The following is a 140,405-nucleotide window of genomic DNA, read 5'->3' as shown; positions in this document are numbered from 1 at the left end:
AGTGGCTAAGTCATAATGCAAGGTAACCTATTTCCCCTTGTTTTTTCCTCAGACGTTCTTGTTAAACCCTGGATTTGTGCTGGAAATGGCCCACCTTGATTATCACACACATTGTAAGGAGAGTGATCACTTTAGATAAGCTATTACCAGCAGGAGAGTGGGGTGGGGGGGAGAAAACCTTTTGAAGTGATAAACACCCATTTTTTCATGGTCTGTGTGTATAAAAATATCCTCACTGCATTTTCCACTTTTATGCATCCGATGAAGTGAGCTGTAGCTCATGAAAGCTTACGCTCAAATAAATTGGTTAGTCTCTAAGGTGCCACAAGTACTCCTTTTCTTTTTGCGAATACAGACTAACACGGCTGCTACTCTGAAAAGAATCCCAAGTGAGCTTTGAGTCATAGAAAGATCACTTGCGTGTGCCGGGGGTTGCCAAGTAATGGAGTGACTGTTGATTCTCCCTGTGTTTCTGACATCCAGGGTTTCTCCTAATCACAGGTTCGCAAACATTGCAGGGGATGGCTCAGTATAAACATTGGTTTCTATTGACATTTGTTCTAAACCAATGAAAATATTTCTGTTAGACTGGGTTTGAGGCCTGAACTGTTTGGATTCCTTCCTGTCTGTTTTGCCTTTGCCATCAGTCTCTTAGTGTCTTTACTGATGACTCTGCCTTCCTGTTCCCCTGTGGATACCCAGGGGAAGACGTCTTGTGCTCAGATTCCCACCTGGTGCTGAATCATTTGAATTCTGCTGCAGCCTGCTGTGGCCTATTGCCTGAGCAGAGCATGTCAGGTATGCTGTACCTTGCGAAATATGCTGTTAGATTCCCCGTCACAGTTCTTGCCTCAGTGTCCTAGACCATCCACCTCCCAGAAATTGGAGTAAATAAGCTATTGTGATTGTGTAGTTCCTGTCATTAAAAGTGAACAAGTCTATGGTCCCCTTTTCCCAGGACAAGATGGGATTTCATGAGGCTGTAGAGTCTCCTGTTGTTGATCACTCTACTGTTTGCACACCTCGCACTGTTCCACGTATGTTCCCATCTGGGCATTCAGGCCTGGCCAATAGCGACACTCCTTCTGGGTCACTGATTCCAATCCCCTGCTTCCACAGGCAACCCCATCAGAGAATCCTGTTCAGAAATGTATCAAGCAACATTTTAAAACTACTTAGATTAACAGAAGCCAAGACTTACCTGGCAGGGAATTGAACCCCGTATTCCATGTAACAGCTAGGGATACACCCCACCATACTAACAAGCACCTCTAATGTGGAAATTTAGTGTTTGTCACTGGGACTATGCATGAGAATAAAAGGCAAGAAGGACTTGGCTCCAAAAAGCCACTGTTGTTTCATTTTTAAAAAAATCTGCAGTGTGTTTCTCTTCCATTCAGATGAGGAGCTGGGAAATAAACAGCGTACACCCCTTTTGGCCTTTCCTATTTGCTTGATAGTTTACCCCCTTGTAACTGGAGCAAGGCTGAAAGGCATATTGGAGTTCTCCACAACTTCAGCCTATGTGGCTCCTTATTGCACCAGGGTGGGTGTGCTGCACTGCCTGCATAAGGGTCGACACTGATCTGCACTCTGGGAAGCATGCATTAGTGACAGTGCTGTTTGAGAGCCAGCAAGCGGAGCTCCCAACGCTGATTTCAGGTATGCTAACTCTAGGGACAGCCTCCACACTGCTGCAGAGCTGATGCAAACGGTTTGCTACTAGTCAGCATATGCTGAGGACATAGCATTTTACTTCTTTTCTTTGGCATCTGCCTTTGTACTTATTTTGGTTATTTGCCCTCGTTGGGATAAAGTTTAGATTTATTTGTTAAAGAGTCCAGAGGATTTTCTCAGTATTGAGTCCCAAGCACTCAAAAATCATTAGCCAGACCTCAAAATATCATGAGATTGCCTTAAAATTCATGAGATTTTTAGAAGTAATATATTTGGGTTTCTTTTTATATGCCTTGCAGTTTCTGAGCCTTTAGTGGGCACTTGCTTCACCTTTTCAAGCTTTTCTCCCCAACCTCTAGGGCTATTTTTAAAATGAAAGTTGGGTTTCTCATGCAATCCAGTCATTCCAGCAGCTGGGGCTTTAGGAAAAATATTAGCTGTTGTGAGGCTCACGAAAAAAATCAAGGAGAGTTGGCAATGCTGCTTTCTGTGTGACTAAAATGTAATAAAATATGCAGAGCCTGCCTCTCAGTTCTGCTCCTTTATACCACTCTGGGACTTGACCCCTTTACATTCCCAGAGCATCTTAGCGTAACTGAGAATTCAGGCTATATTTGTGATTTAATCGCAAATTAGTGTATTTCAAGCCATTTAAAAGGGGTGCTGATAGGTAGGGTAGGTTTCATTTACTCCCCTCCCCGCTACATTGATGCTGACAATTGTCAGAGACAGGTTGCTAGGCTAAGTGGACCATTGGTCTGGTTCAGTCTGGCAATTCCTCTGTTCCACAAATTGTTAGATCAACACAAATATTTTCAAGTTTTGTTTTGTTTTTTAAATTCAGTTTTAAAAGTTTTATTTTTGGTTTAAAGACTCCTCTGTAAGGCTTGGCATTTTTTTCTCAGTGAATAGTAAATTTGCTAAAAAATGCGTTTTTCAGGGCCCTGAAACTGTTCACAAATTTGAGTTGAATTTGGCAAATAGTTTTGGCTGAAGAAAAATTTCATTTTTTTTTCAAACTAAACTAAGTAAAAAAAAACTCCAAAATTTATTTTGATTCTTTTTTTTTTTCCATTTCAGGTTGTAGATTTTTATCCAAAATTATTTTTGTTGTTTGTTTGTTTGGTTTGTTTGGTTTCAGCGAGGGGAAAAAACAAATTCAGCTTTAATTCAAAACAAATGGAAATTTTGTGTTGGATTTTTCAGTTAGGTCGCCAAACGAAAACCTCAAACCCAAAACCTTATTCTTTGGGCTCTCCTCCTCTGTCATGTCAGGAACCCAACAAGGCATGTGAGAAGGACCAAAACATAGTATTGACTAGTCCATATGAGCTGTCCAAGGTTGGGGAAATGGCCAAAAGTAAACCAAACAGCATCATGGGTGAAAAACAAACAAGGGTCACGATTTCACATGGGATCTGCACAACTGGAGCCTTTGGGTATGCTTAGACCCAGTGACAGTGTGGGAGGTCTGCCCATGTGGGTCCGATTGCAGGATCAGGGCTGTGGTATTTATAATCTCCTTCTGATTTAATATTCAGAGGTGGCACAGATCAGGAAGTTTGGTACAGTTTTCACCTGATGGTGTGCCACTGGCTGACAAGCCACCAAGGCTCCGAACTGCCACTGAAGTCACCTGGCCCTAAATCCTCCTCAGACACCTGTATTGGAAATCACCCCATGATGATTAAGGCAGCCACCTGGTCACAAAATCCATCATTCTGAAATTAAGTTTTCCGGGGTGGAGGGAGGGGAAATGATTGTGGACAATCAAATACAAAAGATTTCATTTCTCAGCCACTTTGGTTTCTTTGGCTCCTGCTCCCTGCCCCACAGCTGTGGGAGCAAACATGTCCTGCATCCCCTTCTTGCCCCCAACAGCCCAGGGTTGTGCCATCGCTTCAAGTTAGGAAAGGGTGACTATATTGCCACTAGCGGTACAATAAGTGGCACAATATCTGGCACAAATATTAGTTTGCTTCTTTTTAGCACCATCAGAAAACTCCACCTCTCTCCCTCGAGGCCTCCAGTGTTCAGTAGGGGATGTCCCAGATGTCCCTGTGAATCAGGGCAGAATTTGGCCCCAGTGGCTTTCCGGCTTTGTTAGCAGAAGAATAGCAGCATAGTAGACGGTCTCGCTGTGATTAGCTGAGCCTAGAGAATCCATTTGTTCCTGTCCGGGCCGTAAAGGATATTCAAACTATCTGGGGGAGGTGTGGTCTGAGCGCAGGCCTAGGACTTAGGAACTCCTCCATTCTGACACTGAGGCCTTGTCTATATTGGTGATTTTAGCTTTGTGGGTAGCTGCACCCATACAGCCTCGGTAGCTTAGTGGGAAGGGACACGGTGCACTAGGCGGAACTGAGGAAGCTGCACCAGTGTAAGTTGTAGCTTATGCTAGCACATGCTGTCTTTTGTAAGGGTTTGCCGCAGCGTAGCTACATCAATGTGCTGGTGGCTAAAACCCCAGTGCAGACAAGGTACTATCCCTCTCTGGCTTTGGTTGAGTCACTCAACTTCTCTGCCTCAGTTTCCCTATCCATAAAATGGAGATAATGATTCATCGCCTCTCCGGTTGGATTGACTATTAATGAGTTGGAAGCGTGCTGGTAAGGATGACAGAAGTGCTGCTGTATGTTGCAGTTATATAACAGACAATATCATTAATAGTTGATGTACTCTCATTTTTTGTTAATACAAAGAAACATCCACAAAGAAAGAAAATCCAATAATTAACCCTCCATACAACCACCCTGTAGCTGAGGTCCTGTTGGGAATCAGTCAGTCCATATTATCTGGACCCTGACACAGCTAAGAGTAAAAAAAATCCACCTGGCTTACTTAACTGGTATCTTTGTCCTTATCCTGAGTGTTCCTGCTCTGAAGCCAGCTAGGCCCCCACCCTACAGACATCTCTTTGCTGATATGAATGGTCCCTGTGCTGGTAACAGCACCTTCCCACAATGCACAAAAACACGATAGCCTCGTGTAACTATGGGTGAGGAGGGAGTCGGGTTTAAAAAACATGGGGCACCCTTCAGCTGGGGAGACTTGATACTTTCCTCCTCCCTTATCAACTTGACAGCTGCAGGCTGCAGCAGGTTGATAGACTGTTGACCTTGTGGCCTGAGAAGAGGCTTTCCACCTTGTGGTAGTGAGGCATCCATTGTTCATGGTTCCCACTGATGCAAACAGACTCCAACGAGAGACTGCTGAATTGGAATTAATTTGCAAACTGGATACAATTAAGTTAGGCTTGAATAGAGACTGGGAGTGGATGGGTCATTACACAAAGTAAAACTATTTCCCCATGTTTATTCCCCCCCTCCACCCCGCACTGTTCCTCAGACATTCTTTTCAACTGCTGGAAATGGCCCACCTTGATTAACACTACAAAAGGTCCTCTCCCCCTCCCCCCCACCCCCGCTGGTAATAGCTCACCTTAAGTGACAGGTTTCAGAGTAACAGCCGTGTTAGTCTGTATTCGCAAAAAGAAAAGGAGTACTTGTGGCACCTTAGAGACTAATCAATTTATTTGAGCATAAGCTTTCATGAGCTACAGCTCACTTCATCGGATGCATACTGTGGAAAGTGTAGAAGATCTTTTTATATACACACAAAGCATGAAAAAATACCTCCTCCCACCCCACTCTCCTGCTGATAATAGCTTATCTAAAGTGATCACTCTCCTTACAATGTGTATGATAATCAAGTTGGGCCATTTCCAGCACAAATCCAGGTTTTCTCACCTCCTCCCCCACAAACCCACTCTCCTGCTGGTAATAGCTTATCTAAAGTGACCACTCTCCTTACAGTGTATATGATAATCAAGGTGGGCCATTTCCAGCACAAATCCAGGGTTTAACAAGAACGTCTGGGGGGGGGGAGTAGGAAAAAACAAGGGGAAATAGGTTACCTTGCATAATGACTTAGCCACTCCCAGTCTCTATTCAAGCCTAAGTTAATTGTATCAAATTTGCAAATGAATTCCAATTCAACAGTTTCTCGCTGGAGTCTGGATTTGAAGTTTTTTTGTTGTAATATCACAACTTTCATGTCTGTAATTGCGTGACCAGAGAGACTGAAGTGTTCTCCGACTGGTTTATGAATGTTATAATTCTTGACATCTGATTTGCGTCCATTTATTCTTTTATGTAGAGACTGTCCAGTTTGACCAATGTACATGGCAGAGGGGCATTGCTGGCACATGATGGCATATATCACATTGGTGGATGTGCAGGTGAACGAGCCTCTGATAGTGTGGCTGATGTTATTAGGCCCTGTGATGGTGTCCCCTGAATAGATATGTGGGCACAGTTGGCAACGGGCTTTGTTGCAAGGATAGGTTCCTGAGTTAGTGGTTCTGTTGTGTGGTATGTGGTTGCTGGTGAGTATTTGCTTCAGGTTGGGGGGCTGTCTGTAGGCAAGGACTGGCCTGTCTCCCAAGATATGTGAGAGTGCTGGGTCATCCTTCGGGATAGGTTGTAGATCCTTAATAATGCGTTGGAGGGGACACTTTGCTTCTCTACAAAAGAAAAAGGACACTAAACTTTCTAAACTACTCCATGCCACAAGGGGCCACAGCAATGGTTCCCTCAACCCACCCAGCAATATTGTTAACCTATCCAACTATACTCTCAGCCCAGCAGAAGCAGCTGTCCTATCTCGGGGCCACTTCTTCTGCCCCTCCACCCCCACAAACATGATACAGTTCTGTGGTGACCTAGAATCCTATTTTCGACGTCTCCGACTCAAGGAATATTTCCAACATACCTCTGAACAACATACTAATCCACAGAGACCTCCCTACCAACACTACAAAAAGAAGGATTCTAGGTGGACTCCTCCTGAAGGTTGAGACAGCAGACTGGACTTCTACATAGAGTGCTTCCACCGACGTGCACGGTCTGAAATTGTGGAAAAGCAGCATCACTTGCCCCATAACCTCAGCCGTGCAGAACACAATGCCATCCACAACCTCAGAAACAACTCTGACATCATAATCAAAAAGGCTGACAAAGGAGGTGCTGTTGTCATCATGAATAGGTCGGAATATGAACAAGAGGCTGCTCGGCAGCTCTCCAACACCACTTTCTACAAGCCATTACCCACTGATCTCACTGAGAGTTACCAAAAGAAACTACAGCATTTGCTCAAGAAACTCCCTGAAAAAGCACAAGATCAAATCCGCACAGACACACCCCTGGAACCCCGACCTGGGGTATTCTATCTACTACCCAAGATCCATAAACCTGGAAATCCTGGGCGCCCCATCATCTCAGGCATTGGCACCCTGACACCAGGATTGTCTGGCTATGTAGACTCCCTCCTCAGGCCCTATGCTACCAGCACTCCCAGCTACCTTTGAGACACCACTGACTTCCTGAGGAAACTACAATCCATCGGTGATCTTCCTGATAACACCATCCTGGCCACTATGGATGTAGAAGCCCTCTACACCAACATTCCACACAAAGATGGACTACAAGCCATCAAGAACACTATCCCCGATAATGTCACGGCTAACCTGGTGGCTGAACTTTGTGACTTTGTCTTTACCCATAACTATTTTACATTTGGGGACAATGTATACCTTCAGATCAGCGGTACTGCTATGGGTACCCGCATGGCCCCACAGTATGCCAACATTTTTATGGCTGACTTAGAACAACGCTTCTTCAACTTTCGTCCCCTAACGCCCCTACTCTACTTGCGCTATATTGATGACATCTTCATCATCTGGACCCATGGAAAAGAAGCCCTTGAGGAATTCCACCATGATTTCAACAATTTCCATCCCACCACCAACCTCAGCCTGGTCCAGTCCACACAAGAGATCCACTTCCTGGACACTACAATGCTAATAAACGATGGTCACATAAACACCACCCTATACCGGAAACCTACTGACCGCTATTCCTACCTACATGCCTCCAGCTTTCACCCTGACCACACCACACGATCCATCGTCTACAGCCAAGCTCTGTGATACAACCGCATTTGCTCCAACCCTCAGACAGAGACAAACACCTACAAGAGCTCTATCAAGCATTCTTACAACTACAATATCCACCTGCAGAAGTGAAGAAACAGATTGATAGAGCCAGAAGAGTACCCAGAAGTCTCCTACTACAGGACAGGCCTAACAAAGAAAATAACAGAACGCCACTAGCCGTCACCTTCAGCCCCCAACTAAAACCCCTCCAACGCATTATTAAGGATCTACAACCTATCCTGAAGGATGACCCAACACTCTCACATATCTTGGGAGACAGGCCAGTCCTTGCCGACAGACAGCCCCCCAACCTGAAGCAAATACTCACCAACAACCACATACCACACAACAGAACCACTAACCCAGGAACCTATCCTTGCAACAAAGCCCGTTGCCAACTGTGCCCACATATCTATTCAGGGGACACCATCACAGGGCCTAATAACATCAGCCACACTATCAGAGGCTTGTTCACCTGCACATCCACCAATGTGATATATGCCATCATGTGCCAGCAATGCCCCTCTGCCATGTACATTGGTCAAACTGGACAGTCTCTACATAAAAGAATAAATGGACGCAAATCAGATGTCAAGAATTATAACATTCATAAACCAGTCGGAGAACACTTCAATCTCTCTGGTCACGTGATTACGATATTACAACAAAAAAACTTCAAATCCAGACTCCAGCGAGAAACTGTTGAATTGGAATTCATTTGCAAATTTGATACAATTAACTTAGGCTTGAATAGAGACTGGGAGTGGCTAAGTCATTATGCAAGGTAACCTATTTCCCCTTGTTTTTTCCTACCACCCCCCCCAGACGTTCTTGTTAAACCCTGGATTTGTGCTGGAAATGGCCCACCTTGATTATCATACACACTGTAAGGAGAGTGGTCACTTTAGATAAGCTATTACCAGCAGGAGAGTGGGTTTGTGTGGGGGGGGGAGGGGGGAGAAAACCTGGATTTGTGCTGGAAATGGCCCAACTTGATTATCATACACATTGTAAGGAGAGTGATCACTTTAGATAAGCTATTAGCAGCAGGAGAGTGGGGTGGGAGGAGGTATTTTTTATGCTTTGTGTGTATATAAAAAGATCTTCTACACTTTCCACAGTATGCATCCGATGAAGTGAGCTGTAGCTCACTAAAGCTTATGCTCAAATAAATTGGTTAGTCTTTAAGGTGCCACAAGTACTCCTTCACCTTAAGTGATCACTCTTGTTACAGTACATATGGTAACACCCATTGTTTCATATTCTCTATGTATATAAATCTCCCCACTGTATTATCCACTGAATGCATCCTATGAAGTGAGCTGTAGCTCATAAAAGCTTATGCTCAAATAAATTTGTTAGTCTCTAAGGTGCCACAAGTACTCCTTTAGTATACTTTTGGCTCTGTCTCTTGTGCTGTAATCTGCAGCAGGACGATAGGAGGCATGTTTTGCCTAAAGGAAGGAGCAGGTGCTTTCTCACACTTATACATAAGACAACTCAAGGAGTATTGTCAGGGCAGAGGGTCTACAGTAAGGAGCCACTCAGGTCTGCTAGCAAAGGACTATCTGCACGGAGGTGCTGGGCTTGGTGCCAGCAGCCATATGATACAGTGGGACACACCACATCTGTTCTCAATAGCTTGCCCTTTATGCCTAGTCTGAATTTTGCTATAACATTGTTTCTTACTATTAATCTCTATTCTGTGTATTTAAGATTTAAAAATGCCAAGGGGGCGGTGGGGAGAGAGATTCACAATAAATTACTTCTTCAAAAACTGTCCCTGGGATGTGCTGGGATTTTACCAAACAATCCAACGAATGGCTAAATACATTCTGTCGAGAACAAATACAAATTGCAAAGCTGGGCGTGGGCAGGGCTGAGAGCAAATGACTCCAGCTCTTCTCAGCTGTTCCTCATCCTTTGACCTCACAGTGCTGGCGTATGGTCACATTATGTGGCCTCACGTTAACCACAAGCTTCATGACACAAAGAGGATGTCATGCAGCTAGAAAGTCAGTCAGTCAGAGTCCAGTTATCTGGCAGGTCACTCAGCCGCAGGAGTTTCTATATCAGCTGTCTGCATCTCTGCTTGATGCCCATCTCCTGCTGAGTTAGCAGATAGGAAGTTAGCTGAGAACTGATGACATAAGAGTCAGAGCTTTGCATCTCAAGGGGGAAAATTGCAGAAACAACTGATGATTGTGGCTGAGGATTTTCACTCAGCAAAGTTTAAAGTAACACTGCAAGTGGCATCAACACTTATAAATATTTTAGTAATGGGTGTCACAGGGGATATTGGGCCCTTGAAGAGGTCCAGCCCACCTGTGCCTCATTTACTGCCTCTCAGTGAGGTCTGATAGAGGACAGCTGGTCTCTATTTAAGAGCCAGAGGGGAAACAGAAATAGGGAGACAAAGCTGGGGCAGAAGCTGTAGAGAACAGGAGGATCCTGCAGGAGACCTTTGACCCTGGAGGGCCACTTGGAATATGTCTACATTTTGGAGCCTATGGGAGTCAGCCTCCAAGCCCAGATGGATGGACTCAGGTTAGCGGGGCTCATGCTGAGTAGACAGCACTTTGAAGTTTCAGTTTGGGTTGGATCTCAGGCTGTGTCGCCCACCCCCAAGCACTTGGCTTCAGAACCTGAGCTCCGGCCCAAGCCTCTACTTCAAAGCACTGCCCACGGAGCAATTTTTTATAGCGCCCGCACAAGCCCTGCTAGCCCAACTCTGTTGACCTGGGCTGACAGTCTCCAAAATGCTGTGTAGACACACCCTGGGATTGTAGGCTGTGAGTCTGTGGAAGACGCCAGGTAAAAAGACCTGGCAGTGGCTGCTTAGAGCAGAGAGTGTTTAAAGGAGCACAGAGTGGGTTGAGGGGAGAGATTGAGCAGAGCTCAGGAAGGGCTGAAAAGCTGTTCCACCTGGAGGTGATGTGCAGGGGGGCATGCAGGGTCATGTGCCCCTCAGAGTTGCTGCTTGGCTTGTACTGAGCATGTTTGCATAGACTGAGCATGCTCAGTAACATCTGCTGAAGCCGCTTCCCTCATTGTGCCCCCATTATCGGCAGATATGGATTGTCTTTGACTCACTCCGTGACCAGAGGTGGAATTAGCAATCCTTAACCTTGCTCACTTGCAGATACCCCCCGAATCCTAGTCCCTATGAGTCTGTGTTGTCCTCCCACTTACACAGATGTAAATTAGGAGCAACTCTGCTGAAGTCAGTGGCGTGGCATGAATGTAAAACTGTGTGGGGAAGGTCAAACCAAAGGCCTGTACCGCCATGCTTTTCCTTAGTGCGACTCTGATCTGTGTGTAATATACCTGATGTTGTTTAGATCAGATGGATTTCCAGCTCCTCAGCATCCCACAGATTTAGTCAGGGCCAAAATAAAATGCTTATTATTTGCTTTCGGTTTTTTGTTAACAGTGAAGTCTCATGTAGCATTTCTTATCCTAGAAGGGAAGGGGGCAGGCAGTTCTCTCACCAAGTATCACCGTTAGCATGAGAATACTTACAAATACCTATTCCCCTAAGCTCTACCAGGCCCTGAAATCTCTCTCTTTGGAAGCAGTAAAAATATGCATAAGTACAGATGAATTCCCTCATGATTTACAGAGTCAAAAGCTTTAGCTAAGTTGATGAACACCATATGAAGACCATGGTTTTGTTCCCAGCATTTTTCCTGAAGCTGACGAGGTGTGAAGATCATGTCTACCATGCCCCATGCAGACTGAAATCTACCCTGAGACTTGGAGAAAATGGTTTCCACAAGATAGGCATTAATTCTATTCAGTCTGGAAACTATTCAACTATGGAAATTTTGTTCATCCTTGGATGTCCTGAAAAGTTTATTTCTGTCCTTTCATGATGGGATGATGGCCAGAATGGTAGAAAATGGCAAGAGGTCAGACCCCCTTCCAGTCACCAACGGCACCAAACAAGGTTGTGTGCTGTTTCCTACACTCTTTTCCATCCTTCTTTGAGTTATGCTTGTGGATGCATTTCATGACACTGACAGAGAAGTAGTTATCCAGTTCTGCACTTATGGGAAGTTGCTCACAGGAAAGAGGCAGATTTACTCATTAAGGACCTTTTACTCAGTTGATGACATACAATTTATAACTGATCACTTCCCTTGTGCAGTTATCAGAGTGGTAGCCATGTTAGTCTGTATCAGCAAAAACAACGAAGAGTCCTTGTGGCACCTTAGAGACTAACACATTTATTTGGGCATAAGCTTTCGTGGCTAAAACCCACTTCATCAGATGCATGGAGTGGAACATACAGTAGGGAGATATAAATACACAACATATGAAAAGATGGGAGTTGCCTTACCAAGTCGGGAGGGGGTCAGCGCTAACAATCCAATTCAATTAAGGTGGAAGTGGGCTATTCTCAACAGTTGACAAGAAGGGGTGGAAATCATTTTTGTAGTGCTAATGAGGCCAATGTAAACAAGGTGGCCCATTTCAAACAGTTGACAAGAAGGTGTGAGTATCAGCTGGGGGAAACTAGTTTTTGTAGTGAGTTTTTTGCAGTTAGTCGCTTTGGTTATACAATCAGCCTAAAGAAAACTGAAGCATTGTACTGGGAGATGCATGTGTCTACACAGTGATTAAGATCAGTAACACTCCTCTCAGGTCCATAGAGAAGTTTTGCCCTGTAGGGCGTGTGCTGTCACAGAACGCCACAACTGATTATGAAATTATCCTTCTCATGGCCAAAGTCAGCTCTGTATTTGGAATGCTGTTTCAGCGCCTATGGAATGACAAGGGCATCAAATTAAGCACTAACCTAAATGTCTATTGGGCAATCATGCTCACAACATTTCTATATGGTTGTGGGACATTGACATCATATCACCATCATATTAGGAAAAAGAAAAGAAGTACTAGTTTTCTTTTTGCAAATACAGACTAATGCGGCTGTTACTCTGAAACCCATCATATTAGGAAATCTGATCAGCTCCATAAGCACTGAAGTCAAAGTTGAAAGCATGTCTGGTTGACCTCAGCAACTGGGAAGTAAGAACGCAGAACAGGGCAAGATGGGGGAAGATTTGTCATGTCGCTGTTAACTGTTTTGAAGCCAGGGGCTTTAATACCTTATGTGAAAAACGTGAACAGCACAAAGGATATAACAGCCTGCAATGGCCAGGGACATTCTTGTATGCCCCACATGTAACTATGTTTGTGGTTCTCACATAGTTCTGACCTCACATATACATGTTCACCAAGAGTGTTTGCTGAATCCTCTCACATCAGCACCCTGAGATTCCATTATCACAGATGAATTAGGACATAAATACCCTGCTTAGTTACTGGTGTGTAGTCCCTTTGACCAATGTGGCTATCCAGTCTGATGACCAGAAAAGTGTGGGGGAGACATACAGTACTGGAACCTGTTACACATAAAAACTCCTTGTGAGACCAATGTTTATATATGACTGGTGACTGGGCAAGAATTACTATTTGCCTGAGTGTTCCCCCATATTAGCTATGGAAATTAAGTGAGATAGGTACATTGATTGCTTTGAGATACCTGGAAGATAGGGCTGTGTAAGTAGAAAGTATTATTGTTGTTTCTAGTTCATGTATTAATTTTCTTTAAGTCAAAGAGCAAAATTATGACTGCTCATTCCGACCCTCTGTGCATCCACTCACATATATAGTACCTGCTCTGCGGAGGAAGAGCCAGGTTTACACTGTTGTAGCATTAGGGTGCAAACTATCAATTTGTGCCAGATTATGCTAGTTAACTCAGACTCTTCTGCCTTTTGAGCCTTTCCTGCTGCTAAGAGATGCCAGCACTGAGCCTTGAATATAGCAGTAGGATTTCAGTGAGAAAACTCTGATTTAATATAAATAGCTCAGCAGTCATAGCAACCACCTGATTAAGTCAAGATGGTAAAGATAGATAGGCAGGATCAAGGTCAGGCCAATTAAAATCCACTTGATTTCCAGAGCGTTGCTCCAGCGAGTTGTGTGCTGTAAACAATGGCACCAATGTTTACATTCTCCTGCAAATGGCTGAATATGCAGCACATGCTTTATTTGCTCAGCAGAAAAAAATAAATTTAATCTTTGCAGCCATGGTGCCTGAGTCTAAATGTGTAATTCAGCCCACTTTGCATTGCTTTCCTCTGCATTCAGGACTTTTCTCTTGGCAGAAAGGTAACTCAATGCTATTTTTATACTTAGTTTATGATGATTTTTTTTAACCCATGAAGTTAAATTTACAGGGGTGCCTATTGAAATCTCAAATAGAAGATTACTGACAGCGACATTCCTTCCATTATCAAGTGGCATCTCTTACAGGCATAGATGTCTATACAAGGCCCCTGTGTTGTAAGAACTCTCAAGAGAGAATATTGTTTTCAGTAGAGATATTAGAGAATAAAGAAAAATAAATCTCAAAATGGCAACCAAATTGGGAGACTCACTATATATGCAAACAGAACTATATTTTTGAAGGGCCTTTAAAAATATCTATGTATAATTTGGAAGTGTAACTGTTTGCATATGTCAAAACCCAGCTGGTCACACAGATTGGGGAATTTTATACCCAGCTGCCCATTAGCACATTCAGATGTCCAATTTTTGCACAAGTTTGCATGCACAAATGTGGTATTTTCCATGTGTGAATGGAGGACCCGGAAAATCTTTTGGAGTTCTTTGCAAAATGTGGCCTCAAAAGTTTGGATGGTTCAGAGAATCACGGAAACTAGAGCCGGAAAAACCCATTACATCATCCCATGCATCTCCCATTGGCCAATGCAACATATTTCCTACTGTTTTGTCCACTCTGCTTCTAAAAGCCCCATGCAAGTGGCTTTCACTACTTCCATTGAGAAACTGTCCCACAGTCTAATATATCTCATTCTGTTCTTTGCAGGTTCTCAACTAAATTACACTGTGTCCGAAATGATTTTATAAAGGTTATTGCTGTTCATTGGTTAAATGTCAATAATGCGCTTAGTGCTGTGCAAGATACAAAATCAAAGATCTCAACAAATCCTTGCCATGAGGTGTGGGGAAGGGAGTAGTTAATGAGAACATTTTGGTGAGACTTTTCCCCCCTCCCCCACCAACTACTGCATCCAAGAATTGCTTCAGAGGTTTGAATGTGGGTTTAAAACCCTATCTTTTCCTCATCTGACACTTTCTTCTTTTGATGTTTATGGTTACTATTTATTATTTGTATTATAAACCCCAATCAGGGATCAGGGCCCCACTATGCTAGGCACTATCGATGGGATTTCCAAAAGAGCCTAAGTAATTTAGGAGCACAAGTCTCATTGACTTTCAATGGGACTTGTGCACCTAACTCACTCAGGCACTTTTGAAAATCTCAACCTATACAAACAACTCCTTAAAAAGCTATGGGAAACTTCTCTGCGGACACTCTTCAATCAGTGCAAACCTGGCTTATATCGATTTTAGCTAAAGTCTATTCCATACTGAAATAAGCTAAATTGATATAAATCAGGTTTAAACTGAGTTAAGAGTGCCTTCACAAGGGTCTACAGCAGATTAGTTAAATCAGTTTAAAACACACCCCTTTAGTTAAACTGCTGCAACTTTGTTTTTACACAACACCTGAGTCTCAGATGTGAAATACCTGCAACCCCAGATTCAAATCTCAGCAGAGCACTCAACAGTTTCTGCTTCTAAGGTATTACATTATAGGTGGGGCTGACAGCACTGCTAAGCTGCTCAACACTTCTCATTAGAAGATCCTTTTTTCAATTGTTTTTAAATTTATGAAACTTTAACCATTTGGGCTGAAATTTTGCATACCAGATGCCTGCCTTAGGGTGAATTTTTCTGGAAATTGTCAGCCAAAACATTTCAGCCATGGAAAAAACACTACATGATCATGTAATTAAAGACTATCAATGCATACGCACAAGGGCGCCAAATTAAGGTTGCATAGGCAATCTTAATATTTGCATTTCTTAACTTTTGAATGCTTGACTTTGCAAACTTAATAAAGTTTTTTAACATAGGTTTTTGTGCGTAATATACATGCAGTTTCCTGTGTAGGGGTCTTCTGAATAAGATGTATAGATATTGTAGGTCCCCTGGTAATGGATGCCTTAGTTTGTAAAGAGCTTTGGGATACATAGGAAAGAAAGGTGCTATATACATGTAAAATATTATTCCTTGCTATGGTATGTAAGCAAAGAAAGAGGTTAACAGTGTACACATGTATGCTACCACAAATGTTTGGAAAAATAAAGCTTCCTTAAATTAAACTATTCTCCCTGTCCTAGCTGGGTTTACAATGCATGTATAAACAGGCACAAATATGGTTTAAAAAAGCTTTTGGCATCTCTGTTGTAATTTCCAGCTCAGGGAGTCGTACTTGTGCCAGCTCTGATCGAGCTTGTGCACTAAAAATAGAAGTGTGGCCAAGGCAGGATGGGCTACCAACTGTGATCCCTTCTGAAACCTTAGGTAGATACTCGGCAAAGCTAGCCTCTCCAGCTGCTTGTGCAGCCTCAGCGATGCTGCTGTTTTTAGCACATTAGCTCTATCAGAGTTAGCGCGGATCTGTTTCCTCAAGATGTACCAAGAAAACCTTCCAGCTGAAGTAGATGTGCCCACTGAAGGATTTCAATGTGTTAGGCCTGACACATGCTGTGGGTTTACTGTCCATTGTGAGGAAGCTCGCAGTACTGTTGCCATGTTATATCTGGCTTGCAGATAAACAGACTACTTCAGTATCCAGGGCTTTCAATCCAGCACCTTTCACAAGGGCTAAAATCTACAAATGTATTATATTCATTTAAAATTTGTCACGTAAAGCAAGATAGTAAGAAATGAAACTCTCTCCTGTGATTGACTCGGGCCAAAGCCATAGTACTGTTTCTGTGCCTGCGGTGTCTAAAAACTGTAATGCATGAATAAGGATTAGAGGCCTGTGAAAGGATTAATAAAGAGAGAGAAAGGAAAAGGGTCTGAGAACCTGTGTGTACTTACCTGTCATATATGTGGGCAGGTCAGTGTCTGTGTGTTTGGATATGCAGACTTATTAAATTAATAAAGCAGAATCAGAAGAAAATTCCTTGGTGTTTCTTCAATGCCAGTTTAAATGGTGTTCCAATATTGACAAAGAGAAACTCAGTCCTGCCCTCTAAATGGCTCCATTCAGTCTAATACCTGATCCTGTCACATGTGTGGGCAGGTCAATATCTGCTTTCTGAGGGGGGGAGCCACATACCTGGGTGTTAGGTTTGTATAATTTTTGGTGGTGCCCAGAACGGGTCCAAGCAGAGCCATCCCATCCATAGGACTGACTGGGGCAACCCCCCCGGGCCCTGTGCTTTGGGGGGCTCCACACTTCAGGGGGATGGGGGTCCAGGGCAGCCTGGGGGGTTAGCAGGGTGCCTGGCGCCAGCAGCAGCAAGCAACCCAGCCCCAGCCCAATCCGCCCCACCGGCTCCTGGCGTCTCTCAGGGGAGGGGGGTGGAAGCAGGAAAGAGGCAGGACAGGAGCGGGTGCTTGGGGGAAGGGGTGGAATGGGCCAGAGCAGGGGCGGGAAGAGGCAGGGTGAGGGTTTGGGGGAAGGGTTGGAGTGGGGGCGGGGCAGAGGGGGGCGGGCTGGGGCTGGGGTGCTTGCTGGTACTAGGCCCCCTGTTAACCCCCCAGGCTGCCGTGGACCCTGCGTCCCCCTGAAGCATAGGGCCCCCCAAAGCGCAGGGCCCGGGGCGGTTGCCCTGGTCCGTCCTATGGACAGGACAACTCTGATTAAATATAAGCCCAAACATTGGTGGAGCCAGGCCCACGTTCCTGAATATTGGTGGAGCATGGGCACCATGGGCCCCTATAACTTGCTGCCTATGAGAGCACCTTTCAAAGCCTCACCATAGAAAACAGAGTGATATGGTGACAAAGGTAGGCTGCCATGTTCCTGACCAGGTGCTGGGCTTCCTGGTGACTGTAAGGAGAGGGTTTGGGGAAAAATTATCCCCGCCCAGAGTTAGGAAAAAAGATAGCAAAAAGGAAGAGGGGACGTCTGAGCTATAATAATATTTGATGTTGCTGGTACAGTATTGGAGAGGGAAGGCCGAGGGTTAGCCATAAAGAGAAAACAGAGCTGAGACTAAAGGGTTCATTTTGAAGGGAGATGCAGAGTTTGATTATAGTTTGGCTTTAAGGGTTAGTGTTGTTATGAAGTGCCAGATCTTTAAAAATAGTTAGGCACCCATTGGGATTTTCAGAATTGCCTAGATCAGGGGTTCTCAAACTTAATTGCATCACGACCCCCTTCTGAGAACAGAAATTACTACATGACCCCAGGAGGGTGAAGCCAAAGCCTGAGCCTCCTCTCCCCCACGCCTCACCGCCCTGAGGTGTGGGAGCCAAAACCCGAGCCCCACCACCCTGGGTGGGGAGAGGAGGGCCAAAGCTGAAGCTCAACGGCTTCAGCCCCAAACAGGGTGCCTGTAACCTGAGTCCTGCCACCCAGAGCTGGAGCCCTCGGGCTTCAGCCCTGGGCGGTGGGGTTCTGGCTTTGGCTCCAGGCCCCAGCAAGTCTAAGCCAGCTCTCGTGACCCCATTAAAACAGGGTTGTGATCCACTTTGGGGTCCTGACCCACAGTTTGAGAACCACTGGCCTAGATACCTAATACCCATTGATTCCAAATCCTCCTGGGTGCTTATTTTAGGTGCCTAAATATCTTTAAAAATCTGGCCTGAAGAGTCTAGAGTTATGTTTATTTAGCAGTAAAGCATGGCTGGCAGGGAACAAGATGCCAGGCCAATAGAGACCTCACCATCTTCCACTAAGAGACACACAGCAACTCCAGGACTGAAAAAACCCCTGTTCAGGCTGCATCCTCATTATAACTATTAATAGTAAGTGCCTGACAGGGTCCCTGACTTTGATGTTATGGGCTAAAAGGCAAAAACACACGAGGGGCAACCAGTTCGAGGTTTTCTGTAGCAACTGGAAAAACATCAATACCAGCTGATGATAACTGAGCCAGGCCACTCTATCGACTGAGGGACAAGGAACTTCAATTTTAAACATTGTCTCTGTAACTCAGAGTTAAATGAATGGTCACATGGCAGCAGATGGAGCTTCACCTTCAGCCCAAGTGGTAGATACCTTTGTTTTTAGAGCTGGATCCCATTAAGCAGATAGGAAAGACAAAGGGAGGGGAAAGGAGTTTAATACACAAACAGAGCAAATAATGTGTTGGCAGCAAATGTCACAACGCTCCCCCTCTCTTGTAACTACAATGGTGCTGGTTCCTTCTGCAGTGGTTTGGCACCTGCACGCAGGTCTCCCAGGACCGGCTACCCTCCCCGGGCTGCTGTTGGAGGCTGGGCTGCAATGGACCCCTGGTTTTCTCTCTCTTCCCTGCTTTGTGCCAGGGTGCGACGGGTCTGACAGAGCTGGCGATGGTGGCACCGTGGGCCCTGGCTGCAGGCGTCATCTCCTCTCCTTCAACCCAGCAGCAGCCCCCAGCCTCACTCACTGCAGCCCACCTCAGGGCTTCTCCGGACAGCGGGCACCTCCGCCAAGCCTCCAGTAGGGGGCGTCGGGGGTTGCAAGGGAGTTGTAGGGGATCTGAGGGGCCCGGGTGTTTGGGGGAGAGAGGAGGAAGCTGCTTGCCAGGGAGATTCGTGCGCGAGCCCCGGGCTGCAGAGGGGAGCGGGGTCTGGGGCAGGGCCAGGCTGCAGAGAGCAGCCAGGGGGCGGCGGATCCCAAGCAGCTGGGAGCACCGAGGGCCGCGAGCTCTGTCGCGCGGAAAGGGCGCGGGCGGCTGTCCGGGAGGCGGGGCCGGCCCGAGCGCTGGGCGGGGCCGGGCCGGGCTCCAAGCTCTCGGCAGCCCCGCTGTCCCGCCAGAGCGGGCTGGAGGGGAGCCGCGGCTGCAGCATGGAGCGCGGCGCGGGGCAGGGGGCGCCCGTCTTCGACCTGCCTAAGGTGAGCGAGCGGGTCAGCACGGCCGGGCCGGGCAGCGAGCTGCGGCTCTGAGCCGGGCGCCGGCTGCGGCTCTGAGCCGGGCGCCGGCTGCGGCTCTGAGCCGGGCGCCGGCTGCGGCTCTGAGCCGGGCGCCGGCTGCGGCTCTGAGCCGGGCGCCGGCTGCGGCTCTGAGCCGGGCGCCGGCTGCCTGCCCCGGCTCTGAGCCGGGCGCCGGCTGCCTGCCCCGTGCTGGGTGCTCCTGGGTCCGAGCCGGGGGCTGCGTCCCTTCCGTGGGCGGGCGGCTCCGCGGTGGGGCAGCCCCCCGCACCCCGGCACGTGCCTGCCCCCCGGGGCAGTCGGGGGCCCTGCCTAGAGCCAGATTCGTGGCCACCACGCGAGCCGGGCCAGCCCCGAACCCCTGGGGCTGGTGGGCGGCGCGAGCCCACCTAGGTCTCCCGGGGACACGCGGAACGCGGGGAGACCCAGCTGCACCGCACGGGAAGGGCCATTGCCCGCAGCCGGGCTTGTATTTATCTTGAGTGGCTTTGCCAGCCAGAATCTGTCGCCCCCCATTTTGCTGGTAAGCGTTTGTGTTCTGCTGCTTCCACTTTCTCTTGCTCATCCTGCTGACTTATTATTTGTACTGCGGTTAGCAGCACCCACATTGGGCTAGGCGCTGTCTATGCACGCGGGAAGATGCTGTCCGGTTCTCGCCCTAAAGGGACTGTAGTAGGAAGCCTGGTCTGACAGCAGAACTGCAATACCTCTTGCTGCTGAGAGAGTCGCTGGCACAGCACTGACATCGTGTAACGGCAAGTGTTTGTAGTTTCCAACTACAGCTGCACCAGCTGTTGCTGCCTTTTGATAGCAGTGAGCAGGGGCGGCCGGTTTGTATAATTTTTGGTGGTGCCCAGAACAGGTCCAAGTCCGGCCCCCCGGCCTTGTAAGCCAATATACTGTATATTTTTAAAAATAATGTAAAAATGTGAGGGCTCTGGGGTGTGAGAGGGGGCTCAGGGCTCTGGCCAGGGGTGCGGGCTCTGGCCAGGGGTGCGGGCTCTGAGGTGGGACAGGGCTCAGGATGAGGAGTTTAGGGTGCAGACAGGTTGCCCCGGGGTAGGGGCTTGCGAGGAGGATTCCCCCACACCCTCTCCCTGCAGGCAGCAGCGAGCTCCAGGGGAGGGGCCCCCACTTCCCCCCTGCACCACACTCACCTCGCACCACTGTCACTGCACATGCTCCTAGGGCCCCTCTCAGGTACACGAAGCCCCTTCGCCTCCCCTGTGGTGGGTGCCCAGGGGGCTGCCATCCCATGTGCGCCTCCTCCCCTGCTGCTGCCCCTCACTGTAGCCTCACTGGGGGTGGGACTTGCCCTTGTCCAGCATGGGGCAGGAGCGGTGACTGCGGCCCGGAGGCCCCCTGTTTTGGTGAAGGGTCCTGCTGGAAAATGAAAGGGTCTGAGCGGGAAGGGCAGGCTCAGGGTCAGCCTGCCCTGGCAGTAGTGCATGGGGGTCACTAGGACCCTGCGGCGGCCGTTGATGCCAGGAGGCAGCATGGAGCTGCAGGAGAGAGACTCTGCTCCAGGGCCCTGGGGAGGTGCGCAGGGGTATTAAGTAGGGACCGGGGGACATTCGGGGGAGGCGCGTGGGGACGTCAAACGGGGCCGGGGGAGAGATCTGGCCCTGAACATTGGTGGATCTGGGCCCCTGGGCCCTGAATATTGCTGGAGCCCGGGCATCACGGGCCCATACAACTCACCACCCCGAGTGATGATTGTGGATAGCCAATGTTTAGGAAAATAAGCAACATATAAAAAGATTGTTAATGCAAAAATAATTTAAACTAAGCACCAAGCATTAAATGAGCTAGAGATTGATGGAATCCTTTCACAACAGTCACCAGCAAATATATCCCAGCAGTACTGTCAGTATATAGAGTTGATAACAGTACAAGTAGTGAAGTGAAAAGTATCTAGCAGCACAAGAAAGCCTATAAAGAAAATGGTGTAAGGGATAAGATGTTGAAGTTTAGCTCATGGTCTGTTATATCCATGCATCCTGTCGTCTCCCCACCATCCAAGATTGGAGGGCAAAGGATGTTTTTTCAAAAAGAAAAGGAGTACTTGTGGCACCTTAGAGACTAATCAATTTATTTGAGCATGAGCTTTCGTGAGCTACAGTTCACTTCATCGGATGCATACCGTGGAAACTGCAGTAGACATTATATACACACAGAGACCATGAAACAATACCCCCTCCCACCCCACTGTCCTGCTGGTAATAGCTTATCTAAAGTGATTTCCAGCACAAATCCAGGTTTTCTCACCCTCCGCCCCCCCCCCCCCCCCACAAACTCACTCTCCTGCTGGTAATAGCCCATCCAAAGTGACCACTCTCTTCACAATGTTTTTTCAGACTCACTCCAGACAACTAAAAATCACAAAATATTGATTGGTTTCAGAGTAACAGCCGTGTTAGTCTGTATTCGCAAAAAGAAAAGGAGTACTTGTGGCACCTTAGAGACTAACCAATTTATTAGAGCATAAGCTTTCGTGAGCTACAGCTCACTTCATCAGATGCATATCGTGGAAACTGCAGCAGACTTTATATATACACAGAGAATATGAAACAATACCTCCTCCCACCCCACTGTCCTGCTCCCACCCCACTGTCCAGCAGGAGAGTGAGTTTGTGTGTGTATGGGGGTGGGGGGGATGTGAGAGAACCTGGATTTGTGCAGGAAATAGCCCAACTTGATTGTCATGCACATTGTGTAAAGAGTTGTCACTTTGGATGGGCTATCACCAGCAGGAGAGTGAATTTGTGTGGGGGGGTGGAGGGTGAGAAAACCTGGATTTGTGCTGGAAATGGCCCACCTGATGATCACTTTAGATAAGCTATTACCAGCAGGACAGTGGGGTGGGAGGAGGTATTGGTTCATATTCTCTGTGTATATATAAAGTCTGCTGCAGTTTCCACGATATGCATCTGATGAAGTGAGCTGTAGCTCACGAAAGCTTATGCTCTAATAAATTGGTTAGTCTCTAAGGTGCCACAAGTACTCCTTTTCTTTTTTTGAAAATATTGATTGTAAATTTTGCTATTTTAGAACTAATTTCCATATTGAAAAAAGGTCTAACACTGAGATTTAAACTTTCTGTTAATGTGAGCAAGCAGGAAAAGCAGGCAAGAGAGATGACCTTCTAGGAATGACCTGGAAGATTCTTTGTTGACTACCCAAGCTTACGATATACCCATTAAGCCTCCTAGTGAAATCAGTGCTGGAAAAAGGGGTCAAATTTATGGTCATGGAGTGTAAGGGACTGCGGAAGACTCTGTGATGGCCTAGCTAGGGAAGAACGCTTTCTCATGCAGATGGTTACTATCGGTCAGTGTCGGACATGAGGAACCGGTCGGAACCGGTCCACAACCGGCCCCTTGCCAGTAAAGGAGCACAACCCTGTAGTAATTATACATGAGCTGATAATGTTAAGTGTATATTAATTCCTGCTACCCGCCCCTTCATTGGACTCCGTCCCAGGCATTGCTCTGGTGCGCTGGGCTCTCCGCCTCCGTGACAGCAACGCTTGGAGTCCCCGTTGCGGGTGTGTCAGTTACGTTCAGTAAAGCCAATAATTCGTCGCTTTGCCGCGTTTGAGCCTCGCTTTTTCGGAGCACCCTTGCCAGGCCTCCCGGGCCTAGACCAGAACATGGAGTATGAAGTCCTGTTTATTGGCAGACCAGGGGCACAGCATGGGAAGCAGCAGTGAAAGATTCCTCCAAGCTATCCTGCTATTGTAGCTCAATGCTGACCTGGAATTCCCCCATTAGGATCAGAGGAGAGTTCAGTCTACATGATGCATGTGGTCCTTTGCCTCCTGGTTGCTACTGCCAACAAAGGGGGAAACTAGTGGTAGTATTTTTGGGTGGATACCTGTCTGCTTTGATCTGGATGGAGGCCACAAAATTACTGTTAGATGATCCCTTTCAGTCACTATCAGTATGAGTTCCATCAGAGCCATTGATCTGTAGGTGAAATGCTGTGTATATTCTCAATTCCCTGAGTCATCCAGCCTCCCATCACCTTTATAACCACCATTTAAAACAAAGGATATTTGAGAATGTTCTGCTTGCAGCACATTGAAAGAATAATTTACACTCTGTGTTAGATGAACATAGACCAAAAAGTTTTCTTGGTCTTATTGAATTTAGATAAATACATCTTTTGTGTAATGTGCAGTATGTTTGACATTAAATTTTTCAGAAATAAGCATAGGGTCTAAGCTGGTCTCAGTGTGTCTCATTTAATGAAAAATAAAGGTCATGACACATACCATTTTCCTTAATAGCTTATTATTTAAAACTTAGGCTTTCTGGAGAACCTCTAGTGGCTAAGTAGTCCATTGTTAGAAAAAATCAAACTCGGAGCTTACATTTTTTATATATATATATATATATATATATATATATATATATAAAGCTTCAGTGACTGTGTGCTGATAATCACATGTTGATAGGATTCTGGGATATGTACTAAGGATGCTCTGGCTTTGGGTTATAGAGTGATTTTTGTTCTCTTAGAACCTTCATTGTTGTAACAGGCTTTCTCTTTCAGATTTTTTTTATTTTTGGGGGTATGTTTTGTTCAGTTCTTTGCTGGTGACAATTTCTGTCTGCCCAAAGACATCACACAGATCACAGCTGTAAAATGTACTCTGATATTTCACTTAGCCATTTGCAGTACAAATACATCTGAAGCAAGGTCATAGGTTACACTTTATGTACACAAATCATGGTGTTCATTGTGTTTATACTTGGGCAGAAAACATAAAGAAGGAGAGAGGGAAGAATAGAAAATAGATGCTTAGTTTCATATCCTTGGTCTCTTGCAGAGAACATCACCAAAGAAGCCACCTCTTAGCTAGCTTCTGATCTCAGTTACTGTGGTACAAAATCTGGCATAAATGATATCAGAATCTGGCTCTCTTTTTGAATCTTTGACTCGCTTCAATCTTTGGTTTACTTTGGTTGCTGCTGGTAGGACAGAATTCAGCTTTCAATAGGCACTTCATCCAAATGGGTGGCAGCTAATTCTCAATCTGTGGTTAGTTATCCTCAACTGAAAGGGGGAAGAAAGAGAGTGGATGTGAGACATCACATTGTTGAGCCATCTTCCTGGTTTTTCTGCAGGGTGAGAGGTTAAGTAAAAGATAAACATCTGCACAGCTCATTAAAATTTCAAACAGCTGAAAATGCCTCTATTCTTTCAGTTCCTCAGAAGTCAGAAATCACAGAAATGTAGGACTGGAAGGGAGCTCAAGAGGTCTAGTCCAGTCCCTTACCCTGAGGCAGGACCGAGTATACACACCCATTGCAGAGGTTTATCAACATGTTCTTAAAAACCACCAGTGATGGCGATTCAACAACCTGCCTTGGAAGCCTATTCCAGTATTTAATTATCCATATAGTTAGAAAGCTTTTCCTAATATCTACCCTAAATCTCCCTTGGTTCAGGTTAAACTGATTACTACTTGTCCTACTTTCAGAGGACATGGAGGACAATGGATCACTGATCTCTTTATAACGGCCCTTAACAGGTTTGAAGACTTATCAGGTGTGTCTCTCCCCCCCCCCCCTTCTTCTTTTCTCAAGACTAAACATGCCCAGTTTTTTTAACCTTTCCTCATAAGTCAGGCTTTCTAAATCTTTTGTCATTTTTGTTGCTCTCCTGTCGACGCTCTCCGATTTGTCCATGTCTTTCTTAAAATTGGTGTCCAAAACTGGACACGCTACTCAACTGAGGCCTCACCAGTGCCGAATAGAGCGGGCCAATTATCTCCGATATTTTACATGCGACACTCCTGGTAATACACTCCAGAATTCTATTAGCCGTTTTTGCAACTGCATCACATATCTCCTATTCAATTTGCGATCCATTATAATCTCCAGATCCTTTTCAGCACTTGGTCAGTTGTTATTCTCCATTTGATTTTTTCCTCCCTAAGTGTGGTGCTTTGCGCTTGCCTTTATCGAATTTCATCTTTTTGATTTCAGATCAGTTCTCCAATTTTTTCAAGGTCATTTTGAATTTGAAACCTGCCTTCCAGTTTCCTAGCAATCCCTGCCATCTTGGTGTCATCTGCAAATTTTATAAGGCTACTATTCACTCTGTTATCCAAGTCATTAATAACTATGTTGAATAGTACCAGACTTAATACAGACCCCTGCAGGAACTACTTTTTGAGTACTGTTTTTCAATCAGTTGTGCACCCATATTATAGTAATTTCATCTAGACCACATTTCCCTAGTTTGTTGATGAGAGTAACATGTGGAACTATATCAAAAGCCTCACTAAAATCAAGATCTATCACATCTGCTGCTTCCTCCCATCCACTAGGCCTGTAATCCTGTGAAAGAAGGTGTCAAGGTTCCTTCCCCACTCTGAACTCGAGTACAGATGTGGGGACCTGCATGAAAGACCCCCTAAGCTTATTCTTACCAGCTTAGGTTAAACACTGCCACCACCAAAGTGTTACACAAAGAACAGGGGAAGTGCCCACTTGGAAACATCTCCCCCCCCCAAAAAAAATATCCCCCCAAGCATTACACCCCCTTTCCTGGGGAAGGTTTGATAAAAATCCTCACCAATTTGCATAGGTGAACACAGACCCAAACCCTTGGATCTTAAGAACAATGAGAAGCAATCAGATTCTTAAAAGAAGAATTTTAATTAAAGAAAAAGTAAAAGAAACACCTCTGTAAAATCAGGGTGGAAAATACCTTACAGGGTAATCAGATTCAAAACATAGAGAATCCCTCTAGGCAAAACCTTAAGTTACAAAAAGGTACAAAAACAGGAATATACATTCCATTCAGCACAACTTATTTTATCAGCCATTTAAACAAAACAGAACCTAATGCATATCTAGCTAGATTACTTACTGACTTTTTACAGGAGTTGTGACCTGCATTCCTGCTCTGGTCCCGGCAAAAGCATCACACAGACAGAGAGAGCCCTTTGTCTGCCCCCCCCTCCAGCTTTGAAAGTATCTTGACTCCTCATTGGTCATTTTGGTCAGGTGCCAGCGAGGTTATCTTAGCTTCTTAATCCTTTACAAGTGAAAGGAGTTTTCCTCTGGCCAGGAGGGATTTAAAGGTGTTTACCCTTCCCTTTATATTTATGACAGAAGGAAATTAGTTTGGTCTGGCATGATTTGTTTTTGATGGTGGTCATTATTTATCATCCCATTATGCTCTAGATGCTTGTAAGGTTCATGTTCTTTCATTCTGAGTTTTTTCTCCTCTGAGCTTGAGCTGACATCAGAAAAATACAGCTACTTAGAAAAGTCTGTACACAGGTATTCTTACGCATGTTTTATTCCAGTAATGTGTGTGCCATCTCCGGTGGGAGATGCCTCTTTACAGTCATGCCATCAAACCCCAGCCATCCTTAGACGTTAGACACCAAATCCTACTTGGAGTTACAATGATGGAACTCCAGAGAATCAGTACATTTCGTCAGTGCCATTAAGAGCAGAAATTGACCCACAGTGATTACTTTAATTTTTTGCCATCTGAAGCATAAATGACTGCTTCTCTCATTTATGCATCTCACTGACTGTTAAAATAGTGGAGTAGCAGGAGCCAGTAAAGACAAGATATGATCCAGGGGAAAAAATGCTGTGTAATTTGGAATCTGATAGGTAGCCAAGTCATGCTTTGCATAACTTTTCCAGATCCTGAATCCGTTAGTGAACCCAGATTGCCTCTTCTCAGTTGTAGCACCGTTTGGTGCCAAGAACTATCATCTTATTTCATAGAGACATTCACTGATCACTTGACTGGCTTCATGGGCCACCAAGAACAAGCTAAGCACAGGTCAAGACCAGAAACATAATGCCCTTTTTCCAGGAATTCAGCCTGTTCACGTAAGACATCATAAGAAGCATAGAAAGCACCTGTGACTCTGACCCCTTCTCTTTCTGGATTCTAAAAGAGTACAGAACATCTGAGACTCCTCTGAGCAGATATGGTCAACCCCTGTTTTGACAAGAAGGATCTGTCACTCGCTCTGAAACATGCAATAGACAATACCAAAGAAACTATCTTTTGACATTGAGACTGTACTAACAACTGCTTGGATGTCTAACCTGTTTTTCCTAAGCAAGCTAATTGAGAAGCTAGAAAAAAGCAGTCTGTAAAACTAGTAGTCTTCTGGATTCCTCTGTCAGGCTACAGTCTAGAATGTGGTATGGGTACAGCCCTTGTTGCTTTAGTGGATGACTTTCTCCTGTTACTCAGAGTCCTTGGGAGGGGACAGATACTACCTATAGTAGAAAATTAGAATTTCTGGCCCAGTGTCTTAGTAGAAACATGTTGTCCCTTGCTTGTACTCTGACAAGGACCTCATTTCATGAGTTGTCTCTAATTAGCATCAAGGTGCCTGCTTTTCATCATAGCTCTTATAACTTCCCTGAGACATAAGGCATGACTAGTTCCTAATTGACAGCATGCATCTGAACCAGCTGAGCAAGGTGCTTCTGAGAGCAGGAATCTCTGCACTTTCAGTACTTTGTCCATTCAAAAGAACAGCGGTAGCAGACAGAACAGTGGGATGAGAACACAGGCCGGCGTGCGACATGCATATGCTGTCCAACAGACTGTGTAGCATTGCTGTTGAGTTATCAAACCCTAATAAATCCCAGGAACTTCTAATGTAGGGCAGCTGTTACTCCGAACCCTCCAAGGTTCAATGTGTGTGATGGGCCTTTTTTTAATGGTGACAAACGCCCAACATGAAGTAACAGAGAAGAGATGAGAAAGCAATATGTGGCATCTGTCTAATCAACAGCATTTTCTGTAACCTTGCTGTAAAGATCTCACATTTCTAATACCGATGATTTACATTAAAAACTCCTAACAGGAAGCTTTCTTCTAGAGACTACATCTAGATGCCATTTCCACAACCATTTCACCACTGTCTTAGTATTAGGGAGTTTTGGATGAGCTTCCATTTATAAATAGTAGTATCCAAACAAGATGACTGTTTTCTCCCTGTATGTGTGTGTGATATGCTAAAGAGTGGAATTGCTTTTTGGGAATGGAATTGACAGTTTAATGCTAGATATTGCACATACTCAGTCACTGCCCAGGAAGCAACAGGCTGCAAGCTGGATGGGTATTTTCTATGACAGAAAGATTTTTGTGACTTCCCAGAATTTTCTCATTTGCTGAAAGCCTTTTGACATAGGGACAAAGTACAGTTTACTGGGAAAAAAACAAGAATGGGTGGATGATGCTATCATGCAGTGTCAAAGTTTGATTTCGCTTTTCAGATCACTACCTTGGCTTCAGACAGTGGATATTCACGTGTACAGGTCATCCTTCCTCCTACCACATGCTGAGTTTTGACCTTTCTTAATTTTTTCTACTTGAAGTTTTCAAAGTTATTCAATAACTGAATGAGTCAATGGATACAGCATGCAATGACTGTAGTGTCCAGTTATTGTTCATGTTAATATATGGTGGTTTAGAAAATGCTGATGATGTGCTGATACATACACCTGAGCAAAGTGACTGATGATTAAAGGCCTTTTTAATTATTAAACAGTCATTGACTGGGTTATCCATTAATACCCGCTTCAATTGATCAGCATAATGGGTAGAGTTGTGTGCTCATTAATATAAATTATTTGGGTCCTTAGGTTTTGATCAAATCAACCACTGATTGAATTTAGGAAACCCTGAAAGTCAAATTGTTAGGGGAAAGGTTGACAGTGCCTCATTCCCATTTCATTTACACAGTTAGTAAAAATCAGTATTAGAGTAATAGATCTTAAGGCTAGAAGGGACCACTAGATCATTTACTCCAGCCTCCTTCATAGATATCACAGGCCACCAACACCACCCAGCACCTGCACACCAAACCCAACAACCAACGTTAGATCAAAGCATTGTAGCCCGGAAGAGAGACTACTATTATGTGCCACAGGCATGGGTGGCAGGTGAACCCCACTTTGGGGAGGCTAGCCTGCCAGCCCTGCCCCTTCCACCCAAGGCCTTGCACACTGGAGCCCCAAAACCCCCATCCCACCCCATAAAAGGAGAAGCCCTGACTCTGAGGGGGCCCCCATGACTGGAGGAGCCACGGCCGACCTGCCTGACCCAGCCACATTGGGCTAAGCTGCCACCTCCCCCCCCCCCGCCATCTCCCCTCCAGCCACCGGGCACCCCCTGCCAGAGTCAGGCCTGCCCTAGCTCCGGGCCAAGCTGCTGGTCTCCCTGAGCACTGGGCTGAGCTGCTGGCCCCCAAGTGCCTGCCGGGCCGAGCTGCCCCCACGCGCCCCCCAGAGTTGGGCCAAGGCCAAGTTGCTGGCCCCTTTTAGTGCCAGCTCCTTGGGTCCCTGAAGTGCACCCCAGCCAAGCTGCTGACCCCAGCACCTGGCTGAGCCTCCTCAGTCTGCCAGCTCTCCACATCCCTCCTCGCTCCCCTGTCTGGAGGACGAGGGACATGGTGAGCGGTGGGGACCTGTGTGGGGGTGGGGTGTAGAGTGGAGGAGGCGGTGGGGGTCTTGAGGAAGGGCCGCGGCCACCGCAGCCCAGGTGTCCAGCGGCGGGTCAGCGGCAGCCTTGCCTTCCCTGTTATACCTGCCACCCATGGCCACAGGCAGACAAGAGGAGGGGCTGAGGCCTCTGCAGTGGCAGGGAAATTAAGTGAGATATACCAAGATAATCCTGACAAGTGACCTGCACCCATATGATACAGAGGAAGGCAAACCCCCGCACCACAGTCAGTGCCTGTTGGACGTGGGGGGGAAACTCCTTCCAGACTACACGTGTGGTGATCAGTTAAACCCTGAGCGTGTGAGCAAGATCCAAGCAGCTAAGCATCTCTGAGAGAGACTGCTTGGTGCCACCTCAAAGCCCTGGCCCACTCTGTCCAATGTCCCATTCCAGTTGTGGCCATCCTTGACGCTTCTAAGGAAGGAGATTTGAACCCCACCCACTACCCCAGAATACACTTGGAATCCTTTCCTGACCCCTGCAGCTGGCCAGCTGAAACCCTGGAGCATGAGCATTTAGCGATATAAACTGGAAGTGAGCCCCAGGGCTGTTAAGCCCTGCTTCCTACCATCACAAGCAATCCCGTCATACAGTCACACTCATAAATTTGTCCAGCTCTCTCTCAAAACTAATTAAGTTGTTTGCCCCCACCATTCCTATTGGGACATTGTTCCAGAACCTCATCCCTCTGATTAGAAACCATCCTCTACTTTCCAGCCTGACTTTGTTCATGGCCAGTTCATATCCATTTGTTCTTGTGCCGACGCTATTCTTTAGCTTAAATAGCTCTTCACCCTCCCAGGTATTTACCCCCCTACATATTAACTTCCATGGACCTTTCCCTAACTTTGGTGTAAGTGAAAAGGAAAATCAGGCCTTAAAACAGAATGAATAAACACTCTATATGTCACCTGGCTCAAAGGCTACTTTTCTGGGTCACCGTATCTGATGGCCTTTTTTTAAAAGCCATCTGTGAATTTACTGATTATGTAAGTGAAGGGCAAATGGCCCTGTTGAGAGCCAGGTATGCTGGGTACCTGCACTTTCTGTGCACGCTTACCCCTCTTGACCTTCAGTATTGCCTCAGCTAGTCCAGTCTTGGATCTCTCTTCTCAACAAGGCTTGAATATTGTGACAGTTTGCAAAGTGGATTTTTGACATGGACCAACCAGCTGATGATCAACAAGCTCACTCTCTTAGGGCACAAATAGGATTTGAAGCCAGATCTCCAGAAGGGAAGCAAGTGCACATCATGTCCCATCTACCCAGCCATCTTTAAAGATGGCTTGAAGAACATGTTGCTGGTTGCAATACTGATGAAGACCCATGGACTGAGCAATAGGTCATCATTTGTCAAGCAGCCCTGAAAGAGTTAACACTCAAAGGAATTCAAGAGACGGCTTTATCTGATTTGGCCCACTGTGGAGTTAGTTTTATAAACCAACAAGCACAGTCATCCCTTCCATTGTCCTCTGCCAGTGCAGATGTAGCCTGCTTCTAGCCAAGGGAGGCTTAGCCTGTTTGGCAGTACTATGTGAGGGCACCAGCTGGAGGGGATCTTTCAGGGGGAACATTGCGCAACAGGCAAAACCCTGACCGAGAATTAGTTGATCTGCAGCACATTTATAACTTAGTCCAAACTGCAAGGCCTTACTAGTACTATATCATTTTGTATATACTATAGCTGTTTCCTCTGTCCTGTCATGCAGGGCAATGTATTTGAGAGCATAGCCTCTTCCATCTCTCACTGTTCTGGCCCCTCTAAGGGTATAATATAAATGTTCCTTAGTTCTCTGCTTGCTTTAGCTTATTTGCACTTCTCTGTGTAGAGATGTGGTCCAGTGAAAGCTGATGTATCTAAGTCCTAAGTTGTTGGAGAACTCATTGATCTAAAATAAGGTCATGTCCCTTGCATACGTTGATGATTTTCCCAAACATACCTAGTCTACTGAGGACCAGTGTGCCAGCCAGAATGACCATGGTTGATCGTGTCACACCAGGCATCGTGTAGCAAAGTTCTCAGATCTGGCTCAATCCTGTGAATCCACCAATCTCTGGAGTGGCCCTGCAGGTGGTGCCAGGTGGGGTCAGTGTGCACCCCTTTGCCCTTCAATGGAAAGTTTGAAGTAGTACCTGATAAGGACCCCGCTCAGAGTAATGAGCGAGAGCCAACGATGGACCAGTGGATGCGGGCCAAGTTCCCCAGCAGTGGTGAAGCTGGATGAGACATCACTGGATGTTTGGACTGCATAGGGTAGAAGAAGAGCTAGATCTTTGTAACGGTCATCCCCGTCCTCAAGAACCAATAGCACCTGGCAGAAGAGTTTCTGGGAAAGGGAATGGTGTTTCCCCAGTCCCAAGGAGGCAGAGTGAAACAAAGAGTCGATCAGCCATGATAAACAACGCAAAAAGTTCTGTGCTTATCCAGTTCCCTACTTGTCCATTTCATTTGGATAGACAAGGCTTTTGTCAGATTTTGCTAGTTCCTTATAGCCCAGGGAATCTGAGGATGCTGGGCATTTTCCTTGCAAGCTGCACGCTACTTTGCTCAGATGCCCCTCACCCAACTTTATTATCCCTGTTTTATTGCAAGCTATTTGAGGGGGAGAGAACCCTCTCCCGGAGACATGGAGTGGAACCTTGTTACTTTCCTGCTGCAGTTTACCAGTGTCTTGTTTACAATAGCAACAGAGGGTAGAGGCAGGTGGCCCACAATTTAAAGGAAGCTACTTAATGTTGCTGTCACTTGTGGGTCGCTTTTGCAGGAAATGTTTGAGATGAGCTAGGAACTTGTAGATGCATGTTGCTAGGATTTTGTACATGGTACAATGTGGAATAAAGATGCATAGTGAGCCTCAAGCCTGTAATTCCATCAAAGGGTTGTGTGGCCACCAAAACCCCCAAGGAGTGACACCTCTGTGAAGACTCAATAATTGAATGGAATTGGAGCCCAATAATTCAAAACTTGCCAGGTTTTTACATTTCAGCCTTGCAGGGGGTGCCTGGGCTCAGGGCTTCAGCCCTGCAGCTCTGTTCCCGGCTTCTGCCTCGCAGGGGGTGCCAGGGCTCCCCATGGCTCTGTTCCCCATTTCAGCAGGGTGGCGGGCGCTGGGGTTTTTACATTTCTGAGGAGGATGGATCACTGCCCCCCAAAATGGACCCGACTGAGGGGTCCTGTTCTCTGTACCTACAAGCTCTGTTTTAGACCATGTTCGTGTCATCTAATAAACCTCTGTTTTCCTGGCTGGCTAAGAGTCACGTCTGACTGCGAAGTTGGGGTGCAGGACCCTCTGGCTTCCCCAGGACCCCGCCTGGGCGAACTCGCTGTGGGAAGCGCCCGGAGGGGCAGAGGATGCTGAATCCTCGAAGGTCAGACCCAGGAAGGTGGAAGCTGTGTGAGCTTTTTGCCCTGCAGACAGTCTGCTCACAGATAGGAGACTTCACCAGAGTCTTGCCTGGCTTCGTAGGGAGCAGTCCCAAAGCATTGCCCGGGGGACTCCGTGACAGGGGGTACATCAACTCATCTAGATATTTGCTTAGTTTTTCACAGGCTACATAAAAAGCACTGGCAAAGTCAGTACAAAATAAAATTTCATACAGAGAATGACTTGTTTATACCACTCTATACACTGTACACTGAAATGTAAGTACAATATTTATATTCCATTTGATTTATTTTGTGATTATGTGGTAAAAATGAGAGTCAGCAATTTTTCAGTATTAGTGTGCTGTGACACTTATATTTTTATATCTGATTTTGTAAGCAAGTAGTTTTTTAAGCGAGGTGAAACTTGAGGGTACACAAGACCAATCCAACTCCTGAAAGGGGTACAGTGGTCTGGAACGGATGAGGGCTACTGGTTTAAGAGATTATGAATATCAAGATGGAGCAGGATAGAAGCAAATGTCGCTCCCCCACCCTTACTTATTGGGGGACCAAATATGAGTAGGACAACTTCCTGAGCAGTGTAAACATTCCTGGAAACAGAGTTTGCTTGTAAAGGAATGTTAAAAATGTGACCTCCAGGAAGAACAGTGAATCCAATTCTGTCAATTTTCAGACATTCAATAAATAACTTACTTGATAAGTGTATCTTTTCTATATTCTGTAGCTTTCTATGTTCTCTCTCTTAGCTCCCATCTTGTGACTCCACCACACTGGTTGTATTTGTAGCGTCTTCTGATCCAGAGATTACTTTCACAGTTATATGAATGTGTCATTGTTCTTTGTCTTTTTTTTTTAAATTATTTATTTATTTATTTAATTTACTCATTTTTATTACAGGTAGAACTTCATGTCCACCTGGATGGAGCCATAAAGCCAGAAACAATATTATACTTTGGCAAGTGAGTTGTTTAAAAATAACAATTTGCTTCAGTGTGTTTAGCTGGGTGCTTTGATTTTTAAAGATTTCCTGAACAGAGGCGCCTCCATGTAAAAAGGAAAACTCCTAGAATTTGGCCCTGTCCTTGCTGATTAGGCCCGTGTTAGCTAGAACTATGTTTATACATCCTTTCCATTAGCAAGATTCTAGCTGACAAAGACAAGGATTTTTTGTTTACTAAGCCCTGCCAACAGTCTATCCTATAGATCACTGTATATCCCCACCCCTGATTCTGACATCCCAATTCTCAGACAAAAAGTTCTCTGTCCATGCCCGTCAGGGAAACTCTGCTTGAAATGTGCAAACAACAAATGGCTGTCACTAGCATGTCCTAGTCGCAGTGTAGACCAGTGCTGTGACTGAGTGTATGATGCACAGAGCTGACCACTTTCTAATAGTGTGGTAGGGAACCTGGACTGAATTGGTGTTAAATATGTAACCAAACAGTGACCTAGTGCCCCTCTCCTTATGCTCACAAGCCACAGAGCTATAGACAACAACATGAGCAGGTTAGATGAGGAAACAGATTTTGTGGTCAGGCTTCCAAACAAATTTAGAAAGAATGAGTTATTAGCCCATTTCTAAATATATCCGTTAAACAGCACAGTGTTCTGTCACATTAATAACTGCAAGAGTTCTGCAAAGTGCAAACAACCTTAGTGCACCAGCATTGCCACTGCCAGTTCCGGGTCTGCAGAAAGCAATTGGCTGGGTCAGTTGTACTTGCCACACTATTAATGCTAGTATTTGTGTTTTCAACAGAGGTTTTCTCTCTCAGCACTCAGTGTAAATTTTCTGTTTAATCCTGCCTTGCCATCTCAAAACCAGGCAGATGGTATAATTCAGGCTGTGTGGATAACCAGATATATGGTACAGGGGCATGTCTGGAAAAAAAATTGTTTTTTTGGTTGACCTGAAATGAAAATGTGCTGAAATTTTTGCCAACCTGAAATGTTGGAAAAAATGGTTTGTCATGTCAACCATAATATTTGGTTTTGATTTTGAAATTTTTAAACTTCTTAAAATCGAGGGACATTCCAAAATGAAGAAAAGTTGAAACTTTTATTCCCAGCATGCCAAATTCAAACCAAATCTATGGGGTTGGAGTTTTTTTTGGCTTTTTGGAGGAGGGAAAAATTGGTTCTGCAGAAAAACAATTGTCTCATTCTAGTTGTAACACATTGCCAGGGAAAGTCTTCAGTGCTATGGCTTCATTGCTGGCTTAAGCAAGAAGGAGCAGATGTGCTGTCGGGGAGGCAAACTCTGGTTAATTGACGTATACACTTGATGAGTGGCTAGATAAATAATTAACAACTTCAGGACCTGGCTCTATAATTTTAAACAAGATAAACATGAATCTTCTTCCAGGAGTGAACGTTTATTTAAACGTAAAGGACATTGGCAAACAATGCCAGATTTCTTAAGTATGGCAGAAACCCCTCTGATCAAGAACATCATGATTAGGTTGAATCTAACAACCAGCCTTTGCAGGTTCTTTCCCATGTCCCAACAAATAACACTTCAACATAGTTGAGGAGGTTTTAGCCATGAAAGCAATTTCTGGTAAAAATGGAATAGAAGTGGCATGATCTAAGATGGATGGATTTGAGGATTTGATAAAATATTTTTGTATGGGAAAAAAATTACTTCTCAGTAATTGGTTAAGGTGCCTTCAGAACATACAATAGTTTCTGCGATGCAGCCAAGATAAATTTTCAGAAGGTGCATCAAGAAAATCCTTCTCATTAATTGCTGGATGCCCCTTTGGTATGTTGTGTAAGAAATTCCCCTTGATTTCACCCATCTATACATATTGTAGGATCAAAGGAGTGGGTTAAAGATTTCAGTGTATGGATAGGTATCCTGTGCATGTGAGGGATTCATTGACACATCTGACTCTCTGGAGCTCTTCTACTTCCTTATGGCAATGTGGGTGATTGGGTTATGGTTAGCTGGGGGATTCTCTTGACTCCGGTAGATTGGAGTGTCCATACTTCAGCCACCAGGGGGAACTGTGCTGGCAACTTGGCAGGAGCTCAGGGCTGCCCCATGCTTGAATAAAACGGAGGTGACTGGAGCTATTTTCATGTCTACTATGAAGTTGGCACCTCCCAGCAGATAGTGCTCAGTTCAGGGTAGAGCAAAAATGCATGCTGGTTTTTGTGCAGGGACAGCATTTTGTGGGGGCAGTCTAGGAGTCTGCTTTGAAAATCTGGCCCCAAGCATAGAATGCTGCTTGTGATCATGACTTAGTGATCATGACACGAAAACTGCTTGGTACAGCTCAAACAGCAAATAAATAAAGTTGCTGGGCGGTGATTGACTCAATTTGACTACATCCAAATAATGCAATGTTGTAGTGACACATGAGAGAGACTCTGTATTGGTGCTCTAAGTCTTGTGTTTGCAATCCCTGCGTAGACTCCCTGAAAGCACAGGTTTGAATTCTGTCAGGCTTGACTGCACTCATCCACCTTTTATGGTGCATACGTTGACTTCCACACAATCTAGTGTGTCTAAGCCTTATATCTTTATATGTGTAGACGATCCCAAATTACCCTGCATCCAGCCCACTGTAGTTAAGTGTACCATAGACAGAGAAAGGCCTGCAGGAAGGATTTGAATGAGGATAGGATAAGGGCCTGTTCACGGGCTCAGGAAGGGCAGTGTTCAATGTAGGGCATGGCTTGGAGGTGTCTGTCATTTAAACTGAACAAACGATGTGTCATCAGAGTGGAAAGGGCAATGTGGAAAGAGTAATCCTTAACAGTAATGAATGATGTATGCTGAGTGCCAGGGTCTTAATCTGTGGTAACTGCCTTTGCCTTTGAACTCTGAATGTAGTGTAGATTTCCTACACCACAGAGCAATAAAACATGTGTGTACATTGATCAGATGAGCAATATCAGTCATGCTATTTTCCTGCAGGTAGGTTGTGTAGTTGGCTGTTGGAACTGGAGAAGGCCAAGGCCTTGGTACTGAGATCTGGAGCCTTTCCCCTCCAGCTCACAAGCTCAGATACAGCCCACTTTTGGTAGCAATGGAAAGGCTTTCCTATCTGGTTGCTCTTTGGTGGCTTCTCTGTGAAGGGGCTTGTGGGTGTCAGCTTTGGTTCACAGTGTAAAGATTTCCACGTCAGAGAAACGACATCACAATTGTTCGCAGCCTCAGCAGAAAGGTCAAGGATTGACTGGCTCTTAGAGACTAGTAACAGGCAAACCTAAGAAGGTTCCGTGGCTCAGTTCAGATAAAAGCAATCCGATGTTTGGCAGCTCTTGAGCCTATATAAATGGGGCTGGAAATTTCTTTCTTGAAATAATTTGTCATTTATGCTTCCAGGACTAGGAAGTACCAAGGCATCAGGAAAAGAGAGGTTCTGTTTGGCTCAGTTTCTTTGGATAGTTCTGGGTCTGTTGTTTTTGGGGATAGAGATCAGAGTCCTCTCTTATCTGGGTGGGGCTCCAGAGGCACATATGTGAGGTACCTTTTTTCTGTGCTGTATCTGTTCTGTGGAGAAATAGAAAAGTGAAATGTTTATCGATTTCCAGGAAAAGAGGAATTCCGCTCCCTGGTGACACTGTTGAAGACTTCTTGCAGCATGTCAGTTACACGGAGCCACTCACTCTCACCCAGTTTCTAGAAAAGTTTGCTCTCTACATGCCTGCCATTGCGTAAGTAACTTATTGCCTGGTAACCACTGCAAGTTTCTTATCGGTCTCAGGCATCTGCAAGCTAGAATTGCCGATTTGGGGCTTGAATGGTCCTGAGAATGCCTGCTTGGGAGACTCTAAGCTACAAAATGTATTCATTTCCCTTTACTATGATAATGATGATTGATAACATCATGGTATTTTATTTGCTTATCTGAAAAAAATCACTGGTTCCTGGGAAGTGGGGGAGTAGGCTTTTGCCCAGCTGGTTTAGAGATGATGCAGTCAGTCCTGGCACCATGCAGGGAGAAAAGCTAAATGACTCTCTAGATAGGTCGCTTCCAAGCCAAAGGACTCTTGCATTCTAATTTCTCTAAGTGTGTGATGAATTTTCATGTGCTGGTGAGACGGGGATGCCTCTTGGGAAGCATTCAGACCCTCAGCAGGTCCACTCTCCCCTATCTTGTTGATCAGCAGCCCATAAGTTGCTGAGAACTCATAAATCAGACTAATCCTGTTCTTTTCCGTACAGGGGGGACCGCGATGCTGTGAGAAGAATAGCCTATGAGTTTGTAGAAATGAAAGCAAAAGAAGGTGTCATCTATGTTGAGGTCAGGTACAGCCCTCACCTCCTAGCCAACTGCAAAGTTCATCCTGTTCCATGGGGCCAAGAAGAGTAAGTGAATCCATAAAGCGTAAGACTGTGCCAACAGAGCACTCTGAGATCTGCGCGAAAGCCACTGACCAGCAAATGGAGAACAGAGTTTTGCTCCCGGCAGACAATAAGGAGGATCTATAACTTGAGAGCCAGATTTTCATGGTTTTATATGCATAATTTTGTGCCTAATTTACATTTGCAATTACAGTAGTTGTATAGGCATATAACTAATTGGACACACTTGCTGGTAATTACCCAGTGAGCAAGCACAATTTTGATAATTGTGCATAGAAATTAGCGTGTGCAGTTCTGCTCCTAAACAAAATGTAGAGCTGAATCCATACAGGTGCATTGGAAAGCACAATTTAGGTTACATTTATATGCCTTAACAAAGATATACACTAGTAGCTGTTTCATCTGTGCTTTGGTAACTGCTCCTTCTCCTGTCTTCCCACTTCCTCAAAGGCTTAATAGCAGAGTGCTGTAGTGACGTCTCGATTATCTTTTTCCAGAACATGCTTCTGCATGCTAACTATTGAGGATTACAAGCAAAACTAAACTGCTGTTGTCGAAGTAGATGAACCAAGTAAATTTTGAGATGCCGTGTGTGTGTGTGTGTATATATATATATATATATATATAATTTTTTAATTGTTCTTTCACCACTTGGTGATCACTGAGTTCACTGGTTTCAGAGTAACAGCCGTGTTAGTCTGTATTCGCAAAAAGAAAAGGAGTACTTGTGGCACCTTAGAGACTAACCAATTTATTTGAGCATAAGCTTTCGTGAGCTACAGCTCACTTCATCGGATGCATACTGTGGAAAGTATAGAAGATCTTTTTATACACACAAAGCATGAAAAAGTGGGTGTTTACCACTACAAAAGGTTTTCTCTTCCCCCACCCCACTCTCCTGCTGTTAATAGCTTATCTAAAGTGATCACTCTCCTTACAATGTGTATATTAATCAAGGTGGGCCATTTCCAGCACAAATCCAGGGTTTAACAAGAATGTCGGGGGGGGGGTAGGAAAAAACAGGGGGAAATAGGTTACCTTGCATAATGACTTAGCCACTCTCAGTCTCTATTCAAGCCTAAGTTAATTGTATCCAGTTTGCAAATGAATTCCAATTCAACAGTCTCTCGCTGGAGTCTGGTTTTGAAGTTTTTCTGTTGTAATATCGCAACTTTCATGTCTGTAATCGCGTGACCAGAGAGATTGAAGTGTTCTCCGACTGGTTTATGAATGTGATAATTCTTGACATCTGATTTGCGTCCATTTATTCTTTTATGTAGAGACTGTCCAGTTTGACCAATGTACATGGCAGAGGGGCATTGCTGGCACATGATGGCATATATCACATTGGTGGATGTGCAGGTGAACGAGCCTCTGATAGTGTGGCTGATGTTATTAGGCCCTGTGATGGTGTCCCCTGAATAGATATGTGGGCACAGTTGGCAACGGGCTTTGTTGCAAGGATAGGTTCCTGGGTTAGTGGTTCTGTTGTGTGGTTGCTGGTGAGTATTTGCTTCAGGTTGGGGGGCTGTCTGTAGGCAAGGACTGGCCTGTCTCCCAAGATTTGTGAGAGTGTTGGGTCATGCAAGGTAACCTATTTCCCCTTGTTTTTTCCTACCCTGCCCCCTCCCCCCCAGATGTTCTTGTTAAACCCTGGATTTGTGCTGGAAATGGCCCACTTTGATTATCATACACATTGTAAGGAGAGTGATCACTTTAGATAAGCTTTTACCAGCAGGAGAGTAGGGTGGGCAGAGAGAAAACCTTTTGTAGTGGTAAACACCCATTTTTTCATGCTTTGTGTATATAAAAAGATCTTCTGTACTTTCCACAGTATGCATCCGATGAAGTGAGCTGTAGCTCACGAAAGCTTATGCTCAAATAAATGGGTTAGTCTCTAAGGTGCCACAAGTACTCCTTTTCTTACTGAGTTCACTGAAATTTGCAATGAATCTCCCCATCCGTACAAATCAGTGAGGTCCCATTGTTGTTTTCAGCTCAGGCAAGGAGAAGCCTAGCACGGACCTCAGTTAGTTAATGTATAATCCAATCCCTGTTTATATAGGACCAGAGGGGGGCAGCACACCTTTTATTTCTATCTGGAATGCAGTAATAGTCATGTATACGCTTTTCTTCCCCCGCTTCCCCCTCCCCCCCTAAAAATGTTGTTCTTTCGGTAACTGCTCCATCTGCTGCCCTCTCCTGAGGACAGCTTGCCCCAGGGGCATTGTCTTGTCTTTGTGTGGGGAAATAGCTATTAGATTTTTGGCTTAAGCTGCTCCCCCTTAAAGAAGTCACCAGAGTTCAGATACACATCCCCACCCCAACCCCCCATCCAAAATGTAACATTTTCTGCCAGCAAAGTTAGTGGGCTGAGCCTTTGGGAGCAGCCCTTGTAGCTCTCAGTCTGTCTTTCTATGTCATCTGTGCTCTTTAGAACAGTGTGTCACTAAGTAAACCAGCACTGAACTTTGCAAGGAGACTTCTGGGATTTCTCACAAAACATGGTTTGAGGCTTCTGCTGCTTTTTGTGTCACACCGCTCACTGCTGCCAGGATAGTGCAAAGCTCTGCATCTTAATCAGACTTTCTGGCCAAAAAAAAGAAAAGGGGAAAAAAAAGTTCCTCTTCCCCAGCTGGCAAACTGGTTCATTTACTCAAAGAAATACGGTGCTCTAGCGCGGGGTTTTTGAAAGTGCATCTCTCAGACCAACATGCATCCCACGCAACCCTGCCGTGCCACCTCCCTCACCCTCCAAACAGATGTGGGTCACTGAGGACCTCAGTTACAAAGGAGGCTAGTGCTGCATATAGGTGCAAAGGGAGATTCACAGATGCACCTAAGGGAGTCAGAGGCCTAACCTGCTTAGACACTTTTGTAAATGCTACTAGGGACCTAAATACCTTTTTAAATCTGGCCCTGAAACTACAGTTCCTGGCAGACCGTGCTTCCTCTTGCTCTGAGGGGGTGCAGTGTACTCCTTTTTTTATATATAAATGTGGCCCTTAGCTTTCTGGCATTATGCCAGTGTGGTCACATTGGTTGGGCAGTGTTTGGATTCTCCTGTATTTTACAGCATACAGCAATAATACAGCCAGCTCAGTGATGTTACATTAGGGAAGCAGTTTCTCTTACTCTCGGATTGCTGGGGTGTCGAACCTCACGAGCTTGCTAGCTAACTTCTAAGTTTTCTTCCCACAGAGGCGACCTCACTCCGGATGAAGTGGTTCACCTTGTTAATCAGGGATTACAGGATGGAGAAAGGCATTTCAACATCAAAGCCAGGTCTATTCTATGCTGCATGCGCCATATGCCAAGTAATGTATTACAGTTCACCTGCTGCTCTGCTCCCTCCTTTCCTGACCCTTTGAGGGGTGTGTGAAATGCCTTGAATTGCGATCCTTTGGGGAAATGTTAGGGAAGCATCAGTTGCTCAGTTCTGGTTTGAATGTTGTCTCAGTGCCGTGGGAAAGTGATGGCTATTTCCCATGTAGGTGCTGGTGGAAGAGAGAGACGGAGGGAGAAGACACTCTTCATACCCACTCAGTGATTTCCAGGTCTTTTCTCTCTGGGGGGGGCTAAATCTGACATCTCCCCAGTCTCAAGATTGAAAGGTACCAGCTCAGTTTTCCCTATTTCTGCAGAAAGCAGTTTCTAACCAGCTTAGAGTTGTGCTCAGGTTAGTCTAAGCCGCTTTATGGGGTAGGGTACATGCTCTGGCATATCAGATGAATAGCAACATCTCTTAGAGGTGCAAAATAGAGGTTAAGTGGAGTGTGTGTCGTTCATTTCCATTTCCTGCAGCTAGCTTTAAAATAAAAACCAAGATCTAGGTAGACTGACACAGGACCGCTCCAGCTGGGGTTCGAGGAGAAGTGGTCTGGTTCAGAGATTGTTCTTTATAACTGGGATTCAGGGCAGACAGGTTTCTTGTGAAGAGACTATTAGTTATGAATTGAAAGACCATGTATAATGTGTCTTCTTCTAATTCTGGTATTAAACAAACCAAGCCCTCGAAATACACTGCTTCAGTCCATACTAGAACCTCATTCAGTATTATTCCCTTCCATGATAAAGATGGGGAAACTTGAACTCCTAGTTGAGAATGAAACTAATTTCTGGGCTCCGTTGGAGGGTGGCGTTGGAAATGTTTATCCTCTATTGCTGTTCCCAGCATTCCAAAGCACAGTGTAGAACAAAAATGATCAGCAGTTAAAAGCAGTAACAAAGGTACCTGCCAATAATTCAGGTAAAGCTGCAGAGTAGATGCTCAAATTGGAAACATTCCATGGGCAAGGAGAACAATTATACAATGACTGCACTTCCATTGTCTGGTCATGATGAGGGCTAACTAAATAACCTGTTGTTTCCATACTCTATGCAGGACCAGGTCCAAAAAACAGGTGAAATACACTAAGCCACATTCACTAAAGGGCAAAATTTAAAATGTATGTAGGTGCCTGAAAATGCAGCCTGGCGCCTAGTGGGATTTCGAAAGGTGCCTGAACATTTTTGAAAATCCCACTAGGTGCCTATCTGCATTTTATACTCCTGGGGGCATTCTGCACTAAAAAATTAAATTCTGTGCACAATATTTTAAAATTCTGCAAATTTTATTTATCAAAATAACACTACATAATCACACCAGTTTCAATTATTTTGGTAACTTATTTCAAAATACCTGTCAGCAAGTATGTCTGTAACAATACAGACCAACACAAAAATTCCCCCAGGATTAGAGAGTTAAAGAAAACCCTATGACACCCAGTTCCAGTTTCTCTGCTCCCTTCCCCCCGCCCCCAAAGCCCAATCAAGAGTACCAGACACCTACAATCCCTCCCACCATCCAGAGCCCAGCCATGCCCCCACCCCCCAGCCCAAACCCCCTCCTCCCCCAGCCCAGCTGTGGCCCCCTCTTGATTCCTGTTACTAGAAAAGCCCCTTCTGCTTTCAGCTCTGCACAAAGCATTGCCCTGCGAAGCAAAGCATTCTATGGGTACTGTGATAATGAGAAAGCAGGGGCTTGGAGCTGGGAGTTCTTCCTTTACTATGTAGTCAGGCACATACATTCTAAAGTGCAAAGTCACAACGTAATACAATCTACTGGGGCTGACTCATGGAGTTTTGCTCTTGTCAAGGGCTGTAATGGTAATGATGAAGGGCTCCCCCTTGGAAGGCCTAATAACCAGGGCTAAAACCTGTCATGCCTACCAACTTTACAGGCAGTGAGCTCACTTGTTAGTGGGGCTGTGACTCTGGTCTGTAAATCTGGCTCTAGGGTTTTGTTGCTTTTATAGGGCTTCAAACTCAGGGAAGAATCCCAGAAGGCAAATGAACTAAATTTTTGTATTCATGTGAACAACCACATCTGTTCAGACAAGAGCTCAGGGATGTTTTTTCTTAAATCCTGCTGCTCTTCGTTCCAGGCTGGTCATTGGAGGTGGTGGAGCTGTGTAAGAAATACCGGAACAATACGGTGGTTGCCATAGATCTGGCTGGGGATGAGTTGTTGGTGGCTGAGACCTTCCCAGAGCATAGGAAGGCTTATGAGGTTTGTTCAATGAGCTTCTCGAAAAATCTTGTATCAATTTCTTTCTGGTTAGTGCAGAAACCGCACAGTACAAAGGGGATCTGGCAAGTAGTTCAGATCCAAAGTGGCCTGTAAGACTTTTATACATGTCTTAAAATTACTAGAAGTGTTTTATTGGCATAGTAGAAATATTACTTTTAATTTGGTTTTTAAATTACTAATAGAGCATATCCATAATTTAAGTATAAAGAGATGTTTTTATTTAAATGTGTCCCAGCTGCGTTCACAGCCTTGGTTCTGCAGCACTGAGCTAGTGCACAGAGCCACAAAGTGAAATGGATGGTAAAATGATCCTGCATTCAGATCTGCCTGGGCGCTCCAGTGAATCTGCATAGGGCTGCCTGCTTATGTTGTTTTACAGGATCAGAACTCCATACCAGACATGAAACTGGCTAGTCCCTCTTCACTGTCTCCAGCTGAGTAAAATGCAAAAACTAAATCAATCAGATAAACAGTGTAAACATATGTTCAAATTTTTTTTCCATTGTAATAAACTAAGATGATGGTATTGGAGAAGATTTCTTTCCTGAAATGTATTCTTTTTAACTAGACAGTGTTACTTTACTGTAGCTTAAAAAGGAAGCCCCATGCAAATATCTCCCATCTGTATATAAGGATTTTAGGACTCTAGGGGTGTTTGTATTTTAAGAAGTTACGTGATTGGCATAGGTCAGTGGGAGCTGAGGGTGCTCAGGAACCCAGCCTGAGAGGACACTGGATTTAAAAATCGTGCTGGGTGTCAGGTGATTGGTTGAGGTAGAATCAGGGATATCTCAGGGGTTTACTGTTGTAGTTAACAGTCCGACTGCCATCTGTGGTTGTCATGGGAATCATTACAAATGTCCTAATGTGCAAGCAAAAACTTGAGGGTGAGGGGAAGAGTATGGAAGAAATATACTTTGTTTTGCATGGCCCTGAACTTCTGTACTTTCATTATCGGTGTCTCCTTGCATAAATGCCCAGTGCCATTTTTGAAATCTATGCAGTTTCTCACTTGCTATCATCTTTCCATTAAGCACTTATTGATAAGATATTACTTGCGTAGCAGTTTCTTATCCTTTCTAACATGCTGAAGTTCCTTGTCATGAGCACTAATCAAGCAGCTGTACCTTCATCTTGTGCAACTGTTATACTTGCATTATACAAGACGAATCAATTCGTTGCTTATCACGTTACATCCAGGTATTTTAAAGGCAAATAAAACAAGATGGAAAGTCAATTAATATCTAGCTTGCCTATGCGTGAGGTCTCAAAGTCCAAATTTCTCAACCCAAAGGATTTGAATTGTTCTTGTCTGAAAGCCAGCATCTCATTCAGACTCAGAGAAACACGGAAGGAACAAAAGCTCCAATTTGTCAGGCTTTCTCAGCTGGCATGAAAGTAGAATGCTCTCTTTCTAAATTGCCCTCACACTAGAGCTTCACGCGTCAACAGTAACATGGATAATATGACTTATGAAATGAGAGGCTTATGATGAAGGGATCCGATGTCTGCCTTTGCACTGGCGTTCCCAGTTTTCAGTTGTGTTGCCATTTAAACTCTGGCTGGGAGAAGTCAATGACTCTCACTACAATTGGGGATAGTTGGGAGAGTTCTGTCTGTGACTTGCCTGCAGTAGGTTGTGGGGAGATCATGGGAAGCCATGTAAAGATCTTGAAGCTGTGACTCTAGATAATTAGCTCATGCTAAAGTCCTAGGTAAGTGATGTTCTAAACCAAAGAAGCATGCAGAGAGGAATGGATTGTCTCCTTGGTTGGGAAGTTCTGGGTTATTTAGAGTCAGAGGAGGCTGTTTGGAGGGGACGTCTATATAGCAATCAAGGGGTGTGATTGCAGTTCATGTAGACATACCTGAGCTAAGCTTTAATCCAGCTATCTCAGATCGAGGAGCAGTGAAGGTGTGAGAGCACGTGCTTCTGTGCAGACCTGTCTGTAACCCTGTGTAATTCTTGGGCAGCTACCCCACACTGAAGCATGCACTGCTGCAGCTTCACTGCTCTGGAACCTGAGCTAGCTAGATTAAATCTACTCCCGTATGTCTGCCCGAGCTCCAGTCGTGCCTGTGATTGTGGTGTAGACATACCTTGAGAATGGAGGTATGGGAGAGATTTCTGGCTTCCCCAGTGCACACCCCCACACCCACAGAAATTCCTGCCCATCTCGCTGTTTTCTAATCTGTATAGTGCACCAAAGAGGGATACATAAATGAACAATAAAAGCGAGCAGACACATCTGCTCTTTCATTAAGAGCTAGTAAGTGGAACTGATGGAATGGAAGGTGCCATGTGGGGTTGGAGGTAGAATCTTGGAAAGCAGCAGAACCAGTTGTCTTTGCTATTGTCTCTGTGCAGTATGCCACCCCTGACCCCCAGACCGTGCCACTCTTTGATCACAGACGTTAGAGGAGATAAACATAGTTGTTTTCTCTGAAAAATCCTCCTGCAAGCTGCAGATCAAGTTAATTTGCTTCATGCACGTGACCTTGGTAAAGCGAGCTGGCAAAATAATGGGAATTGGGCAGGCAGAGAGACTCGCTCTGGGTGTGAGTGCCCCAAGAGCTGGCCTGTGCGTTTAACACACGTTGGAAACAAAATAGTGTTTAAATCAAATCTTTGTTTATCTTTAAGACCTCTGGCTTCAGAGCCACCTGCTGCAGTTCTGACACAGTCAGAGCTCCCATAGACTTCAGCAGGAGTTTTGCCAGAGCTTGGAATCTTCTGTCTTTTAAATTGTTGACTCTGGGTTCTGTCAAACTCGTTGCTCGGAGCCCTAACCTGAAGGCCTTGTCATGCTTCATTGAAGTCAATGGCAAAACTCTCATTAACTCTTACTTAATCAGTCTTCGGGATCAGTAGGAGAAGCGTTGCACTCTGATAGTTCAAAGCCCAATCCAAAGCCCTCTGGATCATTCCATAGATATTGGGGGGAGGAGGGAGGGTTGGATTAATCTGTTCATCCTCGGAACTCCCGAAATTAGCAGTTTCTGACACAAATGAAAGGCCAGTGTGAAGGGAAAGACTGGTAAGCTTAGCCCTGACTGAATGGTCAGCCTTCGGGGTAACTGTCTGAGTCCCTGTTCTATGCAGGACATGTGACAAGTGTGTGTTAAAACAAAGCTATCACTGCAAACACAGGGAGTCTCGATTTAGTTTCAAGTAGACTCATCTAGGGCTTTTCGTATTAACATGCCAAGCGGAGCCGTGTCTTACCCAGTAGTTCAGAGCAGAGCCTGGATATGCAGTGGCTGCAAACTAAGTGGAAAATTCACAAAGCACCTGAAAAATTCAGTAATACAAAACAGGAACCTCCTGAAGGGGGTGTGTGCACGTGCATGCTGCCTCTGGTAAGATCCCTATAACATCTGCTCAGTGCCCATTCACGTGCCCAGGACATTGGGGTTTGGGATTTCCCAGATCCATAGAATCCTGTTTTGTCACTGATGAAAGGTGCCAGGCTAAGAGCCCCCCTAGACAGCAGGCCCTGAACAGGTAAGGCACAGGTCACAGCAGTGGGAACTCCCCCCCGCCATGTCACCTCAGCCAGCGTGCCTCGCAGGGAGGACCATCTCCATGGCTCAGTTAGTCCTTGGCCTGTCTGCTGAGACTGCCAGCAAGAGAGACAGTTGTACGGTAGTTGTTGGGGTGTTTGTGTGATGTGGACATCAGGGACTGGACTGAGACTCACCGAACTCGCTGCATGTGGGCTGTGAATAACTGGCAACTGGCCTGCTAGCCCAGCCTTAATTCCTACATCATTGCCTTCTCAGAGTCAATGATCTGTTTTAAAAAAAAAAAAAAATAAAAAAATGTTGTTTGAGAACATCATTCATAGCTACACATAGCCAGCAGTAGGGAATGAATTTGCTTTCATTCCCTAGTGCTGGCTGGGCTTCCCAGACACTCACCTACCCAGCTCCTACGCTGTCTGAGATTGGTAATTGATTTTCTTCTTATTTTGATTGTGTTGCTCCACAGTCGTTACCCCTGGGGTTGGAGCTCTCAGCCTAATGGTCTGTTGAAAGCATTCGCTCTGTCTTGAAGGCAGAGAGTAGTCGGTGGTGGTGTTGCTGTCCTGATAGTTTGTTCACATCCCTTCCCCCACCTGCCCCGCCTCTGTGCCTCCCCAAACCCACAGCAGCGTTTTCACTCTTTGCTTCATGTGGGCTTTTCCAGGAAGCTGAAAGATGTGGCATTCATCGCACTGTCCACGCTGGGGAGGTTGGGGCACCGTCTGTCATCAAGGAGGTAAGAAACCCCAGCGCAGGGCAGTGGAATAAGTTACAGCAGAGCTGCAAAATACTCTGTATTGTAATGCAGGGGACAAAGGTAGCTAGGGCCAAATCCTGGCCCATCACTCAATAGCCCCTTGGAACCAAATCCCCCCATTGCTCTAAGGGAGCAGAGCCTGTGCATCATACAAAGAGGGAGCCAGAGATTGAGCCTCATATAGCACTTGGAAGGAGCAGGCTCTCCTAGGAACTGGGCCCCCATGTCCTGCATGCAGGAGTGGATTGGAGTCCTGGTTTGGGGCTTGGAGGGCTCAGGAGCTCCTGTGAGCTTGCCTGATCCTCTGGGGAGCAGGAGTCAGGCCCTTGCACAGAGCTAAGAGAGACTTTACATGTTTTCTATTCTCTACAGGCAATCAATGTTCTGAAGACCGAGCGGATTGGCCACGGCTACCATGTCCTGGAAGACCCAGCCCTTTATAGGGAGCTGTTGGGTAGGAAGATGCATTTTGAGGTAATGACTAATTCTGCAGGGGTGGCAGTTGTGTAACCATCATCTTGTTCCGTCTGAGAGTGAGAGATCAGCTCTTGGGTTGCATGACAAGTCAGCACTTTGAACAATGAACATGGACATAAATGCCTTTACTATAGGGGTGAAATTGCTGCCACCTGGAGTCCAAGTACTAACAGCGTTTAGAGTGAAATCAGCTCTCCACACCACAGTTTGAATTTAGCTGAGGTGCTTCGTGGAAACCAGACATACAAGGCTCCAGCATGTTGCTAACTGGGCTGTTGAGCAGAAATGCGATGTCACCAAGGGGATACAAGTCTGGATCCTTCTCTATGCTGAGTGCCAGAGGTCACGTCATGCTCAGCCTTGGGGAAAGGGAGCCTGTATTATCTAGTCCATCTTCAGTGGATGCTTGGAACAGCACCAGCTCTCTGAGTAGACCGATGCCTTTACCCCTTCCCAGGCAGAGGATGAGTGGCCATGGTGTTAGGCTCACAGGAGTCACAGGCTGGAGAGTGGTGGCAGGTGAGATGTTGAAGAACCTGGTGGTTCTAAAAGGTCCCAGCTTTGGGAGCATGTCTTCCTCAGATGTGCAAAAGAACAAAACCCAGTCTGGACCCTTAGTGTATACTAACTAGTACAGTAGAACCTCAAAGATACAAACAGCAGAGTTACGGGCTCACTGGCCAACCGGACACCCTTTGGAACTGGAAGTAATCAGGCAGCAGCAGAGACACGCATGCACAAAAAGCAAATACTTTACTGACTCACTTTAGCCCTAGGACTCGGGGCTTCAGCCCGGGGGCGGATGGTTAGGGCTGCAGCCGCAGGGTGAGGGGGGGTCAGGGCTCCAGGCAGGGGGTGGGTATCAGGGCTTCTGACTCTTGGGAGCACCAGGGCTCAGGGCTTCAGCCCCATGGCTCCTTTCCTGGCTTCAGCCCCAGCACTCCCCCTGGAGCTAGAGCCCCAGCACCCGCCGCCCTGCTGAAATGGGGAACAGAGCCATGGGGAGCCCTGGCACCCCCTGCGGGGCAGAAGCCGGGAACAGAGCTGCAGGGCTAAAGCCCTGAGCCCAGGCACCCCCTGCAAGGCTGAAACCGGGAGCGGAGCCAGGGAACTGGAGCCCCAGCGTTCTCCCCAAATCTAAAGTTCTGAGCCCTGGTGCTCCCAAGGGTCAGAAGCCCTGACCCTTCAAACCACGCCCCCCCCCCCCACACACAGAGCCTTAAAACCCCCTTCCCTGGGGCTGCAGCTCCAACCCCACCAGTGGTTGAAGTCCCTAAGGTCTTGTTCAGAGTGATGGACATTTCAGAGTTACAGGTAATCTCCATTCCTGAGGTGTCTGTAACTACGAGGGTCTGCTGTAAAAGCGTCCTGAGCAGATGGCTGTGGTTGCTCTCCTAGCCAGGCTTTTCTTTATATATGGCAGTCATAGGTCACTGCTCCCTCTGATGCGGGCTGTTCTAGAAGAATGGCTGGGGTGGGGTGGGAGGGAGAGGTGGGATGGGAATGATGGGGGCTTCTGTGCTTGGGCAGAAACACATAGCCGGAAAATAAAAGAGCTCAAAAATGTTTATATCCAGCAGGCATGGGGGTAAATGCTTGTTGCGGAGGCTGAGATTTAATGGTCATTATTGTTTTCACAGAGCTGTAACTGTAAATGGTGCTTTTCAGGCCCAGCCCCTTCCTGGAGAGCTTTGGAATCTGTGTGCAGCAGTATTATGGAAGAGACTGACTCTGCCTTTTTTTTTCCGTACACATATAGGCCTGTCCTTGGTCCAGTATCCTCACCGGAGCATGTGATCCAGATTTTGGGAAACACCCAGTAATTCAGTAAGACGTTTAAATGTATTATTTTCAAGTAACTAACTCAGACTTCAGTTATGTATAGCTGCTTTATTACTTCACGTGAGAAGCAAGTTCTAACCACTTGTCAGAGTATTGTGCATCAGCTAAGGGACCAGTTCAGAGGCACTGTAACAAATATGCCGATAGATTTTTATCCTTAGAGAGAGCTTTCTGCCCGCCTCAGGCCCCTGCTTTGAGCTGACAAGGGGCTAAGCCCTGGATTGCAGTGCAGTGCTGTCTGGCTCTGGAGTGGGTAGTGGGGTCAGACACTTCGAACATCCGTCCAACAAATGATTTGTTGTTGCATTTAAAAAGTAGGGTGGGAATAGCAATGTGAAGTTTTGCAATGCAAACTACAGCTTTGATAGGAATTTGTTTATTTAGCTGGATACAAATAGCCAAATTGGGTTGCAAGCTGTGGGGTTTTTTTAGTGTATTTTATACTTGGAAAAACACAAACTATGCAAACTCTAATATTTGTCCAACTTTAAATTCTGTTTTCCCAGGTTTATGAATGATAAAGCCAATTACTCCCTGAACTCTGATGACCCGCTCATTTTTCATTCTGCAATTGAGACTGATTACAAAATAGCTAAGCAGTTCCTGGACTTCACTGAAGAGGAGTTGAAGAGAGTGGTAAGTTGTCTTGGGATGTTCTGTGCAAAGCCACGTGTTGGAGCCTAACATGATCCATTTTTTTCTGAGATAAATCTCATTTTTAAACATGAAACCGGAAGAGAGTTCAGCGGAGTTAAAACTGTGGGGAGAAAAAGCTGAATTATGTGGGGGCACAACAGCAGATAAGATGAGGTTTTTTCTGAGTCCGCTTCAGCTGGTGGGGGTGAAGGGGCGCTGGCCAGCACGGAGTCATCATGACGCATACAAATGGCCATCTGGAATGAATGCCGAAAACAGAGTATAAGTTCTATGGGTGTTTAGACCAGGATCTGCAAAGATGCAGCACACTTGACTAGCTTGCTGCATGGAACTTTACTAAGGATGAGTCAAGATGAAAATTGTTCCCTGAATAGTTCCTCAGACTGGAATTGAGCAACAGAAGGTGGGGATGTTGGTCGCAGGTTGCTCGCTGCCCTTCCCTGTGTATTTGACTGTGATCACATGTGCAAAAATGTGTACATGTGTGTGTGTTCAATGGGAGCCTGCAGTTAGCCCAATGTAACTGCTATGCAGCAAACCATTTGGTTACAAAGTGGCCATTTGCTTTTGCCATTACTTATAGGGTCACATGGTGTCTGCTCATGCCAATCTGCATGCAAATATGACAGTGTCCTGAAAACCTAATAATTCTGTTTTTCATCTGCCTTGTACCTAAGATAAAGGGACAGAAAAATAGTCTGATAGAACAAAAACAATGAGGGGTCCTTGTGGCACCTTAGAGACTAAGGACTCCTTATTGTTTTTACTGATACAGACTAACACGGCTACCACTCTGAAACTAGTCTGATAGAGTTTCACTTCTTTGTGGGTAACCTCTGATGCTTTCCTGTTTCACCATTAGAGGTGCACTGGGTTGAAAGGAGATATGTACTGTCCAGGCATTCATGCATCCTACCATATGTTGGAGACCAGTTGATTTCCTTTCTGTGTGTTGAAGATGAATTTGCAGAATGCAGCTGTGCAGGAGAAAGCACTGGGCCTGTATCAGGGGACTCATTTAAGGAGCAAGAGTCTGTCTTCCTGGAGAGTAGACTTATGTGTTAGTTCTTCCTTCCAGCTGTAGAAAGCTCTGATCTTTATACCGTTAAATCCATGGGCAGTTTTGCTGCAGGCTCCTGCAGAAGACGAGCTGTTCCTTTCTGTTTAATGAAAGGAAGCTTATAAATTAAGGGGAGAGAGACATCTTTGTAAATTGTTAAGGGAAGCCAGTAGTGAACTTTGTTACAACAGCAGCATATCAGGCAGGGCCTGATCCAAAACTCATTGAAGTCAATGAGAGTCTTTCCCTTGACTTTAATAGGCTTTGGATCAGGCCTCTAAACTGCACATCCTGGAACCCGATAAAGGAATTTAAGACGCATTGTTTATCTCCTGCTTTTTTTTAAGCCCATTACAGATCCTGAGTAGGAGCAGGTTCCTTTGAAAACTGAGGCTGCTGAAAAGAGCTCAAGAGTAGCAGTGCTAACAAAAGTGTCATTTGACTTACACCAACTCACTAGCTCACACTCACTGATGCACAAAGATTTGTGCACGTACGACCCCACACTCCCTGTGGGTATTACCCAGCTATCTCAGTCTTTCTTCTTCTTTTCCTCCCAGAACATCAACGCAGCTAAGTCCAGCTTCCTGCCTGAGAAAGAAAAGAACGAGCTTCTCAGTAAGCTGTATGAAGCCTACGGGATGGTCCCAGACAACCCATCCTAATCCTGCTTCTACCAGCCGGCAGGTTGCAGTCACCTCTCCCCATGTGTGCTCGACTCCTCTTTGTTTTAGTGGGAGCATTTGGGGAGGAGGTGCCAGGGTATTACTTTGCTGACCTTTACAGTCCGAGGCATACACTATAAAGCAGTATTTCCATGGTTCCTACCGTATATACCTACATACAGCACCCACATACTAAATAGATATCTGATTTCCTAGATTTCTGACTCACAAATGTACAGGTGGAGTTTTCTGGCATAATTCCATTGTGGCTTATGCCAGTTTTACATCCTGGTGTAAGTGAGAGCAAAATAAGGCCCTCTTTCTTTGTGGTGGTGGTAACATTTTGATGTGACTTTTTGGTGCTCTAGTTCCCTTGCTGATCTACCTTAGTCCCCCTTTGCACTACAGAAGTAATCATGTTGAGCTGCGGCTGTGGTCTAACCATGGTAGAAGACAGTTTTTTCCCCATCTTGCTCGTGTGCTTCAAACTGGGTGAAATTGTTTCAGCAAATAATTTATTTGCCAAAAAATGCAGCTTTAGTCACCCCAGAGCCATTCGCGAATTTCTCTTGCATTTGCTGAGTACAATCTGAAAATGCCAGTGACCTAACTCCAAAATGTTTTGAATTTGGCCATTTGTCTAGTGTGCAGAGGCCAGGGAGGACCTCCCTTTTACAGGCTTTAGCCCATTGGTTAGGGTACTGTCCTGGGGAGAGCTGCTCAGGCCTACTGATAAGACCTGACTGGACCAGAACCCAAGCTGAGCACAGCTGACCTGAAAGTGTCAAGTCTTTTTCAGAACGGACCTCCTGAACCAATCCCCACCTGCATCATCACCACCACCACCTTGTTCTTAGGGCTCGGCCTGGTAGGAGTTTCCCACTCCCGACTCCTCCTCTCTGGCCACCTCGTGCCCATGGTGGTGCCTGCATGTCCCTCTCTGCCAGCTGCCCTCACCTCGTCGCTCTGAGTGTGCTGCAAAGTGGGAGGTATTGCAACTTGTCAGCATGCTCAACCCAGAGGGTCAGGTTTTTTCAGATCTGACCCTGACACACCTACTCTTCTGGGCTATGGGAGACCCCAGTTCAGTTCCGCTCTCTGCCTGATGAGGAAGAAAGAATTGAACATGGGTCTCACACATTGCAGGAGATGGCCCTACCCACTGGGCTATGGGATATTCTGGTGTGGGGCTTTCTCTGTCTTGCCTGTGAAAGCTGTTCTGTATATAAATAATTAAATAGTTGTTAGAGCTGGTACTTCAACTTGGGTCAACATACTAGGTGAGCGCACTAACAACCAGACTATCAAGTCATTTTCACTTTATTCCTAGTCCAGTGACTCTTCATTGACATTCAAAGTGGCAGTTCATAGTCATTCATAAAGACATTGAACGTAAGTGAGCATGACTCTATATCCGGATGGGTAGGGCACTTTGCTGCAGTGCAGGGAGACCTATTCAAATTCCTTTTCCACATTTGACAGAGGGGGAACTGAACTCAGGTCTCCCACCACTGGGCTAAAGGTAAGTGAGGTGGTCATCCTCCCCTCAATCTCCACCCGGCATTTCATGATTTCTTCTTTGCTTTTGACAGATGCCCCAAATTCAAAAATGTCATGTTGGAATTAAACCTTTTGCTTCAACTTGACTTTTCAACTTTTTGATTCACCAAATTTTTTTTTAAAAATACTTGTGTTCAATTCAACCCAAAATGAATTTTTTTGAATTTTCTCAGAATGGCCAGTGAACTGAAAAAAATCCATTATTCACCTAGTTGTAGTGTGCATGTTATAATCCTATGAGAGAACCTGCTTCTGACACTGGTAGATACCTAAATAACTAGTTTATTCTTGTGTGTATGGCTAGAAAAGACAGCGTTAAAACACAGTTTGGCCATAACTGTATGTAAACAACATTTATTTTGTATTGTAAATGGGGACTAATAACAAGATGGAAAATGCAGCAGTGGTTGCACTTAGGCTTTCTGGTTGCAGAAATACAGGAACTTTTTTTTTTAATTTAACAATTATTTTGTACTTTTTTTCATTTATTTAAAAAACAAAAACAAAAAAACCTGTGTCACAAAACCTTAAATCCTCAAAATGTCATTGCAGATGAGAGCATATAGCTTGGCTTCAGGACACCTGGGGGTCTGTTTGGGGAGCCCAGAGGCCTCCAGAGGTTTGCTGCATGTACATATAAAGTTAGTGCACATCTTTACAATTTCAGGACAAAATTCTCCTCTCAGATTCTCCCCTCCAGCATTCTGCACTTTGCATGTGAGTCAAACTCCCAGGGGCTGAATTTTGTTCTTACTCTAGTCTATTTTTTTTTTTTTAAGATTCTTTAAAATGTGGTTAACTTCTATGTTCAGTCTTTCCGACCTAAGGTAACCTTCAGGCACTATTAGTAGAACTAAGAGAATAAACTAATGAGCTAAGGTCCAATATATTGTTAAATGTCCCGGGTGCCACAAGTGTTTCAGAAGGTACTTAGCAGAATTCTTGCTGGAAGTCCTGTCTTTAGTATGTTTGAGAATTTACAAAGAAAATATTAACATAATTCCAATGCCATTTTGGTGCATTATGACACTGTTCTCCTTTTTATGCAAAGAAATGATTACATATTTGGTAGACAGTAGGTTTCAGATACTTTTACCTAAGAGTTTGTAAACAGAGCTGAGGAAACTGGGGGGGCAGGGAGTAGGGAGAACTCCAGTATCACAAGTGGCTGCAGAGACCTGGACCCCAAAGTTACCAACACCAAAAAGTTGCCTTTGATAAAGGGCTACATTCACCATTCTCCTAGACATTGGAAGACGGCTGGGATTTCCTGCTCTGATTTCAGACATCAGCAAGCCAGTGATGGGCTTGATTTTTTTTATAAATGAATACAAAATGCTCTTCTCTTAAATACTTTGTGTGTGTATACACAAATATATAAATGAATTATTTTATTTTTTTAAAGCTAATGATAAGTTGTCAGTTTTAAGAATGGTTCTAACATTGTCATCCACAATCTTTTTTTGTTTGGAAATCTTTCTTCAGAAATAGATTGTGAGGAACAGCTGTTTGCATTCTGGAGACTCTAAGTGAAATGTTGTTCTGGTTTAATAAAATAACTTTATATTCAAAAAAATAATTGTATTTATAATTTCTGCTTAAAGAGCTAAAGGGAAAATGTCAAATTCTGCACCATAATTCGAGCCAAATGTGACCCACATTGTTAGAACCTGGGGGATAATGGGCTCTGCATTTTTTTTATATAAGTATCTAATAGCATGTTGCCAAAATATTAAAGATAAAACATCTACCTTCTGTCCACCATCCCGAGCTGCTATTTTGACAGGACGTACAAAAAAGTAATGTTGTGAATTCTTCCTTACTGTAGTTCTATGGGTAACTTTTGAAATTTCCTCTCACCTCCATATCCCTAGGGCCTCTACAGTCAATCACAACCACTGGTGGAATCTGAGTGGCACAAGCTGGGCTCTGGTTGCTTGAAGGGAAAAATTGGAGATGGGATGGATGGAAGCAGAGGCCAGGTTGGATCTGTTCTCCCATTTAGCAGGCATGTAAATTGGGAATAGCATCCCTGAAATCACAGGAGTTACACCATTATAGAATGGATGCATCTTGGATCAGAATCAGGCCCTGGGTGTACACATGGCAAATGTTGTTGTTCAGTAACTTTGGGGCCTGACTCCCCCCCCCATAATGGTACAAATCAGGAGTAACACTCTCAAAGTCAGTGGAGTTACACTGGTGTGGGAGGAGACTCCTGTTTGAAGTGCAATCGCGTCTCTTGTTCAGACATTGGAGGCTCACAACTTCCTCAGAGCTGTCGATATAAGCTGTTCCAATTTCACACATCATTTACCCCATTATGCTCAAAGAAAGAGACCTGTCACTGCCAGACATGACAGTGTTATTACTGGGCATTGGGCTGTGATTTTTCTGCCATGTAGTCCAAAAACAATGTTTTGTTTGGTGTGTTTTCCCTTCTGAGCTGTGCAGAATTAATCAGAGCTGTGAGGCAATGCTGAACTTGGAACTGTTCCCTCTGCAGTCAGTTAGATCCTAGTGTCAGCTCACTTTTGGAGGCCCACTTTTGCAAGGGTCTTCTACCACTATGTCCGTGATCAGAGTTTCACTTCCACTTCATTGAAGTCAGTGGGAGCTCTGTGGGCCTAGCATCTCTGAAAGCCAGGAGGTTACTGAATAATATGATGTGCTTGTTCTTTCTTTCAGCACAATTGGTGATGGCAGCTGACATGTCAGGTGACCATATTTCCCAATGCTGAATATGGGACATCTGGTAAAATTACTCGTACTCCAGTGAGTTCAACGCCAATCAATCAGAACTATGCAGTACAAATGTTCAGATTAACATCAAGTTGACTGAGCCCCTGTTAAAAAGAAATACTGCATAGTTGGATTCTTTAACTTCTTATCTTTAAGGCATTAGGGTTCACACTAGGGATGTAAATACCATTTTAAAAGTTAACCGTTTAAACTATTAAAATTTGTCATTTAAAGGATTAACTGATTAAGTGGTTGGGGCAGACTCCACGGGCGGGGCGGGGGCTGATCCCGCCGGCTTGGCTGTGGCCCCTCCAGCTGGGGCTGGATCTGCTCCTGCCGACGCAGGGCTGCTGGGGTTGGCACAGGGTTAATGTTTAAGGTTGGTTAACCAGTAAGACTGTTGCTTTCCGGTTAACTGGTAAGCAATATTTTACATCCCTAATTCACATGAGGAGGGAAGATACATACACCCCTACCCCCCCCCCCCACGCATATAGGGGGAGAGGTCACACACACACACGTCCGGTGCCTACCCCACCTGCACTCACCAGCCACCGCAGCTTGCAGCCCACAGCCAGTGTCGGCTGGAAATGGGATGGGGCCCTGCTGATCGACAGCTGGCACACAACGGGGGCTGCGCTGACAGACCAGTGCAGGGGCACCTGGCCCTGCGGGCTGCATCATCACCCCGCCATTAGCCTTGCACACCCATCTCCATAGTCGGCCACGGGACGCTCCCACTCACTGCTCGTGGATGGGTGGCTGGCGAGCAAGGATCCGGCCAGCAGCAGGAGTGGACCCACCACTACTGATGGGGGTGGGAGGAGACAGAAAATATGGGACAATTTGCCCATTTTAAAGAGAAAGTTGGGACACTTGCAGGAGGGCTTAAATACGGGACTGTCCCTTTAAAAATGGGACATCTGGTCACCCTACTGTGGGTCTTATTCTCATAGGGGAAACCTGATGCCCCCTGTCCTTCCTGTCCAATTGTAGTTTGCAAACAGCTGATTTTGGCTAAAAATAAAACTTGAATGCACATTCCTGTGAGCTGAGAGACCAAAGATTTGACTGACCCTGGCAGAGCTTGAGTTTATAGATGTGTATTATTCTGTCCCCTACTCTGCCTGGCTGCTCCATTCTTGTGAGCATGTGGGAGGCTAGATGAGAGATGGATTCTACTCAGCCGGAGCTTCAGAGAACAGGAGACTTGGAGATTTAAAGCCCAACTCTGCTCTTACTGGAGTCACTGAGAACGTGGCCAGTTTCCTGCGGACTTCAATGGGAACAAGAGTGGCCTCTTACATGCCATGTCGGAGCAAAGTTGGCAGCATGATCCAGTAGAAGCTGATTGAGCTAAGTTGGTTGTTGGATTGTAAAAACAAACAAACAACAGGTGCAGCTTCTGCCTAGCTGCCAAATGCTTGTTTTCTAGGCGCTTCAGAGCCATAAATATCTCTCTCCTGGCTCCGCAGTCATCTCATTTCTTTCAGAGTAGCAGCCCTGTTAGTCTGTATCCGTAAAAAAAAAAAAGGAGTACTTGAGCCACAAGTACTCCTTTTCTCATTTCTTGGGCTCCTTGCTCCAGCACTTGGGAGCATATGAAGCTGGACAGCACTGGTGTCATTTGAAATAGCTCCTTTCCCTCTGTTCCCAACATAGATGTAATCTAGTGTGATGAGCTTGCAATTCCACGTTTCAGGAGATAGAAGTGGGGGGAACAGACAGTTGCAGAAAAACCCCACTCAACTTTATTATCTGAGAATTGTGTGTTCTTTATTACAACAAGCGTATAGTTTATCAAACAATTTTTAACACAAACATGTCTCTGAAGAGAGAGTGTGTGAAACTTTTCCAGAAATAAATACCTTGGAGCTAGATGGATTCTGGAAGAGATTAGTCTGAATTTTATCAACTGTCACAACACACAAAAAAGCCTCTTCTGCCCTTCTTCTAACAGTATCTGAAAACCCTACAATGCCAAATGGTGTCCATGTGTGGTGCTGCTGAGCCTGCAGGTGGAGTTTGTCCATGCACCTGTGAGCTTTGGTCCTTTTATGATTCCCAAAAAGTAGCAGCACAGGTTAATAGTGTTCAATATTAATGCAGCAGGAACTCCCGTCACCCCTCCCCAGCTGATCCCCATGACTCCAGGTGTCTGTGTAGGCAGCGCTAAAGATCCATTCACCTCTAAGCTGGATACAGAAGGAAGGTGAAGTAAGGGAAGCACCGAAATCTCTAATCTATGGGAACATGAAATAAATAAATAGTCTAAATGTACAGAGTAGAAAATGTACCTTATACAGTAAAGGCTGAAGTGTAGATTTTAAATGTCCTGTAGCGGAAAATTGCTACTGAGGCACTTTGAGAGTGGGTCATGAGACTACCACCCGTGCAGTGTTGTTCTAAGCTGTTCTAGATGGGAGTAGAGTTCCATGGATGTACCACTCACTGATGAGCTTCCTACAGAACAGAATGTTCAGGTATCTGAACAGAATGGTCGCAGCAGAGGCATTTAAGGGGAGAATTCATTGTTCTGGTTTGGCTCTCAATTGTCAGCAGATTTGATGGAATGGTCCCATTTGTAGTGTCTATAGCAGGGCTGTCAAGCAATTAAAAAAAATTAATTGTGATTACTCGCACAGTTAAGAATAGAATACCATTTATTTAAATATTTTAGCTGTTTCCTAAATTGTCAAATATATTGATTTCAGTTACAACACAGAACACGAAGTGTACAGTGCACACTTTATATTTATTTTTATTACAAACATTTGTGCTATAAAAACAAATGAAATAGCATTTTTCACTTCACCTCATATCAGTACTATAATGCAATCTCTTTATCATGAAAGTTGAACTTACAAATGTAGAATTATGTACAAAAAGACTGCATTCAAAAATACAAAAAAAAATAGGTAAAACTTTAGAGCCTACAAGTTCACTCAGTCCTACTTCTTGTTCAACCAGTCACTTAGACAAACAAGTTTGTTTACATTTGCAGGAGATAAGGCTGCCCACTTCTTGTTTACAATGTCACCTGAAAGTGAGAACAGGCGTTCGCATGGCACTGTTGTAGTCGGCATTGCAAGATATTTATGTGCCAGATGCACTAAAGATTCATGTGTCCCTTCACGTTTCAACCACCATTCCAGAGGACATTTGTCCATGCTGATGAAGGGTTCTGCTTGATAACAATCCAAAGCAGTGCAGACTGACACATGTTCACTTTCATCATCTGAGTCAGATGCCACCAGCAGAAGGTTGTTTTTGTTTTTTTTTGGTGCTTCGGGTTCTGTAGTTTCCGCATTGGAGTGTTGCTCTTTTAAGACTTTTGAAAGCATGCTCCATACCTCGGATTTTGGAAGGCACTTCAGATTCTTTAACCTTGGGTCGAGTGCTGTAGCTATCTTTAGAAATCTCACATAGGTGCCTTTCTTTGTGTTTTGTCAAATCTGCAGTGAAAGTGTTCTTAAAATGAACAACATGTGCTGGGTCATCATCTGAGACTGCTATAACATAAAAATATATGTCAGAATGTGGGTAAAACAGAGCAGAAGACATACTATTCTCCCCCAAGGAGTTCAGTCGCAAATCTAATTAACGTATTATTTTTTTAACAAGCGTCATCAGCATGGAAGCATGTCCTCTGGAATGGTGGCCAAACAATGAAGGGGCATATGAAAGTTTAGCATCTCTGGCACATAAATACCTTGTGCTGCCAACTACAAAAATGCCATGTGAATGTCTGTTCTCACATTCAGGTGATATTATAAATAAGAAGCTGGCAGCATTATCTCCTGTAAATGTAAACATACTTGTTTGTCTTAGTGATTGACTGACCAAGAAGTAGGACTGAGTGGACTTGTGGGCCCTAAAGTTTTACATTGTTTTGTTTTTGAGTGCAGTTACATAAAAAAAAAATCTACATTTGTAAGTTGCACTTTCAAAAAAAAGAGATTGCATTAAGGTACTTGTATGAGGTGAATTGAAAAATACTATTTCTTTTGTTTATCATTTTTACAGTGCAAATATTTGTAATAAAAATAAGATAAAGTGAGCACTGTACACTTTGTATTCTGTGTTGTAATTGAAATCAATATATTTGAAAATGTAGAAAAACATCCAAAAAATTTAATAAATTTCAATTGGTATTCTGTTGTTTAACAATGCAATTAAAACTGCGATTAATCGTGATTAATTTTTTTATCACGATTAATTTTTTTGAGTTAGTTGCTGCGATTAATTGACAGCCTTATTTGTAATAAACAGAGCAGGGCCTGCTGCCATAATGGACAGATCTGCTCTGAAGGAGCCGCAGAGGGCCAAATTCCCCACTGAAGTAAATGGAGCCCTCCTATGTACTCTAGGACTGGGTTTAGCTCTGCCAAGCTCATTCCAAGGGCCCACAGCAGTAACATTCTCAGGCTGTGGAAATGCAAGGCCTATTTCTTCAGTATGGTACAGCCCCTTTGTGCTGCTCCACTGACAAACAGGCCTTAAACTCAGCAGCCCAGGCCAGTTGACATGGGGAGTGGCCAGTGAAAAGGATTGGCTGGAGAATCTCTCTGCTCTGACTATTTCCAAGTGCTAGAAGAGTCGCTTGGGGCCATAGTGTAAGTTAGGAGAGCTCTAAGGCTGCTGTAAGTGATTCCAGGGGCTGAACAAAGAATTGCAGAGCTACCAAGAGAGGATAAAAGCCAACTTTTCCTTTCTCTTTGGGTCCTGCCCTGAATACAGGCCAGCCACACACCTGAGAAATCAAAATCATTATCATGTGACCTCAGGAGGCTAAGGCGTTGGTTGGTGGGGAGGGTTGGGTAGAGAGATGGAGAAGAAACTGAGGATAAAGGTTAAATACTCCATCCTGAGTTTTAACCGGATGGCTCAGCCCCAACAGCCTCAGGGGAAACATTTATAAAACTGATATGTTTTAGCTGCTGATGTGACTCTGAGTGTTAATGTCATTTTAGTTAGTGCTGGGGATGGCTCAGTGGCTGGATGTTGGATTTGCAGAGCTGGAAAAATCTGATGACATAGGTGACAGATGAGCACAAGAGAATGGTGAGAGTGCAAGAAAACAGTGGGCTCTCTTGTGGGCAGTCTCCCAATAGAGAAGCCCAGAACTGAAAGGGCCATGAGACAAAGCAGAGGATAAGTCTACCCTGGAGCTAGAAGATGTAATTTCCAGCTCAGGGAGACATACTTGTGCCAGCTCTGGTCAAGCTTGAGCACTAAAAATAGAAGTGTAGCAAAGCCAGCCCGAATATGATCCCTTCCCTAACCTTAGGTAGATACTCGGGAAAGCTAGCCTCTCCGGCTGGCTCGTGCAGCCTCCGCGACACTGCTGTTTTTAGAACATTAGCTCTGCGTGGATCTGTCTCCTCAAGATGGAAATTAAACCTTCCAGCTGGAGCAGATGTTTCCACTGAAAGATTTTGATGTGCTAGGTCTAACACATGCTGTGGGCTTACTGTCAATTGTGAGGAAGCTCGCAGTACTATTGCCATGCTATATCCGGCTTGCAGTTAAACAGATGACTTCAGTATCCCGGGCTTTCAATCCAGCACCTTTCACCAGGGCTGAAATCTATAAATCTATTGTATTAATTTAAAATTTGACATGTAAAGAAAGACAGTAAGAAGTGAAACTCTTTCCTGTGACTCACTCAGGCCCAAGCAACGTTTCTGTGCCTATAGTGTCTAAAAAGTGTAACGCATGGATAAGGATTAAAGGCCTGTGAAAAGATTAATAAAGAGAAAGAAAGGAAAAAGGTTTGAGAACCTGTATGTACTTACCTCTCATATATGGGCAGGTCAGTGTCTGTATGTTTGGATATACAGACTTATTAAATTAATAAAGCAGATTCAGAAGCTAATTCCTTGGTGTTTCTTCAATGCCAGTTTAAATGGTGTCCCATCACTGACAAAGAGAAACTGGGTCCTGCCCTCTAAGTGGCTCCATTCAGTCTCACATTTGATCCTGTCTCTCCCATGCCTCATAGTGTACTTGAGTACTCAGCTATGGGCTATTCTCCCATTAGCAGTTTTAGTATTTTTTTAATTGGCATCACAAACAGGATCAGGAGCCCAAAGTAGGATGTGTAGTGCCCCAAGAGGGGCACTCCACACCTGGTGGCTGCTGTTCTGCTTTCTGAGGGATGAGCTTCATAAGTGATAAGAGCACCTTTCAAAGCCTCACCATAGAAAACAGAGTGATCTGGTGACAAAGGGAGACTGCCATATTCCTGACCAGGTGCTGCGCTTCCTGGTGACTGCAGGGAGAGGGGGATTGGGGAAAAATTATCCCCGCCCTGAGTTAGGAGAAAAGATAGCAAAAAGGAAGAAGGGACGTCTGAGCTATAATAAAAATATTTGATGTTCCTGGTACAGTATTGGAGAGGGAAAAGGGGAGGGTTAGGAATAAAGAGAAAACAGAGCTGAGACTGGAGGGTTCATTTTGAGGGGAGATGCAGAGTCTGATTTTAATGTGGATTTAAGGGTAGTTATGAAGTTCCAGATCGTTAAAGATAGTTAGGTACCTAAATGTATATAGGCACCCATTGGGATTTTCAGAATTCCCTAGATCCCTAATACCCATTGATTCCAAATCCACCTGGGTGCTTATTTTAGGTGCCTAAATATCTTTAAAAATCTGGCCTGAAGAGTCTAGAGTTATGTTTATTTAGCAGTAAAGCATGGCTGGCAGGGAACAATAAGATGCCAGCCCAAAAGAGATGTCACCATCTTCCACTAAGAGACACACAGCAACTCCAGGACTGAAAAAACCCCTGTTCAGGCTGCATCCTCATTATTATCATTAATAGTAAGTGCTTGACAAGGTCCCTGCCCTTGATGTTATGGGCTAAAAGGCAAACCCAAATATGGGGCAACCACTCTTGAGGTTTTTGTAGCAACTGGAAACACATCAATATCAGTTGATGATAACTGAGCCAGGCCACTCTATAGACTGAGGGACAAGGAACTTCAATTTTAAACATCTTCTCTGTAACTCAGAGTTAAATGAATGGTCACATGGCAGCAGATGGAGCTTCACCTTCAGCCCAAGTGGTAGATACCTTTGTTTTTAGAGCTGGATCCCACTAATAATTCCAAGGTGCCTGGCTGCAGTTTTGCTGCTAACCAAAGGCCCAAATCTTTAACACTTGCAGTAAATAGCACTTACATGAGTAATAAAATCCTTGCTCTTCCAGGCAGGGACTGCCTCTTACTATATATTTGTATAATAACTAGAATAATAAGGTTCTGATCTTGGTTGGAGCAGATACCTAATAATACATATGGAAGGGAACATATATTTCCATTAAACACTGTAGAAAGCAGGCTGCTAAGCTTGTAGATTTGCCAGCATGATGAGCCCCTACTAAGGCCTGTCCTGCCACCTGATTCACATGGGCAGCCCTCTGCATCTGTAGGAGAACCCCACTGACCCGTGGAAATCTGTGCCAGCACAGAGGTCCACCCACATGGATCAGTTTGTAGCATGGGACTGCTGGTGCAGTAGAGATTTCAGAACATTTGGTGTGTTATTTATTAAGAACATAAAAACGGCCATACTGGGTCAGACCAATGGTCCATCTAACTCAGTATCCTATCTTCCGGCAGCGACCAGTGCCAAATGCTTCAAAGGGAATGGACAGAAAAGGACAATCATCAAGTGATCCATCCCGTCATCCACTCCAGCATCTGACAGTCAGAAACATCCAGAGCATGGCGGTTGCACCACTGACCATCTTGGCTAATAGCCATTGATAGACCTATCCGCCATGAATTTAACTAATTCTTGTTTGAATCCAGTTATATTTCTGGCCTTCACAATAGCCCTGGTAACAAGTTCCACAGGTTGACGGTGCATTGTGTGAAGAAGTACTTTCTTATGTTTGTTTTAAACCTGCTGCCCATTAATTTCACTGGGTGACCCCTGGATAAATAACAGTTCCTTGTTCACTTTCTCCACACTATGCATGATTTTACAGACCTCAATCATATCCCTCCTCAGGCATCTCTTTTCCAAGCTGAGTAGTCCCAGTTTTTTAATCTCTCCTCATATACAAGCTGTTCCATATCCTTTGCCAGTTTTGTTGCCCTTCTCTGTACTGTTTCCATTGCTAATACATATTTTTTAGATGGGATGACCAGCGCTGCATGCAGTATTCAAGGGTTGGGTGTACCACTGATTTCTATAGTGGCATTATATTTACTGTCTTATTGCCTATCCTTTTCCTAATGGTTCCTAACATTCTGATGGAGAACATGCATAAATTATTCATATTTATTACAGTAGAGCCTAGGGCCCAACAAATTTGTGTCCCCCATTGTGCTAGGCACTGTACAGAGCAGTAGCCAGGCCCCGTGCCCAAGAGCTTACACTATAAACTGGTAGGAAAGACAAAGGGAAGGGAAAGGAGTTTAATACACAAACAGAGCAAATAATGTGTTGGCAGCAAATGTCACAACGCTCCCCCTCTCTTGTAACTACAATGGTGCTGGTTCCTTCTGCACAGTGGTTTGGCACCTGCACGCAGGTCTCCCAGGACCGGCTACCCTCCCCGGGCTGCTGTTGGAGGCTGGGCTGCAATGGACCCCTGGTTTTCTCTCTCTTCCCTGCTTTGTGCCAGGGTGCGACGGGTCTGACAGGGCTGGCGATGGTGGCACCGTGGGCCCTGGCTGCAGGCGTCATCTCCTCTCCTTCAACCCAGCAGCAGCCCCCAGCCTCACTCACTGCAGCCCACCTCAGGGCTTCTCCGGACAGCGGGCACCTCCGCCAAGCCTCCAGCAGGGAGCGGGGAGGCGGGCGGGGGAGTTGTAGGGGATCTGAGGGGCCCGGGTGTTTGGGGGAGAGAGGAGGAAGCTGCTTGCCAGGAAGGTGCGTGCGGGAGCCCCGGGCTGCAGAGGGGAGCGGGGTCTGGGGGCCGGCCCAGGCTGCAGCGATTCCCCGCCCAGCGGAGCACCCAGGGGCCGGTGGGCCTCAGGAAAGGGCGCGGGCGGCTGTCCGCGAGGCGGGGCCGGCCCGAGCGCTGGGCGGGGCCGGGCTCCAGGCGCCCGCCAGCCCCGCTGTCCCGCCAGAGCGGGCTGGAGGGGAGCCGCGGCTGCAGCATGGAGCGCGGCGCGGGGCAGGGGGCGCCCGTCTTCGACCTGCCTAAGGTGAGCGAGCGGGTCAGCACGGCCGGGCCGGGCAGCGAGCTGCGGCTCTGAGCCGGGCGCCGGCTGCCTGCCCCGTGCTGGGTGCTCCTGGGTCCGAGCCGGGGGCTGCGTCCCTTCCGTGGGCGGGCGGCTCCGCGGTGGGGCAGCCCCCCGCACCCCGGCACGTGCCTGCCCCCCGGGGCAGTGGGGGGCTCTCTCTCTCCCCCTGCCCCTCGCACCTCTGCCTAGAGCCAGATTCGTGGCCGCCGCCACCACCAGGGCCGGCCTTAGGGGAAATGGCACCCTGGGCGAACTTGCATTTTGGTGCCTCTGGCCCCCGTGGGCGTGGCGCCCCCCCCATTGCCCCGCGCCCCCATGGGCTCCCCAGTCTCACCACTCTCCCTTCACCCCTAACCCTGCACTGTGCCTCTAATGCCTGCCCCCTCCTGCGCACCAGTCCCTGCACCCCAACCCCTGCCCCCTCCTGTGCCCTAACCCCTACACTGTGCCCCTAATCTCTCCACTCCCTTCCTGTGCCCCCAATCCCTACACCCCGTTTGGCCTAACTCCTGTGCCCCTAACCCCTGCACTGTACCCCCTTCATCCCAACCCCTGTCCTCCCCTTCTGCGCCCCTAGCCCCTGCACTGTGACCCCTTCGCCTCTAACCCCTTCATCCTCCTCCTACACCCACATAGGGAAACTGACCTGGATGCACAGAGCAGCTGGCCTTGTTGCTTGCTCCTCCTGGAACTGCTGCTCCTCTGCCCCCCACACCCCTAAGAGGCTGTGTGGGGGGAGAGCGAGGAATGACATCAGGGCTCCCTGCGTCCAGGTCACTTTCCCTACCTGGGCTGCATAAGGAGAAGGCAAGAGAGCAGCAGCTCCTGTTCCTCACCGCCCAGCCCAGGTGGGGAAAATGACCTAGATGCAGGGAGTGCTGGTTTTGTGTGTGTTGGGGGGACTGTGTGAGGGACACTGTGTGTGTGTGCAGAGAGCGTGTGTGAGTGCGTGCATGTGTGTGAAAGATTGTGTGTAAGTGAAAGACAGCGTGCATGTTGGTTCTTGGGGTAGTGTGTGAGAGACAATGTGTGTGGGGAGTGTGAGAAAGAGTGCATGTGTGTGAGAGGGAGTGTGTGTATGTGTATGTTGAGGGGAGTGTGTCACAGAGTGTGTGAGAAACACAAAGTAATGCACATTGGAAAACATAATCCCAACTATACATATAAACTGATGGGGTCTAAATTAGCTCAAGAAAGAGATTTTGGAGTCATTGTGGGTAGTTTTCTGAAAACATCCACCCAATATGCTATGGCAGTCAAAAAAGCGAACAGAATGATGGAAATCATTAAGAAAGGGTATGGGCCTAAGTGAGTATATGAGCAAGCTTCAGATTAGCAGCTGTGTTAGTCTGTATTCGCAAAAAGAAAAGGAGTACTTGTGGCACCTGAGAGATTAACACATTTATTTGAGCATAAGCTTTCGTGAGCTACAGCTCACTTCAGGTGAATCCGATGAAGTGAGCTGTAGCTCACGAAAGCTTATGCTCAAATAAATTTGTTAGTCTCTTTAAGGTGCCACAAGTACTCCTTTTCTTTTTATGAGCAAGCTGTCTCTTTAAGACAGCATTCAGGATCAGGAGTCTGAAGGCTTGTTCAGACACTAGCAGCTGCTGGCAATTCTGGACCCAAAGAGGCAGCAGCACAGATTCCCCTCTGACCTGTCACCCTGGCTCAGTGGAGACCAGGTACTTGGGCAGGGAGAGGGGACACCTGACATCAGCTCCCCTCCCACCCCTGCACAGCAGACAGGGCGCTCACAGTCCCAAGCAGCGTGGCCAGGGGTGGATCCAGGGGAGGAATGTGAGGAGGGAACAGGAGTACAGATGCTGTCCAATAGACATGTAGCATTGCAGTTGAGTTATCATTCCATAATACATCCCAGGCACTTCTAATGTAGGGCGGGCATTACTCCGAACCCTCCAAAGTTCAACGTGTGAGACAGGGACCTTTTTTAAATGGTGACAGACACCCAACACGAAGTAACAGAGGAGAGATGAGACAGCAGTATGTGGCTTCTGTCTCAGCAACAGCATTTTCTGTACACTTGCTGTTAAGATCTGACATGTCTAATACTGACGATTTATATTAACATAAACTTCTTCCAGTCTACACATGTGGTGATCAGTTAGACCCTGAGCATGTGAGCAAGAACCAAGCAGTCAAGCACCTCAGAGAGAGAATGCTTGGTGCCACCTCAAAGCCCCGTCCCACTCTGTCCAATGTCCCATTCCAGTTGTGGCCATCCCTGATGCTTCCAAGGAAGAAGATTTAACCCCCCCTCCACCTCAGAATACAATTGGAATCCCTTCCTGACCGCTTCAGGTAGCCAGCTGAAAGCCTAAAGCATGACCATTTAGTGACATAAACTGGAGAGAGCTCCAGGGCTGTTGAGCCCTGCCTCCTACCATCACAAGCAACCCCGTCATACAGTCACACTCATAAATTTGTCCAGCTCTCTCTCAAAACTAATTAAGTTGTTTGCCTCCACCACTCCTATTGGGACAATCCACTGTTCCAGAAATGTTCCTGATGGTTAGAAAGGTCATGTCCCCTATATACATTGGGAAAATCATCAAACACACATAGTCTACTGAGGACCACTGTCCCAACCAGAGTGTCATGGTTCATGATGTTGCACCAGGCATCGTGTAGCAAAGTTCCCAGATGTGGCTCAATGCTGTAAATTCACACATTTTTGGGGTGGCCCTGCAGGTGGTGCCAGATGGGGTCAGTGTGTGCACCCCTTTGCCTATCAATGGAGACTTTGAAGTAGTACCTGATAAGGGTCCCTGCTCAGGGTAATGAGTGAGAGCCAACAATGGACCCAGTGGATGAGGGCCAGGTTCCCCAGCAGTGGTGAAGGTGGATGAGGCATCACTGGATGTCTGGACTGCATAGTGTGGAAGAAGAGCTAGATCTTTGTAACAGTCATCCACTTCCTCAAGAACCAACAGCATCTGGCAGAAGAGTTTCTGGGAAAGGGAATGGTATCCCGCAAAATAAAACCCCTGTACATTTCCCCAGTCCCAAGGAGGCAGAGTGAAACAAAGAAGTAACCCGCCATTATAAACAATAAGAAAAGTCCTGCGCTTATCCAGTTCCCCACTTGTCCATTTCATTTGGAGAGACAAGGCTCCAGTTAGCTTTGGGTAGTTCTTACAGCCCTGGGAACCTGATGGTGCTGGGCTTTTTTCTTCCAAGTTGCACTCTACTTTGGGTGGAGTTGCTCAGATGCTCCTCGCCCAATTTCTTTAACCCTGTTTTATTGCAAGGTATTTGAGGGGGAGAGAACCCTCTCCTGGAGACATGGAGTGGAACCTTGTTACTTTCCTGCTGCAGTTTACAAGTGTCTTGTTTACAATACCAACAGAGGGTAGAGGCAGATAGCCCACAGTTTAAAGGAAGTTACTTAATGTTGCTGTCACTTCCATGAAAGTACTGCACTTGTGGGTCGCTTTTGCAGGAAATGTTTGAGATGAGCTAGGAACATGTAGATGCATGTTGCTAGGATTTTGTACATGGCACAATATGGAATAAATATGGATCATGAGCCTCAAGCCTATAATTTCATCAAAGGGTTGTGCGGCCACCAAAACGCTCAAGGAGTGATGCCTCTGTGAAGCCTCAGTCATTGAATGGAATTGGAGCCCAATAATTCAAAACTTGCCAGGTTTTTACATTTTGAGGAGGACGGATCCAGGATCTGTATCACTTTGTGCTCTGCATGATCTACAGCTCCCTCCTGCTGCTGCACTTTCTTCCATTCACATCCTTCACTCCTGTCCCTCTTGCTAGCTTCTTCCAACTTGACTCCCATCCCTCCTTCCCTACTGCCACCTCTCTCCTTCTATTGTTGCCCCTGTCCTCTGCTCCCCATCTTGCCCCCCACAGCTCATTCTATTCTGGTCCTTGTCCTAATTATTAGAACCATATAATTATGTATGGGTAGAAATCTCATGCCTGTGAATGACCAGGTTTTGACCTTGTCTATCTGGGTTCTTGTATTGCATCCATCTCCCTAGAAACTGAATGCCTCCCTAGAATAAAAAACAATAAAGCCTGCTGGCAGAGGTTGTCTGTATGTGTTATTAAAAGTAAATGAACGAAACATGAGTGCCAGAATACGAGAGACCTATTGCTGGAAAGCTCAGTCGAAGAAAAAGAATTTGTACTGTATTTAGACCTGAATGTTGTGAAGCTAGTGGGGTGAGCTGGTGGGGTGAATATTCAACTGTCTGCTGTGACCATTTGTTTGACCATGTGCTTGTTTGTTTGAATAGTGTGACAGTTTGACCCTGTGGGTGTTTGACTGAAAAGTGTGAATTCGGCGTGCTTTGTTCCAGGTGGGCCTTGAGTGGTTGATTGGAGGGAAGGCTTTGAGCCGGGCCACCTGCTTCGAGCCAGCAGCCTTATAAAAAGGCAGCCAGTTGCGAACCAAGTGAGCAGTGAACCGAGGACAGGCAAACAGAGGGAGTTTGCCTGTGGGGAGTTCGCACAGAGTGTTTCTGCCTTTCAGGCTCCTGAGAGAGTACATACAACATATGAGGAACCTCTTCGAAGGAAGACACAGATAGTGAGTGATCAGTTGTTGTGACCTGCTCAGAATGTGCCATGTTTGTGTTTCGCCCAGAGGACAGACGTGACTTCGTCTGTATGAAGTGCAAGCTGGTCTGCATATTGGAAAAGAAGGTTAGAAGACTTGAGAACCAGGTATCAACCCTGCATTGCATCAGAGAAAATGAAGATTTTCTGGCTAAAAGTCAGTGTTTGGTTCTGGAAGCAAAACATGCTGAAGAATCAGCGAGTGCAGTGCAGAGCGAGGAAGAATATTGGCAGCATGTGACCGCCAGAGGAAGAAAGAGGAGAACCTATGTACCTCCAATGCAGCTAGAGGTGTGAAACCGTTTTCAGGCTCTCTGTACAGGTACTACTGCGGAGAAGGATTTGGAAGAGCCCTCTGAGGGAAGATATCAGAAGGAGACCCCCATTGGCCAGAAGGCATGGGATGCATTGTCCTAGGGGTGGAGGTTCCATGACCACCACTCCCAAGGGTGATGATGGTCGGGGACTCCTTTCTAAGGGGGACGGAGTCATCCATTTTCTGATCAGACTGGGAGACTCGAGAAGCGTGCTGCTTGCCTGGAGCTAGAATCCAGGATGTGACGGAGTGTTTGCCGAGACTGATCAAGACCTCAGACCACTACCCATAAGAACATAAGAATGGCCATACTGGGTCAGATCAAAGATCCATCCAGCCCAGTATTCTGTCTACTGACAATGGCCAATGCCAGATGCCTCAGAGGGAGTGAACCTAACAGGTAATGATCAAGTGATCTCTCTCCTGCCATCCATCTCCACCATCTGACAAACAGAGGCTAGGGACACCATTCCTTACCCATCCTGGCTAATAGCCATTAATGGACTTAACTTCCATGAATTTATCCAGTTCTCTTTTAAACCCTGTTATGTCCTAGCCTTCACAACCTCCTCAGGCAAGGAGTTCCACAGATTGACTGTGTGCTGAGTGAAGAAGAACTTCCTTTTATTTGTTTTAAACCTGCTGCCCATTAATTTCATTTGGTGGCCCCTAGTTCTTATATTATGGGAACAAGTAAATAACTTTTCCTTATTCACTTTCTCCACACCACTCATGATTTATATACCTTTATCATATCCCCCTTTAGTCTCCTCTTTTCCAAGCTGAAAAGTCCTAGCCTCTTTAATCTCTCCTCATATGGGACCCGTTCCAAACCCCGAATCATTTTAGTTGCCCTTCCTACTTCTCCACGTGGGCACCAATGATACTGCCAAGAATGACCTTGAGCGGATCACCGCAGACTACGTGGCTCTGGGAAGAAGGATAAAGGACTTTGAGGTGAAAGTCATGTTCTTGTCCATCCTCTCTGTTAAAAGAAAAGGCCCAGGTAGGGACCGTCCAATTGTGGAGGTGAATGCGTGGTTACCCAGGTGGTGTCTGAGAGAGGGCTTTGGATTCTTCGACCATGGGATGCTGTTCCGGGAAGAAGGATTGCTAGGAAGAGATGGGATCCACCTAATGAAGAGAGGGAAAAGCATCTTCGCAGGCAGGCTTGCTAACCTAGTGAGGAGGGCTTTAAATTAGGTTCACCGGGGGATGGTGACCTAAGCCCAGAAGTAAGTGGGGAAGTGGGATACCGGGAGGAAACACAAGGAGGAGGGTACAAGATGGGAAGTCTCCTGATTCATACTGAGAAAGTAGGGCAATTGGCTAGTTATCTTAGGTGCATGTACATGAACGCAAGAAGCCTGGGAAACAAGCAGGAAGAATTGGAAGTCCTGGTACAATCAAGGAACTATGACGTGACTGGAATAACAGAAACTTGGTGGGGCAGTTCACATGACTGGAGCACTGTCATGGATGAGTATAAACTGTTCAGGAAGGACAGGTACGGGAGGAAAGGTGGAGGAGTTGCATTGTATGTAAGAGAGCGGTATGATTGCTCAGAGCTCCAGTTTGAAACTGGAGAAAAGCCTGTTGAGTCTTTGGGTTAAGCTTAGAGGTGAGAGCAACAAGGGTGATGTCGTTGTGGGCGTGTGCTATAGACCACCGGATCAGAAGGATGAGGTAGACAAGGCTTTTTTCGGACAACTAACTGAAGTTTCCAGATCACAGGCCCTGGTTCTAATGGGGGACTTCAATCATCCTGACATCTGCTGGGAGAGCAATACAGCAATGCACAGACAATCCAGGAAGTTTTTGGAGAGTGTTGGGTACAACTGCCTGGTACAAGTGCTGGAGGAACCAACTAGGAGCCGTGCTCCTCTTGACCTGCTACTTACAAACAGGGAAGAATTGGTAGGGGAAGTAGAAGTGGGTGGCAGCCTAGGCAGCAGTGACCATGAGATGGTTGAGTTCAGGATCCTGACAAAAGGAAGAAAGGCGAGCAGCAAAATATGGACCCTCGACTTCAGAAAAGCAGACTTTGACTCCCTTAGGGAACTGATGGGCAGGATCCCCTGGGAAGCTAATATGAGGGGACAAGGAGTCCAGAAGAGCTGGCTGTATTTTAAAAAAGCCTTATTGAGGGCGCAGGAACAAACCATCCCAATGTGCAGAAAGAATAGCAAATATGGCAGGCGACCAGCTTGGCTTAACAGTGAAATCTTTGGTGATCTTAAACTCAAAAAGGAAGCTTACAAGAAGTGGAAATTTGGACAGATGACTAGTGAGGAGTATAAAAATATTGCTAGAGCATGCAGGGGTGTAATCAGGAAGGCCAAGGCACAATTGGAGTTGCAGCTAGCAAGGGATATGAAGGGTAACAAGAAGGGTTTCTACAGGTATGTTAGCAACAAGAAGGTCAGGGAAAGTGTGGGACCCTTACTGATTAGGGGAGGCAACATAGTGACAGATGACGTGGAAAAAGCTGAAGTACTCAATGCTTTTTTTGCCTCGGTCTTCACAGACAAGGTCAGCTCCCAGACTGCTGCACTGGGCAACACAGTATGGGGAGGAGGTGAGCAGCCCTCAGTGGTGAAAGAATAGGTTAAGGACTATTTAGAAAAGCTGGACATGCCTAAGTCCATAGGTCCAGATCCAATGCATCCGGGGGTGCTGAGGGAGTTGGCTGATATGATTGCAGAGCCATTGGCCATTATCTTTGAAAATTCATGTCGGGGGAGGTCCCGGATGATTGGAAAAAGGCAAATACAGTGTCCATATTTAAAAAAGGGAAGAAAGAGAACCTGGAGAACTAAAGACCAGTCAGCCTCACTTCAGTCCCTGGCAAAATCCTGGAGCAGGTCCTCAAGGAATCCATTTTGAAGCACTTGGATGAGAGGAAGGTGATCAGGAACAGTCAACATGGATTCAACAAGGGCAAGTCATGCCTGACCAACTTGATTGCCTTCTATGATGAGATAACTGGCTCTGTGGATATGGGGAAAGCGGTGGATGTGATATATTTTGACTTTAGCAAAGCTTTTGATAACGTCTCCCACAGTATTCTTGCCAGTAAGTTAAAAAAGTATGGCTTTGATTAATGGACTGTAAGGTGGATAGAAAGCTTGCTAGATTGTTGGGCTCAATGGGTAGTGATCAACGGCTCGATATCTAGTTGGCAGCTGGTATCAAGTGGAGAGCCCCGGGGGTTGGTCCTGGGGCCGGTTTTGTTCAACTTCCTTATTAATGATCTGGATGATGGGATTAATTGCACCCTCACAAGTTCGCAGATGACACTAAGATGCGGGGAGAGGTAGATACGCTGGAGGGTAGGGTTAAGGTCCAGAGTGACCTAGACAAATTGGAGGTTTGGGCCAAAAGAAATCTGATGAAAGAAATCAACAAGGACAAGTGCAAATAATCTGCAACATCCACCGCGTGTTGAAAAGGTACCAGTCTTTTATCTTCCAAGAGGTCTTGCTCCTAGCAGAAATTATTTATCTCTGAAAGTGTGTGGCAAGCAGAGGTTTAGAATTAAAGGTGATTTGGGCTATTGTCTCAAGTGTAATGGGTCTAAACTAAAGCACCATTTTGAAACATGATCAAAGCAAGGGTAGCTTTTGGTTGAGAAACTGAGGTGCTTATGGAATGGCATTCTCAGCAAGCAGAAATCAGGATTAGTCAGCATTTAAGACAGTGGTTCTCAAGTCAGTGTACACGTACCCCTGGGGGTGCGCAGAGGTCTTCCAGGGGGTACATCAACTCATCTAGATATTTGCCTAGTTTTACAACAGGTTACATAAAAAGCACTAGCGAAGTCAGTACAAACTAAAATTTCATACAATGACTTGTTTATACTGCTCTATATACCGTACACGGAAATGTAAGTACAATATTTATATTCCAATTGATTTATTTTATAATTATATGGTAAAAATGAGAAAGTCAGCAATTTTTCAGTAATAGTCTGCTGTGACACTTTTTTGTATTTTTATATCTGATTTTGAAAGTAAGTAGTTTTTAAGTGAGGAGAAACTTGAGGGTATATAAGACAAATCATACTCCTGAAAGAGTACAGTAATTTGGAAAGGCTGAGAGCCACTAGTTTAAGAGGTTATGAATATCAAGCTGGAGCAAGTTAGAAACAAAGTCTCCCCTCTCCACCCCAACTCATTATGGGACCAAATGTGAGTAGGACAATTTTCTGAGCAGTGTTAACTATTTACAGGAATCTTTGCTTGTGAGGGAATGTTAAAAATGTGACCTCTGGGAAGAACAATGAATCCAATTCTGTCAATTTTCAGACATTTAAAAACAAAACCAACAACCCCCCCCCCATACACTTATTATGTTTCTTTTCTATATTGAGTAGCTTTCTATGTTCTCTCTTTTAGCTCCCATCTTGTGACTCCACCATACTGGCTATATTTATAGCATATTTCTGATCCAGAGATTACTTTCACAGTTTTATGAATGTGTCATTGTTCTTTGTTTTTTTTATTATTATTATTACAGGTAGAACTTCATGTCCACCTGGATGGAGCCATTAAGCCAGAAACAATCTTATACTTTGGCAAGTAAGATGTTTAAAAATAACAGTTTGCTTCAGTGTGTTTAGCTGGTGCTTTGATTTGTAAAGATTTCCTGGACAGAGGCACCTCTGTTTAAAAAAGAAAATTCCTAGAATTTGGCCCTGTCCTTGCTGATTAGTCCTGTGTTAGTTACAATTATACTACTTTCCATTAGCATGATTTTACCTGACAAAGACAAGGATTTTTTTTTACTGAGCCCTGCCAGCCAAACTGTCCTATAGAGCACTGTATGTCTCCACCCAGTTCTCAAAAGTTCACTGTCCATGTCCGTCCAGGAAACTCTGCTTGAAATGTGCAAACAACAAATGGCTGTCACCAGCATGTCCTAGTCGGAGTGTAAACCAGCACTGTGACTGAGTGCATGATGCACAGAGCTGACCACTTTCTAGTAGTGTAGTAGGGAAACTGGATTGAATTGGTGTCAAATATGTAACCAAACAGTGACCTAGTGCCCATCTCCTTATGCTCATAAGCCACAAACCAAACAGAGCTATAAACAACGACACGAACAGGTTAGATGGGGAAACAGATTTTGTGGTCAGGCTTTCAAACAAATTTAGAAAGAATGAGTTATGAGTCCATTTCTAAATATATACGTAAAACAGCGCAGTGTTCTGTCTCATTAATAGAGTTTTGCAACGTGCAAACAACGCTAGCTCACCAGCATTGCCACCAGCTGTCCCTTTTAGTTGACTGCCAGTCCCTGGTCTGTAGAAAGCAATTGGCTGGGTCAGTTGTACTTGCCACACTACTAATGCTAGTGTTTGTGTTTTCAGCAGGGGTTTTTTCTCTTAGCACTCAGTGTAAATTTTCTGTTTGATCCTGCATTGCCATCTCAAAACCTGATGGTATAATTAGGGCTGTGTAAATAATTGGATATTCAGTTCAGGAGCAGACCTGAAAAAAAAATAGTTTTGGGTTGACCTGAAAAGAAAATGTTTTGAAATTTTTGCCAAACTGAAATGTTGGAAAAAACGGTTTGTGTCATGTCAGCCATAACATTTGGTTTTGATTTTGAAAATTTGAAAATCTGTTTAAAATGGAGGGAAATTCCAAAATGCAGAAAAGTTGAAACTTTTTTCTCCAGAACACCAAATTTGACCTGACTCTGTGGGATTGTTTTTTGTTTTTGTTTTGGAGTGGGGAAAAAAAGGGTTCTGTGCAAAAAAAAAAATTGCCTCACTCTAGATGTAACCCATTGCCAAGAAGAATCTTCAGTGCTATGGCTTCATTGCTGGCTACAGAGCCCATCCAAGCAAGAAGGAGCAGATGGGCTCTGTAGGGGAGGCAAACTCTGGTTAATTGACACATACACTTGGTGAGTGGCAAGGTAAATAATTAACAACTTGAGGACCTAGCTCTATAATTTTAAACAAGATAAACATAAACTTTCACACCTGGAAGAAGTTTCATTTAAAGATAAAGGACATTGGCAAACAATGCCAGATTTCTAAAGTGTGGCGGAAATCCCTGTTATCAAGAACGTCATGATAAGGTTGAATCTAACAACCAGCCTTTGCAGGTTCTTGCCCATGTCCCAACAAATAACACTTCAACATAGTTGTGGGGGCTTTAGCCATTAAAGCAATTTCCAGTAAAAATGGAACAGATGTGGCATCATCTAAAATGGATGGGTTGGAGGATTTGATAAAATATTTTTGTGTGGGGGAAAAAAATTACTTCTCAGGCCAGGACTAAGGTGCCTTCAAAACTTGCAATAGTTTCTGCGACGCAGCCAAGATAAATATTCAGAAGGTGCATCAAGAAAATCCTTCTCATTAATTGCTGGATGCCCCTTTGGTATGTTGTGTAAGAATTCCCCTTGATTTCACCCATCTATACATATTGTAGGATCAAAGGAGTGGGTTAAAGATTTCAGTGTATGGATAGGTATCCTGTGCATGTGAGGGATTCATTGACACATCTGACTCTCTGGAGCTTTTCTACTTCCTTATGGCAATGTGGGTGATTGGGTTGTATGGTTACCTGGGGGATTCTCTTGACTCTTGTAAATGGGAGTGTCCATACTTCAACCACCAGAGGGAACTGTGCTTGCAACTTGGCAGGAGTCCAGGGTTGCCCCATGCTTGTATAAATGGAGGTGACTGGAGCTATTTTTATATCTACTGTAAAGCTGGAGCCTACAAAAACTACCACTCCCAACATATAGTGCTCAGTTCAGGGTAGAGCAAAAATGCATGCTGGTTTTTGTGCAGGGACAGCATTTTGTGGGGGCAGTCTAGGAGTCTGCTTTGAAAATCTGGCCCCAAGCATAGAATACTGCTTGTGATCATGACTTAGTGATCATGACACGAAAACTGCTTGGTACAGCTCAAACAGCAAATAAATAAAGTTGCTGGGCGGTGATTGACTCAATTTGACTACATCCAAATAATGCAATGTTGTAGTGACACATGAGAGAGACTCTGTATTGGTGCTCTAAGTCTTGTGTTTGCAATCCCTGCGTAGACTCCCTGAAAGCACAGGTTTGAATTCTGTCAGGCTTGACTGCACTCATCCACCTTTTATGGTGCATATGTTGACTTCCACACAGTCTAGTGTGTCTAAGTCTTATATCTTTATATGTGTAGATGATCCCAAATTACCCTGCATCCAGCCCACTGTAGTTAAGTGTACCGTAGACAGAGAAAGGCCTGCAGGAAGAATTTGAATGAGGATAGGATAAGGGCCTGTTCACGGGCTCAGGAAGGGCAGTGTTCAATGTAGGGCATGGCTTGGAGGTGTCTGTCATTTAAACTGAACAAACAATGTGTCATCAGAGTGGAAAGGGCAATGTGAAAAGAGTAATCCTTAACAGTAATGAATGATGTATGCTGAGTGCCAGGGTTTTAATCTGTGGTAACTGCGTTTGTCATTGAACTCTGAACATAGCATAGATTTCCTACACCACAGAGCAATAAAACGTGTGTACATTGAGCAGAGGAGCAATATCAGTCACGCTATTTTCCTGCAGATAGGTTGTGTAGTTGGCTGTTGGAACTGGAGAAGGCCAAGTCCTCGGAAATGAGATCTGGAGTTTTTCCCCTCTAGCTCACAAGCTCAGAGACAGCCCACTTTTGGTAGCCATGGAAGGGCTTTCCTATCTGGATGCTCTTTGGTGGCTTCTCTGAGAAGGGGCTTGGGCGTCAGCTTTGGTTCACAGTGTAAAGATTTCCGCATCTGAGAAACCACATCACAATTGTTGTCTATTGTTGGCAGCCTCAGCAGAAAGGTTAAGGATTGACCAGCTTTTGGAGACTAGCGACTGGCAATCCTGAGAAGGTTCCGTGGCTCAGTTTAGACATGCAATCCGAAGTTTGTTGGCAGCTCTTGACTATGTATAATTGGGGTGGAAAATTACTTTCATGAAATAATTATGCATTTATGCTTCCGGGAACAGGAAGTACCGAGGCACCAGGAAAAGAGAGGTTCTGTTTTGGTTCTATTTCTTTGGATAGTTCTGGATCTGTTGTTGCTGCATTGTTGATAGAGATCAGTCTCCTTTCTTATCCGGGTGGGGCTAAGATAGGTTGTGTAGTTGGCTGTTGGAACTGGAGAAGGCCAAGGCCTTGGTATTGAGATCTGGAGCCTTTCCCCTCCAGCTCACAAGCTCAGAGACAGCCCACTTTTGGTAGCAATGGAAGGGCTTTCCTATCTGGATGCTCTTTGGTGGCTTCTCTATGAAGGGGCTTGTGGGTGTCAGCTTTGGTTCACAGTGCAAAGATTTCCACGTCAGAGAAATGACATCACAATTGTTCGCAGCCTCAGCAGAAAGGTCAAGGTTGACTGGCTCTTAGAGACTAGTAACAGGCAAACCTGAGAAGGTTCCGTGGCTCAGTTCAGATAAAAGCAATCCGATGTTTGGCAGCTCTTGAGCCTATATAAATGGGGCTGGAAATTTCTTTCTTGAAATAATTTGTCATTTATGCTTCCAGGACTAGGAAGTACCAAGGCATCAGGAAAAGAGAGGTTCTGTTTGGCTCAGTTTCTTTGGATAGTTCTGGGTCTGTTGTTGTTGGGGATAGAGATCAGAGTCCTCTCTTATCTGGGTGGAGCTCCAGAGGCACATATGTGAGATACCTTTTTTCTGTGCTGTATCTGTTCTGTGGAGAAATAGAAAAGTGAAATGTTTATCGATTTCCAGGAAAAGAGGAATTCCGCTCCCTGGTGACACTGTTGAAGACCTCTTGCAGCATGTCAGTTACACGGAGCCACTCACTCTCACCCAGTTTCTAGAAAAGTTTGCTCTCTACCTGCCTGCCATTGTGTAAGTAACTTATTGCCTGGTAACCGCTGCAAGTTTCTTATCGGTTTCAGGCATCTGCAAGCTAGAATTGCCGATTTGGGGCTTGAATGGTCCTGAGAATGCTTGCTTGGGAGACTCTAAGCTACAAAATGTATTCATTTCCCTTTACTATGATAATGATGATTGATAACATCATGGTATTTTATTTGCTTATCTGAAAAAAATCACTGGTTCCTGGGAAGTGGGGGAGTAGGCTTTTGCCCAGCTGGTTTAGAGATGATGCAGTCAGTCCTGGCACCATGCAGGGAGAGAAGCTAAATGACTCACTAGATAGGTCGCTTCCAAGCCAAAGGACTCTTGCATTCTAATTTCTCTAAGTGTGTGATGAATTTTCATGTGCTGGTGAGACGGGGATGCCTCTTGGGAAGCATTCAGACCCTCAGCAGGTCCACTCTCCCCTATCTTGTTGATCAGCAGCCCATAAGTTGCTGAGAACTCATAAATCAGACTAATCCTGTTCTTTTCCATACAGGGGGGACCGCGATGCTGTGAGAAGAATAGCCTATGAGTTTGTAGAAATGAAAGCAAAAGAAGGTGTCATCTATGTTGAGGTCAGGTACAGCCCTCACCTCCTAGCCAACTGCAAAGTTCATCCTGTTCCATGGGGCCAAGAAGAGTAAGTGAATCCGTAAAGCGTAAGACTGTGCCAACAGAGCACGCTGAGATCTGCGCGAAAGCCACTGACCAGCAAATGGAGAACAGAGTTTTGCTCCCAGGACCGGAGGGAGGCAGCACACCTTTTATTTCTATCTGGAATTCAGTAATAGTCATGTATACACTTTTCCTTCCCCCCTAAAAATGTTCTTCCTCTGGTAACTGCTCCATCTGCTGCCCTCTTCTGAGGACAGATTGCCCCAGGGGCATTGTCTTGCCTGTGGGGAAACAGCTGTTAAATTTTTGGCTTAAGCTGCACCCCCTTCAAGAAGTCACCACAGTTCAGATACACATCCCCACCCCAACCACAATGTAACCTTTTCTATCAGCAAAGTTAGTGGGCTGAGCCTTTGGGAGCAGCCCTTGTAGCTCTCAGTCTATCTTTCTATGTCATCTGTGCTCTTTAGAACAGCTTGTCGCTAAGTAAACCAGCCCTGAGCTTTGCAAGAAGAGCTCTGGGATTTCTCACAAAACATGGTTTGAGGCTTCTGTGGCTTTTTGTGTCACACCGCTCACTGCTGCCAGGATAGTGCAAAGCTCTGCATGTTAAGACTTTTTGGCCAAAAGAAAAAAAGTTCTTCTTCCCCAGCTGGCAAACTGGTTCATTTATTTAAAGAAATGCGGAGATCGAGCGCGGGGTTTGTGAAAGTGCATCTCTCAGGACAACTTGCATCCCACGCAGCTCTGCCGTGCTGCCTCCCTCATCCTCCAAACAGATGTGGGTCACTGAGGACCTCAGTTACAAAGGAGGCTAGTGCTGCATATAGGCGCAAAGGGAGATCACAGATGCACCTAAGGGAGTCAGGGGCCTAACCTGCTTAGACACTTTTGTAAGTGCTATTAGGTGCCTTTGTAAATCTGGCCCTGAAATTACAGTTCCTGGCAGACCATGCTCCCTCTTGCTCTGAGGGGGCTGGTCCAGTGTTCAACATGAGGGTGGCTGCAGTGTACTCCTTTTTTTTTATATAAATGTGGCCCTTAGCTTTCTGGCATTTTGCCAGCGTGGTCACATTGGTTGGGCAGTGTTTGGATTCTCCTGTATTTTACAGCATACAGCAATAATACAGCCAGCTCAGTGATGTTACATTAGGGAAGCAGTTTCTCTTCCTCTGGGATTGCTGGGGTATCGAACCTCACAAGCTTGCTAGCTAACTTCTAAGTTTTCTTCCCACAGGGGCGACCTCACTCCGGATGAAGTGGTTCACCTTGTTAATCAGGGATTACAGGATGGAGAAAGGCATTTCAACATCAAAGCCAGGTCTATTCTATACTGCATGCGCCATATGCCAAGTAATGTATTACAGTTCACCTGCTGCTCTGCTCCCTCCTTTCCTGACCCTTTGAGGGGTGTGTGAAATGCCTTGAATTGCGATCCTTTGGGGAAATGTTAGGGAAGCATCAGTTGCTCAGTTCTGATTTGAATGTTGTCTCAGTGCCGTGGGAAGGTGATGACTATTTCCCGTGTAGGTGCTGGTGGAAGAGAGAGACGGAGGGAGGAGAAGACACTCTTCATACCCACTCAGTGATTTCCAGGTCTTTTCTCTCTGGGGGGCGGGTAAATCTGACATCTCCCCAGTCTCAGGATTGAAGGATGCCAGCTCAGTTTTCCCTATTTCTGCAAAAAGCAATTTCTGACCAGCTTAGAGTTGTGCCCAGGTTAGTCAAAGGCACTTTGTGGGGTAGGGTACATGCTCTGGCGTATCAGTTGGAAGCAGCAGCTCTTAGAGCAGCAAAGACTGCTTTGTGGCATTTCTGTCTCTTTAGAAATATACACAATCCATGTCAGGTGTTTGAACCCAAGAGAGCAATGTATTCTAGTTCTATGGCCCCACTCCTCCCATCGGGAAGCTTTGAATGTCACTCTTTTGTTAGTGTTTTGTTGAGAGGGCCCCTCAGGAGGGAAGCAGTATCTACGGTGAGCCCCATGTGCAGGTGGTGGCTGTGTGGACTTGGAGATATGTTCCATGGGGGCCTTTCAGGCTCACTGCATGGCTGCCTCTGGCTCTGTTCTCTCCTGGTGTTTAGTACCCCTTAGGACAAGATACAAGGTGAAAAAGGAAGAAACATTGGGCCTGCCTTGCAGAGATGAATTTGTGGATGCGAAATAGAGGTTAAGTGGAGTGGATGTCATTCATTTCCATTTCCTGCAGCTAGCTTTAAAATAAAAACCAAGAGCTGGGTAGAGTGATGCAGGACAGCTCCAGCTGGGTTTAGAGGAGATGTGGCCTGGTTAAGGGATTGCTTATTATAACTGGGATTCAGGGCAGACAGGTTGCTTGTGAAGAGACTATTAGTTATGTATTGAAATACCATGTATAATATGCCTTCTTCTAATTCTGGTATTAAACAAACCAAACCCTTGAAATACACTGCTTCAGTCCATACTGGAACCTCGTTCAGTATTATGCCATTCCATGAGAAAGATGGGGAAACCTGAGCTCCTAGTTGAGAATGAAACAAATTTCTGGACTCCTTTGGGAGGTGGGGTTGGAAATGTTTATCAGATAGTGCTGTTCCCACCATCCCAAAGCAGTGTAGAACAAAAATGATCAGTACTTAAAAGCAGTAACAAAGATACCTGGCAGTACTTCAGGTAAAGCTGCAGAGTAGATGCTCAAGTTGGAAACATTCCATGGGCAAGGAGAACAATTATACAATGACTGCACTTCCATTGTCTGGTTATGATGAGGGCTAACTAAATAACCTGTTGTTTCCATACTCTATGCAGGACCAGGTCCAAAAAACAGGTGAAATACACTAAGCCACGTTCACTAAAGGCCAAAATTTTAAATGTATGTAGGTGCCTGAAAATGCAGCCTGGTGCCTAGTGAGATTTCGAAAGGTGCCTAAACATTTTTGAAAATCCTACCAGGTGCCTATCTGCATTTTAATGCATCTAAATATCTTTTAAAATCTGGCCTTAAACTCATTGACTTCTATAAATAAAATACTTATCCATAGCTGATACAGTTATCTAAAACAGGGGTTATATGGTAAGTCAGCCAATTTTCTATATTATCTTGACGTGCTGCATTCTAGAAATAGCACAATCAGGAAGACTAGGAAACAATTTTGCAATAACTTAACCTTTCATAAACAAAGGCATGTACTGGCATTTTGAAATCCTTGCTGAACAGTTGCCTCGGGATACTTAGTAGATGGGTGGTGAAAAGGCATACTAGTAATGTCTGGCAGGTCTATATCTAAAAAGGTGGGAAGTGATCCTATATGAAGTGATCCGATGAAGTGAGCTGTAGCTCATGAAAGCTTATTCTCAAATAAATTTGTTAGTCTCTAAGATGCCACAAGTATTCCTTTTCTTTTTGCAGATCCAAACTAGCGGCAGGTATTTCTGTAGTGAGTGGTCACTTCCATAATTTCCTCTGGCCATCATCATAGACCTCATGCTCAGTGTGGTAGTGTGTAGACTCTTCTCTGAGCAGTTAAAGCGTGGATTGCTGTTACTTGGCAGATGCAGTCGTTCTCTGTTTTTCCCTCCTGTAACTGTGATCAGCCCATCACTTCCAAGCCACGAAGCACATATAGTTACAGAAAAACCTTTCAGGTGCCATTCCAGGCTGTGTTTTTAAAGGGCCAATGAATGTGCGCCCACTAGGTTTGCCAGCTCATCTGTTTGCCCACATGCAAACTCTATAGTGTCTATGTCATAGAGCCCTTGTCCCTGAAAGCCAGGCAGTACTGCAGGTGCATTGTTAGGGGCCTTCAGCAAGTGTGTCCCCTGCTGTCTTAACTCTGAAGGTCCTTCAGAAAGACTAAATGAGATGACAGACACATCTAGAAAAGCCTCATGTTTCCTAGTCAGTTACTGCTTTTACTTCTCTCTTTTTTCATAACTTCTGCCCTCCTGTTGCTGCCACCCTCTGTGTTTCTGAGCTGTGTTGAATTTAATCTTGGAGTCGACCACACCTTTGTGTCTGCCCTCCTCCCCGTTTTAGTTTAATATTTTTAGAAGGTTTCTCTGATTTCTCCCTTCCCCCAAGAAAAATTAAACAAACCCAAAGGGCAGTGAGTAAGGGCTTTAAGGGAAGTGCTGTGCTCCTCATGCTGTTGGCAGCACTCCGAAATTAAATCTGCCAGTGGAGCCTGGAGCACCTGAATTCTTCACCTCTGGACTTTTCATCTTTTCCTTCATTATCTCCTAAGAGAGAGTGGCATTTTCTTCCATCTCCAAAGCAGAACTGCCTGTTTCCATCCATTGGCATCATTGAAACTTGCTTATCTTCACAGCAGGCTGTCCATGGGCTTACACTTTCACTCAGGGAATCTGGATGGTTGTGTAGTCCTCAGAAAGTGGTTTAGATGAATCTTTTTTTAATTGCTTCCTATAAATCTAGACTTGGAGAGGAATATTTACAAAGGGGTAAGCAGGGATCTCATCTGGCACCTCCAGATGCACTGCTGTGGAAGAAAAGGCCTTCCTCACCCCTCTCCACAGTCAAATGTGGCCTTGGGAATAGAATCCTGTCCCTTGATGCTCTTTTTCTTATGCTGCTTCTTTGTATGGAAAATATCATTTTCTCTACACATGTTAAAAGACACAATGCCCCTGCTGCTCTGAGCAATGATTGCCCTGTGCCCAGCTAAATGCTGTTTTGTTTTTTATGTAGGTCTTGGTCTTCCCAGCTGCGTGTAGGAGGGATGGTTTAGTTGGGTTGATTTTTTTTTTTGTTCACGTTGCTGCCAGGTTAATGCCCTCAGTGAGTTGAAAACTAGTGTGCAATGTATGGATCGTTCTTCTAAGGGTTTGCAAATGGTGCCTAGAGCTTGGGATGGGTGCTTGTTTGCGTCGTTAGTACAAACCTCAGTACATAAATAACTAGCACACCCAACTGGGGATCAGGAGAGCTGGGTTCTAATCCTGGCTTTTGTCCTGACCTACTCTGTGACCTTGGACAAATCACTTCACTCCTCTGTGCCTTGGTCTTCTCCTCGATAAAACAGGGATAATACTTTTACCTTCTTTAGACTTAGCGCTGTCGGATCTATGGATGAAAAGAGTGCAATAGCAGTTAACTCTTAGGATTATTATGTTTCTGCCATTGCACTTAATGCCCAGAGTGTAACTCCAGATGATGGTAGTATGGGTGTAGATCCATCTAGTGCATGACCCTTCCATTTTAAACAGGATCTCTCTGCCCACCCCATCCCCACCCCTTTTGTCTGACCTGTGGTAATGAGAAAGCAGGGGTTTGCAGCTGGGAGTTCTTCCCATACTATATAGTCAGGCACATACATTCTAAAGTGCAAAGTCACAACATAATACAACCTACTGGGGCTGACTCATGGAGTTTTGCTCTTGTCAAGGGCTGTAATGATAACGAAGGGCTCCCCCTTGGAAGGCCTAATAACCAGGGCTAAAACCTATCATGTCTACCATCTTTACAGGCAGTGAGCTCGCTTGTTGGTGGGGCTCTTCCTCTCTGGCTCTGGTCTGTAAATCTGGCTCTAGGGTTTTGTTGCTTTTTATAGGGCTTCAAACTTGGGGGAAATCCTGGAAATAAACTTAATTTTTCTATTCATAAAAACATAAGAACGGCCATACTGAGTCAGACCAATGGTCCATCCAGCCCAAAATGATGTCTTCCAATAGTGTCCAGTGCCCGGTGAACAACCACATCGGTTTGGACAAGAGCTCAGGGGTGACCCTGGTGGAAGGTTTTTCCTGAATCCTGCTGCTCTTCGTTCCAGACTGGTCATTGGAGGTGGTGGAGCTGTGTAAGAAATACCGGAACAATACGGTGGTAGCCATAGACCTGGCTGGGGATGAGTTGTTGGTGGCTGAGACCTTCCCAGAGCATAGGAAGGCTTATGAGGTTTGTTCAATGAGCTTCTTGAAAAATCTTGTATCAATTTCTTTCTGGCAAGTAGTTCGGACCAAAAGTGGCCCGTAGGACTTAAAAATCATGTCTTAAAATTACTAGAAGTGTTTTATTGGCATAGTAGAAATATTACTTTTAATTTGGTTTTTAAATTAATTATAGAGTATATACATGATTTAAGTATAAAGAGATGTATTTATTTAAATGTGTTCCAGCTGCATTTACAACTTTGGTTCTTCAGCATTGAGCTGGTGCACAGAACCACAAAGTGAAATGGAAGATAAAATGATCCTGCATTCAGATCCGCCTGGGCGCTCCAGTGAATCTGCATAGGGCTGCCTGCTTACGTTGATTTGCAGGATCAGAATTCCATACCAAATATGAAATCGGCTAGTGCATCTTCACTGCCTCCAGCTGAGTAAAATGCAGAGACTAAATCAATTAGATAAACAGTGTAAAAATATGTTCAAAGTTTTTTCCATTGTAATAAACTAAGATGATGGTATTGGAGGAGATTTCTTTCCTCAAATGTATTCTTTTTAACTAGATGATGCTGTAGCTTAAAAAGGAAGCCCCATACAAATATCTCCCATCTGTATTTCAGGATTTTAGGACTCTAGGGTGATTGTATTTTAAGAAGTTACGTGATTGGCATAGGTCAGTGGGAGCTGAGGGTGCTCAGGAACCCAGCCTGAGAGGACACTGGCTTTAAAAATAGTGTGGGTGTCAGGTGATTGGTTGAGGTAGAATCAGGGATATCTCAGGGGTTTACTGTTGTAGTTAACAGTCCGACTGCCATCTGTGGTTGTCATGGGAATCATTACAAATGTCCTAATGTGCAAGCAAAAACTTGAGGGTGAGGGGAAGAGTATGGAAGAAATATACTTTGTTTTGCATGGCCTTGAGCACCTGCACTTTCACAATCGGTGTCTCCTTGCATAAATGCCCAGTGCCATTTTTGAAATCCATGCAGTTTCTCACTTGCTATCATCTTTCCATTAAGCACTTACTGATAAGATATTACTTGCGTAGCAGTTTCTTATCCTTTCTAACATGCTGAAGTTCCTTGTCATGAGCACTAATCAAGCAGCTGTACCTTCATCTTGTGCAACTGTTATACTTGCATTATACAAGACGAATCAATTAGTTGCTTATCATGCTACATCCACGTAGTTTAAAGGCTGATAAAACAGGATGGAAAGTAACAGTTTATCAATTGATATCTAGCTTGCCTATGCGTGGGGTCTCAAAGTCCAAATGTCTCAACCTGAAGGATTTGATGTGTTCTTGTCTGAAAGCCAGCATCTCATTCAGACTCAGAGAAACACGGAAGGAACAAAAGTTCCAATTTGTCAGGCTTTCTCAGCCGGCATGAAAGTAGAATGCTCCCTGTGATACAGCATGGCCAGACGGCAGGAGGAGAGTGATATAGGAGAGATATGTAAGTCCCAGGATGAGGAGAAGCCTTATTCCCCGTAGAGGGAAGAAAGGTTTCTATAGATTAAATAAAAGCACCTGAAGCCAATTAGAGCACCCGAAGCTAGTCATCTGATTAAAAACTCCCTGCTTCAATCAGCCAGGGGAAGGAGTTGGAGAAGAGTGGTTTGGAGTTGGCGCAGAGAGCAGTTTGAAGGAATTGGAGCAGAGTGCAGTTTGGAGGAGTTGAAATAGAGGAGAGTTTGAAGAAGTGCCGTGGCTGGCTAGAAGACCAAGACCCTAGGTAAAGAGACACCCGCCTTGTGCAGAGAGAGAGGGCAGGAAGCCCCACAAGCTGAAGAGCAGGAGAGGGAAGTAGCCCAGGGGAAGGAAGCACTAGTTCAAGTGGTTTATCACTATCCCTAGGGCCCCTGGCTGGGACTCAGAGTAGAGGGCGGGCCCCGGGTGGTATTGCGACCATAGCATTAGTAGATTCCGGGAGTGCTGCCACACTACCCTTCTCTGGGTTACTAGTGGGACAGTAGATACCCAAGTTCAGGGGCAGGAAACTGCGCCCTGAACCCCCCCCCAAGAAGAGGAAGCATGGGACCCATCATAATCGTACTGGCAATTTGCCACATGTGTTGTTAAGAGTGGGATCTCCGCGATGGGGACTTAAACCAGGGTTAACCAAAACCATTCCGTCCCCAAGATGGACAACATGGTCAAGGCTCTAATACAAGCCACTGCGGCCCAGCAGGAGGCTACCCGAATCCAAGCAACCGCCCAACAGGAGGCGACTTGGGTACAGCAGGAGACTAATTGGCTGTTGATGAATCAGGCTGTCCAGGACCCAGTTCTGCTACAGGAGCTAGCAAACCAGATGAAGGCCCTTATGGAGCGGAACCACAATGGCGATGGAACCCGGACTATATGGGCCAGCCACTACCTACAGAAAATGACACAGGAGGATGATGTAGAGGCATACCTCCTGGCATTTGAGAGAACAGCCCTGTGGGAGGCCTGGCCCCGAGATCAGTGGTCTGGTATCCTCGCCCTGTTCCTGTGTGGAGAGGCCCAGAAGGTCTACTACGATATGGCTGCAGAGACTGCAGAGGATTACCCCCAGCTGAAGGCAGAGATCCTGGCCAGATCTGGCGTAACCACGGTGTTGCGAGCCCAGAGGTTTCATGAATGGCAGTATACAGAGGACAAGACACCACGTTCGCAATTGTTTGACCTGATCCACCTGACCCGGAAATGGCTGCGCCCTGAGGCCCTCAGCTCTGAAAAAATGATGGCGCTCCTGGTACTGGACCAGTATATGAGGGGGCTACCACCAAGCCTCCGTGCTTGGGTTGGCCAGAATGACCCCTCTACCTACAATGAGTTGGTCTCCCTTTTGGAAAGACAGCTGGCAGCCCGTGAACTGTTCCAGACCCCAGGGGGTGAGAGACAGCAAACCAGGAAGACAGCCCCAAACCCAAGGCCCCGGATTCTTGAGAACTACAGAAGAACCATAACTGGGAGGAAAGACACTGAGGAATGGCCCAAGGCCAAGAAGGGACCTGGGGTTTGGGAAGAGAGGGCTGGGGGGGCTGACCAAATAGCCCCAGGCAGAGGGCGGTAACCGAGATAAGGGGTCGGTGTTACGAGTGTGGGGAATTGGGGCATATAGCAGCCCAATGCCCCAACAGGGAAGAGCCTATGCAGTGCAATCTGGGGGATCTGGGGGAACAATGTGGCCTAATCGGCCTGGTCAGGGTCACAATGACCTCACATGGGTATACAAGGTCAGTAAAGATGAATGGTATTGCAACCATAGCATTAGTAGATTCCGGGAGTGCTGTCACACTGGTCTGGGGGAAGTTCGTGGGGCAAGACCAACTAACTCGGGCCAAAACCACAGCGGTAACGTGCGTTCATGGCACAATAAATTTCTACCCCCAGTACAGATTGAGATCCAGGGAAACACTACCAGGGTAACTGCAGGGGTGGTCCCTAGGCTCCCCTACCCAGTCTTAATTGGTAGGGACTTCCCTGGGTTTGAGAACTTACTTCACCCAGTAGAGTCAGGGGAGGGTAGCAATGCCCGGGCTGAGACGGAGGCACCTACAGATAGCCTCACCACAGTTTTTGCCGAATTTGCCCCAGAGCTATTTTCATCCCACGGGAAAGCCCGAAAGTCTAGGCAGGAAAAGAGGGCAGATAAAAGGCTAGGGACCAGGATTTTAGCAGAGAACCAGAAAGCCTCCCTTGTTGGTAAGCGAACCTGTTCAGGAGGTCAGGAGACAATTCAGGCCAGTGAGGACTCAGAGGCGGTTCCTAGCCCAACTAGGGCCAACCCAAGGGGCAGAGAAGAAATAGGTCCCATGGAGTTAGGTCAGATCGGTACCGCACATGAGAATTTTGGGCAGGACCAAGCCAATGACCCGCTATAGGTGAATGTGAGAGAGGAGGTAGTGGAAGTAAGTGGCGTACCCGTGAAAGGAAAGACCAAAGGCCGTATTATGTGATCAAACATGATCTGTTGTACTGAATAATGCAAATTCGAGGGGAAGAAGTAGAGCAGCTCTTAGTCCCACGGAAACACACAAGGGCAGTACTAGAGTTAGCTCACAGTCATTTATTTGGGGGACACCTAGGAGTAGACAAGACACTTGATAGAGTCCTAAGAAGATTTTATTGGCCAGGAATACGCGTGGAGGTCCAACACTATTGTACCTCCTGCCAGGAATGCCAGTTGAATAGCCCCCGACCTCACTTGCGGGCCCCATTAGTACCTTTGCCTGTTATTGAAGTCCCTTTCGAAAGGATAGCCATGGACCTAGTGGGCCGGCTGGAAAGATCAGCACGGGGCCACCGAAACGTATTAGTCATCCTTGACTACGCCACACGGTATCCAGAAGCCATTCCTTTAAGAAACCCCACATCCAAGGCAATAGCAAAAGAACTACTTCAGATTTTTGCCAGAGTGGACATCCCTAAGGAGATCCTGACTGGCCAAGGAACCCCTTTCATATCGAAATTAATGAAGGACTTATGTACCCTGCTCCACATCCATGCCATACAGACCTCAGTCTACCATCCACAAACAGATGGACTGGTTCAGCGGTTTAACCGCACCCTTAAAGGTATGATCCAGAAGGTGGTAGTACAGGACGGAAAAGACTGGGATACCCTTCTACCATACCTAATTTTTGCAATACGGGAAGTCCCCCAAGTGTCCACCAGTTTCTCTCCCTTTGAGCTACTATATGGACACCACCCATGCGAAATATTAGATATTGCCAAGGAGGACTGGGAAGAACAACCCAACCCAGGAAATGATGTCATTGAGCATGTGACACAGATGAGAGAGCGAATAGCTCGAGCAACCCCTGTAGTACGAGAACATTTGGAAAAAGCACAAGAGACCCAGCGGACATATTACAACCGCTGGGCGAAAGTACGGAAATTTCAGCCGGGAGAACAGGTGATGGTGCTAGTGCTGACAGCCGAAAGCGAACTCCTGGCCAGCTGGCATGGGCCACGTGAGATAGTGGAAGCCATCGGGGAAGTGGACTATAAGGTCAGACAACCAAACACCGAAGACCAGAGCAGATCTACCACGTAAACTTATTGAAGCCCTGGTGTGACCGAGAGAGGTGCCTGGTCATTCGGAGAGCTCCACTTCAGACGGATGACCCACAAGGGCAGGTGAGGATATCCCCCGAGTTAGCCCCAGAACAACGAACAGAGGTCATTGATATGATCCAACGGAACCAAGATGTGTTCTGTACACAGCCGGGCCGTACGACACTGGTCCAACATCATATCTTCACCAGGCCCAGAATAAGGGTGACGATAAGACCGTACTGGATACTGGAAGCTAAAAGAGAGGAAATTAGGACAGAAGCGAAGATGATTTTGGAACTTGGGGTTATTGAAGAATCCCACAGCCAGTGGGCCAGCCCTATCGTCCTAGTATCCAAGCCTGATGGCACCCTGAGGTTTTGCAACGACTTCCAGAAGTTGAATGAAGTATCCCAATTCGATGCCTGTCAGATATGATGTGTTGACAAGCTAGTTGATCAGTTAGGCAAGGTCCGATACCTAACCACTCTGGACCTGACCAAAGGACATTGGCAAATTCCCCTGGCCAAGAATGCCAAGGAGAAGACTGCTTTCTCTACACCTGATGGGCTGTTCCAATACACTGTCCTCCCTTTCGGACTCCATGGGGCCCCTGCAACATTCCAACGACTTATGGATAAATTGCTGCGACCCCACACCAGGTATGCTGCTGCCTATTTAGACAATATAGTCATCCATAGCCCTGACTGGGAAACACACCCAGGGAAAGTAGAAGTGGTACTAGACGCCCTGCGGAAGGCTGGCCTCACTGCCAACCCTCTCAAGTGAGTGATAGGACTAGCTGAGGCCAGATACCTCGGGTATGTAGTAGGGAGAGGCTTGGTAAAACCCCAATGGAACAAAGTGGAGGAAATACAAGATTGGCCTTGGCCAGTCTGTAAAAAGCAGGTCAGAGCTTTTCTTGGGTTAGTAGGGTACTATCAGAGATTCATCCCTCATTTCTCTACAAGAGCAGGGCCATTGACGGACCTGATAAAGGCTCGGGGCCCCGAGATAGTAAAATGGTCTGTTGCAGCAGAAGGAGCATTCGCAGATTTAAGGACAGCCCTTTGCTGAAATCCAGTACTCATAGCCCCAGACTTCAAGAAAGAATTTGTCCTACAAACAGATGCCTCGGAAGTAGGGGTAGGAGCCGTCCTTTCGCAGATGGTAGGGGAGGAGGAACACCCGATCCTGTACCTCAGCCGGAAGCTCCTCCCCAAGGAACAAAAGTACGCTGTTGTTGAAAAGGAATGTCTGGCGATAAAATGGGCCATGGAAACACTCTTATACTACCTACTGGGGCGGCGATTTACCCTGGTGACAGACCATGCCCCGCTCCAGTGGATGCACAGAAACAAGGAGAAGAATGCAAGAGTGACTAGATGGTTCCTATCTCTGCAACCCTTTCATTTCCGAGGACAGCATAGGGCCGGAAGCCAACACTGCAACGCAGATGGCTTGTCACAGAAGCATTGCCTCTTGTCCCAAGTAGCCCAACCCCATGGTGTTGAGCAGGGGGGTAGGATATGCGATACAGCAAGGCCAGAAGGCAGGAGAGTGATATAGGAGAGAGATGTAAGTCTCAGGATGAGGAGAAGCCTTATTCCCTGTAGAGGGAAGAAAGGTTTCCATAGATTAATTAAAAGCACCTGAAGCCAATTACAGCACCTGAAGCTAGTCACCTGATAAAACCCTCCTGCTTCAATCAGCCAGGGGAAGGAGTTGGAGTAGAGTGGTTTGGAGTTGGAGCAGAGAGCAGTTTGGAGAAGTGCCATGGCTGGCTAGAAGACCAAGACCCTAGGTAAAGATACACCCGGCTTGTGCAGACAGAGAGGGCAGGAAGCCCCAAAAGCTGAAGAGCAGGAGAGGGAAGTAGTCCAGAGGAAGGAAGCACTAGTTCAAGTGGTTTACCGCTGTCCCTCCCTCTCCACTACCCTTCTCTGGGTTACTAGTGGGACAGTAGATACCCTAGTTCAGGGGCAGGAAACTGCGCCCTGAAACCCCCCCCCCCCAAGAAGAGGAAGTGTGGGACCCATCATAATTGTGCCGGCAATTTGCCATATCCTTTTCTAAATTGCCCTCACATTGGAGCTTCACGCATCAACAGTAGTATGGATAATATGACTTATGAAATGAGAGGCTTATGATGAAGGGATCCGATGTCTGCCTTTGGACCCATGTTCCCAGTTTTCAGTTGTGTTGCCATTTAAACTCTGGCTGGGAGGAGTCAATGACTGTCACTACAGTTGGGGATAGTAGGGAGAGTTCTGTTTGTGACTTGCCTGCAGTAGGTTGTGGGGAGATCATGGAGGGAAGCCATGTAAAGATCTTGAAGCTGTGACTTTAGATAATTAGCTTGTGCTAAAGTCCTAGGTAAGTGATGTTATAAATCAAAGAAGCATGCAGAGAGGAATGGACAGTCTCCTTGGTTGGGAAGTTCTGGGTTATTTAGAGTCAGAGGAGGCTGTTTGGAGGGGACGTCTTTATAGCAATCAAGGGGTGTGATTGCAGTTCATGTAGACATACCTGAGCTAAGCTTTAATCCAGCTATCTCAGATCGAGGAGCAGTGAAGGTGTGAGAGCACGTGCTTCGGTATGGACTGTGCAGACCTATCTGTAGCCCTGTGTCATTCTTGGGCAGCTACCCCACACTGAAGTGTGTGCTACTGCAGCTTCACTGCTCTGGAACCTGAGCTAGCTAGATTAAGTCTACTCCCGTACGTCTGCCCGAGCTCCAGTCGTGCCTGTGATTGCGGTGCAGACGTACTCTAAGAGTGGAGGTGGGAGAGATATTCCTGGCTTCCCTCCTCCCCAGTGCACAACCCCACAGAAATTCCTGCCCATCTCGCTGTTTTCTAATCCGCGTAGTGCACCAAAGGGGGATAGGTAAATAAACAATAAAAGTGAGCAGACACATTGGTTCTTAATGAAAGAGCAGGTAACTGGAACTGATGGAATGGAAGGAGTTTTGCCTGAGCACAGAATCTTTGTCTTAAATTGTTGCCTCTGAGTTCTCTGAAACACATTGCTCAGAGCCCTGAAGGCCGTGTCATGCTTCATTGAAGTCAATGGCAAAACTCTCATTCACTCTTACTTAATCAATCATAGGGATCAGTAGGAGAAGCATTTCGCTCTGATAGTTCAGAGGCCAATCCAAAACATGCTGGAGTCATTCCATAGATTTCAGCGGGGGTTGGATTAATCTGTTCATCCTCAGAACTCCCCAAATTAGCATTTTCCCACATGAGTGAAAGGCCAGTGTGAAGGGAAGGACTGGTAAGCTTAGCCCTGACTGAATGGTCAGCCTTCGGGGTAGCTGTCTGAGTCCCTGTTCTGTGCAGGACATATGACAAGAGTCTGTTAAAACAAAGCTATCACTGCAGACACAGGGAGTCTCGGTTTAATTTCAAGTGGATGCATCTAGGGCTTTTCTTATTAACATACCAAGCGGAGCCGTGTCTTACCCAGTAGTTTAGAGCGGAGCCTGGATATGCAGTGGCTGCAAACCAAGTGGAAAATTCACAAAGCACCTGAAAAATTCAGTAATACCAAACAGCTACAGCAACCTGTGTGTGTGTGTGTGTGACTGATGGAAGGTGCCAAGCTAAGAGCTCCTGAGACAGCAGGCCCTCCTCTCTAGAACAGGTACGGCAGAGGCCACAGCAGTGGGAGCTTCCCCCTTGCCCCATCACCTCAGCCAGCGTGCCTCAAGGGGAGGAGAGGACAGGTCGGCCTCCATGGCTCAGTTAGTCCTTGGCCTGTCTGCTGAGACTGCCAGCAACAGAGACAGTTGTACTGTAGTTGTGGGGGTGTTTGTGTGATGTGGACACCAGGGACTGGACTGAGACTCACCGAACTTGCTGCATGTGGATAACTATGAATAACTGCCAGCTGGTGACTGCTTTCATCCCCTAGTGCTGGCTGGGCTTCCCAGCTCCTACGCTGTGTGAGATTGGTAATTGATTTTCTTCTTGTTTTGATTGTGTTGCTCCACAGTTGTTACTCCTGGGGTTGGAGCTCTCAGCCTAATGGTCTGTTGAAAGCATTCGTTCTGTCTTAAAGGCAGAGAGAAGTCAGTGGTGGGGCTGCTGTCCTGATAGTTTGTTCACATCCCTTCTCCCCCCCTACCCCCGGCCTCTGTGCCTCCCCAAACCCACAGCAGTGTTTTCACTCTTTGCTTCTTGTGGGCTTTTCCAGGAAGCTGAAAGATGTGGCATTCATCGCACTGTCCACGCTGGGGAGGTTGGGGCACCGTCTGTCATCAAGGAGGTAAGAAACCCCAGCGCAGGGCAGTGGAATAAGTTACAGCAGAGCTGCAAAATACTCTGTATTGTAATGCAGGGGACAAAGGTAGCTAGGGCCAAATCCTGGCCCATCACTCAGTAGCCCCTTGGAGCCAAATCCCCCCATTGCTCTAAGGGAGCAGAGTCTGTGCATCATACAAAGAGGGATCCGGAGATCAAGCCTCATATAGCGCTTGGAAGGAGCAGGCTCTCCTAGGAACTGGGCCCCCATGTCATGCATGCAGGCGTGGATTGGAGTCCTGGTTTGGGGCTTGGAGGGCTCAGGAGCTCCTGTGGGCCTGTCTAATCCTCTGGGGAGCAGGAGTCAGGCCCTTGCACAGAGCTAAGAGAGACTTTACATGTTTTCTATTCTCTACAGGCAGTCAATGTCCTGAAGACCGAGCGGATTGGCCATGGCTACCATGTCCTGGAAGATCCAGCCCTTTATAGGGAGCTGTTGGGTAGGAAGATGCATTTTGAGGTAATCACTAATTTTGCAGGGGTGGGGATCGTTCTGTCTGAGAGTGAGAGATCAGCCCTCATTTGCATTGTATGACAAGTCAGCACTTTAGATAATGAACATGGACGTAAATGCCTTTACTATAGGGGTGAAATTGCTGCTACCTGGAGTCCAAGTGCTAACAGCATTTAGAGTGAAATCCGCTCGCCACACCACAGTTTGAATTTAGCTGAGACTCTTGGTGGAAACCAGACATACAAGGCTCCAGCGTTTAACTGACTAGGCTGGTGAGGGGATACAAGTTTGGATCCCTCTCTGTGCTGAGTGCTAGAGGTCGAGTCATGCTCAGCCTTGGGGAAAGGGAGCCTGTATTATCTAGTCCATCTTCAGCTGATGCTTGGAGCAGCACGGCTCTTTGAGTAGAGAGACGCCTTTACCCCTTCCCAGCCAGAGAGTGAGTGGTCATGGTGTTAGGCTCACAGGAGTCACCAGGGCTGGATTAACTCTCCTGTGGGCCTGGGGCTATTAGATTTTGTGGGGTACCTGTATACAAGTATTTTTCCTAATTTGAAACAAAATGATCACAATTATGGCATCGAGGCTATTAACCCTATACTAAACTTGCCTTTTAATTAACATAAAGCCATTCTGTGGTTACATTTCAGTCTTAAAACATGTAGAATATAGTTAAGATAATTCAAAATAGCCTGCTGCTTCTTACCCTAGAACAGCTGTTATATTAGTTTCTGTCTGGGAGGGAGTTTGGGTGCAGGAGGGGGCTCCAGGCCGGGGCAGAGTGTTGGGCACGGGTGAAAGTAACTTAATGGACTTACCGGTACAAAGGGTGGCTGGGGTCCTGGGCAAGGTCGGGCGGGGACGGCTCTGAGCCCCCAGAAGGGACAGGGCCTCGGGCGGAAGAGGGTTGGGGCCAGACTCCCCCAGCCAGCCCTTCAGTGCTGCCTGGTCCGTGCCACCCAGGCTTCAGCGGCAATTTAAAGGGCCCGGGGCTTTGGCTATATTTGTCAAAATAACACTATATAATCATGCCAGTTTCAATTACTTTAGTAATTTATTTCAAAATACCTGTCAGCATGTATGTCTGTAACAATACAGACACACACAAAAATTCCCCGAGGAGTAGAGAATTAAAGAAACCCATATGACAACCCAGTTCCTGTTTCTTTGCCCCTTCACCCCCAGAGCCCAGTCATGGGGCATCCCCCCAGAGTCCAGCTGCAAGGCCCCCCTAGTGGAGTCACCTGCACCCCTCCGTCCTCATGGCCCAGCCCACATCCCCTACTAGGGTGACCAGATGTCCCGATTTTATAGGAACAGTCCTGATTTTTGGGTCTTTTTCTCACATAGGCACCTATTACCCCCCACCTCCTGTCCTGATTTTTTGACACTTGCTATCTGGTCAGCCTATCCCCTACACCTCAGAGCCCAAGGATTCAGAGGGAGAAACCACCTCATGCTGTACACTGCCTCCTTCCTTCCGGTCCTGCTGAGAACTGCAGCTGTGGGGAACCCTCCAGCTCCCTTCCCTTCCCACAGCAGTGTCTTCTATTTGTGAGCTGGGCTCTGCTGAGTCTAGCAGACCCTACTGGTGGCCAGCAGCAGCTCTGCAGCCCATTTCTGTCATGAGGGAGGGGAAAGGAAATTCTGCATGCACAACATTAATTTCTGTGTAAATTTTGCATTGCACAATGGTGCAGAATTCCCCCAGGAGTATTTAGTGTAAACTAACAAAACCATCCTGAGCAGATGGCTGTGATCACTTTCCTAGCCAAGGTTTCATTTACACATGGCAATATCATAGGTCACTGCTCACTCCGATGAGGGCTGTTTTACCAGAATGGCTGGGCTAAGGTGGGAGAGAGAGATGGGGTGGGAATGACAAGGGGCTTCTATGCATGGGCAGAAACAAGTAGCTAAAAAACAAGTGTTCAAAAATGTTTATATCCAGCAGGCATGGGGGTAAATGCTCACTGCAGAAGCTGGGAGTTGATGATCATTATTGTTTTCACAGAGCTGTAAATCTATATGGTGCTTTTCAGGCCCAGCCCCTGCCTGTAGAGCTTCAGAACTTGTCTCTGTGTGCAGCATTATGGAAGAGACTGACTCTGTCTTTTTCCCCCCCCCCTACACATATAGACGTGTCTTTTGTGCAGTGTTCTCACTGGAGCATGTGATCCAGACTTTAGGAAACACCCAGTAATTCAGTAAGACGTTTAAATATATTATTTTCAAGTAATTAATTCAGACTTCACTTTTGTATAGCTACCTTATTATTTCACATGAGAAGCAAGTTCTAACCATTTGTCAGAGTATTGTGTATAGGCTAAAGGATCAGTTCAGAGCCTCTGTAACAAATATACTGTTAGATTTTTTTTATGAGAGAGCTTTCTGCCAGCCTCAGGCCCCTGCCCTGAGCAAACAGGAGGCTAAGCTCCTGATTTCAGTGCATTGCTGTCTGGCTCGGGAGTGGATAGTGGGGCCAAGCACTTTGAACATATATCCAACAAATGGTTTGTTGTTGCAAAAATAGGATGGTGAATAGCAACATGACCTTTTGGAATGCAAACTATAACTTTCATAGGAATTTGTTTATCTAGCTGGATACAAAGTAGCCAAACTGGGTTGCAAGCTGTGGGGTTTTTTTTAGTGTATTTTACACTTGGAAAAACACAAACTATGCAAACTCTAATATTTGTCCCACTTTAAATTCCGTTTTCCCAGGTTTATGAATGATAAAGCCAATTACTCCCTGAACTCTGATAGCCCACTCATTTTGAACTCTACAATTGAGACTGATTACAAAATAGCTAAGCAGTTCCTGGGCTTCACTGAAGAGGAGTTGAAGAGAGTGGTAAGTTGTCTTGGGATGTTCTGTGCAAAGCCGCGTGTTGGAGCTGAACGTGATCCATCATTTCTGAGATAAATCTCATTTTTAAACATGAAACTGGAAGAGAGTTCAGCGGAGTTAAAACTGTGGGGAGAAAAAGCTGAATTATGTGGGGGCACAACAGCAGTTTTCAACACGAGCATGCAGTTAGCCCAGTGTAACTGATATGCAAACCAATTGGCTACAAAGTGGCCATTTGCTTTTGCCATTACTTATAGGGTCACATGGTGTCCGTCATTGCATTTTTGCATGCAGATTGGCATGTTCAGTGTCCTGAAAAATCTAATAATTCTGTTTTTCATCTGCCTTGTACCTAAGATAAAGGGACAGAAAACTAGTCTGATAGAGTGTCACTTGTTTGTGGGTAACCTCTGATGCTTTCCTGTTTCACCATTAGAGGTGCACTGGGTTGAAAGGAGATATGTACTGTCCAGGCATTCATGCATCCTACCATATGTTGGAGACCAGTTGATTTCCTTTCTGTGTGTTGAAGATGAATTTGCAGAATGCAGCTGTGCAGGAGAAAGCACTGGGCCTGTATCAGGGGACTCATTTAAGGAGCAAGAGTCTGTCTTCCTGGAGAGTAGACTTATGTGTTAGTTCTTCCTTCCAGCTGTAGAAAGCTCTGATCTTTATACCGTTAAATCCATGGGCAGTTTTGCTGCAGGCTCCTGCAGAAGACGAGCTGTTCCTTTCTGTTTAATGAAAGGAAGCTTATAAATTAAGGGGAGAGAGACATTTTTGTAAATTGTTAAGGGAAGCCAGTAGTGAACTTTGTTACAACAGCAGCATATCAGGCAGGGCCTGATCCAAAACTCATTGAAGTCAATGAGAGTCTTTCCCTTGACTTTAATAGGCTTTGGATCAGGCCTCTAAACTGCACATCCTGGAACCCGATAAAGGAATTTAAGACGCATTGTTTATCTCCTGCTTTTTTTTAAGCCCATTACAGATCCTGAGTAGGAGCAGGTTCCTTTGAAAACTGAGGCTGCTGAAAAGAGCTCAAGAGTAGCAGTGCTAACAAAAGTGTCATTTGACTTACACCAACTCACTAGCTCACACTCACTGATGCACAAAGATTTGTGCACGTACGACCCCACACTCCCTGTGGGTATTACCCAGCTATCTCAGTCTTTCTTCTTCTTTTCCTCCCAGAACATCAACGCAGCTAAGTCCAGCTTCCTGCCTGAGAAAGAAAAGAACGAGCTTCTCAGTAAGCTGTATGAAGCCTACGGGATGGTCCCAGACAACCCATCCTAATCCTGCTTCTACCAGCCGGCAGGTTGCAGTCACCTCTCCCCATGTGTGCTCGACTCCTCTTTGTTTTAGTGGGAGCATTTGGGGAGGAGGTGCCAGGGTATTACTTTGCTGACCTTTACAGTCCGAGGCATACACTATAAAGCAGTATTTCCATGGTTCCTACCGTATATACCTACATACAGCACCCACCATGCTAAATAGATATCTGATTTCCTAGATTTCTGACTCACAAATGTACAGGTGGAATTTTCTGGCATAATTCCATTGTGGCTTATGCCAGTTTTACATCCTGGTGTAAGTGAGAGCAAAATAAGGCCCTCTTTCTTTGTGGTGGTGGTGGTGGTAACATTTTGATGTGACTTTTTGGTGCTCTAGTTCCCTTGCTGATCTACCTTAGTCCCCCTTTGCACTACAGAAGTAATCATGTTGAGCTGCGGCTGTGGTCTAACCATGGTAGAAGACAGTTTTTTCTCCACCTTGCTCATGTGCTTCAAACTGGGTGAAATTGTTTCAGCAAATAATTTATTTGCCAAAAAATGCAGCTTTAGTCACCCCAGAGCCATTCGCGAATTTCTCTTGCATTTGCTGAGTACAATCTGAAAATGTCAGTGACCTAACTCAAAATGTTTTGAATTTGGCCATTTGTCTAGTGTGCAGAGGCCAGGGAGGACCTCCCTTTTACAGCCTTTAGCCAGATGGTTCTCAACCTATTTACCATTGTAGCATCCAATACTACCAGTATGGCTCTGAGGATGTCACATGGGCACAGCTCTGGGCTGATTGGGACACAGGTTGAGAACCACTGGCCCAAAGCCACTTAAAAACAAGCCCAAAAGTAGCCCAATCTATTTATTGAAAAAAAGGGTCTGAAAATGGCCAGCAGTGGGTGGGCAGGCAGTTGCTGTCTGCTGCAGCCTGTAGCATGCACATCCTTCCACAAGGTGACATGTAGCTGGGGTTTGGGGGGGAGAGAGGGCACCCCCCCACCCCCATTTCTGCAGAAGCGAGTAGGCAGTGCTCCCTCTGGTGGCAGCACTCTGTCACCCCATCTATTCCCCCGTCCATCCCCTCCCTCTTCCTCTCCCCACTCCATCCCTTTTCTTCTCCACACTGTCCCCCTGCCCCATTTCCCCATCCCCTTCTCTTCCCCCTACCCTATATCATCCCTCTTCCCCCCCACCCCCTTGCCCTGCCCCTCCACAGGCACTCACCAGTTGTACAGAAACAGGACCCAGCACACACACAAGACGGCAATGATGAGCACTAGGACATAGGAGGCAGCGTCCTGCCAAGCTGCCTCTCTCGCCCACAGGCTGAGCAGAGTAAGCCCTGCTCCAGGCAGGAGAAATCGGGGGTGGGAGGACTGCGGGGGGCACCTGTTTGCATTCTGGAGACCCTGAATGAAATGTTCTGGTTTAATTTTATTTCTAATTTCTGCTTAAAGAGCTAAAAGGAAACTGTCAAATTCTGCACCATAGTTCTAGCCAAATGTGACCCACATTGTTAGAACCTGGGGGATAATTGACTCTGGGATTTTATATATATCTAACATATATCTAGTATCTAATAGCATGTTGCCAACATAATAAAAAGGATAAAACATCTACCTACCGACCACCATCACTAGCTGCTGTTTTGACAGGACCTACAAAAAAGTAATGTGAATTTTTCCATACTGTAGTTCTATGGGTAACCTTTGAAATTTCCTCTCACCTCCATATCCCTAGGGCCTCTACAGTCAATCACAACCACTGGTGGAATCTGAGTGCCACAAGCTGGGCTCTGGTTGCTTGAAGGGAAAAATTGGAGATGGGATGGATGGAAGCAGAGGCCAGGTTGGATCTGTTCTCCCATTTAGCAGGCATGTAAATTGGGAATAGCATCCCTGAAATCACAGGAGTTACACCATTATAGAATGGATGCATCTTGGATCAGAATCAGGCCCTGGGTGTACACATGGCAAATGTTGTTATTCAGTAACTTTGGGGCCTGACTCCCCCCCTCCCCCCCCCAATGGTACAAATCAGGAGTAACTCTCTCAAAGTCAGTGGAGTTACACTGGTGTGGGAGGAGACTCCTGTTTGAAGTGCAGTCGCGTCTCTTGTTCAGACATTGGAGGCTCACAACTTCCTCAGAGCTGTCGATATAAGCTGTTCCAATTTCACACATCATTTACCCCATTATGCTCAAAGAAAGAGACCTGTCACTGCCAGACATGACAGTGTTATTACTGGGCATTGGGCTGTGATTTTTCTGCCATGTAGTCCAAAAAAATGTTTTGTTTGGTGTGTTTTCCCTTCTGAGCTGTGCAGAATTAATCAGAGCTGTGAGGCAATGCTGAACTTGGAACTGTTCCCTCTGCAGTCAGTTAGATCCTAGTGTCAGCTCACTTTTGGAGGCCCACTTTTGCAAGGGTCTTCTACCACTATGTCCGTGATCAGAGTTTCACTACAACTTCCCATTGAAGTCAGTGGGAGCTCTGTGGGCCTAGCATCTCTGAAAGCCAGGTGGTTACTAAATAATATGATGTGCTTGTTCTTTCAGCACAATTGGGGACGGCAGCTGACACGGGTCTTTTACTCACAGGGGAAATCTGATGCCCCCATCTTTCCTATCCAATTGTAGTTTGCAAACAGGTGATTTGGGCTAAAAATAACCCTTGAATGCACACTCTTGTGAGCTGAGAGACCTAAGATTTGCCCATCCCTTGTAGTGCTTGAGTTTATAGTGTATTATTCTGTTCTCTGCTCTGCCTGGCTGCTCCATTCTTATGAGCATGTGGGAGGCTGGATGAGACATGGATTCTACTCAGCCAGAGCTTTAGAAAACAGGAGACTTGGACATTTAAAGCCCAACTGTGCTCTTACTGGAGTCACTGAGAATGTGGCCAGTTTGCCGCGGACTTCAACGGGAACAAGAGCAGGCTCTTACATACCATGTCAGAGCAAAGTTGGCAGCATGATACAGAGAAGCTGATTGACCTGGGGTTGGTTGTCAAAGAAAAAAAAAAAAAAAAAGGCAGAAGCAGCACCTGCTAGCTGCTAAATCCTTGTTTTCTAGGTGCTTCAGAGCCATAAAAGTCTCTATCCTGGCTCCGCAGTCATCTCATTTCTTAGGCTCCTTGGAGGTGTCTGGTCTGTCTGGCAGCACATTCCGACCTGGTTTATGGCCTTGTTTAGTTTGATAAAATTTGAACTCGTAACATTGTTCCCCTCTTATTTTCCTCTTGCCAAGAAGGAGATTTTGATGTTGGGTCACCATGTGAGAATGTTTCTCTCTCCTTTTCTGCCTCAGCCTCATCGCACTCTTTACAGCTGCTTTAGTGCTAGTGCCCAGGTCCACCGAGTGGTAGAAAGGCCATTGTGGATTAGTGTGGCCCAGTGATTACAGCTCCTGTTTTGTGGGAAGGGAAGGTTGGGGTGGCGTGGGGGTGCAACGTGCTCGTTCCTTTCTTGGAGGTGGCATGGGGTTCATTCATTAATCTTTGGGAGACATGAGAGGAAAACACAGCATCGGATTCCAGCTGGGCTCTTGTCCTTTTCTGGAGCCCTTACTGGATCACTCTTTCTTTCATAGTGCACATGGAATTCTGGTCATGCAGTTGCTGTGTGTTGGGGGGAAGCTCAGTGCTTCTGAGTGGAAAGGACACCTTACGTCACCAGCAGCATTTCCTCTAGCACCTTGGTCTCTCAGCCAAGTCCTGAGCCAGCCCAATCATACTTCGCGTATGATGTTGGACCCTGAAGGAGCTGTGCTCTAAAGTTCAAATGAAAATCCTAGAGACATCAAATAACCACTGCCAGGGGAGCTGGTCTCTAGCAAATAGGAGGACATTGGTGTCAAACTAGTGGATTAATTTGCATTTATTGAGCCCGGCTTCCAGTCCACTCTCAGCTGGAAGTTGCTCCAGCACTTGGGAGCATATGAAGCTGGACAGCACTGGTGTCATTTGAAATAGCACCTTTCCCTCTGTTCCCAACATAGATGTGATCTAGTGTGATGAGCTTGTGATTCCACGTTTCAGGAGATAGAAGTGGGGGGAACAGATAATTGCAGAAAAACCCCACTCAACTTTATTATCTGAGAGTTGTGTGTTCTTTATTACAACAAGCGTATAGTTTATCAAACAATTTTTACCATGAAAAATGTCTCCGAAGTGAGAGCGTGTGAAACTTTTCCAGAAATAAATACCTTGGAGCTAGATGGATTCTGGAAGAGATTAGTCTGAATTTTATCAAGTGTCACAACACACAAAAAAGCCTCTTCTGCCCTTCTTCTAACAGTATCTGAAAACCCTACAATGCCAAATGGTGTCCATGTGTGGTGCTGCTGAGCCTGCAGGTGGAGTTTGTCCATGCACCTGTGAGCTTTGGTCCTTTTATGATTCCCAAAAAGTAGCAGCACAGGTTAATAGTGTTCAATATTAATGCAGCAGGAACTCCCGTCACCCCTCCCCAGCTGATCCCCATGCCTCCAGGTGTCTGTGTAGGCAGCGCTAAATATCCATTCACCTCTAAGCTGGATACAGAAGGAAGGTGAAGTAAGGGAAGCACCGAAATCTCTAATCTATGGGAACAGGAAATAAATAAATAGTCTAAATGTACAGAGTAGAAAATGTACCTTATACAGTAAAGGCTGAAGTGTAGATTTTAAATGTCCTGTAGAGGAAAATTGCTACTGAGGCACTTTGAGAGTGGGTCATGAGACTACCACCCGTGCAGTGTTGTTCTAAGCTGTTCTAGATGAGAGTAGAGTTCCATGGATGTACCACTCACTGATGAGCTTCCTACAGTTATCTGAACAGAATGGTTGCAGCAGAAGCATTTAAAGGGAGAATTCATTGTTCTGGTTTGGCTCTCAGTTGTCAAGAAATTTGATGGAACGTTCCCATTTAGTGTTTACAGTTCTTTCCTCCTCCCACCCTTCCTTCCCCACCCCCCACTCTTGCGATGCTCATGATGGGGGGGTGCCATCTTGCCCCTTGAGTCTCACTTCAGGTTCCTTCTCAGAAGCAGAAGCAGCAGCTTGGTTTCCTGTAAACCGAAAGGAAGCAAGGGGGATTAAATTTGTGACTAAGAGAACAAAAGGTTACTCGCTCCATCTGTGCCGCCACTGCTCTTGGAGTACATCTGCACTGCAGAACAAAACCCGCAGCAGCAAGCCTCAGAGCCTGCATCAACTGACTTGGTGTGAGGGGCTCACCCTTCTGAGTTAAAAATAGCAGTGTAGACATTCCCACCCAGGCTGGAGCTCAGGCACTGAGACCTCCATTCCCCCCGCCCCCCGGTTGGGTTTAGTGGCCCAAGCTCATGCCAGAGCAGGTCCTGGAGAAGTAGACAGAATTTGCAAGCCTCTGGGTTATTTTCAAGGAGAGACTTGGACCAGCAATTTTGAACCACTGCAGGGCTGGCTCTTGCTCTCTGGCTGTTGATAGAGTAGAAGAGGCTGCAGGCTGTATGCTCTGATCCCACTGTACTTGCCTCCTGCAGAGCTTGGGAACTTCACTAGAGGGAATGAGAGTGGTTTTCTATCATGGTTTTCAGTTAAGCATGTTGTTTTCAGAAGCCATTTCGGGAGGAGGGGATGGAATGCCTCAAAATGTTAGCCTCCCTCTTTCATGATCCAAAATAGCATGTTGTATATCTAGCCCCTCTACAGGAGACTGTGGCCCTTATTCTTTCTAACGAATGAAAAGGAGCATTGATAAGACTTCCACTAAAAGAGAAGCCACCAGTCAGGTTGAAGCTTGTACCCCTTCCCTCACACTCCCAACCGTCACCAGCAAACTACTTCTGCTGTGCTTGTATAGCCAGCTGTGTTTTATGTACACACAACCATGTACCCAAATTCAAAGAAGTGACCAATAATGACTAAATCTTGATCGCACTGAAGTCAGTGGCAAAGCCACCATTGACTTCACTGGGGCCAGATATTGGGCCTAAAACAGGGGTTCTCAAGCTAGGGGTCGGGATCCCTCAGAGGGTTGCGAGGTTATTACATGAGTGTTGTGAGCTGTCAGCCTCCACCCCAAACCTCACTTTGCCTCCAGCATTTATAATGGTGTTAAATATATAAAAAAGTGTTTTTAATTTATAAGGGGGGTTATACTCAGAGGTTTGCTATCTGAAAGGCTTCACCAGTACAAAGGTTTGAGAACCACTGGCCTAAAAGCAGCAGGCTGTATGCTGCTGAATGCAACCTGTCACATGCACCAAACTTCAAAAGGCTATTCTAGAACGAGGGAGGCTGGGTGTGAAAGTGGGTTTTAGGGGGTTGAGATGACATACTGGGATGCTTAGGTAGGGCAGTGCTAGAGCAACAATTGCTTTCTAAGCGGGGGACATTGCAGTTACAGAGTCACACAAGGAAGCAATGTGAGTTCTTTCGGATGTCTTCTGAAACTCCTGGTAGCCTGCTGCCAATATATTTGCTCTATGGCTGCTGGATCACATTAGAATCCACTAGTAACATGCTTAAAGGGGTATTATCAGGGTAAAAAGGGGATAAAAATGTGTTTTCAAACCTGTTACAAATCAAAGCTCAGAAGACAAAAATGGAAGGAATGTTAAAAACAAAAACTTTACTGTCCCCATTTGTGCTTTTTACACAACAGGCAGGTAGACTGATCAGTGTCACTTTGCTTTGAAAAAAGAAAAGGAGTACTTGCGGCACCTTAGAGACTAACGAATTTGTTAGAGCATAAGCTTTCGTGAGCTACAGCTCACTTCATCGGATGCATGTAGTGGATCCGATGAAGTGAGCTGTAGCTCACGAAAGCTTATGCTCTAACAAATTCGTTAGTCTCTAAGGTGCCGCAAGTCCTCCTTTTCTTTTTACAGATACAGACTAACATGGCTGCTACTCTGAAACTGCTTTGAGTTGGTTTCACTTTTAGGCTCCCTGGCCTTAGTGCTCCCTGCTGGTCAGCATGTGTGACAGCAGCAGCAGAATGCCTGCAGGGGAAAGATTACATAAAAAAATTCTATTGTTATTAAAAATCATAGAAACATAACTATTGTTTAGGTTTTCAAAGAGCCTATTATTCTAAAGCCTTTGGCACATAGGGGGTCAGTTTGCCCTGCCGGTGCCCTTTGCCATTACGTTCCCTGCAGTAGAAACATCAGCGCTTGAACTGGTTTACACAAAGAGCTTTGACAGGAGCATGTTAGTGTTTTACCCGTTACGAATTAAAACCTGAATCACCCTCAGACTCACTGTAAGGAGCTCACAAGGACGAGTTCAGACTAATGTACCCATTAAATAAGAAGGCAGTGACACTAGGAAAGAATGGACCATTCCTCTTCAATGTGCTTGGGTTTTCCAGCTGTGAGCTTTTCAGGTCACACCTGACTCCCTGAATTTGCATGAAGTTGAATATCTTGGCCTTTCAGGCTAGGCCTAGGGAGCCCATGTCAGTTTCCTCACCTTGCACACTTACCTGCTCCTTCAATGGAGAGCTTGCCTATGTCGCCTGCCAGCTTCCGCATGCTGATGGTGGTTGAGTCTCCTTGGATGTCGTGGATAGCGTTCCTCCGCCCAGTGCGATCACAGGAAATAAAGTCAGTGTACGAGGGCTCAATCTCCATTACTTCGCTTGCATTTCCAAATTCATAGGAATCCCTGTGGGGAAGAGACAGTCCTGAGGTGAGGGGTCCTCAGAGAAATCTTGCTACATCCTCTTCCGAGCTCTACTCAGGTTAAATAATCACGTGGAGTTTAACTGCAGCATGAAAAAAACAGTTCTGGTTAATTTTGCTTTGGGCCGTCTAATAGCGCCACTAGATTTGCAGGAGAACAACCTTTGTCGTGTGACAGGGCATTGCTTGTAACACTGACCTGTGTCTGGTGAGCGGGGCCAGACAATAAAGATCTGTCTCTTATCAGCACCCCTGAATGTCTGACCATTATTACACCCTCTGCAGTTGGAAGCAAAGAAGATGAGGCACTTGACTGTCCCTTTTTAGCCTTCTCCTTTAGGAGTTAACATGAGAAATGGCTGTGCCCTTTCTGCAGAAATAACTTTATCCTTGCTGTTTCCTGTTATGTTCTTATGAGGATAGTCAGTGGAGGCTGGGGGGAAGGGAGGACCTTCTGCAATGGGTTGTGCACAGAGATGTCCCTTGGATGAAATTCACTACAGTGCCGCTGCCCTGCTATCTTCCACACCAGTCTATTTGGAACAGGTCTGGAGTCCCCACCTCCACCACCTGTCTGCTTCACCCATGCACCACTTATAGGGCTGAAGTGGTGCAACAGTCATCTCGCTGGGGAGTGAATTTCACCTGAACAACCTGCCTGTGTGCACCACACCACAGAAGACCTCCAACTCGGCTGTGTTTGCTCTGATGGGCATGGAACAGATAGCAGCAAAGAGAAAGTCCTGATAGGATTTGATCTAATGTCAGAACAAGGCATGTGAGAATAGCAGGGTTCGTCCTGCGTCTGCAGAGATAATGGAAACTGGTTTGGTTTTAATTACTTGAGCTCCAATGTTACCGAACCCTGTCCCTAACTTTCCTCTGTTCCTAAAAAACATCATGGGATCTTTGATCATGGGCCAGATTCAGCTCTTGCACTCAGTGGAGTTATGCCTCTGTATGCCATGGCTGAATTTGGACCCACAAATTGTCAGGGTATCTGCTTTCTATCTCCTCTGAAAGGCCCTTGGAGCAGGCAGTGCTAGGTTGTTGAGTCCATACTGATCTCAGCTGGCGTTTGTCAGTCTCATTTTGAAATGTATATAATGAAGTGTTCATTTAAACTGCTTGGCAATGAGGAATTAAAGGTGTGAAATTCAAACCTTCTGTGATCTTTCTGGGCCATTTGACGCTGGGGCTTATTTCTGTGCTCAACTTCTGAGAACTGTTTGAATGGCCAGATCCTCTCAGCCATGTCAATAACTCCCTGAGCCAGCTCCTTTGCTGGTGTGGTTTGTATTTAAGTTGCTCCTTTTCATTTAAGTTGACTGTAACTTGTCAGCATTTGTACAGCACACCCTGTTCAGAGATTTTGTCAGGCTCTGAGACCATGGAAAAGACACACTGTCTTTAAGCATGGAGCTCGCTGTGAAATTCACTTGGAATTCTGCCTTTGCTCTGGAAATCTGGCACTCTTGATTCCTGTTCATGCTTACTAGGCATGTGTTTAGTTTATCCGCATGCAAGTAAGAGACTATCAATTATTTCTCTCTCTGATTCTGAGCCACTGAAAGCAGTAGCTTTCACCTAGATGATGCTGGAAATGCTCTGAGGAGGTTCCTGATTACCAGTGCCTTGCTGACGTAAGCTAAAATTCAACTCCTCAGCACCCACCTGTTTCTGCGACTTGTGGTTAAATGCCCGTAGGGTGAAGCTCCGCGTGAGTTGGAGACTGATTTAGTTCCCTCACAGACTGTGCTCAGCATTGAGCTGCCAAAGATGCCACGTTCAGATGGACCCATGCCAGGAAATGACATCCAGGAAAAGGAACTGCCTCCTGATGCAACTGCTCATTGCTCCTAACTCACTTTTTGGCAGTAGCCGTATACTGAAATCCATTCATGTCTTGTTTATTCTGCATTTGGCTCAGAAGAGAGCCCGGGAGTGCCATCTCTCAGGGACTGAGCTGACCTCTGCCTATGCAGTGGATTGTGCCCAGCCTGCTCGGCAGGGTATCAAGTTCTAAAGCAAATGAGCTGCTCGAGGAGGCTTTGGCAGCAGCAGCAGCATGCTTACTCCTGTCCCTCCTCAGCTCTTACCAGCCACAGAAAGGAATGAAACAGAATTTCCTGGGCATGTGACCCAAAAAGCAGCTGCAACACTCATGACTGATGAGTTTAAGGGGACACAGTCGGGGCTAAAAACTGACTGCCCCAAAAAGGACTTTCACCTTCAGCAGTACAGATATATTCTTCTCTCCAGCCCATGTATCTTGCCAGCAGAAAAATACCCATCAGCTATTGAGCTCCCCATTGCTTGTAATAAACAAAGCAGGGCCTGCTGCCACAATGGACAGACCTGCTCTGAAGGAGCCCCTGAGGGCCAAATTCCCCACTGAAGTAAATGGAGCCCTCCTATGTACTCTAGGGCTGGGTTTAACTCTGCCAAGCTCATTCCAAGGGCCCACAGCGGTGACTTTCTCAGGCTGTGGAAATGCAAGGCCTATTTCTTCAGTATGGTACGGCCCCTTTGTGCTGCTCCACTGACAAACAAGCCTTAAACTCAGCAGCCCTGGCCAGCTGATAAGGGGAGTGGCCAGTGAAAAGGATTGGCGGGAGAGTCTCTCTTTTCTGACTATTTCCAGGTGCTAGAACAGTTGCTTGGGGCCATAGGTGACCCAACCTAAGTTAGGAGAGCTCTAAGCTGCTCTAAATGACTCCAGGGGCTGAACAAAGAATTGCAGAGCTACCAAGAGAGCATAAAAGCCAACTTTTCCTTTCTCTTTGGGTCCTGCCCTGAACACAGGCCAGCTGCACCTGAGAGTCAGACTCACAGAGAAATAAAAATCATTATCATGTGATCTCAGGAGGCTAAGGCAATGGTTGGTGGGGAGAGTTGGGTAGAGAGATGGAGAAGAAATTGAGGATTAAGGTTAAATACTCCTTCATCCTGAGTTTTAACCGGATGGCTCAGCCTCAAGGGAAATGTTTATAAAACTGGTACGTTTCAGCTGCTGATGTGACTCCGAGTGTTAATGTCGTTTTAGGAAGTGCTGGGGTTGGCTCAGTTGCTGGATGTTGGATTTGAAGAAGGGCCTTTGCACACTTTACAGTGGAATCTGCTTCTCAAAATCCTAGACTCTGCAAATATTCCAAACAGGAAATGCAAGCTACTGCCCTCCGAGCAGCTCAGGAGTTTGGGGAGGGCCTGACCCTGGTCACCTGATCAGGTGAAACTCCCACTGGCTTGCATGGAGTCAGGCGTGCAGCACTGATACCTCGAGGAAGGAGAGAGAGAGTGAGTGAAGGGAATGAAACGAGTCGTTCCTTTCCCTGTGCATTTCACAGAAATCGCTGCTAATGGAAGTCTCACTTCAGTTATCAGCTCCAGAAGGCAGAGGGACTGGCTGGGAGGGGGATTGTCATATTGCCCCACTCTTTCCCTTGGCAATTCATAGAATCATAGAATATCAGGGTTGGAAGGGACCCCAGAAGGTCATCTAGTCCAACCCCCTGCTCGAAGCAGGACCAATTCCCAGTTAAATCATCCAATTGTCCTGTGTCAGGTTAGGTTGTAAGCTCCTCAGGGCAAGAATCTTGTCTCTAAAGCATATGTGCTCTTCTGCTACTCCTTAAATAACAACCACTGCCCCTGCCCTGGAAGATGGCTTATAACGGGAGGTGCAGTGGCTAATCTCATAACCCCAATATGCCTTAGACAAGGAAAACTCCTCTGAGGGAAGATGGCAAGCAGTATGTTTATGGTGGCTTTTATGCTGAAGACTGAAATTCTTCTCCCTTTGCTCCAGCACTGGTGCTAGCCATGGAGGGGACGCTTGTGTAGACTGGACTTGTGTGTTTTTACTTTCCTGTCATCCAGCCCCGCTCACAGCAGGTCTAGATAAAAAAGCACCAGCAACTGGTCTGCACCACTGGAACTACATCGACGGAGAGATCCTGTAGTTGAGGCCAAAAGGGCGGCCTCCCCCCACCTCCAGGGAGAGAAGAAAATAGGATTTTCTGTAACTTCACCTCACTTTTCTGAACCTCCCCACCATTACCTTCCTCCAGCCGACGTAGCCTCTGCAACCACTGTGTTCATGCTTCTGGTTATTCTCTACCTCTTGCCTGGTTTCCCCAGCGCCAGCAGCACCGCTTTCCCTGCAGTCAGTATTTGGGGAAGGAAGTTCCTCCTCTGGCTAGAATAAGTCCTGGCCTTTTCCCTAGCATGCTGCCATGATGTTATCCCATAAGTATCAGTTTGCAGGCCTCACCATGAGAATGACACCTCCCCAGAAGCCAGTGACTTGCTCATTAGTGCACAGTGCAAAGCCCTGCTGTCCTGTGCAGCATTGCACAGGATCGTTGGCAGAGCTCCCAGTGCATTAGTAACAGGGTTTGACGGGGAGCTGGAGGGCGGCACCGGAAAGAAACCACATGATTCAAGAGCTATTCACAAAACCAATTATCAATTCCTGTCAGGATTCCTCACTTCCTTGCCATTCAGGATTTCCCTGGCTATCAGTGTTCCAAGGATTCTAACACAGTGCTCCAGACAGGGAGAGGAAAGTTAGCAGTCAGCATTCCTGCTCCCCCAGAAAGAGATCATAGCTGCCGCTTTTCTCATCTTTCTTTTCCTTTTTCCTTCCACCACTTCAGCCTCCAGCAGTTAGAATTGCTGGGAAAGCACGATCAGCTATTGCCCTCGCCCATAGTCAGAGAATTGGCTTTACATTGTAAAGGCACCGAGTCCAAATGCATTAGACCAGTGGTTCTCAGAGAGCACAGAATGGCTTCTCTTGCGATGGGGAAGTATCTGTCATTGTTCACGCAGTGATTGCAGCCCAGGCAAGGATTCTTGAAGGATTTCCAAGGGCTGTTTTGCCCCCCTCTGCAGCAGCTTCACTTCTTTCCTTGGCAGGCACATTTCTTTTGGCATAAATTCAACCCTGAGCTATATCTGCAGATGAAACCAAAATTGAAGGGGGGAGGGGACGCAAACACATAGGCATCCTGGGCTAACTTGCAAAGTGTCGGGGCCAGGGGGGAGGGGATATAAGAGCAGTGGGAGAGCACGCAGGCAGATAAATACATGGAAAGTCCAAAATGTAGGGACAAGATGCAAACAGCCCAGGTACAGAATGGGGGGGGGGAGAACGGGAACCACCTAATGCAGCACCCTCACACTGTATTCAAACATTTGCATTTCCATTTGTTTCTTAGTTCTTTTCCAATACAACTTCTCCATGTGTACATGCCCTATGCAGTAGTTCCTGGAAGGAGATGCAGGGTTGGCCCTGTGGGTGGGATGGGAGATCTTCCCAGAAGGATCTTGATCTCAACAAATTGCCCATGACGTGAGACTAAAGACAAATCTGATCTTAGCATGGAACCTCACGCATCTGCACTGACGGCTGCATGGCACGTTGTGAATGGCTGCATTCCACAAATGGAGGAGCTGGTGAGAAAAAAGGCCGAGAGAATGTAGCATTAGTTGGTTGATGCACCTGACAGAATAGTTCTGATTATTTGGGGCAATGCTTCATAATGTACGCTGGAATGTCCTGCCGATTTGGAAAAGTCATGGGTCAGCGTGTGGAGACTTTGCTCTTGGAGCATTTCTGGAAAAGGGGAAGACACTGTGCAAATCATGGGCAGCATCGGCTTGGGTTGATGAGGCTCTCCTGAACTAAGAAAAGGAGTACTTGTGGCACCTTAGAGACTAACAAATTTACTAGAGCATAAAGCTTTTGTGAGCTACAGCTCACTTCATCGGATGGAAAATTTGTTAGTCTCTAAGGTGCCACAAATCCTCCTTTTCTTTTTACGGATACAGACTAACACAGCTGCTACTCTGAAACCTGTCTCCTGAACTAGAATCCTTGACCATGCCCCGTCTTGACCAGCAGGTGGCTCACTTGGCTCATTTTCTATTGCATGGCAGGGCTTGCTTCTTGGGATCCGACTGGGAATGGACTATTAGGGAAAGCTTCCAGCAGATCTGATAAGGCTGTGCGATTCCTCTGGAAACTTTTCATGGTTTCTAGCCCTTTAAAAGCCTCAGGCTGAGCCCCTCTTCTCATTGGGAAGCTGTTTCTGTACAGAGAACCAGGGGGAGCCATGAGACATCACCCTAATTTTGTTCTTAGGGGCTGATTTTCAAAAGGCAGCATAGTAACTGTGCATGTTGTATCTCCGGGCTGGTGCAGATGAGTCTCTAACTTAGTGTATTGGTAAATTTCAGTCACTGAAAATGTCTCTTAACGTCTGTCGGTCGCAAGAAGGAACGGTCTTCCCTGCCCTGCCTAGCAGAGATTGGAAACAACACCACCGTGGAAAACAACAACACGCTAGAGATATCTAGAGGACACTGGGATCTAGTCTCATATCATAACCTGACCTTTTACTGTCTGTTTTTAATATTCATTTCAGGTCGAGGGGGAGGAGGGAATTTGTAAACGAGGCAGTCTCTTGCCAAGAACTCCAGGAGGAAGTGTGCATGCAGTGTAGCAGTTTATTAATCCACATCAGTGCACAGAAATCCCTGGGCTTTTGAGAGAGAGAGAGATGTCTCTGACTGCCCCAGGAGGGTCACTGCCTGCATCTCTTTTCCCATTTGCCATTTGCAGTAACATATAAACAGCTGCTGCACCAGTATGTTACAGGGAAGTGTGTGCAGAAGACTTTCCAGTGGGAACGGAGCTTTGGGGTAATTTAAGACCGGAGGCCCTGCTCAAAGTGGTCTGGATGATTCTCAGACTAAGCATTCAACACCTCTCACAAACCTCTCTACCTTCCCAGAACAGAGGAGTCCTTTAGTTCAGCCCTGGGGGGATGATGATGTTATCCAGCAGGGGACATGGGCACCAGTGAGTGAGTCCCTTGCCTGAAGAGCTGAGACATCATTTCCTGCCCTGTGAATCTGGCTTCATTGCTGACAGCAGAAGCTTTGCAATGGCAGAGGGTTGAGGGGAAGACCTCCACCTTTTCCACATACCTGCTCTGTGGAGATCATCTTGATTTTACAAACACACTCTCTGGCATGCGCTTATTATTCCTTGCTCATGAAACAACAGAGCTGGAGTAATAATTAATTCCCTGTCTTTACTGACTTGGCCTCTGCATTTTGAGCAGTTTCATTGCTCTGCCTCAGTCAGTGTCACTCCTAAATTCAACAGCAGCCTAAGAAGCTGCAGTCCCTTACCCCAAACTCACCTGTTCTTTTGGGCATCCCACTTCTCTGGCTGAAATGGGGCAATTTCTGCTAGGTAGATCCACCCTGACCCTCTCTCCTTCTCTGAGTCAGAGTAGCAACTCAGCAGTTAATTCCCTTTTCCCCCTTACCTTTGTCCGGGGTTGCGGATGGATGACAATCCCATGGAGAACAGGGGGACTAAGCGGGGGAGAGTAATAGAACAAACAGTGAATTTTATTAAGATGTAACAGAATGTGTGGGAGATGGCTAAACTCAGCATAAAGTCTGGGAGTCCGCACAGTAAATGTAAAACCAGCTAACACTCAGAGATGGACCTGAACGGGGACACCGGGTCTAACTCGCCTTCCTGATCCAAGCGATAGAGCTATGCTCAGCGATGGACCTGGTCCTATCAGGCAGCAGATCTTATCTGCCCTAGCCTGGAGCCACTCTCAGCCCAAGACAAGAGCAGCTAACATCCGTGGATGGGTGCTACCTAGGGCTACATATCAGTCCTCATTGAGGGCTTTCAGACATTCTCCCCATAGTGGTCCAGCACTGTTGCAGCCTCACTGATGCTAGCACTGGTGGAAGTGCTTTCTGTGTGCTATTCACCCTTGTACAGAGGGCCAAAGTGCAACTGGATGTCTAGGACTGGTGCTGGCTCTTTGCAAAGAGCAAATTTCACCCTTGGGAAGTGTAGAGCAGACCTTGGAGAATAACTCATCTGCTCCTGGCAGGCACCAGGATGAGCTGTTCAGGAAATCTGCCAATGATGTGGGCTAACCCTTCCAGGATGAGCTCCCTCCCCATGAGACTGGACAAGCTGCCTTTTAATTGCTGGGTTTGCACTACCCTCCCCTGGATCCTGAGGAGAACTGGCTAAGCAGGAACTTTTACATAGCAATTACCATTCAAACAACCCTGCAGCACTTAGCCTTCACCCGTGACAGGATGCTTGGCTAGGAGAGGAATCCAGCTGGTAGTTCTGCAGGTTGGACAGAGTCTTGGAAATTGGGTGAAACCTCACTGAAGCTGGTGGACTTAACGGCTGCCCTTCAATCAGGATAAACTAAGAAGCAGCTAAGCTCCTTTTTCAAGTAAGGCAGCTGAAACCATAGGGGTCGCCAACAAAAACGCAGATCATATGCAAAGCTAGGCAGAAACCGAGCTCTGTGGGCAGAGAGGTTTCCCTGTGTATTATTTGATGGAGGTAGATGTGTCTCTGAGCAGAAGCAGACAGAGAAGGCAGCAGGAAAGTCAAGCAGACAGGAAGAGAAGCAGTGGTATTATGGCCCTGAGAAAAAGCCACGAGGGACAGCTTTTTGGGTAGAGTGCTAGCTGGAAAGAGACTTAGAACTGTGAACCTCCTGTCTGATTCCTGCTGTGTTCAGGGAAATAGGACCCTGAGGGAATCATAGAATCATAGGACTGGAAGGGACCTCGAGAGGTCATCTAGTCCAATCCCCTGCACTCATGGCAAGACTAAATATTATCTAGACCATTCCTGACAGGTGTTTGTCTAACCTGCTCTTAAAAATCTCCAATGATAGAGATTCCACAACCTCTGTAGGCAATTTATTCCAGTGCTTAACCACCCTGAAAGGAAGTTTTTCCTAATGTTCAACCTAAGCCTCCCTTGCTGCAATTTAATCCAGTTTATTTACAAAGAGCGTATATAAAGAAATACCTGACTGTCCCTGATTTCTTCTCCTAACGGAGACAACCTGCAAGAGCCTGAATGCTGTCTAACCGCTCAGGCCAAAAGAGATGACAGCACAGAGTAATGTACAGATTCCTCCAGCAAAATCTGGTTTGTACCAATATACACCTTTAAAGTAAAACAGAGGTGTCCACTCTCAGCAAGCCCTTCCCCACATCCAAGTAGACTGCGTTTCATCTCCTTCAGTCTGGTCAGAAGCAAGACTCCACCTTTGGATTTGGACACACATCCCCCTCAAGGCTCTTCACAACTCCAGCCCTGACTGCCTCCCTGCTTTCATTTGCCGAAGCAGCGTGGTCTAGTGGATTAAGCACAGCCCTAGGAGACAGGAACTCCCAGTATGGATGTGGTTTGCTGTGTGACCTCAGGCAAGTCACTTCCCTTGTGCCTGAGCTTCCCCCTCTGTAAATGGGGACATTGCGTAGCAGGGGCATGGGAGGATAAATTAGTTCATGTTGATCCAGTGCTCTGACAATCTACATTATTATTTCATCCTTCACCCCATCTCGCACCTCTGCAGTCCTCCCTCAGCCAGCTGCTCCCTTTGCCAAATCCCTCTTTCTGCTTTGCCCTTGCCTCCAGGCTGCCCGCCAGTAGCTAAACACACTCCCATTTCCATGAGCCAGCCTTCACCTCCCTCTTCAAATCTCCCTGCTTTCACAAAGCCTCTGTGTTCCAAATCTTTTGGCCATTGCCTCTGTCCCTGGCCTATGGCTGGGGATACTGTTTTTGCAGGAGTTGGACTGGAAGCTCTTTGGGGCAGGGAACAGCCGCGTACATGTTTAGGCTACATCAATGTTACTGATACAAACACAGCCCTAGGTGCCACTGCCAGATGGCAGTGGATGAAATGGCTACACTGCACTCAAGCGTTCTTCCCCCTTGTTAAGCTTGCTTCCTTACCTCTTGCCTTTCTGATTCTTCTGGTCCTCTCCTGCCTTGGCATTGCAGCGAGGACATAGGCCCTGCATACTGAAGGAGGCTCTGCCCAGCTCTACCTGGCACTTCAGGCATTTTTTGAGAGGGTTCCCTTTTCTATCCTCAGGCTTAGACATTCCACCCAGATCAAGTGGCCACTCCTCGGCTGACTGGAAGGAGGGAAGTTCAAAAGTTAAACACAACGCTAGATTTCTCCACAGAGGTAGGCAGAAAAACCCCACCTTCCTTTACAAAGGGAGATACTTTGAACCTGGCTGCTCTGTTCTTGTGCTTGGGGCAGGGATGGAGGGTGGATGATGGGGGAAGGTGGCATTAAACCACCTTTGTGCTTCCTGTATTCTGGGGCTATGTAGGAGCCTGCCTGGCCCTGGGCGTAAGTTAGAGCAGCCTCTGGACTGCTATAGTTTATACTCTGCTTCCCATGGGCCCTGGGAACCAGAGAATAGCCACAGGGCAGTGCACACCCTTGACGCACACACTCAGTATGCAAGAGGCTGAAAGCAAGGCTCATGTCAGCTCTGCAGCAGGAAGGGAGGCCCTCTGCAAAAAGGTGTTCCTGGGGGAGGAAGGGAGCATTCCCACCTATATTTAGGCTCCTCTCCATTGGCAGAGTTGTGTGCCACTGAGAACTGGGCCCTTTGGCACTACAATGAAGCTACAGGGGCTAGGTCGGGAATGGGAGCTGAAGCAAACACAGCCATCTCCTTTCACCTGGGGAAACATTTTGGGGAGCTACAGCTACCCCCCCACCCCCTTTAAAATACCTGGCAGTTGGGAGTTAACTCCCCAACCAGGCCTGTCTCACCCCTGAACTGCTGCCAGCTCTGAAAGTTCTCACTGGAACTCTCACCTGCCTGCTGGGGTGGATGGCACAGCCCAACCAGTTGCACTGGCCAATGGAGACCATGCTGGATATGAGTTATCTGACTTCTCTCAAGATGGGAAAATCCTATCGCCTCCCCTTACATGCTTTTGCCCAGTATCTGTGGTTTGAGTTCAGTGTCCTTGGGACAGCTAGAATAGCCAAGATGAAAGGCCATTCTGAGTCCCCATGCATGCTGCTGTTGCCTGGGGCAGTGATGCTAGGCGCTCTGGGGAAAGAACTGGCAAGCTCTGGGGTGGCGATACGCTGTATGGGTGGCAGAGGGGTTTTAAAAGGGGATCACTTTGTGGCTTGGGAATTGGAAGCTCAGTGCCTTGTGGCAGCTCCTCCTTGGTCCCCCCCTTTGATGCTTGGCTGCCTTCCTTGTGCTCAGGAGCACAGTACCCAGTGACTGACGGTGCATCAGCTGAATGGGAGGCTTTGATCTGTACTGTCCCCATGGATGAGTTTTGCGCTCTTTAGGCCCTGATTTCAGCAAAGCACTTATGCACGTGCAAAAGGGCTTTGTTGAATCGGAGCCTCAGTCTGCACGTGCAGACACGAGGCCTCAGCGTCACTGCAGGTGAACTTCCTCCAGCCCACCAGGCTTAATAGTGCTTTGTCCCCTGCCTCCACCTCCTTGAGAAGCCATGCATCACTCGGGTAATAACTCTATGTTGTGTCTCTCTCGCACCTTTCACCCAGGGCGCCCAGAGCATTGCTGCACAATCCAGTTAATGAAGAGTCCATCTGCACTACAACTTTAGCTGTCTTGGGGGATGGGAGTGGGGACGAGTTCCACCAAAGTTGTCCCCAGCCCCAGTTACCCTTTTTGCAACGGGGATGGGATGTTGACCATGATGGCTGCCTACTCCTGTCAGAAAGGAGGAGAGAAGAAGTCAGAGCTCCATGAGGAAACGTGGGGTTTCCAGGCTGGGCAGATAGGAAAATGCAACCCAGAAGGCTGTGTCTGGCCAACTTTTCATCAGGCCAAGTGTGATCAGGACGAAGGACGCATGGACAGCAAGGCACAAGGGATAGGTGCATCCTCATTATTGAGCTCAATAATTGGCTGAGATTCTATGGCCTGTGTTACATGGGAGATAAGATAATCTAATGGTCCCCTCTGGCCTGAAATTCTACGAAGTCTTGAAGCTTTGAATCCGAAGGAACCGGTGATGCCGATCTGTCTGAATAAAAGGTGCATTTTTCTTAAAAGCACAGCACTGTGGGTTTGTAGGGGAAAAGGGGCCTGTGATCAGCTGCTGTCAGCAGGCATTACATCCTGCTTCATTTCCCCTTTAATACCCTGCGGGAACATGAGTGAATTTGTATAATCTCTTGTATAGACAAACAGCTTTCTTCTAAGAATCAGCCCCTTGCCCTCTCATTCCACAGTACAGGATCTATTATTAGAACTCCCCTCTTGGGGCAAGATCCATAACAACAGCAAAGCACACACACCAGCCCCGCTGAGCTCTTAAAATATTTATAGGGTGAGGTGCTTTCTTTCTGAGGGGCTTGCTAGAGCACAGAAAAGGGAGAGACAGGATTTCTGTGCTTCCTTCAGGTCTGCAGGGAAAACTCTTGCGGCACAGCCTCAGCCAGAGGGGGAACAAGTCTTTGCCCACAAGGATGAACCAGCACGAAGGGTCAAGGGGTTTTCACCAGGACTCTGGCAACAGCCAGCTGGAATTTTAGCAGCCGTTCCAATGACATTGTGCCTGTGAACGAGCAGAAGGAATTTCAACCCAAAGAGCGAGGGGGTTTTGAGTGGGGTATAAGCCCCTGAAAACAAGGTCGGAGCAAGAACTGCCTCCTCACCCCTAATATAACTCTCTCAAACTTGTCATTCTTCTTGCTTATTATTTGTATTGCCGTAACATGTAGGAGCCCCCGTCATGGCACTCCATGGCACTGGACAAACACAGAGCAAAGACAGTCCCTGACAGTCCCAAAAAGCTCACAGTCTTAATGTGCTTTGCTGGTACACTTGGCTCCTGCAAAGTGCTGAGTGTTCCCAGCTCTTATTAACACTTAAAATCATAGAATATCAGGGTTGGAAGGGACTCAGGAGGCCATCTAGTCCAACCCCCTGCTCAAAGCAGGACTAATCCCCAGTTTTCCCCTAGATCCCTAAATGGCCCCCTCAAGGATTGAACTCACAACCCTGAGTTTAGCAAACCACTGAGCTATCCCTCCCCCCATTATGTTGTGGGAGGCAGGGAGCACAGCATCTTAAAGGCTCCACGTTCCTTGGCTGGCAAAGGAAAAAAGTAATCACTCCACGTTCCTTGGCTGGCAAAGGAAAAAAGTAATCAGAGGGAGGGTCTCTAGTCTTGGATCCGTCCATGCTCGTAACTCCTATTAACTAGAACCTAATGGGAAAGACTTGCCAGGAACCTCCACTAGCTTTTCCGGGATCTCCCAGCAGCAGCCCAGACAAATGAGATGTCAGGCTGGACTGTGGTATATAGCTTACTGCTGTTCTGGGAAGGAAGTCACTGTAAATAACACTGCACCCTCTGGCTCTCATGATAAGTTCAGTAAGCTCAGCCACCCCAAGTTAAACATGGCCACCTCCTTCAGCTTCCTGGTTATTGCAAGAGGAGGAGAGATTTAAGCGTTCTTTAAGATTTGCCAAAAAGACAGGGCATAAAGGAATAACATATGAAGGAGATCTAAGAGTCTAACCCTCTGTGTTCATCAACAGATTAATGCTTTTATATTTTATTTGTTTTAAAATATAAATGCATTTCGTGCTCATGGAATTAAAGAACTATCTGAAGTGGCCTGAGCTAACCCGACTATGCATAGGGGCCTGGTGAACTTCCCCTGCATAGCATCAAAACATCTCAGTCCTCACCTGCTCTCTTGCACTCCCTGCTCTTTCAAGCTTGGGACCTGCACACTGCTCTGCCAATGCACCTCAGCCCACCTGCTGCCCTCGTGCATGTCCTGCTGCTCCAGTTCTGAGGACTCCACGTAGCTTTGCCAGTGTACCTCCGCACTGACCTGGGTAGTATCCCTCACTGTTCCACTCATGGGTTCCTCCTACATTGCTCTGCCCATGTATTTCAATCCTGACTTGAGCTGTTGCATCTCCTGTTATCCCCGTTCTGGGGCACCCATACAGCTTTCCCAATGCACCTCAAGCCTAGCATGCAGCATTCCCTTCTGCTCCAGCTCTATGCGCCTCAGAAACTCTGTCAGTGCATCTCAGTTCTGGCCTGCAGCACCTTCAACTGTCCAGTCCCCCAAGCTCCTCACACGTCTGCCAACAGACCTCATTCCTGAGCCACCGCATCTCCTGCCACTCCAGCTACTCAAGACACTATACGTTCCTCTGGTATTGTACCGGCAGAGATCCCAACAGACATAACTTATTCAGGGAAGATGGCAAAGTAACGAACAAGGCCCCAGACAGTTGAATAGAACAACTGCGTTTGTGGCTGTGCCTCCTCATTGCCTTTGAAAGAGGGAATTGTGGCGAGGCTTTCAGGAGTGTATTGTTCTGCTTTTGTCAGTGGTAACAGCATTAATAGCATTTGCATTAGCCAGCCTTAACCTCTCCGCCCCAGTAGCAGCTCTGATCCTGCGCCACCTGTTACTGGCAGCACCAGAGTGTCACTTTATGGTGGTGATAAAAGGCTACATCTAATCCCATGTAATGGCAATAAATAGTAGCATGCAGCAAAAAGCATGTCTGAGTAATCGAGTGATGAAAAGGAGCTAGCATAAGTTACTTACTGTTCTCCCTTGTCTGCAGCCTCAAGGGGCACAAACCAGCATCACACAGCCTGTGAAGGGAGACTGGACTATGAGACAGTGGGTGTGTCTACACAGCAATGGGAGATGTGATTGTAACACGTGTAGACATACCTGAGCTAGCTTTAAGCCAGACAGTGTGCTTCTGCTCCCCAGTGTGATATGGGACACTGCTCGCAATACTGGGTGTTTTTCTTACAGCCCCAGCTCTAGGGTCAGGGATTAAGTGAGAATCGCAGCTTTCATTGCCCCTGTGTGAGCAGGGAAAAGTCTGAAAACCTGACCCAAGTGCCCCCTAAAGGCTCAGAAACCAGAAGGCAAAGAAAATAACTCCAGATTTATTTATTTGTAAAAATCTCATGAGTCTTGGGGGCCTGGATCATTAGTTTGACTGTTTGGGATTGGCAATACAGGTAATGTGACACCTTATTCCACTAAACTGTTCCCTCTGAGTAACCAGAGTCAGAGCTGATGACTCAAGGGATTGAAACCAAGCTATGGTAGGGGGAGCTGTGAGCTGGAGTCTATTCTGACTCAAAACACCAACAACCTTTGTTACTCAGTTCCATATTCCGCCCTGTGCAACACCTCGGAAGACAGTGAATCTTTATTACTGGTGATGAGGATGCCTGACCCAGAACGAACCCAGCTTGACTTTCAAGACCCAGGCTGAGTTTGGGACATGGGCAGCTAGGGGGAAAAGCTCTCTTGGCTTGAAAAGGGAGCATTTTGGACCTGAGTCAGAGACATAATTAACATAGAGGCCATGGTGACATTTGTACACAGTTATCCCATTCTGAACAGAACTGCCCCTCCAAGTTACTGTCATGGTTCCTGTCTGAACTAATGGAGATTGAGGGAGAGGGAAGAAAAAGGCCAACTGAACATAACAGTCCTCTTCTCTCCTCATTTTCTCTCTGTCCTCAATATCACCTGTCTGTCTGGATAAGCATTTATTCTGCCTATCCTCACTGTGGTATGAATACTTCTCTGAAGGTCAGTTTCAGACCAAGCTAAGCTTCCCTTTCAGCTGGGAGGCCAGCTCCTCAGTTGGTGTGAGTCACTGCAGCTCTGTCCAATGGAGTTAAGCCAACTGACACCCGCTGAGGATTTGGCTCTTGCTTGGGGATGGAAGAGACACGATACCAGTCTGTCTACCTGCATGAGGGCAGGGTTAATTTCATTCTGCCTTAGGAACACAGGTCTAGTGTCTGTCCTAAAAATCCCCCGTGACAGTGATTCACAGTCTCCCTTGGCAACAGAGCTTTTATAAAGTTTTTTCTGAGATCTAGCCTGATTTTTCAAAGTTGCATTTTAAACCTTCTCAGCATGTTGATTAATGGAAATAATTGGTTCCTTCACTCAGCCATAAGCCAGTTGCCATGACAGTGTTTGTATTTTTGCTTTGTTCCCATGTTGCATTTGTTTTACGCATCCCATAGTTTCTAAGTGCTAATAAATCAGGGGTCTTTCTTTCTACATCCTCTAGGGAAGGAGCACATTACTGAAGAGCTGGGCTCCACTTGCAAAGCAGGGGTCAGTGCAGACACAGTACTGCAGGGTACCAGTCTCTACATATGAGCCCTCTCTAGGAAAGGGAAGATCTGGCACGTTAAAGTTAACTATCTAGCTTAAAAAGAACAAGAGCTGAACCCACAGAACTGGGATGATCCAGCACCCACATGAGTACATTAGTGATAAAGATAAAAATACTTCTGCTGGAGGGAAGCCACAAGGCCCTATGGGGGAGTGGTAGGGCACCTTTCTGCCAGGTATGGACACAGGTAACATATCAGGGAGGTGTCAGGGATTTACAGGGTAGGGTCAGAACATGCCTATCCCCTAGCTATTCTGTAGAGCTGCAATGGCCCTGGAAGGCTATTGTAGCAGTCGCAATGTAAAGCAGCCTTCAGGCCTGATCTGCCCTGCACCTTGGACCTAGCCGACTTCCAAGAGCCTCAGACTAGGGCAGGCACATTGCCTCTGCTCTCCATCCTGCGACAGGTTTTGTACCAGGGCAGAGAAGTATCCAGGGCACTATACTTGCTACCCACCAAACAGATGTAACACATGGAGCCTTGTATTTCTGGGGTGAGCTGTTCCATGGCGGTTAGCCCCTACTTGCTGATTCTAACCTATGTCTGTGTGCCCTTCATAGAGTGCTGGAAGGGGGGAATATCACTGAGCAGCAGGGAATATTATGGTGGCATATTTTTTATTTTTATTTTTCCCTGGGTTTTTTTAGTTGTTTGTATGGAAGATATTAATAAAACAATGAGCATGGAAAAGACTGAAAGGAGGGTCTACAGAAAACAGACTCTGATCACTGGTGTATGTCCACTCAAAGGGTGAAAACTACCCCATACTCCCACAGCGCATTAGGACAATGAGATTCTCCCCAGGCTGCTGAATTCCGAGTGACCTGTCAGGATACGGACTGCCTCAGTTCCCTTCTTCTAATCCCACTGGTTTAGGGTATTCCATTCAAGGCTGTGCTTCCATGTCCCCTGGCAGGGCTGTAGGGGTGTGGAACCAGGCATGGAAGGGTTAAATGGCTGGGGAGCAGATACAGCTGGGGCTCATTTTCAACAAGGGCCAGTGGCTGTTGCCATGTATAAAAGGAAGCAGGAAGACACAAGGCGTGGGTAATGGGAGTGGGAAGTAAGCAGTAATTCAGGAAGACTGAGGGCCCTGCTGTTTGGGGAAGTGCTTTGTACCCGGAGAGGAAAGGAAATGAATTTGATGTGACCTCTGTTTATATCCTGAGAAGGGGAGAAACTAGAGTTGTCTTGTTTTGTGAGAATGCTGGTTTTCTCACGAAGAAGAGAGAGCCCAGACACCTGTCTTGCAGGCTAGGGTATACAATTCTCAGCCTAAAAGAGTTCAGGTAGCACAACATGCACAGAACCCAGGGCACCTCTATCATTCTCCTCGTATTCAAACCTCCACTAGCCTAGGAGAGTCACATTCAGCTTTCCAAAGAAATATTTCTTTTTGAATAGGAATGATCTGAAGGTTCTGGCCCTGGGGAGTAGGCAGCAAGCTGACTCATGGGTCACGTCCCCAGCAGCTCTCGGTAACAGCACAAAAATAAAGCAGATAACGCTAGAGAATGTTACTAAGGAAAAAGCCTGTCTGATTAGCAACACTGGCTCCAGTCTGCTCCCAAAGTAGTATCTTATATATTCTTCCCTCCCATTAAAAGAAAACATCTTATATGATCCATAATAGGGCAGTTGTAATGTTTGCCTTGAATGATGATGGAAAATCCCTACCTTTGGGGTTATAAGAAAAAACTGAGACTGTGGAATTAGTCTCCCAGGGGCAGTTGCAAAGTTGTCATCAGTGGTTTTCAGGCAAGACTAGACTAGACATGCATGTATTAGAGACAATTTAGGCATAATAGAATCAGTCCTGCTGTGGAGCAAGGGGACTCACAAGCCCAGTCCAAATGCTTTTGTTATCTGCCTAGAATTGTCATCTTCACCTGCTATGCTGACTCACTGAAACTCCTTAAAACTTCCCACCCAAAGTGAGATGGCCAGGCTGGGCTGAAACAACTCTTCCTCTGTGTGCTTTGGAAAAGAAAGGTGGAGAATTCCTTCGCAGACATGCATTAAGCAACAGCAGCTTCTCTCTACAGACTGGTTAAATCCTGCTCTGTGTAAGTTGCAGAACTAGAGCCAGATACACATGCAGATACTACAGAGTCGGGGCAGCAGTCTTCCCCCACGTGGACTTGACTAATTTAATCAGCAAAACAGAGAAAGCGCCCAAGCACGTAGAAGAGTCATATTTTATGCCTCCACTGGGATTCCACCTCCGCCCCCGATCTCCCACTATGCTGGGATGGCTGTACATACACTGTCTCAAACACCTGAGGGGCAGAGTGCTGTGCACAGCAGGTGCATGGCAAACCATTGAGAGGATTTGCAGGAAAAATGAGGCTGGATGCACCAGAGAATCCTTTTGGATTATGGTCCTTTATCACCAAAGCTACAAACAGTGCAACTGTGATGGCAGAGAAGTCCACATTACCAGCCAATAGTACCAAAACCCAGCATAGCTGATGCCTACATGGCTTGCCCATAGAGCGGGGGATTGAATCTGGGTAGCCTAGAGGGCATAGCCAGTGGAACTCTGATTGCATGGATTTATCCGTTAACACCTATCCTCCACAATGGGGAAGCAGTGACTACAGAGCCAGGACTCTGTCCACTGGATCTCTTAACCCCTGTGTGCATTATTCAGGCTTTGCAAAAGGGTGAGGATTTGGGGCTCAGCAGGGATTTTTAGATATAATCTAAACGCAGAGTTAGGGTCTCTGACATGCATTTGTATAGGCAAGAAATGTTTAATGAATGTGTAAGTGCAACGTGTAACAAAGGGCAGGGTGTGTGTATCTCAGTGTTTTCAAAATATACCCCAAATGCTGCACAAAATACATCAACGACTCATAGACTTTAAGGTCAGAAGGGACCATTATGATAATCTAGTCTGACCTCCTGCGCAACGTAGGCCACAAAATCTCACCCACCCACTCTTGTAACAAACCCCTGACCTATGTCTGAGCTATTGAAGTCCTCAACTCGTGGTTTAAAGACTTCAAGGTGCAGAGAATTCTCCAGCAAGTGACCCATGCCATGCAAACTGAGAGACAGCAGACCTTGGTTTGCATTAGCATGTGCCCTGGCAGCCAGCATTTCACCATGGTTTGGTAAAGTACCATACCATGGCATATGTTGTAAGTATAGGCCTACTGTAAGAAAGTCATGTACAACGGTACAGTAGATGTTAACCATAAAGGTGGGTGCAATATCTACACATCCAGCAATGAGTCCTGTCTGGAGTCTAGGAGGGATCACACAAACTTTAAGGTTCAGACTTTCAGGGGCAAAACCCTTGCTAATAACACATGAGTTGGGGTTGTGTACAGACACCACGATCACATACAAACAAATGGGGAATTTGCAACAATTCCCCTTAATTCCATGGCCCAGCTATGCCACTCCACAAAGGTTTTCTGCATATTATTCAGAATGAGTTCCTAAGGCTTATATGTTATCTCCTTTCACTGGTCAGCTCCCAGACTGCTGTACCTTCAACCCATTGCTTGAGTCTCACTATCTAATTAACCCTTTATAGAAGTTAGAGGAGACCTATGTCAGATGCCAACACAGTCCAGTCAGTAGGATGTATGGGTGTGTCCTAAAGCTTCTTTTTAGCTTTCATTCAGCTACCTTCTAGCAGTTATTCTCAACGTAGCAAGCAGTCATGTATCTTTTTACAAAATGGAGGGGGGAAAAATCCTTCCAGTTTGTGTGAATTTAAGTCACCCTCTAAATGAAAAAATCAAGTCACCTCAGCTGCCTTTCCAGATAACCAATTAGAATGTAAAATCTTACCTTATTTAATTGACCTTCCTATTATCCATATCTTCAGATGTTCAGCTGCGTACACATCAGGACAAATGTTTCTGAGGAACAGGAGAAAGGAAAAATAACTATCATGAAAATTGGCTATGCTTTAATTAGTAACTTCACTGTGCGAACCACTCTTTAAATCTACCTGTGACCACAGCTGCCAAGGAAATGCACGTGCTGAAAGGGCCTTACCCGGCAGACTGGGGACCTGGCTTTCCAGGGCCTGGCTTGATGGACACGAAGGCAGGGAACTCATCTACACTGGGATTTAACCGCTCGTGTGAACCATGATGTCTACATCAGGGGTTTGCACCAGTGCAGCAACCCCATTGGCTATAGCCCCAATGCAGATAAACCCTAGGAAGAGGCCCTGCTTCCAAAAGTGGTTTCTCTCTCTCTCTCTCTCTTTTTTTTAAACTGATTTGCATATGCTGTGGAGAAGTGCAACAACCCCACTTCTGACAGCTTGAACCCAGCAGGGTCAGAGGATTCACGGGCTCTCTCAAGAATGTAAATACATTTCAGTTTCCAGCCAAATTTGAGTTTAAATCAGTGAAACTTCCCTATTAGATGCTTTAAGACCAGAGGGGAAATTTGGTACTCTGCTTTTAGATGATTTGTTTAGTTTATCTTCTTTAGGTTTACTCACCATTGCCTGCAGCTGAATGTTATCCCTATGTCCCTGAACCTCAGTCAAATAAATTTCCTCTGTAGTCCTAACAACTGCTGGACCTGCAAAATTCAGCCAAGGCACTTATTTATTTTAGCAGCTGTTTGAGCTTTCAGACCAACTGGAACATCATGGACTGTTTTTAACTTTTGTCCCAGGGGCAAATATTAGCAGAATGGAAAGCAAGAACTAGCTGGTGCAGCAACTTTAACTGGTTTAATTGATTAGCCCAATGTACTGCTATGACAGGCATAATCCTTCCCCAGCTGCAACCATCGTGCAGATCTGGGCCCTTTCTTTTTTTTCTTTGGTTTTCCACTGAATTATTGAGTGATTGGAGCAGGAGGCAAGACTCATGAGGTCCATCGCTGGCTCTGCCACTGACCTTGGGCAAATCGCTTTGCTTCTTTGTACCTCAGTTTCCTCATCAGTAGAATGGCACTATTATTAATTCTTGCTTTTCTCACAGAGGGAGTTGGGAGACTTGCTTATTTAATGTTTGGGAAGCACTTTGAGATGGTCAGATGACAGGGGCTATATAAATGCAAAATACTAAGCATTATTATTAGAGCCCAGATAAAGAAGGGAAAATTTGACCACACACATTTACTGCATTGTTTCCTCCTTTGACAATCAGGAGCTCCACTGGCATGACAGGCTGGAAACGAAGCAGCATTCCCACATGTCTGGCAAATACATTGCCCCCAGTAGGGTACCACCCGGGCACATGAATCTAGGAAGGAAAGACGCCCACCTAGAAAGTCCATGCTCTTCCATTTTGCTTCTTTGCCCTCCTGCTCTTCTGTGTCTCACTGGCTGTGCAACCCAAAGAGCCAGAGCCCAGTGCTTCAGATTTGCTGCAAATACAGATGTGGCTCTGCCCCAGGAGGAGCTTAAAACAAAAGATCCATAAGGGCATGCTCACCTGAACTATCAAGCAAAGAGGTAGGATTGTGCAGGCCTGCTCTTCTGGGGTGGAATTTGCCTTTGCCCCCCAAAGTAATCAACTTTGAGAGGAAAGGAGTACTTGTGGCACCTTAGAGAAGTCTCTAAGGTGCCACAAGTACTCCTTTTCTTTTTGCGAATACAGACTAACACGGCTGTTACTCTGAAACTTTGAGAGGGCAACTCATTGGTTGGCTGGAGGGTGGAATTCTACTTTCCAACCCACAGTCATCCACAGCCTTGATTCCAGCCTGTGGACTGGAACAGTGAGCACTGTCCCACCCCAATCCCCTACATGAGGATTCTGGGCCATTGGAGGTGCATACGTGAGGTTTGGCAAGGGCCAGTCCCCAAGGGCTCACTGAGCCATATAGACCTGGCATGTAGACCCCTCTGGACCATGTGGGAGTACAGATGCCTCCTGTTGGGATTGTGCGGCTCATGCATCCTCCCAGCCAGGGCTATTGCTGGATTAGAAGAAGAAAAGAGTGACAAAAGTTATTAAAGATCTAAAAAACATGACCTATGAGAGAAGATTGAAAAAATTGGGTTTGTTTAGTCTGCAAAAGAGAAGACTGAGAGGGAACATGATAACAGTTTTCAAATAAATAAAAGGTTGTTACAAGGAGGAGGGAGAAAAATTGTTCTTCTTACCCTCTGATGACAGTACTAGAAGCAATGGGCGAAAGTTCCAGCAAGGGAGGTTTAGGTTGAAACTAAAAACTAAAAACTTCCTAATGGTCAGAGTGGTTAAGCACTGGAATAAATTGCCTAAGGAGGTTGTGGAATCTCGATCATTGGAGATTTTAAAGAGCAAGTTAGACAAATATCTGGCAGGAATGGTCTAGATAATTAGTCCTGCCATGAGTACAAGGGAATGGACTAGATGACTTCTTGAGGTCCCTTCCAGTTCTATGATTAATGTGATGCAAAGGCCTTCCAGGCAGGGATGACTTTCACACAGTAGGTTTCCCTTGTAACCATAGGAGTCTCATTCTGGGCTTTGCGTGAGGCGCTGGAGTAACTGATCCAGGAATACTGACATTTCAGATCTTTATCCGGTACCTTTATCTAGTGACTTTAATGGGCAACTATTTCAGCACACCTGAAGGACCATCCCCAGTGTATCTGATTGTCTGAACCTGATTGTGAATGAATCACACTAGCATTGCCTTCAGCCAAATACACATCTTTCTTGTGCTCCATTCTCTGACGTTACTGGGTGGTAGCTGAACACGTGGAATTAATGCAGAGATCCCAGCACAGTTTCAAAATGAACAGATGTTCCAAAAGTCCTGGAACTATTCTGGCATAATTCAGCATTATTCTGCACAACAGATGCTTTGGTATCACTTCTGATCCAGAGTGGAAATCCCTGTTGGTTAAGTCCAGGTGACAGCAGCTTGGAAAAGGTCAGCCTCACACTTCTTGATTCATGGGCAAACAATGGACTGAATTCAGCCTGAGGCACATAGTAATTGCCTTATCAGCTCAGACCAGTGACCCAGATAGTCCTATATCCTGCCTCCAACAATAGTCAGCACCAGCTGCTTTAGATAAAAGTGCAAGAAATCCTGCAATGGACAGTTGTAGAATATCCCCCCCCCCCACCTCAGTTAGTAGTTGTCCTGAAGCAAAAAGTATATGCTATTCATTATAACTGTGAATATTCATCTCCATATATATGCCTGATCTATTTTTGAAATCTACTAAACTCTTAGTCTCAGTGATATCTTGTGGCAATGAGTTCCACAGGTTAGTTATGCTCTGTGTAAAAAGCAACTTTGCCAAAGTCAATGGAGTTACACCAGGGATAAGTTGTGCCTGCACTGCCATCACCAACAAATCCAAGTATTACAGAGCTCTTATGGGAATGCCCCCATGCAGTGACTTGTGATTTGTAACCTTTCTAGTGGAGAGTGGGCTCAGAGAAGCCACACAAAGGTCTCAAAGCCTCATCCCAATGTAAATGCTGGGTTCCAATATAAAGAATTTAGCAAATCATAGCATAAGCCATGTGAACCGTATGGGGGAGAAGTGGACAAATACACACCCCCAGGGTGAGACACAGTGAAATGTTTGCAGCCAAGGAATAAATAGTTTAAGGCGGTGGAGGAAAGTTTCCCTACACTTAAATCACTGGCCCTAGACTGGTTGATTTCTGGAATGATGTTACTACCAAGGTATAGAAATGATCCTGAGTAGCTGGGAATGATGTATACACAATTGTTAAGCATTCCTAGGATGTGGTGTACCTCAATGGCATGCTATGGAACCAACATGCTTCTGATAACTGCTACCTTGTTAGGACCTGGGACTAGTCCAGTCACGAAAATGACACAGACAAAATATTCTCCTGGGGATTTGTGGAATTCCCACTTAGCCCAGTGGAGAGTGAGGTTCCTCTCTTGGAGTCTTTCAAATACCCAGACTGCTTTGACTGATTTGCCATGAGTCCCATGAATCAGATCTGATTGCTGAATTTTTTGGACCTAAGGCAGTCTTGTAGAAACTGCTGGATTGGGGGTTTGAGTCTTGTGAACCGCTGAAGACTAAGAGGTGCTGAGATTGTATCAGATCTGGGTGAAAAAGGTGGGGGGCACAGCTCCACAGAAATTGGAAGGATGGTCCAGTGGTTAGGAAAGGTCTGGGATTCAGGCTCCATTTTCTCTTTCTTCCACAGATTTCCTGCATGACTTGGGCAAGTCACGTAGTCCCTCTGTGCCTCAGTTCCCCACCTGCAAAATGGGGATCTCTCTTCCCTAACTCACAAGAGAGTTTTGAGGATAAATACATTAAAGACAGTTAGGTGCTCAGACTGGTTCCAGGGCTATATGAATACTGTAGATACACAGGAATTTCAGCAAATTTGAAAGCATTTTTCATTTTATGTTTTACGATGGTCCAGTATTAATGTTCTACAGAATTATACTCAAAATTTTTCTGATTTGAAATACACACATTTTGAAAATGGAACATTCCAACTCGCCATGTGACTAAAATGACCAATCAAAAACTTTCAATATGGAACATGTCAATGTGGAAACAGAAAAGAAATAATTTTTTCAGAATAAACAAAAGCTTAATGTTTTTGTTCAAAATTTCTGTTGAAATTTTTTTTGAAAAATGTCCAAAACCATAAAAAATTAAAACCAGAAAGTCTTTGTGTAAAAGTCTTCTTTTTTTAAAAAAAGCCAGATTTCACTTAATCTGAAAGACTCTAAGCAGTTCCCATGATGAGAGAGCTCAACTCCAGTGTAAATTCAAGCTGATGACATCTAGCACTGACAATGACGAGGAGAAAGTTGTGGTTTCCTCAAAATCACCAATGGTGGCATCAACGTTGGGTGAATCGTGCCACTCCCAGAAGAACACAGTTTTGGGGAGATGCATATCCATGCATATTCTGATTTGATCTGGGTTATTGGGTTTTGGTGCCTTCATTATCAGAGATATCCATGGTTGGAGTCCATCTACCTTACCCATGATACCCATTTCTGTAAGGTACTTGAGCTTTCACTCTACTCTTTCATATGTGAAATGGGATTTCTCAATGAATATTAGGAACTAGGTGTATCTTTGCCTGGGAGACTTGGCGTTTCCTGTTGTGGTTGAGATGGCTGGGTATCACTGAGATAGATGACTGGTGTCTCTAGAGACCTTCAGTGAAACTGCATTTGCGGTGTAATGAAACCAGGTGTTGAGCCTCAACCCATCCATATGTCCTTGCCACCAACGTAGTGTCCCTCACTAGAGAGAAGAGGCTTGAAGTGTCTTCAGAATGCTGGTTACTCATAATTCTGTAGCTCTCTCTAGCTTGCAGATTGGAAAATGCAGATTGTGCTTCACAGTTACCACACAGGGTCTGTCTTGGCCTGGATTTAGCAGTCGTGAAATGGACTGCTTACTGCATTACATGCTGCATCTCCTTGTTAAACAGGAGGGTTCTGGCAATTCTTAGTGCAGAACTCCATGGGCTGCATCTGGCTTGCAGGCTGAGCTTGGAGTTTTCCCCTCTCTAAAGGACTCACCTTAGTGCTATTTCATTGGTGCAACATACTGTCTAGGTCTACCTCTTATTTGATGTACTCTTTAATAGACTCAACTATCCATCCATCCATCCCAGGAGAATCTAGGCACCAGTGAGACTGCTCCTGTGAGTAAGGCAAGCTGGATTTGGTTCACATTTTGTGGACCTAGTACCACCTCCTGAGCAAATGGAAACATTTCCCTTCCTCCATCCCATTTCACCTGTTGTGAGGTTCATATGATCTGCACCCCCATAAGCCATATCAGTTGCTCAGGGGGACAAAGCCCTGATCCACACGGGAGGATTTTTCAATCCAGTTTCTGAAGTGTTTTGCTGATCCCTCCCCACTGTGGCTTTATTTAAGGCTCTTCATTTTAAAACAGTGAGTTTTTTGCATTTGCTTATAAGGCTGGACCCTACAGCATCTCTGATTCTGCTTCCATTGAAGCTAGTGACAAAACTCCCATTCACATCAATGGTGCAGACTGAACCGTTAGTACACATGCCATTCCTCGCAGTACTTAATGATATTTCATGTTATAACATGACCACCCTGATCGCAGCACAACGTGCCTGGTACATTATATGCTCCATACACAGAGTCCCTCAGGACAGCTTGTGGATTTGTATTATTTTTTCATTCGTAAACCAAAGGCTAAAGCAATGCTGTAGGATATTCTGTGCCAGTGCCTGGTCACTTTCTGGAAATAAACAGACAGACTACAGAAATCAGGCTAGATGTTCCCATTGGTGTCACAGAGACACGTTGCGTTTTGATTGCTAAATAATGAATACACTCTCTCCACTTGCCCTATGGAGCAAGCACTGAATGGCATTCCTTTCAAGTAGAATGGTAGCCACATCCCTACCAACCAACCTACAAACACTATGTAGAAAAATGGGATTCCATCTAGTCTGCGGTTTGTGGGCAGCTTGATTCTGCCATTCCCAGTAGTTTAGGCAAAAGCTTAATATATCTTTAGACAAATAATCTATCAGAGTCACAGTTCTGGCTCCCACACAACAATGCTGAGAGCTTTGGACCAGATCAGCACGTCCTTGTAATCGCATACATATCACTGTGTAAAAATAACGACTCCTATATCTGATGCACCGTAAATTGCTAACATTTGTATTCTCTGCAGCTCATTCTCTCTTAGCAGCATGTAAAACTGTACTTACGGAACACAGGTCCAGCTGCTCTCCAAGTTAAGAAATCAAACCGTTAATGAACAAATCCAGGCTCAATTACTCCCCCCCCCACCCCCGGCACAGCATACCTGCCTGGTATGGCAAGCAGCCAAGCTGGCCAGCTTATCACAGTCAGTTTCAGACTTACAGTTTCTTTGTACTAATAGCTGCTAAATGAAGTTGCACTTTAAGGGTTTGGGGGGCGTGTCCTGCCTCTCTTTCCAAGTCCTTGTTTGTTGTAATCCAATGCTCAGCTTGATGATGTCAAGCAGCTACTTGCTCAGTTTCAACCTCCCTGCACGCAGGAGGATCTATTTCCTTTTAGCAAAACCTTTGTTTAGATTTGCATTGAAACCTCATCTCCCAGCAGCTGCGTGTGGCTTAACATCCTTCCTTCAATTTTGAACACTGTTGCCTTTGTCACAGAGGTCTCCTACCTACTGTAACAACCACTAAAGACATCCCACCTGTTTAGTGCCTTGTGTGGACAGCTGTTCGAGGTTCCCTTTGTATATTGTTCAGATTCACTTCTCAGCTGCACCTTGGTGTTTTTCCTTTTCCCTAAGTGTTCTGGTGTAAAAGCAAAAGGAAAAACCCAATAGAGTAACAACCGTACATTTTATAGAGCACTTTTTGCTCCAAAAGATCCCAAAGTGTATACAATACTTTAAAAAATGATCCGCAGTCCATGCACACTTTACTTCAACCACCACTGAAATGTAATCAACTCTGGGGTGAAAAGCAGCAACTATTAACAGCACTATACAACAGTTAAGGACAGACGGCACAGAGACAGCATTGTGACAAGCAGCGTGAAAATCCAGATATGATAGGTAGATAGATAGATAGATAAATACTATTATTTATTTGTATTACATTAGGGCAATCAGGATCAGGGCCCCATTGTGCTAGGCTCTGTACAGACAAATTAGGAAGCCACAGTCCCTCCCCAAAGAGTTTACAGCCTAGTTTAAGATAAAATATAATCAGTGGGTGTGGCATAAATGGAAAATATGCTACATACTCACAGAATCTGATCAATTCCCACTAGAGACAATGAGAGCTTTCCCACTGACTTTAATAGATTTTGATTGGGTCCAAGGTGAGCAATTTGGCGAGAATAACAAGAAAGGAGTGAACTTGGTTTCTCCAGCTTCAATCTTGCGATACACATGATAGAAACCAAATCAGACTAGTAGCTGGGAGATGTTCCCACCCTGTGCTTCCTGCATAAGATACCAGATGGACATTGGTGTCATCTGGCCTCAACCTCACTAGCTGCCTGCACACCAGCTGGGAAAATCCCCTCATACCAAAAAAAGGCAGCTTAGCTGGGTCTGCTGTGAATCTGTCTTACTCTGTCTCTTCCAGGGAGACTCTCTTTTTATGTTAATTAGAAAAGAACAAACCATTCAATCTGATATAGACCCTCATTAGCCCCTGCCACACATGACGGAAGAGAGAACAGTACCCAGAAGAAAAAGTAGACAGCAAAAGAATTGCTCTGGTGATTCCAGTAAGTCATAGAAGAAGGAGAAAAGCCAGTCAGCAAAGCCAGGTGCTCCCTCTCTCTTTATGATCTCTGAGCCCAAACCAACCTGGAGAGCCTAGAATCCCTGAGCATCTTGACTCAATTCTCTTCTGTTCTGAGGCCAACTTCAGGAAGTGAGTCTGATTTCCAAAGACATATCAGTTGACATCAACCAATCTCTTTATGGTACTTTTGAGTCACGCACGATTACTTACCCGAAAATAACTAAAAGGAATTCACCACTGAATACAAAGCGATGCCTGTATTAGAGACACATAATTGGCAGAGGGAGGCTCTGCAGCGTGACTGCTGAGAGACACATTATCCAGAAACAGCACCAAAAGATTGCTCTGCTGATCCAGCAAGGGCTGAAGTTCCTGCACTTGCTCCAACTGGGATGTTAAATAAACCCACAAAACTAGGGGGCCTCACACAAATGCTTAGATTGTAAGGCCTTTGGGGCAGAGACTGGCTTTTAGGTTCCTTGTCTGGGACCCCTACGAGCTACCATCACAGTGCCAATATTAAATAATAATAATAAAGCATGATAGAGATGCAGGAGCATGGGCACACTACATTTGCTCTTTAAATAAAATGACTCCTTCGGGATCTCCAATCCTGCCTCCTATCTGCTCCCTTTGTCTCCTTCTCCCATTCTCTGCTTTGGTTCTTCTTTCTCCCTGCCTCCAATGTTTAGAACAGCCCTCCCTACCCCATGTGCCTAAACCTCTTCCTTTCCTCCCACTAACCCATGTGTTCCCTGAGGACACCTAGGCCATCTTTTCACCGATGCTGCCTCCACCAGGGCTGGTCAAAAATTCTCCACCAAAGCTCTTTTTCAATGGGTTTTCAATTCAACAAAATGGTGACTTTTCATCGAAAACTGGAAACCCAAATCTTTGAGGCCAAAAACTGGAAACTTTGGGGGTTTGGCCAAAAAATGGTAATTTTTGATATTTTGATGAAAGTAAAAAAAATGTCTAAGGAAACTTCCCCCGCCCCCCTCCCCCCACCATTTTCTTAATAGTTCTCATCTCCATCTCCCCTTGTACTGCCTTTTTCTATTCCAGTGGTTTTCAACCTTTTTTCATTTGCAGACCCCTAAAAAATTTCAAATGGAGGCACGGACTCCTTTGGAAATCTTAGACACGGGTCCACAGACCCCAGGTTGAAAACCATGGTTTTATGGTAATGGCAACCTTTTGTGGACCCCTTAGACATAGTCTGCGGACCCCCAGGGATTCAGGGACCACAGGTTGAAAACCACTGTTCTATTGGATTTGAGTGTAAGATCTTTGGGGCAGAGACTTTCTGGTTCACAGACTTTCTGAAGTAGTAGGTTAAAAAATAAAAAAACCTTCCAGGCCAAAATGATGAACATGTATCAATATGTCTAGAGAGACAGGAAGAAATTGATAGACTAGATTAATACAAAGTTGGGCAAACTGGTTCAGCAAAAGATACAGCTAGCCTTAAGGCCCATTGCATGTCACTTTTACACCAGTTCACAACTGCGTCTTTCTAAAGTTTGTTTTTCTGTTTCTTGCCTTCTTGATCTGTGTGGCCCAGGCCAGGTGGGAAGTGACATGACCATTTTGGACAAGAGGAATGTTGGTTTTGCTGTATCATGCTGCTGATGTCTGGTGTTTCCTATGGAGCCACCAGAGCTGGCCTGCAAGGAAGTGCAATATTTTTTTCTTGAGACTCACGTATTATGCGGCAGGGAACAGTCTTCAGAGCCGCCCTGCAAGGAATTAGCTGAACTCTCATGCTTTGCAGCTGGGACTGTGATTTTGAAGCCATGGACTTCACTGGACTCTGGTGCAGCAAAGGATAACAAAGCGTGTGACAGTGAGGAGCCCCGAGGTGTCCTGGGGCCGATTGTTGGTCTTTAGCATGTGATCAAAGGGAACTGGGACAGTGGCATTCTCAGGGGGCTGCGTGAACCCATCCTCAAAGCTGATAACACTGAGACGCAATCGCCATAGCAGCTGTGTGCTGCTTAACTGTGCACCCACTAAATGTTCCAGTAAGGAAAACAAACAGCAGAAAGGACTGTTAGGAATTCCTGCGCATCAAGGAAATAGACTCTCCTTTCTGAAAGACCTGACCTGTTTCTGACCTGACTTAAGTGCCATCTGAATCTAGTTCTCCACAGAAGGTAACTCCGACATTTTTACAGCAGGCTTGCAATGAACATGGGATTATCTATGTTTCTTGCATAAATTATGTTTTCTACTACATTTCCCAAGCATTGAGCTGTATGTAAGGGCTCCATTAATGTTACTTCATGAGGCCAACATGGCAAAGAAATACGGAGTTGCACAATATAGGCCTGGAAAAAATGTGGCAAGCTCTGATTTTTGCCAGACTTCCTACCGCCACACACACACACACACACACACACTCTTAAACAAACTAGGTTATAAAATGCAGAGCTCATTTCAACAAGCTGCTGGGATCATTAAAGAAAGTGGGGAAGTCTGCAACCTTCCAATAAAACATTGAAAGCTGGCAGTGTTGAGATGAGAAAAAGACTATTGGCTGAAAGCAGTTTTAGTGACAAATTACCCTCTTTCTCTCTACCCCAAATCTAAAAGAGTGGACCCTGTTTCTCAGTATCCTAAGATAATGAAGGAGCATCAACATGTCCCCATACAAATCATCCCGGAGCTCCCAGGCCAATTTCAAAGCCGTTATAAAACCAGATATATTCAGCCCCAGGCTGTGAAATATACAGAAATTGAGGAATCTGTAAAGAGCCTAACCCACTAACAAGACACATCGGGATTGTCTGTATTAATGGTTGGGGTCTGATGGCCGTTTGTGAGGGTAGAGGCATTAGCAGTTTTGTGTCACTGGGAATGTGTGGCCATGCACAGAGAGAGAGAGAGAGAGACTTGGGAAGCTGCTGCTGAGCTGCTCAGCCTGAGGATCTCATGCCAGCAGGGCAGAGTACTCTCAAAAATGTTTACTTTGAGCAGAAACTATTTATAGTGCCAGTAATCTGCATGGAGACACGAAAGTGTTTGTTGCAAAGTGAGTGGTGGTGCACTGCTTCTGGACAATTTCACTCCACAAGGTTATACTGTTCCCCGGCCCTGCCACTGGTCCCAGGGCATCTTGTCTCCTCTGCTGTTTAACCAAACACTTCTTAAAATGTTTGTCCCAGCTATTTAGTTGCTTGAGTCTGATCGCAACCTCTTTCCAGAGAATATGCATTTTTCTAAGAAATAAAAAAGGCTTTTCTTTTCGAATGCACCCGATGAAGTGAGCTGTAGTTCATGAAAGCTTATGCTCAAATAAATTTG

The 140,405-nt window shown here is 45.9% G+C and overlaps 3 protein-coding genes across 8 annotated transcripts; 2 read left to right on the top strand and 1 right to left on the bottom strand.

The window, feature by feature from the left end:
- The first annotated feature begins 19,355 nt into the window (after nt 1-19,355).
- Nucleotides 19,356-56,594, top strand: LOC140897231 (adenosine deaminase-like). Its single transcript, XM_073309625.1, has 11 exons — nt 19,356-19,616; nt 34,444-34,505; nt 38,092-38,214; nt 38,726-38,869; nt 42,068-42,183; nt 44,293-44,417; nt 48,628-48,699; nt 49,093-49,194; nt 50,957-51,024; nt 51,546-51,675; nt 53,317-56,594. The coding sequence occupies exons 1-11, from the start codon at nt 19,569-19,571 to the stop codon at nt 53,419-53,421; spliced, it is 1,095 nt and encodes a 364-aa protein (XP_073165726.1). The 5' UTR covers nt 19,356-19,568; the 3' UTR covers nt 53,422-56,594.
- A 10,207-nt stretch (nt 56,595-66,801) lies between these two features.
- On the top strand, nt 66,802-107,841 carry LOC140897214 (adenosine deaminase-like). The gene is made up of 11 exons (XM_073309606.1): nt 66,802-66,887; nt 76,363-76,424; nt 80,584-80,706; nt 81,218-81,361; nt 82,574-82,689; nt 87,109-87,233; nt 96,471-96,542; nt 96,936-97,037; nt 99,171-99,238; nt 99,756-99,885; nt 101,077-107,841. The coding sequence occupies exons 1-11, from the start codon at nt 66,840-66,842 to the stop codon at nt 101,179-101,181; spliced, it is 1,095 nt and encodes a 364-aa protein (XP_073165707.1). The 5' UTR covers nt 66,802-66,839; the 3' UTR covers nt 101,182-107,841.
- Nucleotides 105,150-135,787, bottom strand: PKIG (cAMP-dependent protein kinase inhibitor gamma). Of its 6 annotated transcripts, none has more exons than XM_073309610.1 (5): nt 135,555-135,633; nt 128,710-128,780; nt 118,639-118,823; nt 108,607-108,801; nt 105,150-106,214 (listed from the first exon to the last, which is right to left on the bottom strand). In XM_073309610.1, the coding sequence occupies exons 3-5, from the start codon at nt 118,788-118,790 to the stop codon at nt 106,187-106,189; spliced, it is 375 nt and encodes a 124-aa protein (XP_073165711.1). In that variant the 5' UTR covers nt 118,791-118,823; nt 128,710-128,780; nt 135,555-135,633; the 3' UTR covers nt 105,150-106,186. The 6 variants fall into 6 exon arrangements, with proteins under 6 accessions (XP_073165711.1, XP_073165709.1, XP_073165710.1 ...); XM_073309608.1 differs by lacking the exon at nt 135,555-135,633 and adding an exon at nt 135,712-135,787 and having other exon boundaries at nt 105,154-106,214; nt 108,620-108,801; XM_073309609.1 differs by lacking the exon at nt 135,555-135,633 and adding an exon at nt 135,653-135,721 and having other exon boundaries at nt 105,154-106,214; nt 108,620-108,801.
- Between the last annotated feature and the right edge of the window lie 4,618 nt (nt 135,788-140,405).

This window comes from Lepidochelys kempii, chromosome 13 (genome assembly GCF_965140265.1).
Source record: "Lepidochelys kempii isolate rLepKem1 chromosome 13, rLepKem1.hap2, whole genome shotgun sequence".
Classification (NCBI taxonomy): Eukaryota; Metazoa; Chordata; order Testudines; family Cheloniidae; genus Lepidochelys; species Lepidochelys kempii.
This window is presented reverse-complemented; position numbering and strand designations above follow the sequence as displayed.

What these genes read in the sequence shown, in the direction of transcription:
- LOC140897214 (XM_073309606.1), top strand. Translation starts at nt 66,840, where the DNA reads ATGGAGCGCGGCGCGGGGCAGGGGGCGCCCGTCTTCGACCTGCCTAAG. An exon ending in ACAATCTTATACTTTGGCAA is followed by an intron (nt 76,425 to 80,583) that starts GTAAGATGTTTA and finishes ATCGATTTCCAG; the next exon opens with GAAAAGAGGAATTCCGCTCC. An exon ending in CTGCATGCGCCATATGCCAA is followed by an intron (nt 82,690 to 87,108) that starts GTAATGTATTAC and finishes TCTTCGTTCCAG; the next exon opens with ACTGGTCATTGGAGGTGGTG.
- PKIG (XM_073309608.1), bottom strand. Translation starts at nt 118,790, where the DNA reads ATGTCTAAGCCTGAGGATAGAAAAGGGAACCCTCTCAAAAAATGCCTG. An exon ending in AAGAATCAGAAAGGCAAGAG is followed by an intron (nt 108,802 to 118,638) that starts GTAAGGAAGCAA and finishes TCTTCCCCACAG; the next exon opens with GGATTCCTATGAATTTGGAA. An exon ending in GCTCTCCATTGAAGGAGCAG is followed by an intron (nt 106,215 to 108,619) that starts GTAAGTGTGCAA and finishes TTCGGTTTACAG; the next exon opens with GAAACCAAGCTGCTGCTTCT.
- LOC140897231 (XM_073309625.1), top strand. Translation starts at nt 19,569, where the DNA reads ATGGAGCGCGGCGCGGGGCAGGGGGCGCCCGTCTTCGACCTGCCTAAG. An exon ending in CCGTCTTCGACCTGCCTAAG is followed by an intron (nt 19,617 to 34,443) that starts GTGAGCGAGCGG and finishes TTTTTATTACAG; the next exon opens with GTAGAACTTCATGTCCACCT. An exon ending in CTGCATGCGCCATATGCCAA is followed by an intron (nt 42,184 to 44,292) that starts GTAATGTATTAC and finishes TCTTCGTTCCAG; the next exon opens with GCTGGTCATTGGAGGTGGTG.